The 144,179-nt window shown below is 36.2% G+C and overlaps 4 protein-coding genes and 1 long non-coding RNA gene across 5 annotated transcripts in view; 2 read left to right on the top strand and 3 right to left on the bottom strand.

The window, feature by feature from the left end:
• Positions 1 to 11,687, bottom strand: part of LOC117315738 (coronin-2B-like) — a 60,613-nt gene extending 48,926 nt beyond the window's left edge. The window contains 2 exon segments of the mRNA XM_033870091.1: positions 2,478 to 2,559; positions 11,585 to 11,687. The gene's annotated coding sequence lies outside the window, so the exon portion shown is untranslated.
• A 23,763-nt stretch (positions 11,688 to 35,450) lies between these two features.
• Positions 35,451 to 46,588, top strand: LOC117315854. Its single transcript, XM_033870258.1, has 7 exons — positions 35,451 to 35,508; positions 40,344 to 40,610; positions 42,359 to 42,640; positions 43,754 to 44,065; positions 44,619 to 44,897; positions 45,291 to 45,572; positions 46,566 to 46,588. Exons 1-7 carry the CDS (start codon positions 35,451 to 35,453, stop codon positions 46,586 to 46,588), a joined length of 1,503 nt encoding a protein of 500 aa, XP_033726149.1.
• A 7,148-nt stretch (positions 46,589 to 53,736) lies between these two features.
• Positions 53,737 to 59,607, top strand: LOC117315800. Its single transcript, XR_004529773.1, has 6 exons — positions 53,737 to 53,828; positions 54,151 to 54,183; positions 54,880 to 54,918; positions 55,672 to 55,737; positions 56,397 to 56,482; positions 57,077 to 59,607. It is a non-coding gene; the product is annotated as an uncharacterized LOC117315800 (long non-coding RNA).
• A 14,590-nt stretch (positions 59,608 to 74,197) lies between these two features.
• LOC117315853 lies at positions 74,198 to 91,459 on the bottom strand. Its single transcript, XM_033870257.1, has 9 exons — positions 91,342 to 91,459; positions 85,577 to 85,855; positions 84,515 to 84,790; positions 83,518 to 83,838; positions 80,284 to 80,559; positions 79,619 to 79,900; positions 77,648 to 77,962; positions 75,772 to 75,937; positions 74,198 to 74,249 (listed from the first exon to the last, which is right to left on the bottom strand). The coding sequence occupies exons 1-9, from the start codon at positions 91,457 to 91,459 to the stop codon at positions 74,198 to 74,200; spliced, it is 2,085 nt and encodes a 694-aa protein (XP_033726148.1).
• Positions 91,460 to 91,547: 88 nt separating this feature from the next.
• Positions 91,548 to 92,597, bottom strand: LOC117315852 (glutamic acid-rich protein-like). The gene is given in 5 exon segments (XM_033870256.1): positions 91,548 to 91,738; positions 91,874 to 91,997; positions 92,055 to 92,118; positions 92,201 to 92,244; positions 92,247 to 92,597. Coding segments are annotated over 5 exon segments (774 nt in total).
• Between the last annotated feature and the right edge of the window lie 51,582 nt (positions 92,598 to 144,179).

Here is a 144,179-nt window from a genome sequence, read left to right as displayed (position 1 = left end):
TTCATTCAGTGTAAAAAACTGTCCAACTACCATCCTTGCACCAGGTTGCCCCCTTAACACCCCCCCCCCCCCCCACCACCTTTCCTCTGGCAAGGTTTGGAACATATATGAACTATGATCTGACAAAAGATTAAAGTTCTGAGTCTATTTCCTCCTTTATAAAATCAAGATTATATATAGATATAGAAGCCAACCTGTCAATGTTCTTCCTCCCCATAAATCTGTCCTTCCTTGACCTCCCCCTTCCCCACCCCCTCAAACCCACTTTGACACCAACACCAGGATTGTTTTTAATAAGGTGTGTGTACATGTCAGGTCATGTATATACAATAAATTTTCTTTGTATTTATGATTGAGGCCACCCTTTAAAATATCTTGGTTTGCTGCAGTAACCAACAAGAGGTCTTTATATGGCTAGGTAGCTATAGGTAGGGTTATTTTTTTTACCTTCCTTTGAAAAATACTGCTGCCCCCCAATCTAACAAAAAAACCTGCTCTGCTCCCCCCCCCCCCCCCATTTCAATTATCTGCCCCATTGACAGAAAAAGAAAATACTGTGTCTCCCCCTTCCCATGATCTGCTGTGTCTGCCCCTCTCAATCGGCTGCTGTGTCTCCTCTCCCAATAATTCTCCCCTCCCCTAGAATAGAAAATAATGCTGTGTCTCCTCCCCCCCCCCCCCCCCCCCCCCATCACATATTTTCTCTCATATATATGCCTATGGTACATGTACTCTAGCTCAAACTTCCAAATTTTATCTCTAAGCGAAGAGAGAGCAATGTGGAATTGACACATTCATGCTCAGATTTTGTGTACTTACAATACCTCCCCCCCCCCCCCCCCCATCCCTTAGAAAAAATACTACTACTGTCAGTCTCCTCCCTCCCTGTTCTCTTCTTTCCCACTAAGAACATCTAGCCAACTACAATATTATTACCATTAAATTCTTCAAATACAGACTCCAGATAAAAATATTCATGGTTATATTATCATAAAATGTTCATTGTGTTAGTGTTCCTGACCAGTGGGTGACCTTGGGTGGACAGGTAAAACTGGACATTAAAGTCATTTGGTAGTCCACTCTCTCAGCTCTTCTCTCTACATTAGGTGTATTTCCCTTGTGGCACATGATTAATTGGTACATATGTCTAATTGGATGGGATTAGACTGGTGTCCCACAAAACACATACACCACTACTGTATGACAGGTCTATAATGCGTCAGTGGAGAAAGGCATCAGGCTTAAGATTGTGTACAATGAAATGAAGTTGACAATTTTCTCAGAGAATTTAATTTCACTATACAGCCTGGTAATTATTGGAAATAGCATAAAAATAAATCTATACCCAGCAAATATAAATATATTCTGCTATAATATAATGAATTTATAGAAATATTTACTGTAGATTGTTTAAAATGTGTTACTGCACAAAAACGTATACCAAAAGTCTAGCTGGATGGGTGGGGTATGGGTGGGGGCAGGAGCAGCAGCTCTTGACTGAGCGTTCCAATAGGAGACATGGACTTCTCGATTCTGAAGGGCTTACAGCCATGGTATATGTTTCTGAATTGAGGAGTTTACAGCCATCTTATATGTGACTGTGAAGGAGTTTACAGCCATCTTATATTCAACTGTGAAGGAGTTTACAGCCATCTTATATTCAACTGTGAAGGAGTTTACAGCCATCTTATCTGTGACTGTGAAGGAGTTTACAGCCATCTTATACGTGACAGTGAAGGAGTTTACAGCCATCTTATATTCAACTGTGAAGGAGTTTACAGCCATCTTATACGTGACTGTGAAGGAGTTTACAGCCATCTTATCTGTGACTGTGAAGGAGTTTACAGCCATCTTATACGTGACAGTGAAGGAGTTTAGTCATCTTATATGTGACTGTGAAGGAGTTTAGTCATCTTATATGTGACTGTGAAGGAGTTTACAGCCATCTTATATGTGACAGTGAAGGAGTTTACAGCCATCTTATATTCAACTGTGAAGGAGTTTACAGCCATCTTATACGTGACTGTGAAGGAGTTTACAGCCATCTTATATGTGACTGTGAAGGAGTTTACAGCCATCTTATCTGTGACTGAAGGAGTTTACAGCCATCTTATACGTGACAGTGAAGGAGTTTACAGCCATCTTATCTGTGACTGTGAAGGAGTTTACAGCAGTCTATGATTAATATGGAGATACAGCAGGTGATGTTCCATAAGACCTCTTGATAATCCCCCAACAGGCCAAGAAACAGAGGAAGACACACCCACCCAACTCTGTAGGAGGACCTTCTACACTATCTCCCAGCTCCTATAGGGGCTGCGGTATCAATGACTTACTACACTATCTCCCAGCTCCCATAGGGGCTGCGGTATCAATGACTTACTACACTATCTCCCAGCTCCTATAGGGGCTGCGGTATCAATGACTTACTACACTATCTCCCAGCTCCTATAGGGGCTGCGGTATCAATGACTTACCTTACTGACACATCTACATCACAGATTTTGATCAAGTTTAAAAACAGCTAAGAACAGATCCAGGGACTGTTGATGGAATGACCTGAAAAACAAATGCATATTTTCACTCATAACAAACATATCTGTGCTAATGATAGTATATGATGTAATATTAATCAAAGTAGAGTGGCAAAAAGGGGGGGGGGGGGGGGGGGTCACAAAGCCATACCCAGCAACTCAGTCCCACCACCACCCCCTCCCCCTCCCCACCCAGCCTATACCATTCACTAAAATACATCCTAGTTGTGTAGTCATGTCGAGGCATCTTGTATGTCTATTATAAAAGAGGTCAAAGGTAACAAGTGAGACCTTTGACCTTTTTGACCTTTAACTCTAATTGATGACAACCAATGTACCAATGTATTGCTTTTATATCATATGGGTGTGAAAATACAATCTAAAATAAATCTGTCAAGGGCTTCACCAGATTAAATCTTGTACACAAGCTACAAACTATCAAAGTGGATGTCATTTTATTTTTAATTTAGCCACACCATTCTGTTAAGTGAAGGGAAAAATAACTTATGTCTCTAGATCTAGTACCATTAAGTTTGGTGGAAAGACAGACAATTATTAAGTACATTATAATAGTAAATTTAAAATGCACATAATCCAAAACCCTTCAGACAATCATATTAGCAAAATAAAGTCTGAAATGACTTTGAGCTTTTATACAGAATGACCTGAGAAAGGTATTGTCTTACCTCTTTATAAAGGACTAAAATTTCACACGGTTCAGGATAAAGGGATGTGCAGAGTCACCAAACAATACTATTATAACATGTTTAAACAACAGCAAGCCACTAATTTACATTATAACAGAATGTCTATAAATATATGTAAACTGAATTCCAACTCTGAGACTACATAATTATAAAACTTGAACAATTGAAAAAGTTTCAATTGAGAGTACATTGTAATCATATTTAAACAAAAGGATTTATCAGATATGGTCATCAGAGACAGGTGACTACAGTTGACAGGTGGTCATTATAGACAGGTAAGTAAATCAGGTGGCCACCTTAGACAGGTGGGTATAGAAGTGGTCACTATAAAGGCAGGTGAGATTCAGTGATGGTCACTAGTGACAGGTGACTAAATTTGGTGGTCACTAGCTAAACAAGTGTGTATCGATTGACCACATTAGGACAGATGGTTCCTAAAGAGGTGTCATTGTAGACAAGTTGTCAATATAGACAGGTGTATGTATCAGATGTGGTCATTATAGACAGGTGAATGCATCAGATGTGGTCATTATAGACAGGTGAATGCATCAGATGTGGTCATTATAGACAGGTATATGTATTAGATGTGGTCGTTATAGACAGGTATATATAAGATGTCACTATAGACAGGTGTATGTATCATATGTGGTCATTTTAGACAGGTGCATGTGTCGGATGTGGTCATTTTAGACAGGTATATGTATCAGATGTGGTCACTATAGACAGGTGTATGTATAAGATGTGGTCATTATAGACAGGTGTATGTATCAAATGTGGTCATTATAGACAGGTGTATGTATAAGATGTCATTATAGACAGGTGTATGTATCAGATGTGGTCATTATAGACAGGTATATGTATCAGATGTGGTCATTATAGACAGGTATATGTATAAGATGTGGTCGTTATAGACAGGTGTATGTATCAGATGTCATTATAGACAGGTGTATGCATCAGATGTCATTATAGACAGGTGTATGTATCAGATGTGGTCGTTATAGACAGGTATATGTATCAGATGTGGTCATTATAGACAGGTATATGTATCATATGTGGTCATTATAGACAGGTGTATGTATAAGATGTGGTCATTATAGACAGGTGTATGTATCAAATGTGGTCATTATAGACAGGTGTATGTATAAGATGTCATTATAGACAGGTGTATGTATCAGATGTGGTCATTATAGACAGGTATATGTATAAGATGTGGTCGTTATAGACAGGTGTATGTATCAGATGTCATTATAGACAGGTGTATGCATCAGATGTCATTATAGACAGGTGTATGTATCAGATGTGGTCGTTATAGACAGGTATATGTATCAGATGTGGTCATTATAGACAGGTATATGTATCATATGTGGTCATTATAGACAGGTGTATGTATCAGATGTGGTCATTTTAGACAGGTGTATGCATCAGATGTGGTCATTATAGACAGGTATATGTATTAGATGTGGTCGTTATAGACAGGTATATATATAAGATGTCACTATAGACAGGTGTATGTATCATATGTGGTCATTTTAGACAGGTGCATGTGTCGGATGTGGTCATTTTAGACAGGTATATGTATCAGATGTGGTCACTATAGACAGGTGTATGTATAAGATGTGGTCATTATAGACAGGTGTATGTATCAAATGTGGTCATTATAGACAGGTGTATGTATAAGATGTCATTATAGACAGGTGTATGTATCAGATGTGGTCATTATAGACAGGTATATGTATCAGATGTGGTCATTATAGACAGGTATATGTATAAGATGTGGTCGTTATAGACAGGTGTATGTATCAGATGTCATTATAGACAGGTGTATGCATCAGATGTCATTATAGACAGGTGTATGTATCAGATGTGGTCGTTATAGACAGGTATATGTATCAGATGTGGTCATTATAGACAGGTATATGTATCATATGTGGTCATTATAGACAGGTGTATGTATCAGATGTGGTCATTTTAGACAGGTGTATGTATCAGATGTGGTCATTATAGACAGGTGAATGCATCAGATGTGGTCATTATAGACAGGTGAATGCATCAGATGTGGTCATTATAGACAGGTATATGTATTAGATGTGGTCGTTATAGACAGGTATATGTATAAGATGTCATTATAGACAGGTATATGTATCAGATGTGGTCATTTTAGACAGGTGCATGTGTCGGATGTGGTCATTTTAGACAGGTATATGTATCAGATGTGGTCACTATAGACAGGTGTATGTATAAGATGTGGTCATTACAGACAGGTGTATGTATCAAATGTGGTCATTATAGACAGGTATATGTATTAGATGTGGTCGTTATAGACAGGTGTATGTATCAGATGTCATTATAGACAGGTGTATGCATCAGATGTCATTATAGACAGGTGTATGTATCAGATGTGGTCGTTATAGACAGTTATATGTATAAGATGTAACTATAGACAGGTGTATGTATCAGATGTGGTCATTATAGACAGGTATATGTATCAAATGTGGTCATTATAAACAGGTATATGTATCAGATGTGGTCATTATAGACAGGTGTATATGTATCAGATGTGGTCATTTTAGACAGGTGTATGTATCAGATGTGGTCATTACAGACAGGTGTATGTATCAGATGTGGTCATTATAGACAGGTATATGTATCAAATGTGGTCATTATAGACAGGTATATGTATCATATGTGGTCATTATAGACAGGTGTATATGTATCAGATGTGGTCATTATAGACAGGTATATGTATCATATGTGGTCATTATAGACAGGTGTATATGTATCAGATGTGGTCATTTTAGACAGGTGTATGTATCAGATGTGGTCATTATAGACAGGTGTATGTATCAGATGTGGTCATTACAGACAGGTATATGTATCAGATGTGGTCATTATAGACAGGTGCATGTGTCAGATGTGATCATTATAGAAAGGTGTATGTATATTATGTGGTCACTTAAGTCAGGTGTTAATATATAATATGTGGTCACTCTAGACAGGTGTATGTATATTATGTGGTCACTTAAGACAGGTGTATGTATCAGATGTGGTCATTACAGACAGGTGATTAAATCAAGTTGTCACTATAGACAGGTGTTGATTAAAAAGACACAAGTGACGGCTATAAATAAATAAATTTACAAAGCTATAACTAGTTACAGCCTTCCAAACACACATTTAAACTAAGTCTCCACTCCGGTAATAGCCGATAAGGCATTGTAAGATTTATGAGTTGTGACTGATATGAATCCATTTATCGAGGATATAAACTCATCTCATGGCACACTATATCCTAATCTGACTTTCCAGGCCCCTTATCCAGCTCTACCCTACCAGTAATAGTCCTGAAATTAGTCCCTTAACTCCCTCACCCCATCATGAAGTTTCAGTCTGGAATCCATTACAATATTAAAATAATGTATAAAGGTTCGTACTGTTGACTTCCCTGCACCACTTCAGCCATACACCTATTGACATGCTGGAATGTGAAGTACATAACCCACTACATAAAGTACAAAATGATTGTAAATTTAGATTTAATCCTGAAGTTTTTATAAACTAGCTTTTCTATGTGACATACATGACCATACATAGACTGCAGGTAGATAACATGGATTATCTTTAACGTGGTTTGGGATATGGATAATTTTTTACCTCCTTTTGAGAAGAGAATAGGTGAATTTCAGAAGAAACTAGAACTGTCGCAAGGATGGCTGACTAATACCCCCGCAATCTGCACAAGTCAATGGTGAATTGGAACTGTTAATTAGAGGCTAACTAAGATAACCCAGTAATATAGTGACCAGTTGCCAAAGCAACCATAATTTTGAAAAGAAAGTGGCGGCACATCTACACATGGTCCTTTATATTTGTGTTTTATTGAAATTGGCCCTTCGGTTTAGGAGGAGTTGTCCGAACAAACTTAAAGTTATGGTTCTGATCAGAAAACCTGTTTATATTGACCAGTTGCCATAGCAACCATAATTTTGAAAGAAAATAAAGAGGCATACGCATGCACATCTACACATGGTCCTCTATATTTGTGTGAAGTTTCATTGGAATCGGCCCATTGGTTTAGGAGGAGTTGTCCGGACAGAATGTGTCTACAGACAGACGGACGGACGGACGGACGGACAACCTGATTCCAGTATATCCCCCGGACAGACAGACAACCTGAGTCCAGTATATCCCCCAGATGGACAGACAACCTGATTCCAGTATATCCCCCCTAACTTCGTTGCGGGGGTATAAATATTCAAAAGCAAACTTCAGAAATTTGGAATTTGAAATACTATGTAGGGTAAAGTTTGTGAAACAATATTAAGTAAATGCAGTAATTCAGGGGTAGCTCCATCAAAATTTCTCGTTGAAATTTATAGAATGCAACATATCAGGAAAACAGTTTTTGAGGATTTTTGCTTTTTTAGGTAATACTGTATATCATGAACCATATTTTGTTGTGTGTAATTTTTTTCTTTTTTGTGATATGATTGCTATGGAACCACAAATATAAATATATGTATACAACAAATACTGTTGTATGTTAATAGTTATAACATTTTTGTATGGGATAACCACGAAAGTGTATACATATATACCCAGAGCATAATTTGAAAGCTCCACATTATGACACACAAATATATCATAGTCTTATACACTCAACTGTCAAATGTAATTTACTGAACTTCTTAAATGGAGATGATCAGGCTACATACACATTAAAACCTGTGTAATTTGAAAGCTCAACATCATCCACATCACACACAAATATATTATGAACAGTAAAACCTGACTATGCCGACCACTGACTTTAATGACATCCTGTATGATTTGACCATGCAAATCCATCGAAAGGGCGACATATATATGTCAACTGTCACTGACACATTGTCATTTTCTTGTCACGTGCCAGTAAATCATGATTCATTGTACATGTATCGCCAGGCCTGGACTTTTTGTCGGATAATTACGGTATTGCCAGGCCTGGACTTATTGTCGGATAATTACGCTATCGCCAGCTAGGCCTGGACTTATTGTCGGATAATTACGCTATCGCCAGCTAGGCCTGGACTTATTGTCTGATAATTACGCTATCGCCAGCTAGGCCTGGACTTATTGTCGGATAATTACGGTATATTAAGTCTCAGGACTAGTGAATGGGAACTTCACCCAGTATCATAGTGGAAACTTCACGGATGATTCTCACAGGATACGGCAGCCTCCTACACATATATCTTTACACTTTATTATCACCAACAGTAGCATATCTTTACACTATATTATCACCAACAGTAGCGGGGCCAACAATGCTTACTGAGATCCAAAATTTTGACCCCACCAAGATAAAGCTGAAGTCTTGGACTTTTTTTTACAAACTTTAACATCCCAACTTGTCAATGTTATCTATGAATGAAACATTAAACATGTGTAGCTCGTCTGTAATATGTCAGAATGTGTACTGCCAACAAAAGGAACTGTGCAGGGATTTAAATCTGTAAACTGTTCTTTACTTAAAATTTTGTAAATAAAACAATGGAATTTTTGTAACGGACCTACATACATGGTTGTATACAAGCTTCAAAACATTGTGAACCCTGTCCCACATGAATATGCATTGTCATGTAATATACCAGACAGGCAGCTATAGGAGGTAGCTATACTGACTATACTGCATTACAGGAGTTAAGGTAATGGCGGGTGTTTGAGGGAAGGAGTTAAGAGGAGGGATAGGGATGGTGGTAATTGGGGGCAGTGATGGTGATGGGAGAGGAGGGGTAGGGATGGTGGTTGGTGAGGGGAAGGGTAGGGATGGTCGTTGGAGAGGAGGGGTAGGGATGGTGGTGGGAGAAGAGGGCAATAGAGGTGGTGATTGAGAGAAGGGACTGGGATGGTTGTGGGTGAGGGCAGAGACAAGGATGGTGATGGGTGGTGGGTGAGGGCAGGGACAGGGATGGTTGTGGGTGAGGGCAGGGACAGGGATGGTGATGGGTGGTGGGTGAGGGCAGAGACAAGGATGGTGATGGGTGGTGGGTGAGGGCAGGGACAGGGATGGTGATGGGTGAGGGCAGGGACAGGGATGGTGATGGGTGGTGGGTGAGGGCAGGGACAGGGATGGTGATGGGTGGTGGGTGATGGCAGGGACAGGGATGGTGATGGGTGGTGGGTGATGGCAGGGACAGGGATGGTTGTGGGTGGTGGGTGAGGGCAGGGACAGGGACAGGGATGGTGATGGGTGGTGGGTGAGGGCAGGGACAGGGATGGTGATGGGTGGTGGGTGAGGGCAGGGACTGGGATGGTTGTGGGTGGTGGGTGAGGGCAGGGACAGGGATGGTTGTGGGTGGTGGGTGAGGGCAGGGACTGGGATGGTGATGGGTGGTGGGTGAGGGCAGGGACAGGGATGGTAGGCTATTCAAACTTTACCGACTCATTAACTAGCTGGATACCAATTTCACAACCCACAGATCTATAGACTTTAACTTGCAGGAATGGAATCAAACCAGCAAGAGCTCAGAGTCTGCAATGTAAGCTGCTTTCATAAACCAATGTGAGACCTTACCACCATGAAGGCTGCAAGTCAAGTCACTGAACTTTAAATTAAACAAGAGCCGAGCAATTATTGCGTGTCGTATGTATTTACTATGATTACTTACACTATAAAAGTACTATGATTACTTCAATTAGTCTGTGAAGTAGCTTATTGGCACCTTCATTTACTATATAAGACAACCACTATAGACCGTACTCAGTTTTCTACAAATTGCAAAATCCAGTCTCATCCATATTTTATGAAATTTTATACAGCCCTCTCATTATGAGAAAAGTTAAATTTGCCTTACAGAAAATTTAATGTAATTTTCTGAAGACAATATAATGAGCAAAAAAATCAACATGTGTTGCCAGTAGGGGGAGAGTCAAGTTTTTTAAAACCTTTCGCGCCATATTTTGCAAAAATAAGCTGATACTGTACTAATTAATTAACTCATTAATAGCATCAATTAATTCAACGGTTCAAGGTAAAGCTTAGTCTTCAAGAAAACTCACTTGGGACTTTCAAGAACATGTTGTGATTAAAAACACACTATATAATATAAAAAAAAAAAATTGCATTAATTTTCTAATGTTTTTTTTTTATAATATTCGCCATTTGATTTTAGCGGAAATTTTATGACAGAACTGTAAATGTAGATTCTAGGTTTGACACTTTAATGTTACAATGAAGAACATTTACCCTGTAATATATCAAAGCAAGCCCAATTTTTTGCCTTAAATTTTCCACAATTACATTTTAAATACGGTTACTGTACATTAAAAATATAAGTGAATGTACCATAAAAACCAGCAATATACCCAAACGGGATCATTTTTGACCGATAACTACGTATATATACACAGCACTACTCTATTAGTTTTACTATAACATAATCAAAACTACATTTCAAAACAAATCTTCCCATTATTTCTCCTTTTAAAGCTATATGTGGCATCAAAACAAAGAGGCCTGTCATACATTCTGACATTGGATGATAATGTGATTAATTTGAAAATAATCACAGGAAATTGAGAAAAGACTTAAGAGAAATCACATGCACACATATAATATACCAAAGCAGTCACTCTAATTCAAATATAAAGATTTTTCAGCTAATTTTTAAATTGTAAATGGATTTTAAATTGTAAATGAATTTTAAATTGTAAATGAATTTTATTGATTAAGCACCTTTTGGATTGCTGTCATTTTTTGTGTGGACGTGTTTGGACATCATATCACATTTATAACAATATCCTTTCACATTACAATGTGTGTAGTTTATATATACTGTGTATATATATAAATAGATGACGTAAGAGGATTGCTCACTGCAATGTCAACATTACACTGGGAATAAGTGCGAGGCAACATATTGATCTCGGGCAAATCCGGAATAATCTTAAGTCGGGGAAAGATATTTTCAACGTCCAAGAGATGCACACCTTTAGCACTGTAGCTATATCAAGGCCTGTTTTACAGGTAAATTATACACAGTCGTACATAGGGTTGCTGGCCCTGTGACACCAACCGTACGTAAACAAACCGCTAACTTTCCGTATATGGCAATGCTATATTCGCGTCAATAAAAACCTTTCTGTGAATCAGACTGCCCATACACAAAACTCGACTACAAACGTGACACACGCACACCGTTACCAAAAATCGATAAAACTAGGCGCAACAGCGTCCCGACATCGGAATCTGCAGTCCCGACCTGTAGCACACACGAGTAAACTTTTAAAATAAATTTTCATGAATTTTCTTCAACAATTTTCAGTATTTCTACCATATTTAATTGTACAATGTTACAATCTTACCTAGATATCTATCCCCGCAGCAGACAACCCTGTGTTGATGGTGTGCAACTGTCAGCCATGTGTAATCGCTCTCCGATAAATCACGTGACTTTTGTGTTTATTCTTGGATACTCTTGGCGATGTGTATTGCAAGACGGATAAATCTAAAGGGAGCTCGAAAATCCTTTGTAACTCTTCAAACATGAGGTAAAATTAGGACATTACAACCGCGGGAAATCTAAATCTAAACGTCTTTTCCAACATCGAAAGTCACACCACGCGCGTAGATGGACGTGTACATGGCTAAATTGAACTTCGAAAGCGAGAGTTTATTACATGATATTGTAAATTAATCAAAATATATTATTAAGACAGAGACTTGTATATCACTTGTGATATACAAGTCTCTGATTAAGATAAGCAGACTTGTTAATAAATATTTCTTAAAAATGCTTGTGTAAAGTATAATATTTGGAACAGTCTTCCACGCAATATGATATCATTGATTCACCTAATTTATCTGATGTGCCTAATTCAATAGCATGATTTATCTGATCTTCGGCAGCTGGTTATAAACCAATATGCTTGTAGCCCACCTTTAAACTTCACATTCTTTAATATATTTTCAATACACATGCTCCATACTTGATAACTTCAGGCACAACACATACATTTAGGTCATTACAACAAATGCACGCAAGATCTGGTATAATGAAAATCGTGTCCAGAAATAAAACAGCGTTGATTCACATGTCTAATGTCAAATACATATTAAATTCTTACATAATTCTTCCCGGAATTGAACGAATTCGTCAAAACGAACATTAAACGAATTTGGTTTATTCTTGTTTTTGTTTTTGTTTTCAAGTTTTATCACTTTCATGGAATATAAATGTCCCTCGAAATTTTTTTATTTGTTTCTTCATTTTTTATTTGTTTGCATGTCGCACCATTTGTTACTATTTGTACACAATCAATGCTTTGTTTGTTTTTTCTTTCGTATTTTTCACAAATCGATGACATAAGTTCATGTATGCCTCGTTTATGAATGATGTTACTACCGTAATAGAAAAAAGGTGATTTTGATTAGGTAAGATAAAAACAAATTTTTGGTCATTGTCTTACAGGTATATCATGAACTATTAGCTATGAGTTATCATTACGACAAACACAAAAGGTTAAGTAACAATATACAAAAATACTAAAAGTAAGGGGGGGAATAAATTAAGCATATTCACAAAGAATTCATAAACCTTAGAGCATGGCATAAGTCTCACGCAGAAATGTTTGCCATGGCAATATGTAATGAGTATGTTGATGTAGCCAACACTATCCAAAATCTATACATACATTAGAGTTGCTTCCCTTGGATTTAACGATTTTTTTTTCTCCAAATTAACACGAATATGGAAGCTGTATTAAACCGCCAAGAAGAAAAGCTATATAAGTTAGTTTTGACATGTGTATACATACCTAGGCTCGTTACCGTACTTATTGTTGAGGTCTTGATCTGAAGTTTAAAAATAAAAGGTTATTCTCCGAAAAAAAAAATAACAAAAAAACAAACTCTACATAATGTACTTCAAATTAGTTGCAATAGACATTTCGTTCCTTTGTCATTTGGATATTTTCTGTATAACTATCACTTAAGTAGTAACACAACAATTACGGTGATGAATTTTAATACGTTTTGTTGTTATTGTTGTTGTTGGTGTTGTTGTTTCTAATGTTCAGTACATCTGGCAATATTCTAATATCTAACGTTAAGTCGTAATTAGTATAACAATGCGAAGAAAACATAACAAAGGCATTATGGTAATGACATCAGCAATATACATGTACATGTATGTCTTTGTAAATCTTCAGTGCATATTGGCAAATTTTCATAACATTAATGTTAAATTGTTCGTCTGATTCTTCTACCTTAAATTATAACAGCAACATGTTTAAACTTTCAAATTAGATTAAAGATTGAATGTCATTACGGTGATGACTCACAGGATCCAATCAAATAAACTTATATCTAAAAAAAAAAAAAAAATGAATTAAAAAAAAAAAATCTTGTGTCGACTCGCTGCTGGGAAGAAAATGAAAGGTAGAAGAATGAGAATGAAGGAAAGATAAACCAGGGTCCGGTTGTTCAAAGGGTGATTAGGCTAATCATAGTTCAACAACAGTATTAAAATCTTGATAAAATAATTTCTGGTAAGACTTATTTGACAACATTTTCTGAAACTATAACACCTACCAGTCTCTTCATACCTGATTTTGAAGAATATACACACATATGATTTGAAGTAAAGGAGAAATGAGATTTTCACTAATCAAGTGATTAAGCTTATCACCTTTTGAACAACTGGGCCCAGATGTTTAGAATATTTCCATCAATGAAAAATCTCTCTCTCTCTCTCTCTCTCTCTCTCTCTCTCTCTCTCTCTCTCTCTCTCATACACACACATACACTACTATGCTTATGGGGAATTAATTAGGCAAATTCCTTTGCATACTTATCACTTCCAAGATTCGGAAAACAAATACATGTACATACGTTTCTATCAGAAATATAATGCGTAGTAATTGAAGCCAACTTCTAAGGCAATATGAGACAATGGAATTTGCCAGTTGTTCTAAAAAAAAAATAAAAAAAAAAATAGCACATTTTCAACTTTTTGCGGCAACTTACACATTTTTGCATCCTGATCACAAAGTGCTTGGATTGATGGGGAATCAATGATTATAATGATTGATATGCAGGTAAAGCAGGAAAAGAACCGGACAAAGTACGCTGACCTGGGGAACGACACTTATGACGAACATCCACGTTGACGTTTCTTTGTTCACAATCACATGTGGTCAGCAAGTAGAGTGGACACTCTAAACAGAGCTCCGATAAATATGTGAAGTTTTCTCTCATTTCTGCACCATGGAGTGTCACTCAAACGGTGGGGGAACCAGGCGTCGCTGAGGTAGCAGTGAGGAGGAGGAAAGTTGGTAAAATGTCTGTATTTTGATGCTACAATATCTTATAACATTTCTTATACTGGTTTTGTGTCACAGTTCACTGACTTTCTGCTATGTCCACGTTACCTGTTACCATTACGTCTTGGTGTCTATTTATAGATCGATAAACAACTCACCTGCGGCCCTGATTCCCTGAGTGTGTGTACATTGAATTATACTGCATGCGTATTGCCGTATGATTATTGTTAATGTAACATGAGCATTATAATAAACACTGGTAAAAGAGAACGTCCACACCAATCTACATCGTCGTCTAAATCGAGATCACCAAAAAAGATTAAAAACGATAGCTCATTAATTAATAACGGTGCCATTTTAAATGGTAGTTATTTGACTACGAATAATCAAAGTCCGGTCATGGCTATGAACTATATCCCGCCTCAGCAACTCAATTTTCAGGGATCGCCCATGATGCCCTCCTCTCAAGGTGTTTCCCAGATCCAAAACCTCGCACCACAACTAATGTCAACCCCCGGCCCTCAGCCTCCCGCATTCAGCCTGTCCGACATTGACATACAACGCATTGCTCTCAGTGTACGAAATTTGATATTACCCGATATACAGGCTATGGTCAACAACGAAATCGTGCCCCTTAGAGCCGAAATCAATGTACTGAAATCTGAAAATGATGATCTTAAATATAAATTAGATGACCTTGAGCAATACAGCCGTAAGGAATGTGTCAGATTTTCTGGGTTCGAGGAGTCCAATGGAGTTGAAAACACAACGGAGATGATTCTTGACGCGGTCAGCAAACTTCCTGGTGCTGTTCTCAAACCAGAGGACATAGTTAGGTCTCATCGTGTTGGACCGCGGAGGAATAACAAACCACGACAAATCATTGCTCGGTTGGCTAGTCGCGAGGCAAAACGCGGTCTTATGATGGCGAGGAAACATTTCAAGGAAATCCCGTCTTGTAAGAACATAATGGTAAATGAGGATCTTACTAAGATTAGAAACTCCATCTGTTTCCATGCCAGACACCTAGTGAAGTCCAAAAAGATTCTGCAAACCTGGTCGATTGACGGGAAAATCTTTATAAAAAATCTCTCTGGTGAAAAGGTTTCAATTCAACGTGAGAGCGATCTTGTACCCTACGGCCATGTCCCAGCAATGACCCTTATTAGGAGCGGTGTCTCAAACACAAATGCCAGTGAATGACAGATAAAATGTAACTTGTAATAAGTAGTATTGCTACTGATTGTCTTCACTTACCCTTTATGTTATCCTGGTTCTTAACTTATTCTTGTTTCAGCTCTCAACGGACTTTGAAAGAGAGTTGAAACTAGTAGTCATCCCGCACGCTGAATACTGGCAGCGTTATGTGAGTGTTGCAGTCAGTTGCTGATTGACAATTGAATATGATTTGATATGAAACAAATAGACTAGTGGCTTGCTCTAGCAAAGTATGATTCACATTAATAATACTTACCTTAAACCACTCTGTGGTGCAAAATGTTTCCATATGTTCCCTTTTTTGCTTCTTTCTATACATACAAAATGTACATATTTTTGTTGTTGTTGTTGTTGGAATGCTTTACCTCCGAGTACTGATCATGAATACTTTTTTTGTAAAATTCTCTATTACTCACAAAGTCTATATAAACACTATACCGCAGAAGGCACGATTTTTAAATATACTTACCTCTCCTACGTTTCTGGTATTACCTGATGCCGTCTGATGCGATATGTCATCGAATCAAAATCGGCGCCTTCTACGACAAATCCGTTTCCGTACCTTTACATAAACGACTAGATCCACTGACTGTGCTGGCGGCATACCTAATATTCCGCTATAGATGGAAAGCTTTACCCGTGATTACCTGCATCTTTCTATATATCAATGGAGTAATCATAAAAGATTCAAACAAAGCACATGTCCCTGAATTACGTAAATATCGGCATGTCTTACTTATTACTGTTTTATTATTAGACATCCTCTTACTTCTGTACGATCTCCTTGTACAATGTGGCGATGTCGAAAGTAATCCCGGTCCGACTACAGCTGACGAACATATAAGTCTTGTACATTATAACGTACAGAGCATTTTACCAAAAATTGACGTGCTTTTTACGGAACTTAATATGTATGACGTGCTGGCATTCACTGAAACGTGGTTAAATCCCATTAACGAGACCTTGAACGATTTAATTCACGACGATTTTTATCCACCTTTTTGTAATAGTAGACCAGATCGAGTTGGAGGCGGTGTGGCGGTTTACGTTCGGAAAAAAATAATAGTTAAACGGCGTAAAGATCTCGAGATTAGGAATATTGAAAGTGTGTGGCTGGAATTAAAACTGAAATCACAGAAAATGTTACTTGGTACTTTTTATCGTCCACCAAACTCTAACGACCACTACTGGAACATGATCCACTTTTCTATAGAACTTGCATTTAATACAGGTATTACAAACATCCTGATTACTGGAGATTTGAATGACAATATGTTAATAACGAGTAACTGTCCCCTTAAAAATATCATGCACCAATTTGACTTAAAGCAGTTAATTACTGAGCCAACACATTATACTGAAACCTCGAGTACTTTACTTGATGTCATCCTCGTTAATAATGACAATATTGTAGAATATGCTAACGTAGGTGATCCTTTTCTCTATAGTAATCTTAGATACCATTGTCCTATATATGCTTATTTGAAATTTAAACGTTCACCAAATAATAAATGCACTAAACGACATATATGGTTATATAAAGATTGTGATTTTAGTGATTATCGGGATAAATTGAATAATGTCATATGGAACGATACAGAAGCACTATCAGTTGATAATACTGCAGATTTTCTTTCAACGACGATTTTGAAAATAGCCTCGGACACCATACCAAATAAAGTAATAACATTACGAAAGCGCGATCCCCCTTGGATGCACAATAGTATCCGCAGATTAATCAGAAATAGGAAAAGAATCCATGCTAAAGCTAAACACACACAAAACCCCCTACATTGGGAAACATTCAGAAAAATAAGAAATACTTGTGTTGGTGCTATCCGCAATGCAAAAAACAATTTTTACAAAAAAATGTCTTCTAATCTTCAATTTACGTCTAGTTCGTCTAGAAAATGGTGGAAAATGTTGAACTCTCTTACACAGTTTTCATGCAAATCAACCGACATACCTACACTGATTTACAATGACATAGAATACACAAATGATAAAGAAAAAGCCAATGTACTTAATAACTATTTTGTCCAGCAGACTGTACTTGACGATTCACATCATAACCTACCAATTATCAATGACAACAACACCAGAATGCTAGATAATATAAATATTACAGATCAAGACGTGTCTGACGCCATTGATATTTTAGATGCTTCTAAAGCCTCTGGACCGGATAAGATTAGTGGTAAACTTATAAAAGAAGGGAAAAGACAATTAATAGTGCCTCTTTGTAATATTTTTAACAAATCGTTACATAATCAATATTACCCTGCAATATGGAAAAATGCCAATGTTATCCCAATATTTAAAAAAGACGACCCAAGTGCTGTTTCCAATTATCGTCCTATTTCATTAATAAGTATAATAGGCAAAGTTATGGAAAGGTGCATTTTTAAACATGTTTATAATTTTTTGCGTGATTCTTCTTTTTTTACTGAGCACCAGTCAGGTTTTAGATGTGGCGATTCTGCTATTAATCAGCTATTGATTATCACAAATGACATTGGTAAAGCTTTAGATTGTGGGAAGGAGGTACAGGTTGTGTTTCTTGACATAAGTAAGGCGTTTGATCGCGTCTGGCACAAGGGTCTTCTCTATAAAATACAGAAAGCAGGCTTTGAGGGAAATATTTTAGGGTGGTTCAAAAGTTATCTTTCGGATAGGAAACAACGAGTTGTGGTAAATGGTGAATTTTCAAACTACAGTACTATTAAATCTGGCGTTCCTCAGGGCTCTATATTAGGGCCCCTGTTGTTTTTGATATTTATAAATGATATAATTTCGGATATTGGCAGCATTATCAAATTATTCGCTGATGACACTACTCTTTATCTCGTAATAGATAATGCAATTAATTCAGCAAATATTATAAATAACGATCTTTTTAAAATTCATACATGGGCCACTCAATGGTTAGTTACGTTTAATACAAATAAAACGGAGTCGTTATTAGTCAGTAAGAAAATTTCAAAATGTAATCTTCCACAACTAAGTATGGACAATACGAATATAAAACAAGTTTTATTACATAAACACCTAGGTTTATATTTCAACTCTGAATTAAGTTGGACTAACCATGTAGATTGTATTATTTCTAAAGTATCAAAAAGGCTAGCAGTTCTCCGCAAACTTAAATTCCTTCTTGACCGTAATACCTTGGAACGTATATATTTCTCATATATAATGCCTATACTCGAATACGCCGACGTTGTATGGGATTCTTTACCAGCTTTCCTTATAAATAAACTAGAATTAATTCACAAAGAATCTGCAAGAATAGTTACGGGAGCAACAAAACTGGTAAGTAGTGAACTATTATATAAAGATACATGTTGGGACACATTAGCAGAACGTAGGAAAAAACATAAGATAATTAAGCTTCATAACATGGTTCATAATCATACTCCTCCTTCCCTTTCTAACTTACTTCCAAGAAGAAATTCTGAAATACATAGCCAAAGAACTAGACAATCAAACCAATTATCCATCATCAAAACTAATACCAGTTCCTACAAAAACTCATTCCTTCCAACCACTATTCATCTATGGAACAACTTACCCTCCACCATTAGAGAAAATGCATCCGTGTCAGTCCTAAAAAAATATCTTGATAGAGACAGAAATAAATTGCTAAGTTATCTATCCTGTGGAAACCGTAAAGCCCAAATTTATCACACCAGACTCCGATTAAAATGTAGTAGCTTAAAAGCACATCTTTTTGAAAAAAATCTTAATGATGATCCTTTTTGTTCATGTGGATACATCGAGGACAACTTTCATTTCTTATTTGCATGTGAAAAGTATACAGATATAAGAGAACAATATATATATACATTAAACTATGACTTAGACACGGATTGTTTACTCTGGGGAAGTCCAGACCTTACAGTACAAAAAAACGAAGAAATTATATTGGCAGTACAAGAATTTATAATGAAGAGTGAGCGTTTTGTGTAATCAAGTCATATTGTATGTATGTATGTATGTATGTATGTATGTATGTATGAGTGTATGTATGTATGTATGTATGTATGTATGTATGTATGTATGTATGTATGTATGTATGCATGCATGCATGCATGCAAGCATGTATGTATGTATGTATGTATGTATGTACGTACGTATGTATCGCATCACTCGAACATGTGTATTGTTATGTCTTACAAAATATATATATATATATAGATATGCTTAGTCAAAGCTTACAAAGTTCCTAAGTGATTATATAGTATTTACTTAGATCAGTCGTTTTCTCATATGTAAAATACATTGTACCTATAGTGTAACTTTACTACATTAGTCTCTTATTGTGCGTTGTATATTTATTTGTATGTAATTATGAAAACATGAACAGTGCTCGGACAGTAATATTATTGTTTAACGTCAGCATTCCCATGATCACTCTACTTTATATCTATGTCTATCATTAATAAGGAGATGGTTTTACATAAGCTCTAAGCTTGTTACCAAATCCTCTTGTATACTTTTGATTTATTGTACTGTATTACTTATTCTCAAATAAATATTGTTTAAACTAATCACATGTCGTTTTCTATTTGTCAAAAATCAATACCAATCTCTCTTTCTATTTAAGCATTGAACTGTTACCAAATGGTAGTATACAGTCGATATGAATACAATTTGGGTGTCAGATAAATATTTCATGCCGCCCAAATATTTATCTGTCACCCAAATTGTATTAATATCGACTGTATACTACCTATTTGGTAACAGTTCAATGCTTATATTTACATACATAAATATTTTCTATTTACTGTAGGTTATGACGCGTTTAATTTGCCTGCTTACCCTATCACTGACGTCATCAAGTTCAAATACCGGAACAGCCAAAATTTCCAGAAGGAATAATATAGTCCCTGATGACGTTATCAATAGCAAACACATAAGATGTTTTTTGCACAATTTGGCTTTATTTTTTTATACGTTTGTAGGTATCGTCAAATTGTTCACAATTGCATAATTTCTGATTGTTTAAAATCGAAACTGTTTTTCTGCGGAATAATTTACAGTTCACATTTAGTAGTGAAGCGGCGTTGAACGGCATTGCCCAGGACAGACTCGATTCCTCGGAAACACTTCTGTTTCTATCGACTGGATTTACGTTATTTTAAGAAGAATATCAGCTCTTGAGTTCTAAATGAAAGTCGTCTTCACAGTACAGTAGGGGAAAACGATTCAAGGATATTTCGTTCGAAACAGATTCCAGTCTAACCGGTCACATCAGAGTCGCTCTACGTAGGCCTAGCAGACGATTTTCAACTTCACTGGGGCTCGAATTTGTAAGGTAGGCCTTTGACATCAGTGAATAACCACAATACTAGAATCCATTAGCCCTACACATACACAACCGGAAACCATGTCGAAACTCCTGATATCTATACAAGATTTTTTTTATAAATACTTTACTTATAATGTTGCCGTGCCTTGCATTTCTGAAAATTCAGAACGAGCCCCTGTGAGTGTCATGACATTGACAATTTGATCATATTTCGTATAGATCAAGAATGGCACTTATAGTAATTTCATGTTGACTACATTTTTCTAATTATAAAATGATACTCTCATAACTTGTGACGTTGCTTTATTTTTCGTTGTGGCTTCTGTAAATAAATGCTAGCATTCCAAAGCTCTCAAGGCCGAAAGTAACTGGCGGCCATTGTTTAACCTACAACACCTGGAGCTGTATTCCTACACTGACCGAATCACTGTAAATTGTAGTATACAGTCTCATGAATACAATTTGGTTTACTAACGACATATAGACAAATGCAACACAGAATGTAAATACATTACCATACATTCATTCCCAGCGAGTTCAGTTCTAGTTTAAGTCGATGATGTGCTTTCTGGAAATCGAGATACAATACATCCAAGCTATTGCTCGTTAACTCATCTGTGATGTCATCCAAAACGTCCAAAAGTTGTAGAGTTGTTGAATTTCTCTTTCTTTTCGCAAAGTTCATTATATGTTTCCAGTCACATGATTTCAATAGATTGATTCCATCACTTTCACCACTACACTAATTAAACTCACTGGTCTGTAATATATTTTTCTTCCTGTTTTGAAAATTGGTGCTTTTGTTGTTTTCCAAGCTTCAGGTAATATTCCCTCGTGTGGAGACATGCCTTGCTGTATATTTAAGCATTAAACTGTCTTGATATGGCATCTCAGTTCGATATAAATGACATAGCTTTGCAGACAAACTGCATTATGACATGTTTGTCTACAAAGCTCTGTTATTCATATCGAACAGAGATGCCATATCAAGACAGTTTAATGCTTATATTTACGTTTGATGAATTGTTTTTATTTAAAAAATATATTGGTTTCGACTTATAATTTAAATTCCCCGCCTTATCGTCAATCGCGAAATCATCGTTTCAAAACTGGAACAGCCTTTCTTCTCACATGCAGATTGCCACACAAAATAGTGCATACAAAAACGACAAAAATAATGATATTGGTTTTCATAATGTTTTATGTATTATCATATTTTCTTTATTTGATGTGTTTTTGTCGATATTATACCATTTAGTTTAGTTGTTTCAAATTTCTTGTGTTTGGTCACTCAGGAGCTCAGAGTTCGATTCACATTGGCCGCCATCTTTGTTTACATTGTACATGTATTCTTACGCACTGGAGTCATGGCATGCTTTGGGTGTCAGTTATACTCTCATAGACAACACTTTGTTTTGGTTATTTTATTTAGTGGCATTGCCAGGCAAATGTTAATATTATTGCTTGATGCTCACTTAACACTGATATCACACCAAAAAGTAATTTAGGATGGATCCTGTCAGATCCTGGATATTTGGATATATTACTATTTTTCTTAATTATTTCTTCCACTTTTGACTTTATCAATTTACAAGTCGGCTATCGTACTGTTTTCATACAAATATTTGTACTTTTCCATTTTCCTCAGTTGTGAATACACCGTCGAAGAACTTGTTCAACAAATGTGCATTTTCAACATACTCTGCTACATCTCCCTGATAAGATTCTAGGGTTGGTATCCCGGATTTCGTCTGGCCTTGCTGAGTACATACTTCCTGAAACACTTAGGATTATTTTTAAAATATCATGTCATCTTTCGCTTGTATTCTTTGACTTGATTTCCTTACAGTTATGTTGCTTTATTCCTCGGCTTCATGGATGTTTTTTTTTTTAATTCTGAGGAGTTTGATTGCGAACTTTCGATAGTTCCCCTTTGATTCATTAACAACGTGGTTTTAATGACAAAATGTTTCCTTTTGATTCTACCTAATTGCACTTTGATAACCGCTGTTTCTGGAGTGAAAGCCACTTTCAGCATATGATTGAATGTGTCAGAGTATTTAAGTCTGAGGTGTTTTCTTTATAGTAAAACCATCCAGTGATAAGTTTGAGGTACTCCATACTCCATCCGCTTCAAACTTCCCTAGATAATTTTAACTGAAGGGGAATGCCATGATCTTCATTCTGCTCTGATTCCGCCATTTATTCCAGCTTCTCTCCTTACTATAGGTTTTTCCAACACTTTCCTGCTCCATTCCCTCTGTTGTGAAGTTCCTTGTGATAACTATCTTGTTTTATTATTTCTCATCCGGAATGTTTTGGATATCCCTTGAACTATTAAGTATTTCTTTTCTGCTTATGCTGTTCTCGAATACAAGTCTGGTTGGCCTCGCCATTTATATTCTTGCTTAGTGGGAACGTTTTTCGCATCTAACAATCTCGTCGCTTGTGTCTTTTCTCCGCTAGTTAGCTCTCAATCTTGCCATCTTGAATTTTCAGACATTCCAACGAAGCCAGCTATTACTGCTTTACCGAAGTCACCATTTCTTGTAAGCTGTGTGACAATGGAGTATATGTCATCTCGGTTTACTTGGATTGATTTTAACATCTACATGGAAACTCATTAGAACTGTGGTTAACTACAAGATATTCTCCGTCCTTGCCACTAGCCTCGTTGTCCATTCTGCACACCAAGCTTACTTGACAGAATCGTCAGTTGTTGCTCGTCATAATTTTTCCTTGGATGACCGGAGCCTTGTTCAGATTCAGTAAAGTGAAACACAATTAGGCTTAACTCACGTCCTCATTGCTCTGCAGTCTCCTTTAATTTAACCTCAACTACTGCGTCGATGTCTGCCCTCTGTCAAGATATGACATGTAGGTAGTTACCCTTTTCACAGATATAGATCGAACTACGATTTTACCGTAAATATAAATAGTGTTACTTTACGTGATTTGAATTTACCCGCTTAAAATCCAGACCGTGGTTTAGAATGTATATACCTGTTGCCACGGGGTTCACTTGTATAAAACCGGGTGGGAGGTTTTAGCCAATCAGAATTAAGATAGGCCGATCTCCGGGCAGAGGAGAAAAACACGATCCACCTGGGCGGCACGTTGCTGAAAGCAGCAACAAGTGTATGGGGATATTTCATTGTTTCACTAGGATTTGACCATGGAAATGCTCCGTGGAGGCAGAGTGATGGGGTGAACGTGAGGATGGGGACCTGACCAGGACAGCGGGGCATGACTTAGGCCAGTATCAGCTCTAGGCATCTTCATGGGCGAACGACCTGTATACTGTGGCAGTTTGAGTGTACGTCGTACAGCTGACCACACGGACCATCCCTCTACGGCTCATATACCTATGCGGCACTACAACGTAGACGGCGATACACCTGGGGTTCACGCACCGAGACTCTCTCATCTTGCTGGAATGCGGTAACAAATACAGTGGCTTCCAATATGTGATGTTCTGAACTGAACTGTGTATTTGAACTGTGTACTGGAACTAATTACAACCCATTTATTCTACGGACACGGAATTGAGTTGAATTATGTGACATTCTAGGGTAAATTGAATAGAATTCTAATATTAATTCATGAAAAGTATTCATGGTAAGGTTATACGCAGGCTAGTCAATAGTTTATCATACTGGTAATTTTGGAATATGTGGTAAAGACGTTGTGTACGTTTGCTCTAGTCATATTGTATCATTGAAATACTTAGTGGCCACAGCAGCCAGTATTGTTATTTTTCCTATCTGGCGTGTGGAAGTAAATCATTAGGGATGGAATTCCTGATATTATAGTACTTTACTTATGTTGAATATTTGTATATAAATTGTTACTTGAAAATTTATCTCTGGGTTTGTGTATTCCTTTCACTTGGCACCAGACCTTCGGCTAACTCTACATTTATGATGGCAGCGGTGGGATGCCTATCAGTGTTGGTGCTTGTAGTGAAGGAATTATTTTTTTCTACTTTTTAAGCCCATTGTGAACTTGGAAACTTAAGTGGAGGGAAAAATTTTTTTCTTGGTTGTAAAATGGATTAATCCGTAGTCTTGAGTGAATACTAGAAAGTATTGTGAATAAGATCATCAGAGTCCAGTAATTATTTTTATATATTTTTTTTAATACATATATATAAAAAAAAAAAAAAAATTTTGGGTAGTTAGGGAATTGGTCAGTAGTCAGTGTCCTGGTCAGGTCTCTCATATTTATATGATTAGTTATATACTTATTGTAGCAAAGTTCATAGCACGGCATGGAAATGATGCAAGGTTGGATCGACTTGGGGACCAAGTTGGGTCTGGAGGACGAGGCATTACAGGACTTTGTCAAGGAACAGCAGGACCGCGAACGTGAGGAGAGAGCGGCTGTTAGAGAGGAGCTCCGACTTAAGGAGGAGAGGGAGCTAAAACTAATGGAGTTAACGGTACAGGAGAAGACCGAGGCGGTAAGACTCCAAACTATGGCGAGAGGGAGAGAGGAAGAGAAAGCTAGATTGGGAAGGTACAATCCCAAATTACCTCCCTTTGATGAAACAAAGGATGATTTGGACTCCTACCTAAGGAGATTTGAAACTTTTGTGTTAGCACAGGGCTGGGATGAGGAGAACTGGGCGGTGGCTCTTAGTACATTACTCAAGGAAAGGCCTTGGAAGATTTCTCAAGGTTGTCGCCAGAGACAGCTCTGCACTATCGTTTGCTTAAGGAAGCATTATTGAAGGGGTTTGACTATACAGAGGATGGATTTCGTAAGAAATTTCGTGAGAGTAGAGTAGATGATAGAGAGACTTTTTCACAGTTTGCTGTGCGTCAGGAAAATTATTTTACTCGATGGTTAGATATATGGCCAAGTGTAGCAAGACATATGACGCGTTGAAAGATCTTGTTATTCGCGAACAGCTGCTTATGTTGTGTCAAAAGGAACTAGCTATATTCCTTAAGGAAAGGAAACCAGATTCAATAGAACAGCTTTCACTACTGGCAGACCAGTTCATGGAAGCTAGAAGACAACCAGCCAAAAACTTTATGGTAAGGAATTCTCCCTTCAGTAAACCCGTGACTCAACATACCAGCAATGCTAATGGTGGCTCTAACCGATCCAGTGGAAATCCCTCTACAGGAAATAGGAACACAAACCCTACGTACACGGATACTAGGAAGTGTTTCAACTCTACTAACTATTTCCTACCAGATGTTGGTTATGAATCATTCCGTTCATAACATTGCCCTGATTGTATCCCCATGTTTAACCTGATTATATTCTCATGTTTACCCTGGTTGTATCCCCATGTTTGTCCTGGTTATATCCCCATGTTTGTCCTGATTATATCCCCATGTTTGCCCTGGTTGTATTCTTATGTTTGCCCTGATTGTACCCCCATGTTTACCCTGGTTGTATCCCCACGTTTGTCCTGGTTATATCCCCATGTTTGCCCTGGTTATATCCCCATGTTTACCCTGGTTGTATCATCATGTTTACCCTGGTTGTATCCCCATTTCTGCCCTGGTTATATCCCCATTTGCCTTTGTTGTATCCTCATGTTTACCCCGGTTGTATCCCCATGTTTGCCCTGGTTGTATACCCATGTTTGCCCTGATTGTATCCCCATGTTTGCACTGATTGTATCCACATGTTTGCCCTGGTTGTATCACCATGTTTTACATGGTTGTATTCCCGTGTTTGTCCTGATTGTATCCCAATATTTGCACTGGTTGTAACCCCATGTTTGCCCTGATTGTATCTCAATATTTGCCCTGGTTATATCTCAATGTTTGCCCTGATTGTATCCTCATGTTTGCCCTGATTGTATCCTCATGTTTGCCCTAATTGTATCCCCATGTTTACCCTGGTTGTATCCCCATGTTTGTCCTGATTGTATCCCTATGTTTGCTCTGGTTGTATCCCCATGTTTTCCCTTGTTGTATCCCAATGTTTGCCCTCATTGTATCCTCAGGTTTGCCCTGGTTGTATCCCTATGTAAGCCCTGATTGTATCCCCATGTTTGCACTGATTGTATCCACATGTTTGCCCTGGTTGTATCACCATGTTTTACATGGTTGTATTCCCGTGTTTGTCCTGATTGTATCCCAATATTTGCCCTGGATGTAACCCCATGTTAACCCTGGATGTATCCACCTGTTTGCCCTGGTTGTATCCCCATGTTTACCCTGATTGTATCCTCATGTTTTACCTGATTATATCCTCATGTTAACCCTGGTTGTATCCCCATGTTTACCCTGGTAGTATCCCAAGGTTTGCCCTGGTTGTATACCCATGTTTGCCCTGATTGTATCCCCATGTTTGCACTGATTGTATCCACATGTTTGCCCTGGTTGTATCACCATGTTTTACATGGTTGTATTCCCGTGTTTGTCCTATTTGTATCCCAATATTTGCCCTGGATGTAACCCCATGTTAACCCTGGTTGTATCCCAATGTTTACCCTGGTTGTATCCCCATGTTTGTCTTGGTTGTATCCCAATGTTTGCCCTGATTGTATCCCCATGTTTACACTGGTTGTATCCCCATGTTTACCCTGGTTGTATCCCCATGTTTGTCCTGATTGTATCCCTATGTTTGCTCTGGTTGTATCCCCATGTTTGCCTTCATTGTATCCTCAGGTTTGCCCTGGTTGTATCCCTATGTAAGCCCTGATTGTATCTCAATATCTGCCCTGGTTATATCTCAATGTTTGCTCTGGATGTATCCACCTGTTTGCCCTGGATGTATCCCCATGTTTGCCCTGATTATATCCTCATGTTTGCCCTGGTTGTATCTCAATATTCGCCCTGGTTGTATCCCCATGTTTGCCCTGGATGTGCACGCATGTTTGCCTTGAATGTATCCCCATGTTTGCCCTGGATGTATCCCCATGTATTACATGATTATATCCTCATGTTTACCCTGGTTGTATCCTCATGTTTGCCCTGATTATATCCTCATGTTTGCCCTCATGGTATCCTCATGTTTGCCCTGATTATATCCTCATGTTTGCCCTGGTTGTATCCCCATGTTTGTCCTGATTGTATCCCTATGTTTGTCCTCATTGTATCCTCATGTTTGCCCTGATTATATCCTCATGTTTGCCCTGGTTGTATTCTCATGTTTGCCCTGGTTGTACCCCATGTTTGCCCTCATTGTATCCTTATGTTTGCCCTGATTTTAACCTCATGTTTGCCCTGATTTTAGCCCCATGTTTGTCTTGATTATATCCCTATGTTTGCTCTGGTTGTATCCTCATGTTTGCCCCGGTTGTATCCCCATGTTTACCCTGGTTGTATCCCCATGTTTGCCCTGGTAGTATCCTCATGTTTGCCCTGGTTGTATCCCCATGTTTGCCCTGGATGTATCCGCATGTTTTCTCTAGATGTATCCCCATGTTTGCCCTGGTTGTAACCTTATGTTTTACCTGATTATATCCTCATGTTTGCCCTGGTTGTATCCCCATGTTTGTCTTGATTATATCACTATGGTTGCTCTGATTGTATCCCCATGTTTACCCTGGTTGTATCCCCATGTTTTCCCTGGTTGTATCCTCATGTTTGCCCTGATTATATCCCTATGTTTGCCCTGGTTGTATCCCCATGTTTACCCTGGTTGTATCCCCATGTTTGCCCTGGTTGTATCCCCATGTTTGTCCTGATTGTATCCCTATGTTTGTCCTCATTGTATCCTCATGTTTGCCCTGATTATATCCTCATGTTTGCCCTGATTTTAGCCCCATGTTTGTCTTGATTATATCCCTATGTTTGCTCTGGTTGTATCCTCATGTTTGCCCCGGTTGTATCCCCATGTTTACCCTGGTTGTATCCCCATGTTTGCCCTGGTAGTATCCTCATGTTTGCCCTGGTTGTATCCCCATGTTTGCCCTGGATGTATCCGCATGTTTTCTCTAGATGTATCCCCATGTTTGCCCTGGTTGTAACCTTATGTTTTACCTGATTATATCCTCATGTTTGCCCTGGTTGTATCCCCATGTTTGTCTTGATTATATCACTATGTTTGCTCTGATTGTATCCCCATGTTTACCATGGTTGTATCCCCATGTTTTCCCTGGTTGTATCCTCATGTTTGCCCTGATTATATCCCTATGTTTGCCCTGGTTGTATCCCCATGTTTACCCTGGTTGTATCCCCATGTTTACCCTGGTTGTATCCCCATGTTTGCCCTGGTTGTATCTCCATGTTTGTCCTGATTATATCCCTATGTTTGCCCTGGTTGTATCCCCATGTTTACCCTGGTTGTATCCCCATGTTTACCCTGGTTGTATCCCCATGTTTGCCCTGGTTGTATCTCCATGTTTGTCCTGATTATATCCCTATGTTTGCCCTGGTTTTATCCCCATGTTTGCCCTTGTTGTATCCCCATGTTTGCCTTTGTTGTATCCTCATGTTTGCTCTGATTCTATCCTCATGTTTGTCCTGATTATATCCCCATGTTTGCCCTGATTGTATCCTCATGTTTGCCCTGGTTGTATCGCCATGTTTGCCCTGGTTGTATCCCCATGTTTTACATGATTGTATCCCTATGTTTTACATGATTTTATCCCCATGTGTGCCCTGATTTTAGCCTCATGTTTGCCCTGGTTGTATCGCCATGTTTGCCCTGATTGTATCTCCATGTTTGCCCTGGTTGTATCCCCATGTTTTCCCTGGTTGTACCCCCATGTTTACCCTGGATGTATCCCTATATTTACTCTTGTTGTATCCTCATGATTTACATGATTTTATCCTCATGTTTGCCCTGGTTGTATCGCCATGTTTGCCCTGATTGTATCTCCATGTTTTCCCCGGATGTATCCCCATGTTTGCCCTGGATGTATCCTCATGTTTTACCTGATTTTATCCTCATGTTTGCCCTGGTTGTATCCCCATGTTTGCCCTGGTTATATCTCAATGTTTTCCCTGGTTGTATCCCCATGTTTAGATATGAAAGGCTCTAATTCCATTAAGTTTAGAATTTACTATCATACGCTGCTGCCCCAATCTTCTGATGCTGGAGCAGTCTAAAATCGGCGGTTTCCTTCGCTAACCATAAGTAACAAATAGGCCGGAGGGACTTGCAGGCTTCTTAGACCCCGGTTTGGTTGTCAGAGAAGACATGCCAGGGAAGTGTCCATATCATAGGTATCAAGTCACTATCACGTCACTCTGATGACACGCTACTTTTATAAGAATTACCAAAGGAAGGCTAACAAGGTTTACTAGCTATCGGAATAATTGGACTAGGGTGATTTCTTAGTAAAGAGTGTACTTATTATGAGGTCCTTAATGGTGGCCGAGTGGTTAAGATGTCCCGACACTTTATCACTAGCCCTCCACCTCTGGGTTGCGAGTTCGAAACCTACATGGGGAAGTTGCCAGGTACTGACTGTAGGCCGGTGGTTTTTCTCCGGGTACTCCGGCTTTCCTCCACCTCCAAACCTGGCACGTCCTTAAATGACCCTGGCTGTTAATAGGACGTTAAACAAAAACAAACCAAACCAAGCTTGCACGACTACGCCTTTAGGTTTCCGAATTTTTGTAAAACTACAAAATGCGTCCTTGTTATGTTGAAAATCATCCAAAATTTACCCAGTCATGGACTATTGCGAAACTATCATTTATTTCCTCGTGCCCGACCATGTTTATGAATTTTGCCCTGGTGTGAAAAGTAACTATTTCCTATTTTGACAATCGATGATATCGATTGAAGAGGGTGAACAATAGTACTTGAAATAGCTGTACTTATTAAGCGAAAACATTAGAAATCACCGACCAATATCAACAATAACATCAATATATACACATTATGTGATAATGTATATGGAAACTAACCTACCTATATGACAAGGCTCTTGAGATCTGCTGTGACACATGTAAATACATTTGGGAGATTCTTCATATTCAGTCATAAAATGATATCACACTAATGGGCGGTCCTGTAGCTTCCACCAGGGGGCGCCCATGTAAAATCTGATATTAGTCGCCTGTATAGATTCCATCAGGGGGCGCCCATGCGATATCTAATTGAAGTCGCCTATATAGCTTCCACCAGGAGGCGCCCGTGTAAAATCTGATATTAGTCGCCTATATAGATTCCATCGGGGGCGCCCATGCGATATCTAATTGAAGTCGCCTATATAGCTTCCACCAGGAGGCGCCCGTGTAAAATCTGATATTAGTCGCCTATATAGCTTCCACAAGGAGGCGCCCGTGTAAAATCTTATATTAGTCGCCTATATAGCTTCCACCAGGGGGCGCCCATGCGATATCTAATTGAAGTCGCCTATATAGCTTCCACCAGGGGACGCCCATGTAAAATCTTATATTAGTCGCCTATATATAGCTTCCACCAGGGGGCGCCCGTGTAATATCTGATATTAGTCGTATATATAGCTTCCACCAGGGGACGCCCATTTAATATCTGATATTAGTCGCCTAGATGCATCTTCTGACAGGATTGCAAAGTTGCTTCTTCAAGGGGGCGCTCACGAAGCTTTTACCAAAGGGCGCTAATGTAACGTTTTGTAGGTGTCGCCCATGTAGCTTTTACCAAGGGACGCTTAAGTAAGTTCTACCAGGATGTGGTCATGTAGCTTCTAATAGGGGCCAAGAATGTAACTGATGGCGGTGTCAGTCACCTAGCTTCTAACAAGGACCCAGAAGTAACTTATTATAGGGACCTTCATAAAGCTATGGGAAGATGAAATATTGAGAATGCTGGAATTTATGATCGACAACGATAACGCTACCTCCTATGAAAATTGCGCAACCCCCTTTTAATTTACCTCTGACATCTACTTCCTATATATATAACATTACCTACTATAGATAAAGCATTACTTCTTATCAATATAACGCTTCCACCTTTGAATAAATAGAGGATATCTAATAGTGTCTTCAGTAATACCAAATATATTTCACTCGTGTGGCTAATACTTTGATATTTTTCACGAGTGCGCACTGTTAGATATCCTGTTTATTACATTTTTTATCAACGAAAAACCTACCCCGTATGCTAACTAGGCCTACAGCGAAAGTTTGCATAAAAAAAAAAGTAGTTCCCCCTGTCCAGGTGCTGACACATGACATATTTCTGATTGGTCAATTATTTTGGGATTTTCTTATCATTAAGTTGATTAGCAAATCAGCACTTTTATAGAATGAATAATTTTTGATATTTCACTGGTAAAAATGTAATAAAACACATTATCCTGTAAATGAAGCTTTATCTCCTATAAATATAGCGCTGTCTTCTATAGATGTTTAGCGTTGCCTCCTATGAATCAAGTTATACCTCCTGTAAATAACAAGTAAAGCACTACCTCCTATAAATATAGCGCTGCCTTATATGAATATAGCACTATCTCATACAAATATACCCCTACCTCCTATAAATATAACACTACTTCCTATAAATATAGCACTACTTCCTATAAATATAGCGCTGTCTTCTATAGATGTTTAGCGTTGCCCTCCTATGAATAAAGTAATACCCCCTTTAAATATTGCATTGCCTCTTATAAGATATAACGCTACCTCCTATCTAGCGCTTTCGCTTATAAATATAATTCTACCTCCTATGAATATAGCATTATCGCTTTTAGATATAGCATTACCTCCTATAAACATAGTAATATTTCCTATAGATATAGCACTATCGCTTTTAGAAATAGCACTACCTTCTATAAACAGAAAAACAATTCCTATAAATATAGTACTATCGCTTTTAGATATAGCATTACCTCCTATAAACATACGGGGCCGCGGTGGTCGAGTGGTTAAGTTGTCCCGACACGTTAACACTAGCCCTCCACCTCTGGGTTTCGAGTTCGAAACCTACGTGGGGCAGTTGCCAGGTACTGACCGTTGGCCGGTGGTTTGTCTCCGGGTACTCCGGCTTTCCTCCACCTCCAAAACCTGGCTGTTAATAGGACGTTAAACAAAAACAAACCAAAAATCTATAAACATAGTAATATTTTCTATAAATATAACACTATCGCTCTGAGATATAGGGCTAACTTCTATAAACATAGTAATAAATTCTATAAATATAGCACTATCGCTCTTAGATATAGCGCTGGGTTCTATACATTCTTACAGCGAGATTAGAAATGAACAAACTTTCAAATTGGAGCAATAAATGGCTCTTAAAATTTCATCCCTTAAAGTGCAAATCTATGCACATAGGCCGACCATGTGGAGAAAGATCATACCACATAGAGGGCAAACCTTTACAAGAAGTGGAAAAGGAAAAGGACATAGGACTAATAGTAGACAGATTTCTGGCATTTAAAGATCAAGTTAGTAGCCAAGTAAAGAAAGCAAACTCTGTGTGTGCAGTCATAAGGCGATCTTTTCAATTTCTAAACGAAAATGGTTTTTCACTGCTATACAAAACGCTAGTACGCGTTCAGCAAATACTGTATGGCATCCCTTCAAACTTAAATATATCGATATGATTGAGGCAGTGCAAAGGAGGGCTACGAAACATATACCTGGATTTCGCGAGTTATCATATCCGGATCGACTAAAGAAGCTCAAATTGCAAACTCTTAGTTACAGAAGACAAAGAGGCGACATGATTGAAGTATACAAGGTAACACACAGTATTTACGATGATTGTGCAATGGATTTTGTCAAGATGTGGAAAGACTACTCACAAAGACAGGAAATAAGAGGTCACACGTTGAAATTGTTTCCACTAGAGTAGGTGTTCGCAAGAATTTCTTCGCCTTGTAAACATATGGAACAATCTTCCTGAAAATGTAGTTTTAGCGCGAAATGTAAATTCATTTAAAAATAGACTGGATTAGCACTGGGAGAACCAGGAACTCCTATACAATTATAGATCTGAGATACATTAATAATACAAGTAATTTCATAATTATTTATATTTCAAATATTTAAATTTCACGTTTTTGAGACCGGTAAAGAGGATCTTGTTTGATCCTATATCGGAAAATAAGCTTAACTTAACTTAATAGACCAGTTTAAACAAGGTAGAAACACAATCTCTGTGACTTTGGAATTCGCAATAAATACTCGAGATTTACACTGTATCGTCCACATGATCGAGTTTAAAATCAGTATATGTTATGCCTGATGTTACAACCAGATAGTACACAATGTTTTCCTGTATATCAAAACAGGATGCTGTTGGGAGCAATTACTCGGAATAGATCTCTCCACTTCAATTGTGTTTGTCCTGGTAGAGAGAAAATAAATAGATAGATGTATGGATGGTTGTCATGTATTAATATATCATTTCGCTAATATAGTATATATGCCATATCGTATACTACAACATAAATTCATTATGTAAATGCAGAGATACAGCTAGCGAAATTTCTATTGTTTACTTACCTGCAATTCACAGTCGCTGTCAGGAGCCTCCCTTAGTTAAAACTTGTTTGCCTTCTAAAATAATTTGATGACCTGGCTTCGATGATAATCATCGAGGTTTCTTTATAAATCATTCCTTTGAGATTCGTACGATATTTCAGACGATGTTCGTCATGTTTGAAAAAAGCAGCATAGCTTTTGAATTAAAAACCAATGAGCGAAAACGGCATTTGCCAATATATATTCTGTATGTGTGTTGTTTCTGATCAGGCGAACAAAATAGGCAGTTCTGGTATTTGCTCTTGTAGAATTTAAACCAATGAGCAAAAAAACGGCATTTTCATTAACAAATTATAATAATGAAAAGATTATCAACAGTTCTGTATGCTTGTTGTTTCTGTTCTGGGATTTGATCTTGATGACGTCAGTGTTTTGTTGAGAGCGGAAAATAAAAACGCCTTTTAACGTCCCTTTTGTTTGAGATTGTGAACAATAAATATTTGAACTATGACCTTTTTTACTTATCTGTCACACTTCATGCATTTGACATTTACCTATATAATCGTCATGATTGACGGAATTGGTCACATACAAGAAAAGAACTGTATACTTTCGTTCGGTAAAAGTTCAATGCTTAACTATTTTCTGGATGATAAGGTAGATATGTTACTCGGTATAGCTGACTATTGATGTATGTTAGATAATGCTATATAAGTTTATAATGTGTACTATAATTAGAAAAAAAATATATACGTCAATTCAACATGTAGACTGGTTCAGTTATAGCCATGGTCTACCGAATGAGGATGTCGGCCATGGTTAATCTTCTTCGTACTAGTACACAACCCATGCAGAAGTGGGCGGATGAGAGTGACCTTTGACCTGCACAGAATAGTGACATGAGAGGCTGTTGATGACTTTTGACCTGTACAGGCAAGTGATTTTAGAGGCTGTAGGCGACCTTTGACCTGTTTAGGGCTGTGGTGATCATGATCATACTTCCTTGTACAGCACAAATTGATTTGAAGTTCAGACCGACATGGCGGTCCGATACCTACAGTTTGCTGTAGTGTTGGCGTTTTTGACGTATTGTAAAGGTAAGTGTTTAGATATTTTATTAGGTCACCTGAGACAAAGTCTCAAGTGACCTATTCTAATCCCCTTTTGTCCGTCGTCGTGCGTCGTGCGTCCGTAAACAATTTACATTTTCGACTTCTTCTCCAAAACCCCTAAACCAAATGCATTGAAATTTGACAGGAAGCATCTATGGCTTAAGGTCAAACAAAATTGTAAATTATATTGTCCCACCCCTGGGGCCTGAGGGGCGGGGCTAAAACGGGCCAAATTGACCAAAACTTAAAAAATGTTCTTCTCTACTCTCAGATATGGTTGAATCAAACAATCTTTATGTATGGAAGGGTCTTAAGGTGCTTTACCAAAATTGTAAATTTCATGATCCAGGGGTCGAACGTTTGCTCCTGGGGAGGGGGTAAACTTTACTATAGTTTATATAGGGAAATTACATTTTTGACTTTTATTTGTTTCTTTCAATTGGAATTCATTCTAATTTGGTAAACATCGTCAGCATAGGATGACAGTTTAATGGCATGCACATGTTGGCCCTGACTGACCCCGAGGGGCTGATGGGCGCGGCTAAAAAGGGCCAAATTGACTGAAATTTTAAAAATCTTCTTCTCAAGACCGAAATAAGGTGGAATAAAATACTCTTTATAGTTGGAAGGGTCTAAAGGTGCTTTACTGAAATTGTGAATTTCATAGACCTGGGGTCTCAAGTTTGCCCCTGGGGAGAGGGTAAACGTTACTTTAGTATATAAAGGGAAATCACATTTTGACTATGATTTATTCTATTTCTATTGGAATTCATTACGATTTGGTTAACATTATCAGCTTGGGATGGTAGTTTTATGGTATGCACATGTTGGCCTTGACTGAACACAGGGGCTGATGGGCGGGGCTAAAAAGGGTCAAATTGGTGTAGTTTATATAGGGAAATCACATTTTTGACTGATGTGTTTGAATTTTAGGTCACCTGAGACAAAGTCTCAAGTGACCTATTCTAATCCCCTTTAGTCCGTCGTCGTGCGTCGTCCGTCGTGCGTCCGTAAACAATTTACATTTTCGACTTCTTCTCCAAAACCCACAAACCAAATTCTATGAAATTTAGCAGGAAGCTTCTATGGCTAAAGGTCAACCAAAATTGTAAATTATATGGTCCCCACCCCCCAGGGGCCTGAGGGGCTAAACTTTACTATAGTTTATATAGGGAAATAACAATTTTGACTTTAATTTATTTTATTTCTATTGGAATTCATTCTAATTTTGTAAACATTGTCAGCAAGGGATGACAGTTTGATGGCATGCACATGTTGGCTCTGACTGACCCCCCCGGGGCTGATGGATGGGACTAAAAAGGGTCAAATTGACTGAAATTTCAAAAATCTTCTTCTCAAGACTGAAATAAGATGGAATCAAATACTCTTTATAGTTTGATGGGTCGTATGGTGTTTTATTGAAATTGTGAATTTCATGACCCTGGGGTCACAAGTTTGCCACTGTGGAGGGGGTAATTTTTTACTATAGTTTATATAGGGAAATCACATTTTTGACTGATTTGTTTTGATTTCTATTGGAATTCATTCTGGTTAACATTTTCAGCATGGAATGATAGTTTGATAATATGCATCTCAGGTGACCGTTAAGGCCCATGGGCCTCTTGTTATTGGAATTCGTTCTAACTTGGTTAACATTTACAGCATGGGATGAAAGTTTTACAGCATGGGATGAAAGTTTGATAATATTCATATGTTGGCCCTGGCTAACCCCTAGGGACTCATTGGCGGGGCCCAAAAGTGTCAATTAAATTAACTGAAATATTTCAAATCTCAGGTGACTGTCAAGGCCCATGGGCCTCTTATCAAATGTTGATATCGCATTGTATTTGCATCACATTAAGTCTGCGCTTGCCAGTCAGAAGTCAGACAGCAACCATTTTCTTTTCTTTGCAAACTTTGTACATACTTATTTACTGGAGAGTTCCACAATGGTTTACATGTACACATTTGGATGGTTATAAAAATGTAGTTATACCATATATATATAATAATATATTACCAGCCTACTGTGAAAAAGAGCAATCTTAGCCAAAGCATGGCGACTCCCTAAAAGTATAGAACATAAGGCAAGCGAATTCTTGTACGAGATGTCACTGACGTATGAGGGGATGATTCCAAAACGCCTTCAACAAATAATCTTCTTTTGACACTATATCCACGTCTGTTACGTCATACAATTATGGGTATAACATTCCGAGTTACTTAACCAGCGGACTATTAAATGTCAAAGTAAGGACATTGTATCTACATATATGTATTTTATTCGAGTCATTTAACCGTCTTTGTCCTCGTTGTTGCGGAACTGTACTTGTCTGAATACCACGACCAGATAGTTAAAATGGTTAGACCATCCGTCCGGATTTCAGAGGTCCTGGATTCACGTCATAGTTTGAGCGTTACATCCTTTCTACCCATGGCTGTGGTTTAGGGTCCTTGTGTGTCGTTGGGGTCGAATACTTTGTTAAAGGAGGGAGGGATGTTGCGGAACTGGACGAATGAGATAGAGCGTTCCTTTAGAGATCTGAAGTCTCGGGTTCGAGTCTCGGTTTGGACCTGTACTTAGTCTTACCGGAGGACCAGGGATTTCTTTGAGGGTGACAGAGTTCACCGAACAGATAGAGAGGTTACATTGGGGTATTTCCTATGAGACGGAGGGGGTCTCCAAGAAGAGGTTGGGCGATCTCGAATGAATGTTGGGTGATCTCCAATGTCGGTTTTGGGGATCTCAAAAGAGAGAATGGGGAATCTCCAATGAAATGATGGGGGATCTCCAGTGAGAAGATAGGGAATCTCCAATGACTGGGGTTCGATCCCCTCGGACCGGAACGTGAACGTGTTGCGTATGGGATATCGTCGCGGATTAATCTATGAAAGGTTTCGGCGGAACTATTCCCAACATTATATACCACGAAGTTACGCTGACCACATGTATTTACGTGCATTCCAGATCTCTATTTCTTAAAAGCCATACATTTAGGCTGAATAATCTACAGCTTGAAGAGTTCTGTCACCTTCTTGTCTTTTACAACGCCTGCCATTGCAATCGAATGCAATACAATGACTGCAAAAGGAAATGTTCCCGTTTCTATGGCGACATTAATTGCTGTGAAGGTCCACTGTGTATCCCTACAATGGGTGCGTTTCCCTGATCTGGTATTGCTTTTCGGCGTTCCTGTCCACTCAATATTCTTGTTAATTATTCGATCTTTTTCTCGCTACTGACTTCACCTTCCCATTCTATTGATCGACTGTGATTTGGTGACAACGTCGAATGGTAGAACTCTCAACTACATGAAAATCCAGTGAAATTTTGAGCTACTGAGTTGTAGAGACTTTAACCGACAAGACTCTATCGGAAATGTGAAAGCCTGAATTGTACTTTGTTTCTTCTGGGTTTGGATTTTGTCTTGCGGGTTACTACCATACTACTAATCCAATACGTAGAATAGCAATCCATATTACTTAGCGACTAATTTTACGGTTAGGTCCTGCTAAAGCCATTTACTGGTGCTGCATTGTTCTTACGGACGGAATTACCTCTCAATTACATTTGCTTGGTAACTTACCAAGGCCCTCTATCACTATAAACGTCAAGTAGCAGAATTCAACGGACCTCTTGTCTCTTACTCTGTAGCTATTACTTCAGTGAAGGGCAATATTTGATATGACTAGAGGGAGCAAAACAGAGATCATTACTCCTATGTGTTCAAGAATCAACTTCTGTTCCTTTCATAATTTTTTTCTACGTGTAATATACTGTCCCGTAATGTTCGCCTGGGAAACGTTTCGGTGTCATATAAACAAAAAATGTAGCAATAATTCGCGCCATATTAAATAAACAAAGGAAACATCGAAAGCGATTTATCATTATTTTTTTTGATAAATTGCTCATGTGGTGGCTGATTGAAATGACTAACACAGTCAAACTAAATTTTAACGTGCGATTAAGCAAAATTTGAAAAGTTAAGAATAAAGCCATGGGCAGTAGTTATAGAGATTAAAGTGTCGTTATGAATGTAAAATGATAAGAAAAGTATCGACATTTGTTTCCTCAACTGCTTTAATCCTCAAATTTCCAGGATATTTCTTAACTTAAAATTTCAATAGGGAAGAATTGGTGGATGTGAAGAAACAATCTGAGCCTATAGAAATTTCCTTCAATTCCATAACGCTTTTAAATGCGAAACTATAATTTAAGGAGTTTTCCTTAAGTAAAGGGGAATTGATGGAACTGAGGCTTGGTCATTACGGCGATCGAAAAGTCAAATTTTCCTGTCCCCTATTTTATCCTTTTCCATCACTTACAATTTCCTACAGGAAATCATTATAGGATTTTTTTTAGCTAAGGAAATATTCTTAAATTCTGTTATGCTTTCCTGAATATAAGTTAAACAGGAAAGCTGGAAACACGGACAAAAATCACCTGCCTACGGTCAGTACCTGGCAACTGCCCCCACTTTAGTTTCGAACTCGCAACCCAGAGGTGGAGAGCTAGTGATAAACTGTCTAGATAACTTAACCACTCGGCCACTCGGCCACAGCGGCCCCCGCCGATCAATGCAAAGTCAAAAGACCATTGGTATTTCCAAAAAAAAAACCAACAAAAAAACCAACAAACAAACAGATCTTTAACAAACCCTTGTGTGTTAACGGTGAAGATGCCGTCGATCTTAGCAGTTTTGCTTCTAACTCTGATAAGAGTTAATGCTATGTAATAGAACTATATTTTAACATAATACAGTATTTGAACGAGTGACATTTATATATTAACAGCCTATTTGGTTATCTGTATTCCTCAGCACAATCTCCCCCATCCAACGTTACGGCTGTGTATGTGGCTGATGGTACCATCAAAGTCACGTGGACTCCTTCGACCACATTACGGATCGACAACTACTCCGTCGAAGTACAGGAGGCAGGGCGTTCTAGCATGACCGAGTATTTGTCAGGCGATGTGAATCAGTACCGGTACAAAAATCCCAAACCAAGCTCGACATACATCATTAAGGTATCTACAATCAGATCCGACCGTTCCAGTGTCGCATCATTCACAATTGTTAATGCTGGTAAGTACCATAACCCCTTAACTAGTATCAGTATTTTATTATTTCCGAAGTTGTATCTCCGGCAGGTTTTGTATGGATGGAAGTTGTCTTATGACTGAAAGTGTATGGGCAACCAGGAATTTGTCCTCTGACTGCAAATATATACGGCTTTCAATTTTCAAATTTAAGTGGTGTACCAGCTCGACAAAACTACAATATCATTTAAATCGTAGCTAGTTAAATGTTCGTATAATTTCATTTGTAACCTGTCAACCATGAGTGAAACTTTAATTTCGGTCTGTCAGCCTTGGTTTGAAATTCTAATTTTAATTGCAGCCTGAAAAACCTTTGGCGAAATTCTAATTGTAGCCAGTCACCGATGGTTGAATATTTAATTGCGGCTTGTCAGCCATGAGTGAAATTCTAATTGTAGCCAGTCACCGATGGTTGAATATATTTAATTGCAGCCTGTCAGCCATGAGTGAAATTCCAATTTTAGCCTGTTACAGATGGGTAAATATATAATTGCAGCCTGCCATCATTGAGTGAAATTCTAATTGTTGCCAGTCACCGATAGCTGAATATTTAATTGCGGCCTGTCAGCCATGAGTGAAATTCCAATTTTAGCCTGTTACAGATGGGTAAATATCTAATTGCAGCCTGCCATCATTGAGTGAAATTCTAATTGTAGCCAGTCACCGATGACTGAATATTTAATTGCGGCCTGTCAGCCGTGAGTGAAATTCCAATTTAGCCTGTTACAGATGGGTAAATATTTAATTGCAGCCTGCCATCATTGAGTGAAATTCTAATTGTAGCCAGTCACCGATGGTTAAATATTTAATTGCGGCCTGTCAGCAATGAGTGAAATTCTAATTTTAGCCTGTTACAGATGGGTAAATATTTAATTGCAGCCTGCCATCATTGAGTAAAATTGTAATTGTAGCCAGTCACCGATGGTTAAATATATTTCATTGCAGCCTGTCAGCCTTGAGTGAAATTCTAACTTTAGCCAGTCATCAATGGGTGAACATTTAATTGCAGAATGCTAGCCTTGAGTGAAATTCCAATTTTAGCCTGTTACAAATGGGTGAATATTTAATTGCAGCCTGCCATCATTGGGTGAAATTTTATGTGTAGCCTTCCTTTTGGCGTAGTCGTAATTAAAGCATGGAGTTTTGGCTTATCACAAAAAACAGCCAAAAATACAGGGATTTGTTTCCCCTGAATACCTACATAATAACTATTCCATGTCAATAGAACGAGGACAAGATACATATGTATCAACAAATTTATCACTTTGGATGGAAACACACGAGGAAAAATATAAATAGAATAACGTTAGGTGTTCTGAACGAGTAAGCGTCTTCGACTTCAGTCTAGATTACGTCACAATCTAAAATTAGATTTAGGGTGGTGACAACAGAAACACCTGGGCCGGTCTGTGCTGTCGGGGATGTGTCCTTGGTCAAGCACGACACTTAACCCAAATTGCTCTGGATAACAAGCGACTGATCTCTCGGGCAAAGTAAGGTAGTCACTAACTACTACAAGGAGACCACGCTTCAAAATAAATTTGGCTGATTACGATAAACCTAGCAAACAAACAAGCAATTTCAGATTTATGTAAAATTTAGTTGTATCGAAAAAAAAAAAAAAATTTATAACGTAGTAATCAATAGTTGGATTGTCTCAATTTAGCTTAAAATCAAATCAAACAAACCCTAAGTAATCAAAATTGCCGATGTTTACATGTTTTTGTTTTACAGCCGAAGCCATATATAGAAACAGACGTAATAGGACAAAACTGACACTTCCCAGACCGCCAGATACCGGAACAGTTACCATTAAGTTTAATGGTGCATCACCATTCATTTTTATTGATGGAAGACGTTTCGGCAGAACTGTCAATGCGAACGGTGTAGCGGTCCATCTGACATCTACAAATGCCGACTTGACAATAGAACGCACGAGGATGACACATGCAGGATACTACTACGTCACTACGGGAAGTGACAATGTACTTGGAGGACAGTTATTGGTAGTTACTGGTGAGTCATACTTATTTGATACTTGGCTGACAGTTATTGGTAGTTACCGGTGAGTCATACTTATTTGATACTTGGCGGACAGTTATTGGTAGTTACTGGTGAGTCATACTTATTTGATACTTGGAGGACAGCTATTGGTAGTTACTAGTGAGTCATAATTATTTGATACTTGGAGGATAGTTATTGGTAGTTACTAGTGAGCCATACTTATTTGATACTTGGAGGACAGTAATTGGTAGTTACTGGTGAGTCATATTTATTTGATACTTGGCTGACAGTTATTGGTAGTTACTGGTGAGTCATATTTATTTGATACTTGGCTGACAGTTATTGGTAGTTACTGGTGAATCATACTTATTTGTTTCTTGGCGGACAGTTATTGGTAGTTACTGGTGAGTCATATTTATTTGATACTTGGCTGACAGTTATTGGTAGTTACTGGTGAGTCATATTTATTTGATACTTGGCTGACAGTTATTGGTAGTTACTGATGAATCATACTTATGTGATACTTGGAGGACAGTTATTGGTAGTTACTGGTGAATCATACTTATTTGATACTTGGAGGACAGTTATTGGTAGTTACTGGTGAGTCAAACTAAATTGATACTTGGAGGACAGTTATTGGTAGTTACTGGTGAGTCATACTTATTTGATACTTGGAGGACAGTTATTGGTAGTTACTGGTGAGTCAAACTTAATTGATACTTGGAAGACAGTCTTTTGTAGTTACTGGTGAGTCATACTTATTTGATACTTGGAGGACAGTTATTGGTAGTTACTGGTGAGTCATACTTACTTGATACTTGGAGGACAGTTATTGGTAGTTACTGGTGAGTCATACTTATTTGATACTTGGCTGACAGTTATTGGTAGTTACTAGTGAGCCATACTTATGTGATGCTTGGAGGACAGTTTCTGCTAGTTACTGGTGAGTCATTCTTATTTGATACAGGGAGGACAGTTATTGGTAGTTTAAATTCACAATAGGTAAATATGGTCTTTAACCACTTGAAGGTGATTTAATTTTTACTCCGAATCATTATATACCTGTCCTGCAATATCGCTTCATATTGAAATACAGCTCTCCATCTTGCCATCTTGAACTTTCAGATACTCCATCAAAGCCATCTGTTACTGCCTCACCCAAGTCCCCATTTCTCGACGGCTCTGTGACATTGGGGTGTATGTCCTCTTCAAGAAGTAAACCCGACAATCATGGATTGTTGATGACATCTACTTGGAAACTCAACGGAACTGAAGTTAACTACGACCGATTCTCCGTCCAAGGCACTAACCTCGTCATCCACCCAGTGCAAAAGGGAGACAACTATAACCGGTTTACTTGTACTACTAACGAGGTGGGACAGAGCTACACTGGCTTGCCCTCTGAGAAAAGTGAGGAATTCCTACTAACACCGAATTGTGAGTATAGCATAATGTATTTCTATATTATCATTACGGTAATATTATCTCCATAGTTATACTTTAGCTATTTACCCTTGGTTACGTAAGCGTTATCAGGAAACAATTATGGCCGAATCACATGGGGACGTCACACTGTTCCGTGTTCTTTGGAAATTGTGCTAATTTTGACACATATGCCAATACATGTACATGTAATTGTTATTGTTATAAGTGATTCAACAGAAAACCCCCTTGTTTTATGTGCGTTTCCCGATAAAGACTACCAAAGGACAGCTGACTCGGTCGCTATAGAAAACAAATCAGTGGCCGCCGTTCCAAAATCACCTGTCGTTAGTCACATTAGACAGGTCGTCGCTATACAGAGGGTCGTTATATAGTAAAATTTCACGGGGAATCTTGAAATCGGTCGTTATTATAGACTGACGGTCGTTAGAGCAAATCTGATCGTAGTGTTAGTGCCGTACTCCCTACCTTTTCAATGAATACGAGGTTAAGTGACATTTAGATATGAACACGTTATTTAGGAATCTATTTGTACTTTACTCCACAGCACAATCACGATTTTCTCTGACCAACCTTACGGCTGTGTATGAGGCCAATGGCACTATCAAAGTCACGTGGAATCCTCCGATGACGTCACAGGGTATAGATAGCTACTTCGTCGAAGTTCAGGAGGCAGAGAACCATAACATCAGTAACCAGTCCATGTCAGCCGATATCTCTGTATACCAGTACCACAATCCTAAACCTGACACAACTTACACGTTTAATGTGTCTACAATTAGAGCCGACTCCATTATTGGCTCATCACTGATATCTCTTAATACTTGTGAGTGGAATTACTTTCTACCAATAGCCCTAAAAATAAATTGACAAGTTTGGGTTAATAAATAAAATTTGCTTATAAGAAAAGGTTAGAGTTATTACCTCAGTGAAATGTGTTCATGTGTACACATTCTTTTTATTATGTAATTACTTAATTATAAATACATTACTTTGTATATGTAATTACAACAACTGTGAACATCAACTTCAAAATTTTGTATCGGCCAATGAGAATGTTCGATTATATATAATATACAGACTGAAATCAATGATTGGTCTAAAATAAATGAAGTATTTGAAAAATAAACTTTCCCGCCACCTTTGCTACACACACCCTTCTCGAAATGACAGTTTCTGTTCATATATTACTTTGTTGTGTCATGCTTTTGTTTTACAGCATCAGCAAAATATAAAAAGATAGGTGCGGCGACACAAATGACACTTCCCAAACCACCAGATACCGGTACATCAACCATTCAGTTTAATGGTCAAACTCTTTTCACGTTTACTAATGGCGGCATAAAAGGTAGCATAGTTAGTGAGGATGGTGTAACAGTTAGTGTAGGACCAGCAAATGTTCATTTGACCATTGTTGATGTTAAAATAACCAATGCTGGATACTACTACACAGTGACAGAAAGCGGAAATGTACTTGGAGGGCAGCTATTGGTAGTTACTGGTGAGTCATACATATTTGTTACATTTGTATAGCTATTGATATTTACTGGTGAGTCACACTTATTTGGTTATTCATGGAAGACAGTTTTTTTTTGTAATTACTGATTATGACAGGACGAAGATAAACCAAAATAAAGAGGCATTTGATAATTACACAGGGATTGAAGTCTATGTCATCATCTCAAATTTTAAAGTCAAATTTTGTATTTTTACACCTATAAACATTTTGTAATGTCATTTTGAAGCAAAGTTGGCAAAAATTATATAGGAACTCAACTGTCAAAATCAATGTCAAATGCAAATGGTCAAATTTAGTATATTTACTGATAAACAGTCTTTTATGACACTATGAAAAATATTGATGAAAATTGAAGGAGTCGATTAAATAAAGGTAAGGGCACTATGTCAAAGGTCAATGTCACTTTGTCAAAAGTCGATGTCTTTTGTATTTTTTTTTCAACAATGCATTTCTGTCATGTCACTATCAATCTTAGTAGCTCAGAATTAAACAGGGGGTCCGCTTACTGAAGATCAAGGTCATGTGTCAAAAGTCACGGTTACATTTAGTATCTTATCAGTTATGGTCATTTCCTTATAATGTTATAATTTAAAGTTGGTCAGAATTCAACAAGGAGCAAGCTTTCTAAAAGACGTCGTCATTGTGTCAAATATCAAGGACACATTGATATTTTTTACTGATGAATATTTTGTTAAGACATTTTGAAACAAAATAGATGGGAATTAAACAAGGAATCAGCTGACAAAAGGCCAATCTTTATATTGTTGCAAATTCGGTTATTGCATGAGGAAGGGTCAACTTATCAAAGTCCAAGGTCATGGTGTCTGAGATCATAGTCACTGGGTCAGAGGCCAAGGTCACATTTAGTATGTTACCACTGATAAACATTTTGGTAAGACAATATGAAGCAAAGATAAAGAATTTTTTACCAAAGGTCAAGGACAAAGGTGATATCTGGCTTTGTCCTTGTTCTAGTTCTAGTGGAGGAAGATATTTAGGATTCAAGAAAAACAAATCAAATATAACAAAATACTTTTATACCAGTGTTTTTGCTTCCGGTAGCCCAGCAAAAATGGAGGTGGATATGTTGACAGTTGAAGTTTGGTATCATGATTGATAAGTCACAAAAATAACTTCTTAAATATCTCTTAGATTTCATATACCGGTTCTTCTTTTCGTTAGCTAAACATTTAGGTTCCCGTTTGTCCCTAGTTTTTCCCATTTGATTTTGAGTCTGGTCCAGAATTCAAAATGGCTGACGGTTAAAGTTAAGCTTGGCTAATTCTACTTCTGGTATCTCTCTAAGATTTATATGTGAGGTAAGTTCTTCATGTTATCAGATTATTTAAGTGTAAAAAGACCATATACACTACAAATAAGGATCAAAGAGCCGAATAATTATGGTTTCCCGACACTTTATCACTAGCCCTTCACCTTTAGGTCGCGAGTTCGAAACCCACTAGGGACACTTGCCTGGTAGTGAACGTAGGTCGGTGGTTTTCCTCCGATTTCTCCGGTTTTTTCAACCTTCAATACCTGGCACGTCTTTAAATGGTCCTGGATTTTGACAGGACGTTATACAAAACAAATCAAAGGTGGGTGACAAAATCCCCTTTGGATTTCTTGTTTTCTTTCGAAACAATGTTAACATGACTATACCAGGAATGTATAACCTTCTCATGTTAAGACTTATTAGTATCAATGATTTCTGAACCAAAAGGTCGAATATAATTACAGATGAGGATGCACAGGCTGCTGGGGTGGGGAGGGGTAAAAGGGTTAGAGGATACACAGACTGCTGCAGTATGTTCTTGGCATTTGTTCTGATACATGTCCATGCACCTATTTTCAGCATTATATTTTATCTCACGATAAAAATAATCTACATTGAGAACTCATTAGGAAGTTGATATAAATTAGGTCACGGAGCCCCAGCAATTTTCATTTAGGATCTTACAGAAAACATATATACAATCGTATTCTCAAAATCGCTACGTAGGTTTCATTATTATTTGCAATCAGTTCCTAAATCTATTTCTACCACTTTGTCAATTGTAAATTAAATGGTTGGTGCTTTCGCATTATGATTTTCTCAGTATTTAATGCACTTTTTTATTTCGAAATGTTCTCAAATTGTCCTAGCCAGATGTTTGGTTACCCTTTCTGTATTTAACAACAATGCTCACTAACAGGACTTAATGAACTTCGATTTATTTTTAAATTTGCCTGACCACATAGGATTAGTTCATTTGTCCTGTGGTCCTTGCTGGCTCTTTTGGATGTCATACGCACTAAATCCGCCTTTAAAAGTCTTTTTAAAGTGGTGTGTGGTTAAGTTTTACCTTATCTTCCCGAGTGATAGTCTATCATGAGAGTTTTACTAAAAGTTATCTACTTATAATGTAATTTATCCAGCTGATTGGTCAATATGGCCGCATAATATCGGTGGCACTTATAATGCTGATCTTCCAAAAGTTGGTCAAATGACAGATATCTTCAGTTTTATCAAAAGATATCAATCTCTCTTTTTTTATTCTGCACCTTTCTTTTGCAATATATATTATCTCCAAGTAGCCCATCCTTTCCTCGTATTCTGCTTCCGTTCTATTCCTTTCATATGATGTTTATAATTTCATGGATGCAACATAGAGACAACAGCCTTTCTCACAGGCTTGAATTTAAAAGAACCCATGGCAATTATTGTATTGTCATAAGAATGAAGATATTGACATTGTTCCTTCTGGTTTCTTCCACCGAAAGATTCCTATAGTTTTAAATAAAACGGAATATTCCATCAGTGTGATACTCATTTTATTCAAATATAATAGGTATATGTATTTAAAAAAAACCCACAAACATTTGCGGTATAAAGTCGTATATTTACAACTACGGAGTAGATTGGGAGAAACAGCTATTAGGAACCCATTTCGATCTCAAACTTTTGTATACCGACACCAGTGAGAACCTTTGTATTGATATTTTGTGTTCCTCAATTTTCAGACAAACCACAAAAGCCAATTATTACTGCCTCACCTAATACCACAGAGGTTGGCAGATCTGTAACACTTACGTGTTCATCCATTTCACGAAGTAAGCCTGACAACCATGGACTGGCTTTCACGTCGACCTGGAAAGTCAACACGACCTCGGTTTCAGACAGAAGGTTCTTGTTCAAAGGTCTTAGTCTCGTTATCAATCCAGTAAACACGAAGGACAACTATTACAAATATACATGCATGATTAAAGAGATCGGACATGGAGTCACCGGCTTGAGCTCAGAGGAAAGTGATGAATTTACGTTAAAAGTCGTGTGTGAGTATGACATAATGAATATCGTAAGCATTACCGTAGAATACCTGAAATACAATGAAAAACAGGCATGAAGTAGTTAGAAATAAATTATTAATCTATTAAAGGTATGAGGTAGATGTAAACCCGCGAAGGACGATTTATATGTTGGGGAATACAAGGGATGACGAAGGCATTGGGCTTTGCATATTGATGAATGCATGTACATGCTGGTGTTTTAAGGCAAAACATATTCAGTCATTAGAATAACAAGCATGGGCTTATTTTTGAGACAAAAATATTTCAGAGTTTCAAAGAGTCTGCAACAGGATTGAAAATCACCCCAGATTATATAATACATGAACATTTGTAGTTTAATTTTCCATGATAGACCTTATCAGAGTCCGGAAAAAAACCGCAATGGCGTGTGGTTTGGAAACTGACATTTAATTTTATAGATATGATATAGAAAATATAACATAAATTAAGTGTTTATTTGAAATTGATTTTACTGATCGATTTGATGGAAAGAGCATAATTCAGCTATTTTGCCCTTCTAGGACTTGTCAGTGGTGCAAGGGACATCATACATTTGTTTTATCTTTCTATGACTCGTTAGCGATGCTAGAGATATCATATTTTATATATATTTTATATATAGTTCTTTTGTTCTAGCGATCGTCAAAATTTTTCATAAAACACCTGTTTTGTCCTTTTAGGGCGAGTAATTGATGTTATGATAGGCACCATAAAGCTATATCGTCCAGCTATGACTCGTAAGCGAAGCTAGAAGCTTAAAGTATGGAATTTTTGAGGCGATGGAGGAAAATGGCATTAAAAAAAAACAAAAAAAAAAACAAATACAATTTGGATGTGAAGTATTTTCTGCCCACATCGGCTTTTAAGCCTATCATCACTGTAATTGATCACTATACATTTATATACCAGTATCATTTCATTAAAGCAACAGGTTACATGCAATGAACAATCAACAGAAATATAACAACGGTGTGATTTTAATTTAATTTTCTATTCATACTATTAATTTTATCCGGTTTTACGGTTGCCGAGTGGTTAAGGTGTCCCGACACTTCATCACTAGCCCTCCACTTCTAGGTCGCGAGTTCAAAACCCGTGGGGCAGTGACCTGGTACTGATTGTAGGACAGTGTTTTTTCACCTGGTACTCCGGCTTTCCTCCACCTCCAAAACCTGGCACGTCCTTAAATGACCTTGGCTGTTAATAGGACATTAAGCAAAATAAACCAAACTTAACCAAACCAGGCTCTATATGTTTCATGACATACGGTAATTATTACACATCGTTGAAGTTCGTTATATCTGTCTTACCAAACCAGTGTACTTGTTTCTAAGGAGTAATGTCATTGGTCTTAATCTTGAAACTGTGAGTTTCTTCGCGGCGCGTTTTAACCTAAAGCACCGATTGGCTTAAGGGTCACCTGACCTAGCCACTCTCGAGAACACAACCATCACTGGATACCTCAGAGTTACTGACAGTCTGCGCCATCTATCCATTTCGTTGAGTAAGAAAAGTTTAAAGATTAGGAAACTAAAAGAAGGAAAACTGAAAAGATTAAATCCGATTAACCTGTTCTGGGTCCATTCTGTTCAGCAGATACAAAAACATGTTTTTCAAGTCATAATGAACGGAATCAATTTTGTTGTGTGTCACAATTGTGATTCGACGATTTTTGCAAAGGTTAATGCTCTTGTTTATTCCAGTATTTGATTTTGAGGGCAATATCTTTTTCAACCGATCTCTTCGAAGCTTAGAATGCGTTATGATCACGAAAAGATGCTTCCCCGAAAAAGAATGATGATCTGTTTTTTGCAAAAGTTATTTCCCTTGATTTATTTCATTAATCATTTTTTTTTTTTTTTTGGAGACTCCTACATTTTGTTACTGATTTCATTGAAACTTCGGTGGCTTCGTTATACCAATATAATGTTATGTTTGTTTGAAAAGACTTTTGATTATATTATTTTCCAAAAGTTGTTGCCCTTTGTTTATTTCAGTTATTTAGTTCTCTCTAGGGATATTCATTTGACCGATTTTATTGACACATAGAATGCATTAAAGACATGATACAAAGTTATTTTCCTCCGAAAAAAAAAATTGATTCAACTATTTTTCAAAACGTTATTGCTGTCAAATTCTGATGTTTTTCTCAAACTGTCAGAAAAATCAAATATTGACTTTGTAGTGAAAAGTGAGATTGACAGAAAGCCACTCTTAAGGTGACCTTTCAAACAAGATATTTTATTGATAGGTTATGGGCCTCAATTTGCCGCTAGACACTTTGCATTATTTTTCAACACAATCCTCTTCAGTATCTATAATTTTTACCAGCAGTTTTTAAGGGCCTCAAGCCACTTTTAAAAAACTTCTTTTCTTGGCTGTTCAGAAAGTCATCCACTGCATGTAAGAAGTCATGATTGGACCGAAAGTTGATGCCTGAAATAGCTATTGGAAATAGATGAAAGGCTGATCATTCCAAAGCCACAATCGTGATTGGCAACCATGACGCACCTTTAGGGAGAGCTTTCTCGTTTCAAGATCGTCGGTCAACTCCTCTGGCTATACAGCCTTCTGTGACTCATCTGTTAGTCATAACTTTAAGTTATTAACTTACTTGATCATTTCTGGGGTTGCAATATTGACACGCCTTCCCTGTCGGCCGCGCTTACATTCCGCCACCCACCTTTACACTGTAGCATATGAAGGGGCGTCTTTCCAATGTGTTGCTACTATACCATTATATATATCCTTAGGTGTTAAACCTTTTGTATTTAAATACTGACTCATTGCTCTTTTTCCATTTTGCAAACGCCGCTTGTCTTAATCACTTTAGAGTGCTACCTCGTCGATGTAGACTAACGAAATGAGACCAGTCCTTGGGTACACGGCCCTATATAGTCAGATAATAGTAGGACTTTAAATGAAGATAAGTGAGTACCTCCTTCAATACGAGGCTCAGGACATATCAATCATCCATCATAACAATATATGACATTCGACGGGCGTATTTTGTTCGGACATGCGGTGCATTTTTTCAAACATGATTTTATGATTTATCTCAGTTAATAATATTAATTCATCAACTTTAATATTGTGAGTTTGTAACTATTTTAAGTTCAATGCCTTTCTTGTTTGTTTCAACAGCTAATGAGACTTCGGTAGGTGTTTTGCTGGCTAAAGTGTATAGTGTCGTTTTCGGAGGAGCATTCTTGATAGGCATCATTGCCTTCTTGGTGGAAAAGCTAAATGCAGAAGGTATTGTACTTACAAATGACCTAAGTGAACATGATGCTGATTCAAGAGTGAGATACGTAATCTTCAATGATCTGACATAAATATATTAATTTTATCGCAATAGGGGGTGGGGGTGGGGGATGGGGGTGTGAACTTTCATTTTCAAATCAAATATATTATTGAAAATTTGTGATGAATTCGACATTTATTTATTTTTTAAATGAACAATGGATTTTATGAAACAGGTATCTAACATGTCTGATTATGTGTTTAATAACATGGCAATACAAATTTGCAGATGAAGGCAACGATGGAAAAAACAAGGATGCCGGAGAAGCGAAAGGTTTGTAAAACAGTATTAAAACTTATACGGAAAGTTTCTTTTATGTTAACTGCTTGTGGTCGTCTCCTGCCAAAACAATGTACCTCACCAAGAAAATTGAATTCAATATTTTAGCTAAAACCGCAAATTATTTGTGAGCGTATGATCATTCAAATGTTGTGTCCAAATCGGAAGACTATAGTGGACCTCTTAGATGCATATATTTTGATAATAACTGAAAATATTGGTTAGTATATTCTGCTAAACAAAACGTTTGGGTAAATTCTGTAGACCACAGTAAATTAACACAAGAAAACCAGTCCCCAGTTTCTTGTAATTGTCGAATCTTCATGAGATTATCCGTTATTTTCACCCTGGATGTTCTGTGTTATCCAAGGGAATACGCCAGGAAATGACGTAATTTTATCATTAACTATGGCGTTCTCTCTTCCAAAGGGCTATATAGACAGTTCAGATATTCGTTTAAGTGATCTGGTGGTACATGTGATATATATTTAATAAGAGTTCATGTGGCTTAATCTCTAGTTTAACTTTTCGAACTTGAAATAAAGATTGGGTCCAAACCTAAAAACAATGAACTCTTTAAAATTGTTGACAGTTGAATGGTATAAGTTCACATCATTTACTGTCTGACTTGTATCCGTTCTGGCTAACGCATATCTGTGTTTATTTTGTTTTCGATCGAGAGAGTTTTCCAACACATTTTCTCTACATCTATTAGCATTGTTGAGAGTTCCTATTTTTATAGATAAATTTAATCGATTGCAATAATGATTTTCATAATCTCCCTTCCCGAATGTGTTCATCACTCGAAAAATTACGCTGTAACACCTAATGTGCTAACGACACCAGCCTAAGGTATATTTTTTACTTTTATACTGCATAGTTTGTTTTTCTCATTTCAAAGGAAATCTTTGGGCGTTTAAGAAAGCAAGACATGCAGCAAATTATTGACTAATTACGTTATGACCATCTTTCGTCCATCAATTAGGCATAAGCAAAGGACGACATGGTCAGACTTGCTCTGAGTGAGGGAAATACAGTTAATATCACTTCTTTAATCCATCTCCCGAAACATAAGACAACTAGTTTTCTACACTTTGACCTTCGATTACGTTTAGGCGAAACGAAAACGTAATCAAAGCGATCACTATTTTGAATTTTACGGGCCAGAACCTCTCGATGAATTAATGTGAAATCGAAATTAATTGGTCTATGGTATTCCATAGACTCATTGCAAAGTTATCAAACATTTTCTGTTTCCAAAGCTAACAATCAAAATAATGAAGATGGAGCCATAGGTGACAGGAACAACGGCGGTGGAGTAACAAAAGGTTTGTAGTATAATATCAAACTAAAACGTATTAAGCGCCCTGTTCCTCCGTTGTTGCAAATGAATGTTGTGGTGTTATCAATAGGTGACACATAAACATATAAGGTGTGTGGTCCTTTACACTATTATGGCCCTATTGTCTTGTTTATGGCTATGGGAACCGTGTGGATGTATATTGAATAATATTGTACAAATTAGCCAGATTAAAACTTGTAGAGCTAAGAGTAAACAACCTCCGAGTTGTCTATAACATAACACATTGATATGAGAAAGCATGTTGCCATTGGTATAAACCTTATTGATTTCTTTTCTATCTTTTTCAGCCCAGTTTGCTATTCCAAAGGAACAACCAGCTGGTAAGTATTATCCATCTATATACACTGAAAAGTTTGTTTCGGCAAATTACCAAGTAGGATATAGAAAACTATCACAGAAATCAAATCATGGCAGGACATTACATTTCTGTGCGAACGAAATGTGGCTTTTCATGAGTATACTTAGTAAGTTAAATTTGGAAATCAATTGGGAAAGTAAAGATAAATGTCGAAAATAATGTTAAGTGTATTCTATTGTGTAAATATCTGATGAAGTCAGATGTTTTTGGCAAAAATAGCAGAATATGATAATTAAGGTGATTACTATTATCACATTCCTGTGAACAGAACATTTTCAATGTAGTTTTAGAAATTCAAAAATTGAAAGAAAGAAAGTACGAGAGATAACACTTCAAAAAATATGAGGTCGTTGCAAAAGAATAGATAATTTTACAAAACATACCGAATTTGATTAAATTTGACACAGTCTGAAAAAAAATAAATTTGAGAGAAATCATCATTGGTGGTATGAATATTTTGTACAAAAACAAAATAACGCTGTCCCGTACTTCTATACACATTTGTAAATGCTTGTATTTATCCATTTGATATCATTTTTTTTTTACTTAATGGACTGATAGCATACTTAGCAATGGTGTTTCAAATGAAGCATTTTGATGAAATTAATGTTGTCCCAATGATTATTTTATCTAAACTCTTCGATTATATATTTCCTAGGAGGTGCTAATAACGTGGCCGTGCCAGGACCTTCTAGAGGTAAGACTGTATTATAAATGATAATTAATGTGGTATAAACATAGATTTAGATCTTACAACTGAGAAATTGTAAGGGCTTTAAGCCAAATTTGGCTTGGAAATATCTCCTGCCATAAATCCGTTTCTAACTGATCGTCTACAGACCCCATGTCGTCAGCATGTTAGACTTTGGAGACAATATTTCTAGAAGTAGAGATTACGCAACGAGTGGTTGTTGTATGTTTAGTTATTTTTTCAAACGTTGCAAAAACACAAGCTATAGCTTTAACAACCAGGAGTTTGTGTGACCTGTTTCCACCACAATAGCTTTTATGATAGCTATTCTGAGGATGAATTGACCTGTTTCTGTCAATGTGTTTTCTTAAATATCACGTGGGGTGTACGGGCATTACTTAAAGTGAAAATGTTCAGATATTATGATTCATTGTTAATCATAAGAAATCAGCACCAAGCTTATGTTTCATCAAAAACCTTTAAAACACGTGAATGAATAATATTTCTGGTCAACGGTGACCCTGTCAGTTAATCAAAATGGGTTTTGAGTTTATTCCACGTGAGGTATGAACGGATGGTTAACTGTTGTAATGCTTATTTCGAACTTTAAGAGATGAATAACACCCCCACCTATTGTGGTAGAAATTATATTAATATCTTTGATAGGTACGGTAGCGCATTCTATCATAGTCTGTCTGCTCAGTCCCAGTGATGTTTGATATTAAAAGTATTTAACTATTTAATTGAATATTTCTTTAGGAGGCGCTTGTAACGTGGTCGTTGATGATGACAGTGAGGACCAAGTCGTGTCAGGACCTCCTAAAGGTATGTTTGTGTTACAGTCATAAAACGTTTATATATCCTTATGTATACATTTTCTTAACCCCTGCCAAAATACAGCATAGATTTTAAGACACTGACCAAGTATTCTATTTATCCTGCAACAATAAAAACAAATCATCAAGAATAACCATTTTGAAGTGAAACGGCGTCAAAGAAAACGTTGTTTCACTTGGAAGTAGGTCAGTCAAATGGACGCACCTGCTAACATTCCAAAACACAGTTTTTTCCCGTCACTGCCGTATACAGCAAAAATATATATGATGGGCGTATTCCGACAATGCGGTGACAGTTGCAGGTATAATATCCTTATAAAATAACTTGTCAACGAAATCATGAACATATAAGACGAAAAATGCAAATAATATTTAGCAATGATAACAGGAAAAAAACAACAACAAAATACACCAAAAATAAAGGAAACCACACGTCTGAACTTGAAAACCTGTCATTAATTGATTCCCATTGATGGTTTGGAAAATGCCCACATGACATTGTTGTACTTAAGTTAATATTAACGTGAACAATGAAGTTATCAGGATATACTGTCCCGACATCACCTCCTCCATCCATACAATAGTCCGCCACCCTGTATGGTGACACGAACACAGAGGAAATGTAGTGTTTTGATGCTTTGTTTAAAGGTCAGGGAAAGACTTCAGAAAATTGTGGTCCGACAAAATCTGGCTCAGGAGAGTAGGGTCATTCTGGATGAAAACTTATATCAGAGGTAAGGAATGCAGTTAATACAGTTCTTTAAAGGGTTTCTCAACCATTTAAGGCACAGAGAACAAGGACATTTGAGCAGCACATTCTGTACTTACGATAAAGTTGATAATATTTGTGGGAAATTTAATTTACTTATATTCGCGGTCATGAATTAAGCGCGAAGATAATTAAACCACGAATATTGATATGGACATGTAAATGTATAGAAGTGTTTACTGCAGAATGTTTACATTGCGATCTGGCGCGAAACAATACCACAAAATTATCAAACAATACCCTAAAATTAAGAAACAATACCCTAAAATTAAGAAACAATACCCAAAAATTAAGTCACAATACCCAAACATTTGGACAAAGGCAAAATTTCAGCCCCTCAAAAATTAACAACTATACAGTAATGATGATAAACTTGTATTGCAAACAAACACATGACAAAGGATGTAAATGCATATTATAATTAAACAGTAAGAATTGAAAAAAATACAAAAAGGCAAGCCCTGTTCTCAATTTACACACGGATGCTGATGTTGTCGTTTTCAAATAAGGTTAATGATATGTTTTTGTTTAATAGCTGTTATTCTGTTGTGTTTTACAGGCCGGGGATGAACAACGAGAACACATCACAGAATCGCAAACCAGCAAGGGCGATAACTTCGCCATATATTTATCATAGAGTGTTATATCTTGGTGCGATGATACAGAGTATTAGTAGCGAAGTGACTCTCGCATATTGTAATGCCTTAACGACTAATGCATAACGCTGGCCTCGTTTTAACGTGGAAAGCAAGCTTCAGACTATAAGTGTCAATAAGCGAACTGATAACGGTTTCAATAGTTGGAACCATTCAGATTTGACAACGAGGAATGACATTACTGATATCTGTTTTTAATTTGTGTTCACTGACGCATGCTATTATTAAAGGAAAATATAATGTCTTATGTCTCTACCCAGAATACAATGGGACCCCAAGAGTCTTCCAAAACCAGTTCAGATAACTATTTTGGTAGATTTTCTTTTTGATTAATTGTTTTTTTTTTCATTGTAATAATTTTTATGATTAAATAAGAAATATTTAAACTAAAATAAAAAAGAACGGTATTCTCTTTTTGAACAAAATACAAAGAATGATTTCAATCAAAATACCAAAAGTTTAGTATTTTTCCGGCAAGGACATATTTGGGATTTTTCGTAAAATTATTTTTAGCACAATTATATTTTTTCTTTCAATAACCCTTCATTGCTCAGATAACAAAAAAAGAAAAGAAATTGATTCTTCTAACCCACAGGAAAAGTTTTGATAGTAGGTGTAGACAACCGCCTTTGTTTGATACAAATGATAAACTACATTGAGGGGAGTGGTATGTATGACAAATATTAGTTTTGTAAATTTAAGTATACACATGTTATCTTATACATATCTCCTCTTACGTACTTCTAACATGTTTTAATTCTGTCAAATATTTCATTTATTTCTCATTTGTAAACAATTTAACGTCTTGAATACATGTTTTTGTGTTTTGAATTTATTGGTTCGTTTTATACATCTGATATTATTTATCGATGTGATTGCCATAATATAAATTGGCAATAATAATTTTTTTTGTGATAAAATGAATGGCCATTTCTGAAGGCTTGATATCGGAGACCTCAGATAGGACACAGGCGTATGTGACCGAAGGGTCACTTGTTCAAGTCCCGGCACGGGCGCTGTGTTGTATCCTTGAACAAGATAGTTTACTCTGTTGTGTTCCAATCGATTCAGCAGTAAATGATAACACGGTAGGACAGTGCAATCGTGAGAGAACTGTTATTGGTGATTATCTCCCTTTATTTTAACTAGAGTTTCTTCCCTTATTTAGAGACCTTTACCAGATTTACATCCCCTATCTAAACATCTGTTCTACAGTTTCCTCCTCTATTGATACACCTGTACGCGAGTTATCTCCCCTTTTAAGACACATGTTTTAGAGTTACCTCCCCTTTTCAGACATCAGTATAAGAGTAACTTCCCTTATTTAGACACGAGTACCAGAATCCACCCTCTCTACTTTTCTATGCACTGATATGAATATTATGTTCAATTTACATTGTCCGAACTTAAGAAGTAACATCCGCCTCCTTCTTCAGTCCGTAAACTCTCCAAACAAATTTCAATTTCTCTTACTTGGTTTGAAGTATCTTTGGGTTAATGCTGTACTGTTGACAAGATTTGATCTAAATAACAGCTGAATCAAGGGGAACACATTTTGTATGCTAAGTGTGTTCTCATTGGTCTCAATAGAAGCAATGTAGCAAATTCTTTTAATCACTTCTTCTTTTGTAGGAATCAAAATGTTTTGTTTAAATTCTGTATGGCGTTACCTTGGTTACAGACAAGTAATTTTGGTACATTTCTGTAGAAATTGACATATTTTTGCCTGACAATGGTCTCCACCCCTGGAACGGAAAATCTGAACCCTGGGACAAGAAGGGGACTTATTTGTTAACGGAGATTTCATATTCATTCAAAGAAGGACTGCTCTCTAGTAGTCGGAGGGGTGGGACCCCATAGTCAGGAAAACGGGAACTTGTTTGAAATCTTGCTTCTGTATGGATAGACATTTTTTTCATCAAATTTGGTTTGCAACAACATCCTTTGGCGACATGAACTGAACTGTTGTAATCTGATGTCTCTTCTCTTTAGAGTCATTGAGCCAATTGATAGATTTAAATGATAAGCAATGCTGAGTCGTTTTTTCTATTGAAATTTGAATTTAATCTTATTTGAAACCGGAAAAATATTTTTGTTACATATCACCTTTTTATTGTCAAAACAAATAAAATAATTTTATATCAATTACTCTGTGCTTCCCGACCATCCAAATGATCTAAAAAATTGGTACAATGAGCATGGTATTCAGTGACAAAACAGACCGGAAAAAAAGTATTTTTATTGTACTATTAATAAGACTGATTATTGGTTATCAGTGAAATATCCAGGGGAGCGCCACAGACCCTCTGGACCTCTTGTACATATTGACGAATATTAAATTGGATATATAGAGGTTACACATCGAGTGGTTGTTGGATATGGAATTTATTTCACACGAGTAAGTATTTTTTTTTTTAAAGTTACAAAAGACACGAGCTTTAGCGAGTGTCTATTGCAACTTTTAAAAAGTAACTTTCGAGTGTGAAATAAATTCCATATTAAACAATCACGAGTCGTGTGACCTGTTTCTACCACAATAACATCGGCTTGGATCAAAGTGAAACGTAGCCAAGAATAGTTTCGCGTATGCAAATAAAGTGTAACTTTGACGTCCGGGATCCGGTGATGTGACGTCATTCGATGTATTGATGACGTCAATAACAATTGCAGCTTGGGTCAAAGTTCGAATTCTTGACCAAGTAAAAGATCGGAAGGTCATATACCACTAGTAGTATATCACATATATTTATCCAACAGTAGGCATATTAATGCAATGACTTGGGAGTGAAATAACACGGTTAATTGTGGTAGAAATGTTGTTGTTGTGTTTACTAGTGTATTTTCTTTATATAAAATATCTTCTTATATACATTGTACTATAATTTTTACATATGTAAATGTCAAATAACTGGCCCGTTCTGACATGTCCTTAGTATCATAACGGGACTGACTGACACATCACCTGTAATAACGGTGCCGACTGACACATCACCTGTAGTAACGTAGCTGACTGACACATCACCCGTAGTAACGATGCTGACTGACACATCACCTGAAGTAACAGGGCTGACTGACACATTACCAGTAGTAACAATGCTGACTGACACATCACCTGTAGTAACACTGACTGACACATCACCTGTGGTAACGAGACTGACTGACACATCACCTGTGGTAACGATGCTGACAGCCACACCACCTGTAGTACCAGTGCTGACTGACACATCACCTGAGGTACCAGTGCTGACTGACACATCACCTGTGGTAACGATGCTGACAGACACATCACCTGTAGTAACAGTGCTGACTGACACATCACCTGTAGTAACGTAGCTGACTGACACATCACCTGTAGTAGCGATGCTGACTGACACATCACCTGTAGTAACGGGGCTGACTGACACATCACCTGTAGTAACAGTGCTGACTGACACATCACCTGTAGTAACGTAGCTGACTGACACATCACCTGTAGTAACGTAGCTGACTGACACATCACCTGTAGTAACGTAGCTGACTGACACAACACCTGTAGTAACGGGACTGACTGACACATCAGTTGTACTAACGGTGCTGACTGACACATCACCTGTAGTAACGGGACTGACTGACACATCACCTGTAGTAACGGGACTGACTGACACATCACCTGTAGTAACGGGACTGACTGACACAGCACCTGTAATAACAGTGCTGACTGACGCATCACCTGTAGTAACGATGCTGACTGCCACATCACCTGTAATAACAGTGCTGACTGACACATCACCTGTAGTAACAGTGCTGACTGACACATCACCTGTAGTAACGGGACTGACTGACACATCACCTGTAGTAACGGGACTGACTGACACAGCACATGTAGTAACTGGACTTCCATATCACCTGTAGCAACAGTGCTGACTGACACATCACATGTATTACGATGCTGACTGACACATCAGCTGTAATAACGGGATTGACACATCACCTGTAATAACGGGACTGACACATTACCTGTATTACGGTGCTGACTAACAGATGCCAGAATCATCATCTTGCGAGTAAGCAATACCATCAAATCTGAACACGATTCATGTGTGAATGAGAGCGATGAGTCATAGGGTCGCATCTTTTGTAGCCATTGTTTCAATTATTCAATATCCAAGCAACTAATGTATTGCAGTTTATATAAATTGTAAAAATAAATTTGTTCAGAAAATGTCATGACTGTTGTTTTTGGTAAAGAACAAATGGAGGCTATGAACTCATATGGCATTCAAGGAGGCTTTTCAAAAATCAAAAAATGCTCTTATAAGACACTTTCATGAACTTTGGACCTGTAAAGAAGACTATTTCTAGACATAAATGTTCAAGCGCTGAGTTTGGGATAAAAACAAGCATATTTATTTCTATAAAAAAGGCCAGTTCAACAATTTGTTTCAAAACGTCCTTCTTACCATGATCAGATGTCTTAAAAGTAATATATAGGAGTATTTTCATTAATTGAAACGCATCCCTTTATGACATATTCGTGTAATATCATTTACTGCCGCAATTTGCATCTCAAGTTCAAACCAAAATAAGTTTTTATGTACAAAAACTCAAATCTAGTCAAACAAATGCACCTATGGTGTGTTCTAGAAACGAATGTCCTTCAGTTACTTTTTACAAGAAATTAGCGATTACATTTAATAGAGTAATGGATGACATTCTCACAAAAGTTATGAAAAGCATATGCTGCATTATTTACAAAGTTTGCCCCCAAAACAGTTTTAACTAAGGTAACTACATTGGTGTCTAAGCCTTTCGTACGAAATATTGATCTTAAGGTCATTGACCTCAAAATATAGTTTCGAGGAGTCTACATCTGATTTTAACTATGATATTGTTAAGTCAAATGAAAGTGAAGAACGCACTACATCATTTAATGCATTTTAAGTAGAAGGTATAAAAGAAAAACTGTTAAGAGAGAGAGAGAGTATAAATTGAATAGTGATTGTTTTCATTAATATTAGGCGACAGTGGAAGGTTAAGATAGTAAGTAGTTAATTTCTTTTGCATCTTAATTAGCCATTGCCAATTTCTACGTTTTCTATTTCTAGAAAGAATTATAATATAAATGATATGGACAGCTTAACCCCTTAACTCCCAGGATTTTTTAATGGAACCGAAAAAAAATCCAACATTTTGGTTCATCAATATTTTTGGTTAACAACCCATATATATTTAGAAACTTGAAAAAATAACCTTTTCAAATTAAGTAACAAAATTGAAGTTTTTGCATTATTGACGTTACCATGGTTACCAAAATGTATGGTTTTATAAAAAAAAAACTTATTTCATATGTTTATACATTTTAAGCTGATGAGAGTGTATAATATATAAAATTAATGATATATCGGACCCCTCAGGAATGAGGATAAACACAAATAAATGTAGTATTTTCTTTTTTTTGCAGTTGTTGTCATGGTTACTGACTGAAAATAAAAACAGCTATTTTTGTAAAAGTTGTTATTTCTGTTTTATCTGCCTAGCCTTCATTATAAGAAATTTGGTTTTGTATTACAGGTATAATTGTTAAGTAAGCAGTATATATATATATATTGAAAGTTGGAAAGAGGACCCATCCAGATTTTATGGCAAATTTTTTATTTTTGTTTGATTTAAAACGTTACTATGGCAACCACAAGTGACAATAAGTAAAAGTGCGATATTTTACATAGGAAAACATGCACGTGTGTTCCGATCTGATTAAAAATGTAAAATGTAAAATGAAAAACTGTTTGCAGCTTAGACTGCTGTATTATGATTCTAAATGTTAATCATAAATCATATTTCATAATTAGGTTGATGCTTTCATGGTTTTAACGTTACTTATCATTAAAAAAAATCTATCCTATTTTATAATTTTAGTCAACAGTTCCAAACATGAAATTGAAGCTGATTTTATCGATGCAAATTTTACAATTACGTAGAAAATTAAATTGCAATTGCTCTCTTTAACTGTATGTACATACTGTATCCATTTTTAGTTGCCATGGCTACCAATTTAGTAGCTGACCTTTTTGATGTTTTATATCTACTTCACTTGTTGTATTTGCTCTTGTTTCTCAATACCTATCATAATTAGACAGATAGAACGAAAAAGTCATAATAACTAGCATCTGGTATAACTAGTACATCAAAAACAGATTGTACTGATACAAATTAAAATTATTGAAGGCATACAAATCAAATGGTTATAACCATCTCTGCTCATATCATTCTGTGTGTGAATATCTTCCTGGTAGAGAAGTCCTAGACTTAATTAACAGGCAATATACATGTAGAAATATATAGACAAGTGAAGAAAGTCCAAGTTCCCAAAAGGAACACATGTTATTGATGAAATTTTCAGTTTGAATTATCCAGTTTGGCAGACAAAAAAGTTGAATGATTTAAACACTTGAACTTGGCTGGTTACATGTTTGATATGGATTATGAATTCTGAACTTTGTTTAGCATGACTGCCCAGGCAAGACATGTTTGGTAAAAATGATATATTAATGTACCATGTTTTTGAAAATGATAATTTACTTAAGATCAAAATTGCATGATTCAGCTTGCTAGCAGCAGAAAACAACACCAATATAAATATTAAGTTATGTAATTTTAATCAATGACAAAATAGTGGGAGAGGGTAGCTATATGGAAAATTTGCCTAAATCTGCTGTCTCTGGTGGCAGGGGATGGCATTTATCTTCTAGCATTGGTCACACCACAAATAGTCATATAAATAAAGTCCTAAAGCTGATGTACCTGAAATTTGAAATGGGAGAACATCAATATCATAAGCATCCAGTCTGATCCGGATATATACATGTACAAATATGCACTAATAAAATATTTTATTTGCAAGGCATTACACATTTATTCTAAAGAACATGGTAATATATAATACTCACTTCAAAATTTCAAATGTAACTTAAACAGTCAATATTGAAGTATAGGAATTGAGCTCACATATATGGATCAGAAAGCAGAAACTTATAATCAATTCAAACAAAACAAAAAAATCTATCAAATTTGGCAAACACAACAAGAACTTTTTACTATTTTTGCCAAAAAAAAAAAAAAAAAAAATAAACAAAAAAAAAGAAGTCTAACACAATAAATGAGATTAAAACAGCCTTACATACAGACAGACACTCGTGTATGCATACAATATATATATATACACTGTATATATATTTGTAAAATTTACATATGTAATATATTCCTGGTACATTTTGTATTTTCGTGCTCATAGAACTTCAGTTTATGTACTTACCTTACCTACATACAATGTATGTACAATGTATGCAGGCCTATCTCAACACAATTTATTTTTTGTCTGTTTGTGTCCATTTACACTGTACGTCTGCAACTCTTCATAATGCCCAATGTGACTTCACAGTTTGTTAGTTGAGTTGAAAGTGCTCACTGCATATTGTTTTGGTAACGACTGTATCGGTAATATGTGAGGTCCACGGAATCAATCGGCACCAGGCACATGTCTGTCCCATCGTCTAGAAACCGAAAGTGATCAATTAGGGAATACCCGACTACTATAAATAGCGTTTGCTGTCGTCGGCTTTACTTTTATTCCTTTTTTTTGTAGATATCAAAGTATGTGCTATCACTTTATTTATCTTGCGACAAAAGAAATGTTTTCTAATGAAACCAAGACCATTTATTGCGTTATGAAAATAGCAGAAACTAAAAGTTGCCGATCCTATTCGCGCAGGTGCTCGTATTATCGACTCGCTCTTGCACGACGTCAAGTTACTGCGGTGTTTCGTTCATACAATACGGATTCGTGGAAATTTTGCACCATTTATTTGTTACGTTATGAATGATAGAATTGTGTATGTTGATCAGTTTTTTCTTGGCTTCAATCGTATACACATACTATATTATTCTTTTATGCGAAAATCATTAGAATTTGTCGATTTGTGCTGCGTACGGTATAGAACCATACATCATATGTACATGTACTTTATTGACAAAAAACCTCACATTTCGGAGGATTCCTGTAAAATAGTAAAATATACATAAAATTGAGAGTATTAACTACCGCTACTGTGAATTACATGCATTATTTCTCGCTATATTTTAACAAATGTGAGATACAAAATCGAATTCGTGCTTTGACGATTTCAGCCGGCGTGGCTGAAACACGACGTCAACAAATCAAAATAGTCGAAATAAAAGTTCCAAATAAAATGCATCAAAAAAAATGGTCAAATGCAATTTTACAAAGAACAAATGTTGTTTGATATTTTCTCCTGTTTTACTAGGTATATTCTGTATCTCAATAGGTAAGCAAATGAGAGAGATACGACCATTTCTCTTACACCGACGTGCTATTGGCGTAGTTTGGCGTAGTTGGTAGTTAAGGGGTTAACGTGGCTTCTTCTCTAACTCTTCAGATTCAAATCGTGCAAAGATTTATGGCCTGATAGAATTGATATTGTATTTATTATTAAGAGAGAATCTTTTAAATGTCCATAAAACATTAAATTGCCTCAAAAGAGAGCTATAACCTTCATCGATATGATATCGCCCAACTTTGCATCATAATTAAAAAAAATAGAATCAAATGTTTATTTTGATTAACAAAGTTCAGGGCTTTCCAATCAGTGCCCAGTTGTTCAAAAGGTGATTACACTAATAACATTTCAACAACATTTTTCAAATACTGATAAAATATTTTCAGGTCGAACCAGAAAAATCTTTATGAAATTCCGTAATTCTTAATTATCTTGGCATAGTTTAAAGATGATATACTCATGGGATTTGCAACAAATAAGAAATGAGATTTTCACTAATCAAGTGATTAAGCTAATCACCTTTTGAACAACTGGGCCCCGATATCAACCTTCCTTAATGTTAGTGAATCAGTAATCAATACTGCATCGGTCTCACCATGATTAGAATGAACCGCCCACGTTTGATGCCATGTATCTTATTTATACCTGTCACTTTCAAAGTTCCTTGAATTTCTAGACAAGATGATAATAAAGTATAATATGAAAATACCAGCAATGTCATTAAAAATAATTTAAAACGAAATTGTTCCATAAATTGAGCCTTGCAATAAAGGTCTCATGTCATTGTTTTCTCCAATAAAATCAAAAAGAGATAAGCTACTCATGTATATTCAAACTATTATATATTAATTAAAATGCTGCTTTAATATGTAACGCGTTGGTCTAAAATACCATCAACATACACGTCGAATAAGCCGGTCAGATTGTGTAAACAATCCAGCATTCGCCCGCATGCTGTCCGACGCTCAGAATCATTCATGAATTAAAAAAAAATCACATTGTCGTAGGTTCATAGGAAATTATAAATTACAGACTTTATTTCAGTTATCCAGAATTAAAAAAAAATAACAAAATGTTCATTGGCATCATGATAAAACTCAAAACATAGTTTTTATTTTTCAGACTCAATAATTAAGAGTAAATTTACCTATGTAGACAGTCGACATCAAATTTTAGCAGGTTCATACCAAATTATATATAACGGAATATATTTCTCTTACTTTAAATTCTTCCAACAATGGGATTTATTTTATAATAAATAAATCTGTTTATCAGAGTACAATATATTAGGCATTTTGGTGTCTTGTTACTGGATTAAGAGTTGTCGCCCTTTTGTCAATAGCGTGCCTTTGAATTATTTCCCGGAGCAATTGAAAATTCCAGAATGTCGGAACGCTGTGTTTGAGCAGTTGATTTATCACCAGATTATTGCGTAGGTTTGTACCACGCTGCATATGACAGGTTTGCTAAGGGTGCATTTCTGATAAGGTTTCATTTTACGTTGTTGATTTTAATTTAGTCGCCTAAAGGCAGTATTTTCGGATATGTTGATCTTGTCAGCGTCTTTCGAATTCCCGCTCCGCATGTCTTAGCAGGAGAGGGAAAACCCGTGTTATCAGTTATAGTTACTTTCAGTTGATCCCACACTTTTCATGAATTTACGTAAAAGACATTCGAAAGCCGTTGCAATTTGATCTCCGTGAATATCTTACTTAATCTGTACTTTGTTCAAAAGAAAAGTTGTGAAATTCATTTTAGTATTGGGGGTCATCTCGGTAACGATTTCACTGCTCGTAGTATTGGTCAACGCTACATTTGTGAATGGGCTTAGTTTATCAGGCATTAGAGGTTTTGGTGCACTAGTATAAGAATTTTTTACAAGTTCATTCAGCAGCGTGCACTTAAGGGCTGCCTGGAATGGAACGACAAACATCTCATTTCACGGTGCCAGGGCCCGGCGGTTGTCTCGGGAGCATTTCAATACAATACAGTCGTACAATAGCGATTTATTTTTAAATCTCCTGGGATGTTTTTGTATTTTTATTGAAGTTTATCTATATTTGATAAAAGTAATTTGTGATATAATCTGTACTAATTATAATTGATTCAGCAGATTGGCCCAGTTATTGTTGCTGGTATTACAGTACTGGTTGAATCTCAATATTTATTAATATATTTATCGTGAACAGTTTGGCTTTTATATGTTTCCTTAAGCCTGCCTAGAGGAAAAAGAGTACGGTTAAAGAGGCTTAGTCAGAGAGAAAACGGAAGCGTCTCCCATATGACCCCAGTGACCCTTACAACGCGGACCAAACACAGCATTCAGTTAACACCATTGCCCAGTCTGACCAGATACTGATGTCCAGATTGCTACATTAACAACATCAAGTGAGGCTGCAAATAATGCTCTTACCAACACTGAGGAATTGGACACTTACCTGGTTGCCAGTGTGCACATCACATTGGGGCCAATATTCCACTTAAAATAAGGCAAAACATATTAAATGGGGAATATGTGGATATATTTACACTTGCAAAGTTTTGTCACTATATAACAATACCAGACCGATTTGTTTACCATTCTTGCATGGAAACATTGACCTTTGAACTTGCGTATGAAAATATGACAGGGTACGGGAACTACTTTCGCCAAACACATGGCTTTGTTTACATTTACAATTTAAGTTACGCTTTGTTTACCATTGTTAAATGTATAAAAATAACATGTTTGACAATATTAAATATGATAATCTATCAAAATGTTTTTGTTATTTATGTTAATATCATAATAAAAAACAGAACTATTTTTTAACGCGGAAAAAAAGTCTCAATTTGTTGTGAAGCGTCACCATTGGCTGTTCTAATAATTGACTCCTCCCACTGTGTCCGACTTTTATATGATTTTTTTTATTTACAAAGAAAAAATTTGTTATCACAAAGACTTATAGAAACAGCATCCGTAAGTGTAAATATAGGGATTGGATTTCACTTTTATGTTAACCATGCTATTATGGAGCAATTCCTCTAAGAATATATTCTAAATGGGGCGCTAGCGCGCCCCATAGAATATATTCTTAGAGGAATTGCTCCATAAAAGCATGGTTAACATAAAAGTGAAAGCCATTCCCTATTTAAAAACCATGCTTGTCACCCCAGGGGACATTGATGAACCATCTAAGAAAATTGGTTTGGTGGATGGGGAGATCAAAATTATTAATAGGGAGTTGGGTGAGAAAATTACCAATATTCAGGCATGGACAGATGCATTCTTGATTTTTATGGCAATATACATTTCCGCTCATCAGGATGAAGCCCCTGCCATGGTCAAATATATAAGTACAGTAAGGTTAGGGGTAAGTAGAGGCAGTGGGAATAGTTGGCTGAAATATGATCAGCATTTCCGTTTAAGAAAAGCAAGAGATCCTGCTGTTTGCTAGGGTGTGGTTGATCAGGAACCCGAGCTCATCTACATGCACATGGGTGCTAGTGTTAGTAATTCGCATAAACCTATGGTGTTAGACAGGATCAAAATTTGAAATGTTATGATTACAATTACTAGACGGTATGCAACAGGGCGAACTGTTTTTACATTCATCGTTGTTTGAAATATTCAGGAAGGCATCCAAATGTCATTTATTTTACAAAGGGTACACAGAGTAATTCTGATAATTTCCATTTTAAACGTGGTTTTTGGAGAGGAAACAATTTTGGTGCCCAATCATCTTCTCAGCATCCTGCCCAATCATCGGGATTTAACAACAATCGCTCAGTCACCAATTAATTTAAGTACACTTAAGGAATTACTGAAGTGGTACCCTGACCATACTGTGGCGAGGGAACTGCTTCAAGGGTTTAAATATGGTTTTCATCTTCATTATTCTGGTCTTAGGTTAGCTTTTGACTTTAATAATCTTGTCTCAAATTGTGATCATGAATATGAGGCTGCTACTAAGGTGTTAAAGGAGGTCAACCTTGGTCGAATTATTGGTTCTTTCCATCACAGGCCCCTGGATAGTTTACGGACTTCTCCAATTGTTCTTTTTCTTAAAAAAGATGGATGGGCCCTGCAAAATAATTCAGCACTTATCACACCCTCAGGGGTCTAGTGTCAATGACTCCATTGATGATGATCTATGTTAAGTTGAATCGTTTGACACTGCTTTTGAAATGATCAGTAATCTTGATCAAGGCAACTTTTTTTTTTTTTTTTCTTTAGCACAGTTAGATATAAAATTAGCTTTCAGGCTGCTACCAGTCAACCCACAGGATTTTGAATTACTTGGTTTTAAGTTGATGAGATTTTTTTGTTGATCGTTGTCTTCATATGGGATGTTCAATTTCATGTTCATTGTTTAAGAAATTTGCATTTTTTTAGAACGGGCTGTTATAAAGAATTCTAGTATCCCTAGTATAGTATATTATTTTGATGATTTTTTGTGTGCTTGAAAGTACTTACTGTAGAACCCTTGTGCATGCGTTACAGCAGACTTTTCTAGAACTGGGGGTGCCATTGGCAAATGAAAAAACTGAAGGACCTGTGCAAAGTCTTGTAGTTTTAAGTTTAGAAATCAATACACAGGATATGACAGTTAGAATTCCCCCAGACAAACTATTACAACTCAAAGAAAAGCTGTTGAAGAAAGCAAGAGTAAAAGTGACTCGAGCATTGACCGGCCTTTTAAACTTCTGCTCTAGAGCCATACCCTGTGCAAAAGCTTTAAATAGACTTTTCATGATTCAATTTCTGGCATGGTTAACCCACGTCTTCATTTGCGCTTAACCCGTGATTTGAAGGAGGATATTCAGGTTTGGCTAGTTTTCCTAGAATTGTTCAATGGAGTACCATATGTACCATATTTGGAGTGGACATCTGATACACAACTTGATCTTTTTTACTGATAGTGCTGGAGGTAGTCAGCTTGGTGGCGGGGCTTACTTCCAGAGACATTGGGTGTTCTTTCCCTGACCTCACGCTTGGATTGGTACTGTGGTGCTTCATGACATGACTTTTCTCGAGTTGTAGTTTTGGCTTTTCACATTTTGAGTAGCTTCATGTCTAAGCACAAGCTAACCCTCCACATAGACAACAGTACATCAGTGGCTTGCATCGATAACAAGTCCTCGAAGTCCAAGAGAGTAATGTATTTACTTCGACTTCATGAACAAAAACATTCAATGTAAGGCAACTCATTTGGCTGGAACTAAAAACCTTATTGCTGATGCAATTTCTCGTCTTCAGTTGACAAGACACCTGGCCCCGTCAGCAGACCAGGAACCAGCCAAATTTCCAAGATCATTCCAGGATTTATTCTCAACTCTGAAGCTGTCCGATTGTTGAATGCATCTCTTTCTTCAAATACCAAACAAAGCATATGGACACGCTTTGCTAGCTTTTCAGAATTTAAAAAAGAGTAGATTCAGTTATAATGTTTGGGCACCCAGTTGTCAGCAGGTTATAGAATTCTCCAAGCACAGTACAAACTTATTTAGCTGCTATAACTTTTAAGTGCAATAGCCTAATGGTAGAGAGTCCCCCAGTCAACTTTGTGGTTAAGAAAATGTTGCTGGGCATGTCACGCTTGAATAAGAAATCAGACTCTCGTTTACCAATAACATAAAATATGCTTGTTAAAATTCTGAATTCCCTCCCTGCTGTATGTTTTGCTGTGTGTAACAGGAGAGGAGTAAATGTAGCGGCCAGACTGGGGCTCGAACCCGGGACCTCCGAACACTAGACGGATGCTCTACCAATTGAGCTACCTGGTCACCGATGATCGACCCAGTCCAGTCCCGCTACATATGTATGTGACCAAACTTTTTTCGGTCATTTTTCCTTGTCCTATTTTGGGTTTTTCCGCATAGGGGAATTAGTACAATTTCAAGCCAGGCACTGGGATGCATGTTCTAAAAAGAGATAACGTTAGAATGTTGTACAATGATTCGTTGCTGCAGGTAGTATTACCTCATTCTAAGACTGATCAAGAAGCTAAAAAGGGGGGTTGTGCTGGAGTTTCCATCAGGTGCATCCCCCTGTCTGTCAAGGATTACTTGGCAGTTCGACCTGAGCCTAGGTATATATCTTTTGTCATTTTTGGAGGAAGCCGGTCATTAGATACCAGTTTTATTCACTTTTGCATAGGAGTCTAACATGCTCAGGTTTTAAAACTGGTGCTTTCAAATCTCATAGTTTTTTAATCGGAGCAGCAATAAATGCAAGTAATTTAGGTATGTCAGAAACTGAAATTAAACAATATGGGAGATTTACTGAATATGTCCGTATTTTGATCACACGCGGATGAAGATGTTTGCAACTTGTTTCATTCGCTATCAAACAAATATTTAAGAGAATTACACAATATGTGTAAAGTGGAGAGTGAAAAGTTCATTTCGAGAACTTATTTTTCATTAATGACAGTTCTTCACTAGGCAACCACCATTGAATGGTTGTATGTAAGAATTAGATTTTCTCAATTTCAGTTATAACCTCCCAGTGTTAATTACGAAAAAAAAAAAAAAAATCTTAAAACTTTCAAAATCGAATGCGGCTCAATATTAAAAATGCACACTTAGAAACAAAAAGACTCTTGTCCAGAAATGTCTTTCCATTGCCTCTCAAGACAGAGAGATAACAAACTGCAACTGTGAAAATCAAAGATAATCACCTGTTTGTTGTAATTGTTTTCCGGATCGTACTCAAAATGAAATTGGCACAACCAGAAATCTACTGGTGAGGTTTCAAAAATATCTTTTTACTACTTTTCGTGTAGTGATAATAAAGATTTATGACGGACGACAGACAACATACGACGGATGGTGGGCGTACCGTGTACCACGGACGTAAGGTGACTTGTATTGCACGCAATCTAATGAAAACAAAGGCAATTAAACAAAATAATGCCAATGGATTCGTACCAGTAGTTGTTATGTTAAAAAATACAAAAGACCTGATAATCTGAACACGTTTATTTTTACAACGTATACATGGCTACATTATAAAATCACTCTTTCCTTTCATTTATACATAAAGTATGTTCAGATATATTGATTATACAACTATATAATGGTGATTTTTAGTGTGTTATAGCTTAAGTTGAAAGTCAATTACAGTGTACATAATAAAACAATAAAATAACAATTTCGCCGACCACCCTACAAATACCTCTGTAGTTTTCAACGTAAGCAGCATTACCCAGAGGTATCAACAACCGTGGAACACAAGAGGTCCTTGGTGTCCACATCACTAATCTACTTGGTAGTTTGAAATGATGTTTAACTTTTGATCGCCAAGTAGTGCATGGTCATGACACTCATTCACTATTGTACTTCTTACCAGGTCAGCTTAAAGTCGGTGATCGATTGCAACATCTAGTAATCGTAGGTACATTGAACAGAAACTCTTATTCGGTCCAGTCCCATGGCATTATACAACTATAAATATTATATACTGATAAAGGTTAGTAGAAATCTATGAATCGGTGATCGATTGCAAACGGGAGTAAATTAGTCATGTATCAATGGGATGCGTTTTCTCCAAGTTTAATATTTGCAATATATATTTCTGCACCATTTAACAGTAGGCAAATCTTTGCGAAATTTCATAAACAATGCAACCTGTTATGTCTGACTGAATGTGTTTCTTTGGAAACCCCTTGCTAACAATTAGGTTAAAAGTTGTTGTAAGATAGATAAAAATAAAGAACGTCCTCGACTTATCTTTACACTTGATAAATTCATTAATTCAAATTTCCTACAAGATTTCTATTTTTAAAATTGACAAGTACGACCTTTGACCTTGATAGATTGCCAAAAAATCTAATTAAGAGAAGAACATGATTCCGCATATGTTATGGTGCAAATATCAGTTAAATTTGGTCAGAAGTCCCTGAAAAAGGACCTCGAAGGTTTTCCCAAAGTGGATACTTTATACCCTCCAATCTGAAATAACCTGGGGTATCATTGTTTTTTTTTTATTTCTCGAAAACTTCCCTAAACACTTGAAATAAGTCCCGTGTTTGCAATACACTTATGGCCACATTGAAAAACGTAAATATACATACAACATCTAGTAGTCGTAGGTACATTGAACAGAAACTCTTATTCGGTTCAGCCCCGAGGCCTTTAAGCATTGTGATGAAGTATTTGGACATTTAAGTTCAACCAAATTAAAAAATAAAAGAAGAAAAAAACAAAACAAAACCAAACAAAACAAAAAACAAAAAAAACAGAAAAACAAAAAACAAATTATGAATAAGGTCCAATAAAGTCAAAATCATCCAACTACTACACAATCAATCATTCCTTTGTTTTAGAAAATATTACATCTACTTCAAACAATGATAATCAAAATCAAAACTCATCAAAAACTTTCCTGAATGTAAATAAGAAATACTTCTCCACAAATTACCATGAGGAGCCAGAGTACGAAATATATACAAAATACTTTTTCTTGTCCGCTCTGCAAACTCATGCTTCATCCGTAGTTTTACGGCAGAATCACTGTTAATTTCAGTTTTTTGTTCATATATGATCTTAACCCAAGGATACTTTAAACCACATTCCAAATATTGTTAAACCTATTCATATTTGCACGAATCATTTTTTTTTTCAAATAATTATCATTATAACAAATACACTAATGAAAGTTATGAGTTTGATGTCGTATATCAGCTTTATGTTAACAATAGCAATCATCTACAAGTATTTATAAGTCATGGTCAAAGTAGTTCTTTCGTAGTAAAATAGTCTGCAAATATATCAAACAAGAATTAAACATATAAACAAACAACTTTGATGGAAGGGATATCGAAATAAATCAAGCAGAAACTACAATCTATACAAACTATCAATGATGCCATCCCTTCAAGTTATTCCGTTACGTCAGATAAGGCCAAATCTTTGTAAAATCAACGATGGCGTTTTAGGTTCTGTCATCAGTCCATTGAATGACGCCTTTCCTCCGAAAAGCTGGATTTTTATAATCTTGCCAATGTTGATACGTAGATGGGGCCAGCATTGTGTGCCTTTTTGTGAAACAATTCATACAGCAATACATTCACGTTATAACAAATCATATCACCAAATATGTTCTAAAAACACTTTCCTCCGAATTATCTGGATACCACCATACTAAGATTTATCACTCTAGGTTAATAAAAGACCCGGTTTCGCCTGCCTGCCGCTATTCCTTGTCTGGAATGTAAAATAGATAAAATTTCAACACTATCAGGGTTTTGTGTATATGAAACAGAACACTTCACCAACATAGTCAGCGTCTATAGTATATGCATTTATTTGCAAATGATTACTGAAGTCGTCTTTTTGAGACATTTATTTGTTCAAAATTACCAGTAAAATTAAATCCACATCTATTACTGGTTATTCCATTGTCAGTTTCCTAGAGCAGTGGTCTTAATGATATAGATGCGAAATATCAAGGCATATAAAAGTAACTATTAGCAATTAGAAAACTCCTCCATCGGTCGTCTAATGTATACTACACAATGTATAGATGCCCCATCGTCATCAATAATTAAGTGTAAAAGGCGTTTTCTTGCTGTACTTCACTTTGATACGTAAATACATCCAGTGCGATTAGAAAATCGAAGAATATATTGGCCAAAACGTAATCAGCCTTCATCTTGGACTCGATCACTTACCTTGAACTACAGAGTTTAAACAGATTGAAAAATGCATCTAATGACCAATCAATTGTCAATAACAACAATTTCATTATGTTTCAGGTTTAAATCTATTTTTCATTTTAATTAAGAATGTTTTGACTAAAGATAAGCCACATGGTAATGTTATAGATGTGTACGATAGGGTTATTTACAGCGAAAACCTGATTTGTTAATAAAGTCATGGCAAGGGACAACGCCGTGGTGAATAATCAAGGGAACAGGAAGTTTCCTGTAGTACTTGGATACTAAAGGACATCCGGGCGATTAGGAATCAGGACAAATCTGATGGAGGTACAATCAATTGGTGAATTGTATAGTTGTGTTTATTGCTCGATGTCTATATATCTTGTTTAATCAATAGATTCGTCAGAGTAAAATAACACTTATTTCGAGAAAATTAGCTAAATATCTTTAAACTTAATGTGTCCTGGAAAAATCCATCGATTTCACCGAGCATTACATTCTCATCAGCTCATCCAAATTGTAAGCTATTTTCCTCAACATATTTAAGACAATGTAACCTGGCGAAACCAATTTACCAGAAGCACTCCACACAAAAAAGCAGTCTGATAATGTTGCACTAACCTTTTACGGGCACGTAGCACCACCATTCCCAACAATACAAGAGCAAGAAGAAGAAGCAAAAACCACAAGTAATAAAACCCGTCGAAGTAACCGATGGAATCTTTGAAAGAATTGGAATCATCGGTATCATCGGTATCATCGGTATCATCGGCAGAATCGGAAGTAGCTAATAAAACAAACATATATGGGTTATTGTACATATAATAACTATATACGTATTACTTCAAAAAAGCTAACTCTGTATAGAGGATATGTACCGACAATAGTCAAACATCAGCCTTGTGTGTGAACACTGACGTCTGCGTCTTGTTAGCATTAATAGAAACAAATAACAATACTATATCAACAAGGTGTAACACTTTAAGATCTACTATGCATCTACTGAGGAATGGAGGCAGACCGGATTGGTCGACAGCTCTATACAAAATGTACTAAATATAATTGTCGACTAATCAAGTTTGCTTCCGTTCCACAGTCGATTTATCGTAGACCTTGTTGATATAGTAGGAATAGTGAGTACTATTTTGTCTATTAATACTAACCAGAAGCAGGTGCCTGTGGTGTGAATAAGGGAAACATCATCAGAACGCCTCAATGAGAAATACATCTATTTGTCATTCGAGGATTTTATCAGATATTTCCACGTTTCATAACAATTATCAGTTTAAATATGTGGATGCACATACATCTAGCAAATGAAATAAGACCAACGCGTTTAAATCATTAATGGACTAAGCCGAATGTAGTCATGTACGTCGGGCTATCATGTTTGCTTAGATAAATCAGCTCACCGCGTACATTAACAACGATATCTCGTTAATTACATTAATAACAAAGTGAAATTATATATACCTTCTTAAACTTAAGTAGAAGAGTCTTTACCCGTTTCTCATGATTTAAAACTGTCTCTCTTAGGGACCATCATCACACTCTTAATTTTGAGCCCTAATTTGCCAAAATTTCGCTATACTGCTTGTACCTTGTACTGAATGTTTTTTAGCAAGACAAACAATTATTATATTTTTAGCTATAAGTAATTCTTCTGAGACTTTTATTTTGGTTAAAAAAAGAGAAATTCCCTGATACTTGTTAATGATGAAACCACCTACACTTTTTGACCTTCCATATTTGAATGAAAGATACAAAAATGTAATGCAAAAACCCTTTGTTTCTTTGAAAACCTGATTCGCTGTTATTTACGGATTCATCTTTTTTTCTAACATTTATTGTCCAATCGATTTTGATCGGATGGTTTTATTTTGAACAAAGATCATCACCAAAAAAATCTGACATCTTGTTAACCGAACTACACTTGCCTGAATTGTGGATTAAGTGTAACTTCTCATCTGTAATTTGTGCTGTCAGTAAAAACCTTAATCATGATTCAGAATTCATCTTTAATGATGGGTAACGCGCAGATCTTGTACCACCGATATCAACAAACTTTTCCGATGGCGGGCAACGTGCAGCAAAGTGTTTCAAGAAATCAAAACAGTTCATTTTTTGGTAATAAGATCGGCTTTCAGTATGCACTGTTCATTTTATTCAAAGATAATTCATACGGAAGACAACGTCAATACATAAAGTAATATCTCACTATCTCCTATATATATCTGGTTGAGCTCTACATGGTAAATTCAGTAAGCTTGACAGCGAAAATATGATGTTTTAATTTTGAAACTCTCTATTTATATTGTACAAGACAATGTGTCTTATCTGTATAAAGAAAACACTAGAATATCCTCTAAATGATGCAAAGTCATTAGGGGATAACAGTGAAACTAACTATTTGATACAGTTTTTCACGTGGAGAAAATGTATCATATTACAGTTACTATTACCGTATGATTCATTATTGACATCATAACATACTCACACACATAGCGAACTCTTAGTTTAAAATCTCTACTTCTGCTTGAGTTTGCGGCAATGTGTCCCAGCCCTTTCTCGTAAGTCACACACGTGTACTTGTCAAATTTGTCGTTCCGTTGTACTGGATCGATAGACAGCCTACGCCCCGTAACGTTGAACCTTTCGCCATATACCACAGTGTTATTAATTTCCCAGGTAAAGACTAAAACTAGTCCATGGTTGTAAGGCTGGCTTCGTGAAGTTGATGAACACCGCAATGTCACAGATCTGCCGACATATGTGATCCGAGATGACGTAATGATTGGCTGTGTGGGTGCGTCTGAAATTCATAAGGTATCAAGAACACTTTTATATGCGCCTTTCACCATCATAAAACCACTTTATATAGATATTCACTCTTTGTACGCAGAATAATGGTGTTGATTTATTCTTCTGATTCGTGAACTGGGTTCTTTTCGTACTTCTATAGAAAAATAAAAAAAAAATTAACAAACAAAACAATGTAAAAAAATAAAATTGAATACAAGATTAAAGTAAATAAATGAAAAATAAAGCTCCGCCCACTTGATAGTGGTTTGATTAGTCAATGGCAAGGCGTCACCTAGCGGAACTTCTTTTCCATTAACGGTATTCCTGTTGATTATGGGTGCGCATGGAATTTTAATTGACGGTAGGCTTGATGACGCTGCTATTACTTGACGATGATTAAGAAGACGACGACACGAAATGCAATAATTACAAAATTTCGATTTTGATAAACAGCTGTGTAACTTCAAAATATCATTCGAACTTTGAGGAACAAGTTTGTTCAATGAATGACAGTCTTTCAGTCGAGGGGCATGTTCCTTTTTAGGACCCATTTTCGTTGTCTTTTGGAACTAAAAACTAGAGGTAATACAATAGATAAATTTTCGTTTAGTCATCATATACACTTCATTCTGCAATTTATATTATTAAGATCATCGGTTACCTTTTTTTCTTTTTGCTATCACAACTCGCTTATAAATGGTAGATTTGTTTCAAATTCTTTTTTTTATTCAGTTTGAGATTGGTTGCGAAATTGTATAATGTTACTTGACCCAGGTGTGCTTTTTTCTGTCTTCTCTTATGACAAGAAGTAATCAAAACACATCTTTTCATCTCGATCCAATAGATCAAACAATATATGTATGTGTGCATGATGTAAAACACGAGAGATCTCAGAAGGATCACAGAAGGATATTAATAATCTGATAACAAGAAAATCTTCGTTATAAAGTATTAGAAAAACCTAAAACAAAATAAGAAAAATAAATAAAAACCGAAATAGAGAAAATAAACTTAAAATGTCAAAATCCAAGATGGATTCCTGTTGATCATTTGGCTTCGTTATCAGATTGCAAATTAAATGGACACAACTAGGGACCAAGGCTAACCTACATGTAAAGTGTGAGAAACATTTTTAATTACTTCTCATGAAATAGCGATAGCACAATTACTTACACCAAAGATGAATTCATGTCGGCTATGATGCTCTTCCTATCGGACACGAATTGAATGAACACAACTAAAAATCAGGAGAAACCTACGTGTTAAGTCTGAGTATCACCTCTCCTGTACTTTTTAAGAAATGTGCAAGAAAGCTAATGAGGGCAATTTTGTTTTCATGTTGAAAAGATAATGTGAATGTCCATAGCTAGGCAAATATTAGAAAATAATTCTCCTACAAGTATCTGATAAGCATTATTTATCCATAACAATCAAAAGCTGTCCATCAAGTATCAAGTAAGTATGGATCATCAGTAAGTACTAATAACTGTCCTCCAAGTATTAAATAAGTATGACTCAAAAGTAAATACGAACAACAGTCCTCCAAGTATCAAATAAGTATGACTCACCAGTAGCTACCAATAACTGTCCTCCAAGTATCAAATAAGTATGAATTACAAGTAACTACCAATAACTGTCCTCCAAGTATCAGATAAGTATGACTCACCAGTAGCTACCAATAACTGTCCTCCAAGTACATTGCCACGTTCATTCACCGTGTAGTAGTATCCCGCATCGGTCTTTCTAACTGAAGCCATTGTCAAGTAGGCACTTGCTGATGCGAGGGAGACTGTTACACCATCATTGTTTACTGCGTCACCAGATACGTCGCCATTTGTGAAGGTGAAAAGAGTTCGGCCATTAAACTGAATGGCAGATGTGCTTCTATCTGGCGGCTTTGGAAGCGTCAGTCTTGTCCTGTCACCTATGCTTCTATATTTGGCTGTTTCTGAAGATTAAAAGAAAAAAAATTAACAAATTATCACGTGAACAGTATGGAAGGTTGGTATGTGTATTTGATTAAACCAATTTTATATGTAGCAACCAATAATTCTACCTACACTTTATATACCTCTGATTGGCTTCTATTTTGGTGATAAGAAACGAACGCTCTTATTTAAATTACCAGAAACAAATTGACTATACATTTTCAGTCAAAACACACTGAAATCAGTTGACTGCTGTGTACACGACTGTTAATAATTTTCAATAAGGGAATTACACTTTCAGTCAGGGAAAAGAAAAACCTCTCAATACACAGTTTACAAAGTGGTAAACTGGTAAAAGTGGTAAAACAGCATTTGATACAATTTAAGATGTAAGGATACATACCAGTGTTAAGAAATGTCATTGATGAACCAATCACGGCATAAAATTTTCCGATTGAGGACACATTGATAGCGTAAAGTGAATTTGGTTTGGGATTGTGGTACTGGAACAAACGTTCTGACAAGTACTTGCTACTGATGTTTTGACTTTCTTCTTCCTTGACTTTTACCAAATAACTACGTGTACTCCATGCCGATCTCGGAGGATTCCATGTGACTCTGATAGTACCATTGGCCACATACACAGCCATCAGATTGGTCGGAGAAAATCGTGATTTTGCTGTAGAGAAAAAAAAAGGAACTATGCACCATTCTAGTAGGTACGGATTTTCATTGTTGATAACAAAAATACTTTTAACTTTGGTAAAAAATATAGTTGCCCATAAGGGTACTACTTCCGGTTTCATGACTATACTACTTTCATTGATAAGACATCTCAGAAGGGCTAGGCAGCTCTATCTGGGTGTGTCAAGAAATAACAGAGCTAGATTCCTAAACTAGCTGTTCACATCTAAATGTCACTCGGACCATTGCTGTTATGGGTTAGAATATAATTCAAATATATAGCATCACACAATCACTCAGATGTGTCGTTAAGACAATTTAGGTAGGACTAGATATTTATTTTCTTTAAACCAGGGGACACAAATTTTAGTTTAATAAGTGATTTATCTTATACTTGAAAGTATACATGAATGTTTTTGCTGTGAGGGGTTGAGTTGGATGTAAATAAATCAATGATGAACACAATTTCAAATCAAAATAAATTCATAATTGTAAATAATCTATTCTTATTGACCGTAATTTCATTGCGAAGTTATAATTGCATTAACGGAAGTACAAATACATGTACATTATATTTGTGCAGTCGGGAAATGATTTATCTTAAGGTCAAGGTCACTGTGACATTTAACAAGAGATCCCACAACGAATCTTTCCACTACTGAATGTGCTTTATTAGTCCTATGTCAGACTGATCTTTTCTCTGCCTTTTCCTTCTAGCCTGTTTTTATCCCTTGATAATCTGATAACACGAAAAAACTTTCATATGAATTAAAAGAAAGACCCAAAAAAAATTCATTTTCTGAGACATACAAAAACAAACTTTCCTAATCAGATTAAAAAACAATAACACAAAAAAAACATTAAATAAATAATTTTTTTTTTAAAAGCAACACATCAAAAACTTAGTACAATGGTGAACCTATACATGGTGATCGAAAATATTTTCCTGTGTTTCTCAAACAATAGTGTTTACAAACTTCAATTGCCAAAATCAGTCGTGCCATGAATACATATGAAGATTTAGTGATATAGCAATAATAAACTTCAACTGCCAAAATCCCAGATGGCTACCTATCTGCCAATTTGATTTTCCGATCAAACTTCAAATGCCATTATCTAGGATCATCACCTATCGGACATTGTGATTTCCTATCAGACACGAAAATAAGAGTGTCAAAACACAAGATGGCCGCCTGTCTGCCATATCTTCTCCTGATTAGACTCAAAATCCAGTGGGCGTATTAATACACCAGGGGAAGCCTGCATATTAAAATTGAGAAATATCCCTCAAGTACTTCTTAAGAATTAGCAATAACTAGGATTAATTAAGGACGGACGGACCATGGACGGAAGGCAATTTGAAGATCATCGGATGAAAAATGCATTGTAGAAATAGAACTTATATGACCTTTGACCTCCTTTGTATTTTGAACTTAACCAGGAATTTAGCCGGGATACCTTTGTATTGTGGTCATTTAAACTTATGAGACCAACCAACCAATTGTTTTCCCATAGACTTTAGTGTTAACGTTTTGGATTATTTCATTCAAATTCTTGAATTGAATATGACGATTATGGTTTATAACAAAAGTTTAGGGTCTGATATAACACCTAATCAAAAAAAAAAAGTTGGGTCCTTCAGCTCAAATTTTCTCCAGGGTAGCCATTTTGAAAATAGGTGAATTTCGCAGTAAAAATTCTCAAAAATCGTAAATGTTTACCTATTTACTATTATTACGTGAACTTTTGGGAAAAAAAACAATCGGACTTATCAACATTTCTTATTGATAGCTACCTATCAGGCTACATATCTATTTTCTCACTTCATAACATACTGGCCAATTAGTGGCTGCCAGACATTTTATCCTTGGCTCAACGTTCTATACACAGGGGCTGTTTCAAAAATATATTTTTTCAATTGGTTGGTTGTTCCCTATATGCAATTATGTAAGTGTGTGAAGTTTGATAACGAAATGAATTAAGACGTATAGTGCTGACAAAGAGTTTTCTTAAGATATTAAATTGTGACAATGACTTGAACCCAATAACTTTGGAACTGGGAATTATCGCGATATCATGGTCCAATATAATTGTGCGAAGTTTGATTAAAATCCCTCACTGAATGAAGCCATTAGATATCTGAAAATTAATCTAAAAAGAAATTGTTTTGGTGACCCTGACCTTGCCCCAATAATTCTTTTTCTCGAACTTGTCTTGGATAATATGCAGGTTGACACAAGCGATCGCCAATGTCGTATTTTGAGAAAAGAGATAAGATTGGCTATACAGATATGACTTGGCGACTGAAACTGCCGGTTCTTTCCCGAAAAAAAGATATCAAAATAGGCAAATCCGTACATGCATACGAACAAGATGGACAAAGTGTAACACTTAGACAGGGTAAAACATTAGGCTATGATTTAAGCATACTGTAGCCCTAATATTGTGGCCATAGACATCTTTGAGACTTGAAAGTAATTTTTTCCAGATGAATCATCGTTGTAGCTTTCCCTCCAGGCATACAACAGACACAAAACCATGCATCTTGGAAATTGAGAAGAAGCCTCATACACCAAACAAAAAATACAAACATATTTATAAAGAAATCTGTCCTTACGAAGGTGAATGTATAAAGAATAAAAAAAAAGACTTTGCCGCAACTTTTTGCTTAGTAATTACAGTATTCCATCTGTTCCGACTTTGCTTATTGTGTCACGCTATTCTAAACCGGTTATTGATGACGTCATACCTATCTAAGCAACGAACAATTAAACAAAAGTTCAGTCCGCCTGAAGAAGCCTGAGAGGGCAGAAAGGCCTTATGGAAAAGTCTTTTTTTTTTCGTTGATATGATGTCTTATGCTATTCGAATTGTACCATCCTCTGATATCCAGTTATGTTCAATGTGATATACAGGATATATAATATGTAAACATAAGTAATGCTATACTCACACTGTGATGATATAGGTGTAAGCTGGAATTCCTCACTTTCTTCTGATGCCAATCCAGCGTAATCCTGCCCAATCTCGTAAGTCACACAGGTATATCTATTATATGTATCCCTCGTTTGGACTTGGTGGATAACGATGCTAGTGCCATGGATGGAGAATCTATCGTCGTAAATGTTGGACCCGTTAAGTTTCCAATTAGATGTTAAAACCAATCCATGGTTGAAAGGCTTGCTTCGTGAACGCGATGAACATTCCAAGGTCACAGAGCTGTCGAGGGGAGGAAACGTGGTTGGGGAGATAATAGTTGGCTGCGTGGGGGTGTCTGGAAATAAAAGGATGCAAAAATCATGGTAACAATGTTCAGAGTAAAAAAACTTATTCATAACCATTCCCCTTGTTTCACGACTCACAATGAACTATTCATAGATGTGGGTCAAGTATCAAATAAGTATGACTCCCCAGTAACTACCAGAAACTGTCCTCCAAGTATCAAATAAGTATGACTTACCAGTAACTCCCGACAACTCTCCTCTATGTATCAAATAAGTATGACTAACCAGTAACTACCGACAACTCTCCTCTATGTATCAAATAAGTATGACTCACCAGTAACTACCGACAACTCTCCTCTATGTATCAAATACGTATGACTCACCAGTAACTACAAGAAACTGTCCTTCAAGTATCAAATAAGAATGACTTACCAGTAACTACCAGAAACTGTCCTCCAAGTATCAAATAAGTATGACTCACCAGTAACTACCAGAAATTGTCCTCTATGTATCAAATAAGTATGACTCACCAGTAACTACCGACAACTCTCCTCTATGTATCAAATACGTATGACTCACCAGTAACTACCAGAAACTGTCCTTCAAGTATCAAATAAGTATGACTTACCAGTAACTACCAGAAACTGTCCTCCAAGTATAAAATAAGTATGACTTACCAGTAACTACCAGAAACTGTCCTCCAAGTATCAAATAAGTATGACTCACCAGTTACTACCAGAAACTGTCCTCCAAGTACATTGCCACTATCCGCCACGAGGCAATAGTATCCAGCATCTCTCATCCCCAGACGTTCAATTGTCAATTCTGCATTTGTTGATGTCAGACTGACCGATGCAGAATTACCATTACTGTCATAGGATTTACCATCAATGAAAGCGAAGGAGGAATCACCATTAAACTTAATGGTTGATGTTCCGGTACCTGGCGGTCTGGGAAGGGTCAGTTTTGTCCTAGTACGTCGGTTCCTATATATGGCTTGGGCTGTTAAATAAAAAGATTCAATCATTGGTAAATATAGTTCTTAATGAGCTTCTTGATTTGGATATTGTTCAACATATACTCTACACGTTTCATAACCTTCGGGACCAAAGTATCTGATATCAAATTATCTGTTTATGTATAGACATATAATTTAACTCGCTAGTGACATTAACTTTCAGTATCAATGCAATAGCATTGATATTATACAATTGTAGCCTTTTAATAAGATCGATACCTGGTCCGAACTTGATATTTTCAAGGTTAAAAAAATCATGTATTAACCGAAATAAAAATATGATCATCAGATAACAGATTAGAAGAATAGTGAATGGAAGTTACAGTTGTAAATTTTATTGCAAATATTTAAATACATATGTATGTTTAAACACCATAAATCAATACAGTGATTGAATGTGGTAAGACATATTCCGCAAACTAAATCATAAATAATGGAATAACTTTCAAACATCAAAAAATATTGCCTAGTTATATTTCTTTTAATTACAAAATATCTGGGAAAATACCATGATGAGATCATTCATAATCTAATTTTAGAAACACCCTGTCAGCCAGCCCATTTTACCAGCCATTTTTCCACCGCCGGTCAATATGACTTTTTATTGGATGTCACGTGATATTATTTTATAATGACATGAGATATATTCTTATGAATTCGTGTCTTAACCTATTGTTGACACGTAAAGACAGTATAATATGGGGTTTGTTTTCTCTATCAGACAAATACACATTTCGGAACGGTTCATATTGAGATGTTGTAGTACTTACCAGTATTGACAGTTGTGAGTGAAGAGACAGTGGAACCGTCCGACATAACTATTGAGACTTTGATGACGTATGTTGAGCTAGCTTTGGGATGTGTGTATTGGTACTTATACACATTGTCTAAAAGTGCCTCGTCACTGTCGCTAGGGGTCCTTGCATCCATGAATTCGATAAGGTAATTGTCGATCATCTGTGATGTGTTTGGACGATTCCAAGTGACTGTAATGTTACCATTAGCAACATACACAGCCGTAAGGTTGGTGGGAGAAAAATTTGGTTGTGCTATGGATCAAAATGGATACAAATTAACGAGAACATAGAGGAAACCAAATACATTCAGTTTTCTAACTACAAAATATTACAAAATACAGAATGCTAAATACATACTTGTTAACAAATAACAGATAGATTACAAAATAAATGCTGGTATTTAAATACAAACTGGTTACTAAATACATACTTGTTACAAATACACACTGGTTACTAAATACACTCTGGTTACTAAATACGCACCAGTTACTAAATACACATTGGTTACTAAATACACACTGGTCACTAAATACATACTGGATACATACTGGTTACTAAATACATACTGGTTACTAAATACATACTGGTCACTAAATACATACTGGTTACTAAATACATACTGGTTACTAAATACATACTGGTCACTAGATACATACTGGTTACTAAATACATACTGGTTACTAAATACACATTGGTTACTAAATACATACTGGTTACTAAATACACACTGGTTACAAAATACATACTGGTTACTAAATACACACTGGTTACAAAATACATACTGGTCACTAAATACACACTGGTAACAAAACACATACTGGTCACTAAATACATACTGGTCACTACATACATACTGGTTACTAAATACACACTGGTTACAAAATACATACTGGTCACTAAATACACACTGGTAACAAAACACAAAACACATACTGGTCACTAACTACATACTGGTCACTAAATACATACTGGTCACTAAATACATACTGGTCACTAAATACATACTGGTCACTAAATACATACTGGTCACTAGATACATACTGGTCACTAAATACATACTGGTCACTAAATACATGCTGGTCACTAAATACATACTGGTCACTAAATACACACTGGTAACAAAACACATACTGGTCACTAAATACATACTGGTCACTTAATACATACTGGTCACTAAATACATACTGGTCACTTAATACATACTGGTCACTAACTACATACTGGTCACTAAATACATACTGGTCACTAAATACATACTGGTCACTAGATACATACTGGTCACTAAATACATACTGGTCACTAAATACATGCTGGTCACTAAATACATACTGGTTACAAAATACATGATGGTCAATAAATACATACTGGTTACTTAATACACACAGATTACTAAATACACACAGATTGCTAATACACACGGATTACTAAATACATACTGGTCACTAAATACATACTGGTCACTAAATACATACTGGTTACAAAATACATACTGGTTACTAAATACACACAGATTACTAAATACACACAGATTACTAAATACACACAGATTACTAAATACACACAGATTGCTAATACACACGGATTACTAAATACATACTGGTTACAAAATACATACTGGTCACTAAATACATACTGGTCACTAACTACATACTGGTCACTAAATGCATACTGGTCACTAAATACATACTGGTCACTAAATACACACTGGTCACTAAATGCATACTGGTCACTTAATACACACTGGTCACTAAATGCATACTGGTCACTAAATGCATACTGGTCACTAAATATATACTGGTTCCAAAAAACACACAGATTATTCAACACGAATATATTACCAAGTACATTTCAATTTAAATATCAATATACATGCCGTCACAAATTGATTTACCTTTAAGAGATTTATGGAATAAGAAAATAATACCAGACTTCAAACAACAAATATGATGACTTGTAAGGATATTCTTAAGAGTCTCAAGGAAAGGAATCATACCGAGTATGGCTGTACTTGTCCCCTGTTAGCCCCATCCAGCTATTACACTATAATGACTAAATAAAACGTGACCTTGACCCCTGAAAATCGAACTTGTCCTAGTTGTTACGGCCCTTTGTGATTGCGTAAAATTATAAAAATAATGAATACTAAAAACACCTATGGCTACCATACTTGGCTAGTGGCACGCTATGATGAATGGATATTACATCTATTGATATAAACAACTGTGGTGTATATAATGGTCCATTCTGTTGCTCATATGTGTTTTTTTAATTACCAGTTTACACGCACTAATGCATCACAAGCAGATATTTTATTTCTACATTAGCTGCGACTTAAATCAATTATGTCAATGATTTATACAGATTACGTAAACAACAAAGCAAACGCTTCATTAGATCAACATTTTAAATGTCTCAACAGGGAAAAATAAAAAGGTTAAACATTGCTGTGGTATTCCAACCACTAGTGATGGTAGCTTGGTAACAGTGGCAAAATCGGTTAAAGGGCCGACATACAACCACTAGTGATGGTACATTTGTAACATTGGCAAAATCGGTTAAAGGACCGACATACAACCACTAGTGATGGTACATTTGTTACAGTGGTAATATCGGTTAAAGGACCGACATACAACCACTAGTGATGGTACATTTGTAACAGTGGTAATATCGGTTAAAGGACCGACATACAACCACTAGTGATGGCACATTTGTAACAGTGGCAAAATCGTTTAAAAGGCCGACATACGACGAATTGCTTGATTTCGATTTCGGGTAACGAAAAAATGAACCAACTAACGAAGGAATGGAGGCCCTTTTCAACGAGACAATGGGAACTTAGGCTTGTATATCATATGGCATACCTAACTAGGCCTTATAGTGCCAGAGGAGATGACACTAAAATAGTCCAACTCGATAGATTTATGTCGAAGTTTGTATTATGTTCGATACAGAAAGTTTTAAGTGAATACCGACATAAAGTCAAACCTGCCATAGCGACCACCTGAATTAGGCGGCTCCCTCTCATTAGCGGCCGTATTTCCCTCCCAACGTTATCAACTACACTAATGACCTGAATTAGGAGACCACCTGTAAGACGCGACTAACGACCATCATTTCCGTGTCCCAAATACTAAAAAGTGACTTTTTTCAGCGACTTTCTGAGTTTTAAAACGGAAGCAGAAGTCATAATGAAGAAGAAACCGGACAAACTTGTCCGCTTTTAAGGATTAAAAAATACTTTTGAAATGCATGAAATATCTGCCTCAAAAAATGTCTTCAAATCTCTATCTTTGCCCCGACAACACCCAAAAGCGAACGAAACTGGTTCACTTGAGCAATTTCCAACAAGGATACACTTAAATTTCAGGTCATGAGTACCCGGATGTGCGGGAAGTTCTTACCCGAAATGTTGCAAAATGGTAAAATTAGTTTTGGAATGATTTTATGCAAACAACATTGCATCATTTTAGAGATATGTTCGATTTTGTGGATGGCACACCTCTTTGTGAGTGGCGTTCATTCTAGACAGCGACCTATCTATCTGTGACGTCACAAGTGTGTAGTGTTTATTCCCTGTTTGCACGCAAGATGCTGATGTCTGATTCGCTATTTCTTTAAGTTTCGACCACTTGATAATGATTGGAGTAGTCAATGGTAACGCGCCCCCTAGCGGAAATACACCTTTTATTTATGGGATTCCTATCTAGTATTACCATTGTTCACACACGGAGTGCGGCTCGCAGTCATTTAATCTTTATTGAACCGAAGCCTTATAAAATCAATACATCAAAGGCTGTTACCTTGGTTAGAAATAGTTTTTTTAAGCAGCTAATTGGCACTAAATGTATACAACAATTTAACACATTTTCAAAACGAGGTGGGTTTCCAAAAGTCACCGCCCATGATACCGGAGGACATCCTAATAACGACACACAAAGCACACACACACACACGCACACACACATATATATATATATATATATACAATATTCAACACTCCTCCCCGTTTTCTCGGAACAGGAATATACATCTAGCTCATCTACTTCAGAAGGAGTAATATCCACGCACGTGCCATGCAGCCAGTCACAATAATTGCCACACTTTAGCATGAACATCCGGTATCCTGGCCGTGGCAGAAACAGCCTGTTGTTTCCCCGGGTTCACCATCACACTAAACTTAGCCTCTTGTTGCCAAAGTGGGATTTTCCTAACTGGACAAAGTTCTATCCAGTTATGATTAACCACTGTCATTGTTTTCGCAAACCGGATCCGATACACATACGATGGAAGTTTCCTGACTACTTGAACTGACCAGTGTCCCATAGGCAGAGTTCTGATAGCAGTCATGTAGAGTATCTACACGAAACCCCCATTCAGACTATTCAGGAAATGGTCCTATCAAGTCAAATTGTCGTCGCGCTTCATGGACTTTCACATATATATGTATGTTGACCGTCATCCGACACCAGGAAGGGAAATATTCATTGTACCTCGGATCTGTTCTATTTATACCTTGATGCTCACTGACTGGAATATCATGACATAGCGATAACCCCATGTTTATGCAAAAATGATGTATATAAATTATCCATTCCGCCGGTTCTTGGACCTGGCTCACTGCTCTTCCTATGGTTATGCCTGATACGTCTGTTTAAAATTAGGGGGGGGGGGGGAGGGGGGGGGGAGGGGGGTAGATATGGGCGTAATTATCTTTGAGGGATAAAAGATGCTAAGAAAAGCTTAAAAAAAATCCCCTCTGATTCTCTGATTACTTGGTACTGGAATCGGACAATATTTCACTACACTATCTGTATGCGCTTGTTTCTAGCTTCAAGCCGTTTAGAACTGACTGTTCTCCCAAAGAATTCAAGAATTTGCATTTTGCACGCTTCAGTTTCATCTAATATATCCCTCATAGACGGCCTTAAGGCAGCCAAGGTGTTCTCGGCTGAGGAAGAATAAAACAACGTCCAATATCAGCCATTGCAACACTTGGTGACCCTCGCCTTTGTCAACAGTAAATTGTAGACGGGAAATTATCCGCTTATTAAATATTTACTATATGCATTATTGCTATTGCGACTTTTAGGATGATGACATTTTTTTGGACATAACCACTACAACAGTTATATCCTTTTGAAAACATATGTCAGTCATTCTTCCATTCCCGATATAACAAAATGATCCGACAGTTTAATAGCTCAGAACTCGTTTGTAGTAGGGAATTTTTGTGATACGGCCTCGTTGTCATATCACTGTAAATCAAATGATATAAGGCGAATTCAAACAGGAAAAACGCTAAAGCAGTAGTAATAAAGTAAAAACTGCAAAGTGGCAGATGTGCATAGGTAGTTGTTAAAGCAGATATCAACCTATCAAAGGAAATCAAATGTTTAGACGTCCTTCTTACAGGAAAAGTTTTTAAAATGTTTTATTTTATTACTTTTTACCTTTCCTTCCAATAGTTTTGATGCAAAGTTTATTTTATTTGCTACGATCCGCAAAATGTAACGTTATTTCATAACCTTTTCATGAAGCCGAAATTCTTCAGAGTTCTAATCTGTTGTTTCCACCTGACTCTTTCTGACCCATGTTTAGTGCTGCTTACATCCCTTTGTGATTGATTTTGCCAGGCTTCCTTTTAAAAGTCACCTGCACCCTCATTTTTATTTAAGCATTTTCATTATCGTCCTCCTCCTTATCTTCATCATTGTTCTTATCTCCTCTATCTTCATAACCATCTTTCTCCCTATCTTCATGATTATTCTCCTCTCTATTTTGATTATCATCCTCCTCCCTATCCTTATCCCCTCCCCTTTCAATCTTCAGCATCTGCCTCTTCTCTATCTTCACCATCGTCCTCTTCCAATATCTTCATCATCGTTCTTCTCTCTTTCTTCATCATCATCCTTCTTCCTGTCTTCATGACCATTCTCCTCTCTATCTACCTCCTCCCCCTCTCTATTTTCATCCAGCTCCCCCTCTGTATCTTCACCCTCCTCTCCTTTCTATCTTCATCATCTGCCTTTTCTCTATCTTCACCATCGTCCTCCTCCATATTTGCATCATCGTTCTTCTTTCTTTCATCATCATCGTCCTCCTCCTCACTATCTTCATCATTATCCACCTCCCTATCTTCATAATCTTTCATCCTCCTCCTTTCTATCTCCACCATTTTCCTGTTCTCTTTCTTCCTCATCGTCCTCTTCCATAATTTTCCTCATCGTTCTTTTTCCTTCTTCATTATCCTCCTCTTCCTATCTTCATGACCATTCTTCTTTCTATCCTCCTCCTCCTCCTCCTCCTCCTCCTCCTCCTCCTCCTCCTCCTCCTCCTCCTCCTCTTTATCCTCCTCCTCCTCCTCCTCCTCCTCCTCAGCATCATTATCATCGTCCTCCTTCCTTTTACCTTCATCATCGTCCACCTCTCTATCTTTTTCTTCATCATCAACTCTTTCTTCATCGTCATCCTCGTCCCTATCTTGCTTATTCTCCCCATCTTTTTTGTTCTCTTCCCTATCTTCATAATCTTTCATCCTCCTCCTTTCTATCTCCATCATTTTCCTGTTCTCTATCTTCCTCATCGTCCTCTTCCAACATTTTCCTCATCGTTCTTTTTCCTTCTTCATTATCATCCTCTTCCTATCTTCATGACCATTCTTCTCTCTATCTTTATCCTCCTCCTCCTCCTCCTCCTCTTTATCCTCCTCCTCTTTATCATCATCATCATCATCATCATCATCATCATCATCATCACCATTATCATCATCATCATCAGCCTCCTCCTCCTCCTCCTCAGCATCATTATCATCGTCCTCCTTCCTTTTACCTTCATCATCGTCCACCTCTCTATCTTTATCTTCATCATCAACTCTTTCTTCATCGTCATCCTCGTCCCTATCTTGCTTATTCTCCTCATCTTCATCTTTTTTGTTCTCTTCCCTATCTTCATCATCCTCCTTCCCCCTTTCTTCATCAGCATCCCCCTTCTCCATATCATCATCATCATCATCATCATCATCATCATCAACTTTCCTATCTTCATCATCATCTTCCCTATCTTCATCATCGTCATCCTCTCTATTTTCATTGTCATTCAATGCCCTACGGCCTTCCTGGTATTCTTTGCTTAAATGTTTTTTGTGATATCCTTCCTTTTTACAAGTTGATGTTCTGTCCTGCTTACATTCCGTGTTACGGTTATGTTTTGATTTATTGTACCTCTCGGGTGTCCGTAATACAAACTTGAACTAAAGAACCTTAAACCACATTGAGCGAGAGCGCCTAGTCCGTGGTCCTTTTCTGATCTGTACTATACTGTAGCCGTGTCACATTTGTTCTCCGTACATTTCTATTTTTTCAGACTTTGCTTTTCGGCGTTAACATAATTAACTACCATCTCCTAACGGGATATATTAGGAACTTTATTATGTCCTGGATGTAAGCTGACATATACATATTTAAACCTACATATTACGTTTGGAAACAAATATGGATATTAAGAAAATACATTGGATGAATATTTGATGTCATAATTAAGCTTTTTCAAACAACTGAAAAAACTCGTTAATGAAATAGTGGTATGAGAAAAAATTATGATCCCCTGCCTTTCTGATGTGGCAAAGATATTTCAAACCCTCTGATAGAATAATCCTCGGTAAAGACAAGCGATATGTACCAACCATTTCGTCAAACTATTGCTGGATATTTCTTTTTTCACACTTTTCAGTTCAAGTTATTCAGTTATTGTTTGTTCGATTTAAAGTGAATGATCGGCATCATAATTCCTACAATTAATACATTTAATCTAAATAGCAACAACTGATATATCAAATACAAACTTACCTTGACAAAACGTCAACAACAGAAACACTACCACTATCGGTAGATAGTGGTCCGCCATGTTGCGGGGAGCTTCAAAGCAATTTCACAATTTGTGCGGTACAGGGAAGTATGAACATTATAAACACAGTCCTGCACAGGTCAAAAGTCATCAACAGCCTCTCATATCACGTTTCTGCAAGGTCAAAGGTTACTCATCCGCTTCTGCTTGGCTTGTGTGCCAGTGTAAAGAGGACTGACTGAAACCGAACCAGTTTGCATTTTGAAGTGGCTGATGTTCTTTCAATTAAGGTTTAGACAATATACCTAAATATTAATATCTGACATACATCATAGTTATGTAAAATCACTAGCGGACATCACACACTGAATCCATCTTTCTGATAATGATTAAGGATTGAACTGTTGAAACGTCGATATGAATACAAACTGGCTAACGAATGGTATAAGTTTGATGCTTGTAATCAGATGTTTACTTTTCGTTTCAGCTTAAGGTAGACCGACCCTTCTGTGACGTCACAGACATGAGTCTGACGAGCCGGCGTCCGGCGATCCGGGCCCTTGATTATATTCACGAATAGTTACATCTGGTTTAATTTTAATAGGTGAATATTATCGGGGAAAGATAAAATCTACAAGAATCCTTAAAAATATGGTTCAGCTATAAATTAATACGTATCCTTATGTGGCCCTGGTAGTAAAACGAACGTGGTGACATATGTTTTTAGGTGCTTTTTGTGATAAAAGCATAGTTAACTTTGAAATAAAAATAAAATTAAGGAGATCTATCAGAGGAAACCCGAATTGTCAGTCTACCTTAAACAAAACAACCATTGTTATTTCCCAAGTAACATATCACCGACGTCAACAAGTCTTATTTTGTAACGACGGTTTTTGTTCCTCAAAATATCATAAACAAAGCGCACACACTTTGTTCTTGAAAAAACATTGATTTGGGAAATTGATAAAAGATAGCGAAATTGTTGATAATTGCATATTTTAAACTTGTTTGTTCGTAAAGCTTTGTTTGTTTGCCTTTGTTGAACGTCCTATAAACAGTCAGTGTCATTTAAGGAAGTGCCATGCTTTGGAAGTTGAGGAAAGCAGGAGTACTCTGAAAATCAGCAATTTTATATTTTCTGAGGTTACCATTATTTTGAAAAATTATGTTTGTTAAGAAACCATGAGTATATCTCAAATCCTTTACAACTTGATTCTTTAAAGTGGCTGTGATATGCAGTCATGTTTTTGACAAAGACACATGTAACTGTTAAACTATATGGACAAAATTACAGCTATGTTTAGTAAACAGTCATCCATCCATCCATCCATCCATCCACCCATCCATCCATCCATCCATCCATCCATCCATCCATCCTTCCTTCCATCCATCCATCCATCCATCCATCCATCCATCCATACATCCATCCATCAGTGTTTCTGTATACCAGGAAAAAACTAAACCGTAGTGCTGTAGCCTATTCCGAGTAAACATCCTGTTTTGACATACACACAATAATCATATCATCAGATATAATGTATATATTGATTTATAGTCCATTTTGTAGGGGATGACTTCCTATAGTGAGCATATATTGTGAATTCCAATGACAGACGTATACATCAACGTACTGAGTCTTAATTTTATCCAAACTGGTCTTTTCCCTCTGTAAGGACATGGGTATTTCGCTTTGTATAATGAATATTTAAAGGAGGGGTTGCGCTTCATTTATAAGAGTAGTGCTTTATTCATAGGAGGTAGTGCTATATTTATAGGAGGCAGTGCTATATTTATAGATAATAGTGCTATACTATAGGGAGTAGGGCTATATTGATAGGGAGTAGTGCTAGAGTAGTGCTATATTTATAGGGAGGGGTTGCGCTTCATTTATAGGGAGTAGCGCTATATTAATAGGGAGTAACGCTATATTTATAGGGAGTAGTGCTATATTTATAGGGAGTAGCGCTTTATTTATAGGGAGTAGCGCTTTATTTATAGGGAGTAGTGCTATATTTTTAGGAATAAGTGCTATATTTATAGGGAGTAGCGCTATATTTATAGGGAGTAGCGCTTTATTTATAGGGAGTAGTGCTATATTTATAAGGAGTAGCGCTTTATTTATATAGAGTAATGTTATAATAATAGGAGGTAGTGCTATATTTATAGGGAGTAGTGCTATATTTATAGGGAAAAGTGTTATATTTGTAGGGAGTTACGCTATATTCATAGGTGCAAGTGCTATATTTATATGTGGTAAAGCTATATTTATAGGGTTTGGTTTGGTTTGGTTTATTTTGTTTAACGTCCTATTAACATCTAAGGTCATTTAAGGACGGTCTCCCCTGTGTGCGACATGTATGAGTGTGGTGAATGCGTATGTGTGTTTTAGGAGGCTGCGGTATGTTCGTATTAAGTCTCCTTGTGATAGGCCGGAACTTTTGCCGATTTAAAGTGCTATCTCACTGAAGCATACTGCCGAAGACACCCAGCAGCACACCCCACCCGGTCACATTATACTGACAACGGGCCAACCAGTCGTCCCACTCCAAATATGCCGAGCGCTAAGCGGGAGTAGCAACTACCATTTTTAAAGACTCTGGTATGTCTCGGCTAGGGGACAGAACCCAAAACCTTCCTCACAGCGACGAACGCTCAACTAAAGGCCAAAAGTGAGGCATTGTCAAGGGAGACATTAGGAAGAAGAAAGTTATCAAGAAAAAAGAGAAAAGATAAGATCCCAAGTTTAGTCGCCTCTTACGATCATGCAATGGGGGCAGCAGGTACAATTCTTACGCCCTACCTGCAGGGCAGTATTTATAGGGAGTAGGACTATATTAATATAGATTAGTGTTACAGAGTTATATTTTACAGTCTAGTTATTTCACAGACCTCGGGGGGTCTTTACTTCTATAACATATTTTACCTTATCAGTAGTTTGATACAAAAGTGGTTGCTCTTATCGTATATCACCTTATACGGAGGAGTCTGTGTTGATATTGCATAACGAGATATAACAAAGTTGTAAGGAATGGATGCTATGTTTAGATACACCATTGCTATATACATGTATTTTACGCAACGGTTGTTTCGAAAAACTCAAGAAAAGTTTAAGCAAACCGTTTGTATTTTTTTTTTTTTACTTTCCCAAAATTATCTAACGAAAGTAAGATAAAATCTTTAACAAACACGAGTCTCATTATTTGTTTCAACCAAAATATGAGTAGGGCATTACAGGAGTTTGACCTGATCTCGAAACGTATGTCTCTGTTGACATATCAAAATAAGGATTTTGTCCCAACAATTAACCTTGACATATTCAAGGTCACAGGGGTATAATAGGCTAACATCTTTATTCTTTGCGACTAGAGATCCTTTCCTCGACAAGATTCGGAAAATTGAATACTGATACCGAACTTTTTCAGTTTTGTATTAATCTTATCTGGTAGCGAGACACTCTAAAAATAGTAGCGAATGTAACTAGATCACATCCTCACAGTCTATCGGCCATCTTGTAAAATTATTTTCGTTTCTTTTCTATACTATCTTATTATTGTCCGTCCAGACATCACCAATTCACATGTATTAAGTTGTATTTTGTCTGCAGGCATTCTTCCTTGTGTCTCCAGCTCCATACGTCACAGTAAATAAGACAAGCTTCATTGTATTTCCATACATCATAGCATATGGTCTCTGTTCTTCCGTTCGTCATTATAGTACTTTCAAATATTTCTCACTCTCTCTGCAGGGACAGATAAAATGAGCTGTCTTTGCCTTTATAGCATCTCTGCCTGTCTATACATGGACAGATACGGCAAGACATTGTATATGATTTAGCACTTCATAGCATCTCCCAACCTCGCTAGAAGCAACGACAAAATATGTTAGCAGGTATACTGCTGCCTAGCATATTTCACAATCCCAATAAAGATAGACAAACAAGTGTTGTATTCGTTTAAGTACTTCCTAGCATCTCTTACACACCTATAAGGACGACCAAATGTGCTTATTATGATTGCGCTAATTACGTTTTGTACGTTCTATTTCTATAGAAAGTTCTGTGGATGCGCTAATTCATCATTGCGCTAACTGGTTAAAATCTGCAAATGCGCTTAAATTTGATTGCGCTAAAATAAGCACGTTTAAAGTACATGAACGCTCCGTGTTGGATGCTACAGGGTATATTTGAATGTATCTCGGGGAAAAAAATACACTGGTACCCATATTGGAGACAACCGTGTATATTAGAGCTTCTTGGTACAATTTACATAATAGCCTCATGTCAGAAGCTATATAAGTCTCCCTGGTATAACTTACTTGAAGTCCCCTGTTAAAGTTACATCAGGATTTCTTGGTATAATCAATATTAGCGCCCTCTGTAGGAAATTGCATGCGCGCCCCCTGTTGGACGATTCACTCTTGATTTGGTGTCGTTTGATACACACATTCTCTTGAATATATTTAGTAGTTCGATCACAAAATGAAATTTCAATAGCTTAGATAGTCTCCACACAAAGCCGGTCACTCTCAAAAGTGTCGGTGTTATTGATAATGTCATCCGATGGGATTGTGTCTCTTTCTATTGAGTTTATATAGATAGTTCAAGCACTATTGTCTAGCCATTTAACATGATTTATGAAAAAGGAAATAACCACTCTCCAACTTATCAGACCAGGCCATATTTCAATGACACAATAATTTGAAATATTGGAGAAAATATGGCTGATTACCAAACCGGGAAATAATTCACGGTTTCACAATTGTCTATCCGAGTCGTGAAGTAGGGAAATGAATTATGACTAATAGCTAATTTTCAAACCAGAGAATAATTCATTGTTTTAAAATAATTTAAATTATATTCGGGTCCACTGGTTTATGTTAAATGTTCTTGAGGGTCCTTTGCCACATGACGTTCCCTGCCAGATCTTGGGTCCGGTTCACGGAAGCTGAATTATGTTCCACCTGAACAATTACTGCCTATTTATGGATCAGTGTTAAAATAAATCACCAAAAGACATTTGAATACGATGCAGTTTGTGAAATCTTGCATATTAGTGAAGCTGTTTATACGTAAGGTTTCAACAGCTTATTTTTTTTTTTAAGTAAAAGGTCATTTGGCCTGGATGTTTTGTGTAGTTTCACTTGCTCTTCTTCAAACGAGATTTCTTCAGCTTCAGCGAAATGCCGTCCACATGAAGAATCATTGCACAATTTCATACATTTGAACAATTTCGTCTTACAAAATGTTGCGGACGAACATTGCTCGATGGTAAAAGGACAGGAGATAATGATCCTCCGAGGCAAATGCAGCAGTGCTGATCAGTGCCACAAAAGGGTTATAATGCCGATTTGAAGGATTGAAGTATAATGAAAATATGGCGATCGGGAGACAAAAACTGTCACCAGCATTCTGTGATTTAGAGCTGAAATGTGAGTCATCAACACCTGACTTCTCGTATGGAGGGATCAGACAAGTCCTGGTTATACTAATGTGTTCAAATATATAAACAGGCAGTGGAGTTCTCTACCAGCCAGACTTTAGGCATTTGGACAATATAATAATTATTGTTTTGACAATAATGAACTATCGACATATCTGCTGCACTGACTCCGAAGAAGAATTTCGGACAAAATTAGCGTTATCAGACAGGGCATGGCCAAAATATTCTTGAACTTGGTATTACTTGTCTAACATTGGTAAGGAATTAGAAAAACAATTGAAATTATTTTCCCAAATTAAGTCAATATTTTCTTGGTTAGACCTGCACGTGCAACAATGCCAACAATTTGGACAATAACACATGATCTGGCAGAGCTGTGGACCACTGAAGGACGTTAATAAAACCAACGTCTGTCGTCTAATACATGTACCAGTCTGGTGGACACCTATCATTACTACCCCGGGCATCAACATCAGATACAGTACAATATTTACATTTGCTCCGCATTTCACCCCATTGACACAATGCTAAGAGGCAGTTGCCAATACGCCTATAACACCCAGTACCTCAGGCTATAACACCCAGTGTGTCATGTGACATTCAAAAAGCCGGGATTTTTTGTTTTGGTTTAGTTCCTTTCCCTAACGGGTTACCATGCCATTTGCCCACTATGCATCTTGCTGCCATATCGACAATAACAACATTAAAACCACTGTTAATTGCTTAAATATGATGTCCTGAGCATCAGTAACGGGTCCTTGAAAGAACCAAATAGCTGTATGGTGTCATTTGTATTAACGACAAGTCCTAGACGGTTCAAACAATTGTACGGTGCCCATATAACCAATGACAAGACCTTGAAGTATAATGTAAATAGCATCACTGACATGACGAAATGTTTGTATGACTGACGTCACCGACATCAATGATGAGCCATAGAAGGACGAAACAGTTGTATGATGGATGTCTTTAATATCAATGATGAGCCATAGAAGGACGAAACAGTTGTATGATGGATGTCTTTAATATCAATGACGAGTCCTTGAAGGACGAAACAGTTGTATGATGGATGTCTTTAACATCAATGATGAGCCATAGAAGGACGAAACAGTTGTATGATGGATGTCTTTAACATCAATGATGAGCCATAGAAGGACGAAACAGTTGTATGATGGATGTCTTTAACATCAATGATGAGCCATAGAAGGACGAAACAGTTGTATGATGGATGTCTTTAACATCAATGATGAGCCATAGAAGGACGAAACAGTTGTATGATGGATGTCTTTAATATCAATGACGAGTCCTTGAAGGACGAAACAGTTGTATGATGGATGTCTTTAACATCAATGATGAGCCATAGAAGGACGAAACAGTTGTATGATGGATGTCTTTAACATCAATGATGAGCCATAGAAGGACGAAACAGTTGTATGATGGATGTCTTTAACATCAATGATGAGCCATAGAAGGACGAAACAGTTGTATGATGGATGTCTTTAACATCAATGATGAGCCATAGAAGGACGAAACAGTTGTATGATGGATGTCTTTAACATCAATGATGAGCCATAGAAGGACGAAACAGTTGTATGATGGATGTCTTTAATATCAATGACGAGTCCTTGAAGGACGAAACAGTTGTATGATGGATGTCTTTAACATCAATGATGAGCCATAGAAGGACGAAACAGTTGTATGATGGATGTCTTTAACATCAATGATGAGCCATAGAAGGACGAAACAGTTGTATGATGGATGTCTTTAACATCAATGATGAGCCATAGAAGGACGAAACAGTTGTATGATGGATGTCTTTAACATCAATGATGAGCCATAGAAGGACGAAACAGTTGTATGATGGATGTCTTTAACATCAATGATGAGCCATAGAAGGACGAAACAGTTGTATGATGGATGTCTTTAACATCAATGATGAGCCATAGAAGGACGAAACAGTTGTATGATGGATGTCTTTAATATCAATGACGAGTCCTTGAAGGACGAAACAGTTGTATGATGGATGTCTTTAACATCAATGATGAGCCATAGAAGGACGAAACAGTTGTATGATGGATGTCTTTAACATCAATGATGAGCCATAGAAGGACGAAACAGTTGTATGATGGATGTCTTTAACATCAATGATGAGCCATAGAAGGACGAAACAGTTGTATGATGGATGTCTTTAACATCAATGATGAGCCATAGAAGGACGAAACAGTTGTATGATGGATGTCTTTAACATCAATGATGAGCCATAGAAGGACGAAACAGTTGTATGATGGATGTCTTTAACATCAATGATGAGCCATAGAAGGACGAAACAGTTGTATGATGGATGTCTTTAATATCAATGATGAGCCATAGAAGGACGAAACAGTTGTATGATGGATGTCTTTAATATCAATGACGAGTCCTTGAAGGACGAAACAGCCGTATTATGCAATATCAAGTAAGCCGCTTATGTTTTGTCAATAACTAAGTTCATAACAGAAGACACTATGTTATACACAATCTTCTACATAACAGTTTCAGAACTTTTCCCATACAATAACCGTGTACTACATGTATAAAATGTAAAAAAGTAATAACCCTTTGTTTAGTTTTAAAGTTGAAAAATATTGTAGCTTTGTGTCCATGAATATGAGCAAATGTAATTTTGTTTTTTATTTATTCCTACATCAGTTTATGAGAAATGTAACTTGATTGAGATTTGCTCTTCTAAGATCTCATATTTCAGAGAGTATTGTGTGTGTGTGAGGATGCTAATGCAATTTGCATTAATGAACTTTGAGAGTGTAAGTGGTTTGTAAAGTAGTGCAAGTACTTGATTACCATACCAAAGCCATTACATTGACAAAACCTTTCATATATTATCAAAGTATATTAAGAAAAAATGATGAAAGATAGAGATGCGAATGAGATATAAAGAAAACGGGCCAGTGGGAAAAGGACCTGTTGGAAGAGTTTACATAGCAAGGAAGATTCGCTGTCATCACCTGGTGGTATTGTTGAAGAAATATTATAATATAAAGCATACATAAAAATAATTTGCTATCATAACCCTTTTCATTGCCTAATAAGAGAATCTAATTTTCATCTGATCATCCATTTTTGTGGTAAAGCATGCATGTTGAATCAGTATAAGTGATTTTATTTGGAGAATTTAAGAGAGTCGCCAAGCGTTGCACAGAACGCAAGATGAAACCATTAATGCTTTTGTTTTCATATTATTTGGTCTTCTTTATAACATTATTTTACTAGGTCACATTATATTGCTCCAGCAAATCATAAAAAAACCCAGAAAAGTGTATATTTGAAAATGTTTATTAAAAAATATGGTGCAAAGAACATCACAAAGGTTTTAAAATTGATGATGCAAAACCGTAGTTACAAATCAATATTTTTTGGCAATCATTCATAACTATCAATCACACATGGGATGTGCTCGGATCTATTGATTGTGCAAAGCTATATGACGATTGTTACACAATTACAAGAAAGCATAAAATAACAATACGAGATTTGAAGAGAAGACGTTAAACTTTTGACCGCTTTATACAGACCATTCTAGTTACATTGCATTTGGATATTTTTTAAAATTTACTTTATACACTAATTTTTCTTTGTAGAAATCCGTGCTTCCGGGGTCAACAGAACACCTTTTCATTCTTAACAATTTCACGTTTTCACCCCGATGACAATTAGCCATTTTGCAAGATTTTTACGGTTAGCTGATCCTACCTTTCAGCATAAATGCTCGTACTTAATGTCCGAGTTCAACCTTTAATCCCTATTACTAGATTTTTTTATCAAAAGTTGTTTAATGTGACCTTTGATCTTGATCAATGACACCGGAATCTGATTGGATGTAGAATTCGATACAATGATTTTATGGTAATAATAGGATCTAATATACGTCCGAGATGTCAAATAGACAAATAATGACCTTTAATAAGTAGGGGTACAAATAAAGCCCTTGACTTCAATTGAGTGTTTCCTTAATCACATAGGAGGATTACTTGTAACCACTTTAACACATATAAACGTATACACATTATATACGACTACTATAGTAGGAGTATTTAATAATAATTCTCACTGTTATATTACTTATCTCAATAGTAACATTTATCCAGTTTCATGTTTTAGTCATCAGCTGAAAGCACTCACTGTACATAAACAAATGTGTGAAAACATATCTGTTTGTAATAAAAAACAAGTACCAAAGGGCAGAGGTCACCCGCCTTCTCTTAACATGATTTTAAGATTCCAAACTGGGTACTTCAAAATATTAAAGTGATTAAATGAAATCATTTAGTGAGAAATGATACAACAAAAAGATAGAACAGAGGATTTGAAATAGTTGCATATCATTAATTTATGAATCATTCATGACTTCCATTCAAATATGACCAGATTTATTGGTTTAACAAAGCAATACCATGATGACTCGACAGTGCTTGATAGTTCTAGTTGTGAAGTGTAAATCAACAATTTAAGATTTAAAGAGGTCTTTGGGGGTAACATCCCTGATCAACGGAAAAGCTGCAAAACGTTTGATCACCAGGGAGGTGTTTTCATTACCGAAATTGACAAGTAGCTAATGGTCAAAGCACCATCAACACTCAATTTGGAAGTCTTATCAGACAATCTTTTATTTTTTGATGTGGTATAAATATAAGCCTTCTGATTAATTTTGATTAATTGAACAAAACTATGATTGTAATAAAATACATAATGGTCACCATTGGGTACATGTACCCGTACAGAATTAAAAGGTAACACAATACACAATACCATACATGAGGGTTGCCATGGGTACAAATATAAACATTATGTACCTGAACAAAACTATGAGGTAACACTATACATGATGGTAAGCATGCATACAAATACATCCATTATGTTTATGAATAAACTATGAAGTTAATAAAATATATAATTGTTACCATGGGCACATATACATGAACTATGTACATGTAAAAAGAATATAAAGGTAATACAATACATAATGGTTGCCATAGTTACATAAACATGTATGATGTACCTGTACAAAACTATGAAGGTAATACATGCATGACGGTTACCATCGGCATAATCTATGGAGCCATCCTTTTTTTCATCTTCTAATATCAGAAAAGGCATATTAGGTTTCAAAAATGGACTTGGAGGGGATGTTATTTCACCATTATGGTATTTTCTTACCCCAACTGTTATTTTATCAAGAGGTAACGGTTCAACATTAACCAATTGACCAAATTATCAGGGGTTTGTGAATGTTGATATTATATATGGATTGAATAGATTTTCTTAATTTTCATTGCGGCTATGAATACCAGTAGCTAGCTACATATCCCGTGGCGCGCGGTGGCGCGCGGTGGCGCGCGGTAGCGCGCCTCGGAGGATATGTAGCTAGCTACTGGTATTCATAGCCGCAATGAAAATTTAAAAAATATATTCAATTCATATATTTACATAACCTTCATTTAAAAAAATTATATCGAGAAAACGAGAAATGTTATCAAAAAGAAAAATTTGTCATGGATACGACGAAACGCCAAATTATTAGAACAGCCGGGAGTTCCCGCCTATGCACTATCGTTTACCGTGTCCTTCCGCTCCGCAGTTTGCAGTAGTTTATCTATTTATTTTTTGCTTGTTATTTAAAACAAAGTGAAATAACATCGAATACAATAATTTGTGTTAAATACGATTTAATTTATGTAAATCGATTACAAAGAAAACATAATTTACGGAAATGAAACGAGGACTATTTTTCAAGCGTATTGATATTTTTCTGATGTTTGGTGTGGACAATCAGCAGGAGAGACAAGGTTTTCATACGGTTTTCATAGCCATATGTTTGTTGTTTTCACTTGGTATGTTCATATCAGCAAACCACATTAGGAATGTAAATATAAAATGATATTATTCACACTTTCTTATTTGTTTAAATGGTGTCATGTGGTATCATATTGACTAAAGGCCTCGTAAAAATGCTGATTGATTAGGTGTTTCTAAACATAGATTTATTATAAATTACTTCCCCTTGGTATTACACAGTGGTATCAAAATTATTGCACGTTTTTGTAGCATGGCAAGAAATAGCTCCAAATGTTTAAAGAGTATCCAATCATTAAAAAATAAGTGCAATAAATCTATTTCAATGCATATGTTTATTTTTAATAGTTTTGTATATAAATAATATAACTAAATAAGTACAAATGCTTCATAAAGCAGACGTTATAACCATATGTATTACTTGCAATCACTGATTCTTAAAAAAATAAAAACAAAAATAAACAAAACACATTCATTTTATAGTGAAACAATCGCGGCCTTTTGATTTCGGTTAATACATAGTTTTATTAACCTGAACAAATATCAACCTTAGATTTCGTCTTCTCTGGATATTTTCTAAGGTAAATGAAACCATGCATTGATCTTATAGCAAGGCTAACACTGTATCATATCATGCTCTTTATAGTCTACAGTGCATAAACTGACAGACCTATATTTGATGAATGAAATTAATACACTTAATATTGCTGTATTATTTTCATGACCAGCACGAATATTGAAAAAACCCAAAAAATCCACCGTTTATCCAAATATCCTCCTAAGGAGCAAGGTCATGATACAAACTTTTATAAAGACATGTAAATATCCAAATATATCCCCTAAGGAGCAAGGTCATGATACAAAATTTTATAAAGACATATACATATCCAAATATCTCCTCTAAGGAGCAAGGTCATGATACAAACTTGTATGAAGACAAATACATATCAAAATATCTCCCCTAAGGAGCAAGGTCATGATACAAACTTTTATTAAGACATATAAATATCCAAATATATCCCCTAAGGAGCAAGGTCATGATACAAACTTTTATAAAGACATGTAAAAATCCAAATATATCCCCTAAGGAGCAAGGTCATGATACAAACTTTTATAAAGATATATACATATCCAAATATCTCCCCTAAGCAGCAACATCACGATACAAACTTGTATGAAGACAAATACATATCAAAATATATCCTCTAAGGAGCAAGGTCATGATACAAACTTTTATAAAGACATATACATATCCAAATATATCCCCTAAGGAGCAAGGTCATGATACAAACTTTTATAAAGACATGTAAAAATCCAAATATATCCCCTAAGGAGCAAGGTCATGATACAAACTTTTATAAAGATATATACATATCCAAATATCTCCCCTAAGCAGCAACATCACGATACAAACTTGTATGAAGACAAATACATATCAAAATATATCCTCTAAGGAGCAAGGTCATGATACAAACTTTTATAAAGACATATACATATCCAAATATATCCCCTAAGGAGCAAGGTCATGATACAAACTTTTATAAAGACATGTAAATATCCAAATATATCCCCTAAGGAGCAAGGTCATGATACAAACTTTTATAAAGACATGTAAATATCCAAATATATCCCCTAAGGAGCAAGGTCATGATACAAACTTTTATAAAGACATATACATATCCAAATATCTCCCCTAAGCAGCAACATCACGATACAAACTTTTATAAAGACATATACATGTACATATCCAAATATCCCCCCCCCCCGTTAAGGAATAACGCCACGATAATAACGTTTATAAAGACATACCCAAATATATCCCCTAAGACATATACATAAAATCAAGAACAAACATGCTACGATCACTAAGAGAGAAGTCCATGACGTCATCTTTGTATCCCTTGTTTTTTAACTCGGAGATTGCGCAGTCTTTGGGAAGTTTACGAGGACGTATTAGGTTCTGCCATGAGATTGACGCCAATTCCTTTTTCATACTGTCCTCGGGTCAACAAAGATGAACCAGTCCCTTACGCATTGCGTAAACACCATATGAATACTATAAAATTCGATATCATCAATGTTTTTCTAAAGCAAAACATTTTGTTTTCTTTGGTACAATAGACGGGAAACCGTTTCCCCTTTGATGATCCTGGTTTTGGATATTTGTACCAGTTGTTGCTTGACCACTTTCTTCTACTCATTGCTTCATCTTCAAAACCTAAATTTACAACAGTAATTAGTGTTATTTAACATACACAAAACGTTCGTTTACCAAACTTAGAGTATTATATTATCAATATTATTTAGCTTGAAGGGAAAGGAAGTCGTCTTTTATTTTTGTTTCGTTTGATTGCTAAATGTCATTTAAATGCTTTTTAATATTTTGTGAATGTTTGCAATACAATTTTACTTAACGTTCAGTAATTACCATATCTTGAAAAATAATAATCATGTTTATATTTATATAATTATTTTTTCTTTGTTTTCATGGTAAATACTCAAATGTGATTGGTCGAAAACTTCTTTTCATTCTTATATGAAAGAAAAATAAATAATGGCGCGAAAAACGTGACGTCTCAATACAATTGACGTTGCGTATTGATTTGAGAAATAGAATCCCATTTAAAACCAGTAGAATTGTACATAAAACATGTTTTAAATTAGAGGTGGCACATCCTACTCCGATGCTCCGGAAAAAGAATGTATGCAACAGGTGGTCCAAAATGTCCGGTGAAAATGTTGAAACTTTTCATCGAAAAAACTGACACACAGGCTACTATGTTGTTTAACCAATACGTGGAACATGCAAAACCTAGCGATAAATGGTTCACAGACAAACCTCTCGCGTCTCGCACTTACAGTAACTTCATGTCGGATATTTGTACAGCTGCACAGTTGTCAACAAAATACACCGCTCACTGTTTGAGAGCTACGGCCATTGAAGCATTGAACAATCACGGTTTCTAAGCGCGACATATCATGTTCATGAGTGGACACAAAACTGAAGCTGCCATTAGATCTTATAACAGATCGTGCACATCCCAACAAAGACAGGCACTCTCAAAAACTTTATCATCGGTTGCCTGTACCAGTGGTCCACGAGTGGATAGCTGTCGTTCCGAGCCGCCGGCCCTTTGCTCTCCTGTAACTGTGTGCGATCGCAATCAACCGTCAAAACATGTCGTTCAATTCGGGAGCATTGACACACCTTCAGTTTCTGTTGACCTAACAACGGCAACATCCATATCCACCACTTCCAGCTGTTTAAACTCTGGGTTGATGACAAACGGCGTATTCCACGGGTGCACATTTAACTTCGGTAAACTGTAAACTCCTCAATGATCACACATGTCAGCGGGTAGCGAGTGCTTCTGTCGCGGTCTGTTTTCTGTTTCTTAAAATAAAACAACACGCTTTGTTTATCATTGTTAAATGAATAAAAATAACATGTTTGACAATATTAAATATGATAATCTATCTAAATGTTTTTGTTATTTATGTTAATATCATAATAAAAAACAGAACTATTTTTTACCGCGGAATAAAAAAAATCTCAATTTGTTGTGAAGCGTCACCATTGGCTGTTCTAATAATTAACTCCTCCCACTGTGTCCGACGTTTATATGATTTTTTTTATTTACAAAGAAAAAATATTGTAATCACAAAGACGTATAGAAACAACATCCGTAAGTGTAAATATAGGGATTGGATTTCACTTTTATGTTAACCATGCTTTTATGGAGCAATTCCTCTAAAAATATATTCTAGCGCGCCCCATAGAATATATTCTTAGAGGAATTGCTCCATAAAAGCATGGTTAACATAAAAGTGAAATCCAATCCCTATATGTTTATACGGGGAGCTGTTGATATTCTTGTAGTTATATTTTACAAAGACTGAAAATTGTTTTTCGAAAATGGGGGTAAAGACATTTTAGCAATTTATCTGTACTAGCCAAGTTCGTATGATGGCCAGAATTGTAGACTTGTAGACCACAGGAAAACCAGTATTTGAGTGTGTTGCTATTGAAGTGCTCTGATAAATGCAATTAGTTATGCACTTGTTACCTACCTTGAAGTATTTCTGAAATGGGAGTGTAACCATTGTCATATATGGTGAGGGATTCATAATCTGCAGCACCACCTGACGGTAAAGATAATTGGACATTTAATCAAACATATATTTAATTCATTTATAGGTATGCACACGGTAATCCTGTTTGGAACTCTCCTCTGTCAGAAGGTAGACATCATATATATATATATATATATGCTTTTCCATGAGGAAGGTCACATTTAATTAATCCAAAATTTCGAAGGCACAACAAATTCTCATCTCAACATCGAAATATTTGTAATGTTGTGAGGTATAGGGAAATCGCTGTACGCTATATATCGTCAAGCAAAACCACAGACGTCTTTCCAGTCCCAAGTATTTTATATGAATCCTCCAGAAATGTATCTTACTAACGAAACGAATTACAACAAAGGGGAATAACTCATATACATATGAAGTTAGATTATCTCCCCTAGATTGTACAATTATAAGATATCTCATAGACTAGTAACACCTTACACATTTCACGAACATACTAATGAATTCTAGTGATTATTGTATAAAGTATATATTCCATTGATACTCTTCTTTTTTTGTATTTCTGTTATAAATCTTTCAAATTGGAATCAAGATATTTGTCAGAAAAACACAACATTTTCCCTTTTACTTCATAGAGACACATTTGACGGTTTAATAGCCTTTTTGTTTCTATTAGTCTTTAGGTCAAAAATGACTGACTGTCCAGTACCATAGTAACCGTCAAACATTCACAGATTTCATGCAAAACATGATTTGCCAGGTATGCTTTTAGTGAGGTAAAGAAAATGAATAGGTCACATAGCATAACAAGTACATATCTGAAACAGGGGAATAGTTGAACAAAAAACCTATATCATTGACATCATATTAAATTCTATATTTGGCAAACTGAGAAGAAGTAGGTGTTATCAGCAGGCTGTCTATTCAACGGGAGAAAAACATTTAAAATCGAATACAACAATCCAAGATAATGCAGTAAGGTCGCGACTGGTTTTAGATATCGTTGTCATAAGCGAGTTCAAGGGTTTGGTTTGTATTATTGCCGATGTTGTTCGTTTTTTAACACCAGAATTTGGATTCGCTGGTTATCCAACATGGCGGGTGCGTATTCCACGTGATTTCACGTTGGACGTTAGTGCACCGCATAGCTGCGTTACTATAATCTGTTTCAAAAGCGATATTTTTACTGCGAAATATAAAGATGATTTACGGTGAGCAAGATGTCGAACATAAGTCCTGATTGCATGTTAATTTTAGACATATTTTCGAGGTCTATGCCGGCGCCAATGTCCCTGTTTAGTGAATCTACGTATTTAAGTGTTAACTATTGATGGAAAACGGATAGTTACGAACAGTAGTTATTTGAAAGTACAAAATTATATCGGTTTTAATTCAAATGTTTTTAACGTATAGTTTTCTATAGTAATCACAGTTTATTGTCCTGACAAGGCAGTAATTAAAGTTTCAGACTTGATTATTGGTTATTTTGTAATATTGGATTTTGAAGTTTCAAAAGGCAAGATGTACCCTTGCAGTGACCCTGATTTTTTTTGTCAGAGCCATTCCTTCTGTCCGAGCAGAAGGAATGGCGATCAGATTTTTGTTGACAAGTGTCTGATTAGACGGTTTTATAGCACCATGGCGGGTGTTAAAATGAGTCATCACCTTCTTGGAACTAGTTCCCGTTGTAATGGCTTTATTCATTTGGGGATCAGAGTGAGAAATGAAGAATTATGGAGTTATGAAGATGTGATTATGTGATAAAAAAAAATGGTGTTAAAATTGCATGTTATGCAACATTCAGTTTAAGGCGGTACATATTGAAGGTAAATCTAATGGCATTGCCGATGCTACATATATTTCTCGTCGGCAGTTGGAGAAGTTGCGCATGCTGGGTCCTGATGCAGCATTAGCTCCTTTAGAGACAGGCGTCTACGTGCTTCTATTGCGCCTAACCTCAGACGGGTTTATCATACACGGCTTGCTCGGTTCGATGATTTCCGCAGGTCTTTTCATTTAAATAGTCAATGGCCGCCTACTTTACACAGTGTTGTCGAGTTTATTACATGATTGTCAACACAAGGGGTTTGTCCATCAACAGGCAAGGCTTGTACGGCTGGTATCGGTTTTTAATGTAAGATTAGTGGCTTTGTAGATGTAACTCAGTTTTTTATCATAAAGACCCTCGTCTCCCAATATCACCTGAATTATTTGTCAGAATTATTCAAATCCGACCAGTAGTATGTAGCTTTGTTTATGAAGAAACTTAGTTTTCAACCATTTTTTTTTCTGTGGCCTTTTAGTAGTTTTTGAGAGTGGGCGATTTAGTTGTTGCTAGAAAAGGGGAATGTGGACATGCCTTAAAGGATTTTAAACACAAAAAGTTTAAAGTTGTCTATAGATTGGTTTTCTGAAAAGCAAGTCAAATTACCCCCACACTCCTGGGGCTGTGTATACACACGCTGAGATACAGGGCACAGCATGGGTTCATCTGGACAACTGCCCAATATGCGAAATTTCATTCTGATAACGAGGTTAGTAAGCCTCTTACGTCATAGGTTCACGGCTGCGGAGACAATAGTTAAGGTAGCACACCACAGTAAGACAGCCTGGCCATGGGCAATTTTTTTGTTAAGCAAATAACTCCTGTATTATGATATGTATAAAAAATGAAAAAATAAATGTACACTATAATTGGTATATCCAGTATGAAGTAGTACATACAGGCTTCACATTTATTAAAACAAAAATCAATAAATTGGTTCCGGATTTTAAATATCCGGATTTTCCGAACGTGTGTTTACACAGGAAATTTAGTTTCGCCTACAGCGCAAAATGGAAGCCCACAGAAAAGGTAAGATAGCGGAAAAACTTAATTTACAACATATGTCCAAACAAGATTAATTCTGTCTTTGGGATAGAGATATCTAATTGTAAATAGGTTTCAGAAAAAAAATTGTGTAGAGAATTGTGCCATTTTGGGTCAAATATCATAATATTTTGCAATTTTTGAGAATTTTTTAAGCTGTTACCATGGTATTCACAGCTCTAAAAATCACAGAAAATATCAGTTTACTTATCCTTCAGAGCTCTATTAAAATTGCAAATGTTGTACAGATTTCAAATATATATACTTTATTAGAGGTTATATGTAAGGTTAACTGGCAATGTTTACATATCTAAAGCATGTGCCATATTTTTCAGAATTTGGCATTTTTACTGTACACTGCTACCTTATAAGGGCTGAAAAATGTTATTTTTTGGAAATTGTGCTTAATTATGCTTGATTAAGCTTCATTTTAGTTCATTATTGCTCAAAAATGCATAAAAACAATTTAAAACTTGTTTATTATCAGGCTTGTCATATTAGAGGAATCAAGGGAGGTAACTCGCATATTTACCCATTTTAAGGGTGGATTAATTAAGCATAATGTTAATGAGTCAGTGTAAATTGAAAAGATATTCTATGTTTTATAACAAACCCAAAATAACTTATTGGGTATCTAACAAACCATATAGACTGAATTCTGGTTTGTTTTACCTGATTTATTACCCCGTATCCATGGAAACTATTACAGTAAGTGTTATTTTTTGAAATATTTGGTGAAACCATTATTTTCAATTTATTTATACATTGGTAAGCATGTAATTTCAATTGATGGAGTGTACGGTTGATACAATATTGTCAATTATTGTCACTTCCTTCGGTAAAGCAGAAAAAATAGCATTTTCCGCATAAAATGGGATCAGCGGACACTTTCATATGATCATTGGTACATATCTGAATTACCGGGGTGGAAACAGATGACTGTGATGTCATAGGCATGACATTTTGAAATCTTGGATGTCATGTCATGATTTATCAGTTAGAATATTGCATGTGTTGCTAAGCTGAGGTTTGGAAAGGAATTTGGTTATTTATTATGACACCATTGAGTATTTATGACGTCATAGATACCATCTGGTGACGTCATAGTTACTGATGACGTCATGGTAACTATGACGTCATATTACAAGGCTAAATTTGATAGTTGTATAGTATTTTTTGCTTGATTACATGCACAGAGACTCAAAGTACCACATTCAACTCAAAACACAACTTTATTCAAGAGATATACAGAATTATGGGAGTTTTCATCTTTAAAATTACCTCCCCTTATTACTGGATTGGGAGAAAAAGTTGTCAAAATACACCTCTCAGGGAAATCAGCAATACTCGGTGACTATTAAAGATACACAGTAACCCGATATGTCGTTTTGTTCGTCGGAACATATTCTAGACATTCATGGGGTTTTTAGTAAAATTAGAGTTAACAAAAGTGATGTATAATTATGGTAGCACACCACAGTAAGACAGCCTGGCCATGGGCAATTTTTTTGTTAAGCAAATAACTCCTGTATTATGATATGTATAAAAAATGAAAAAATAAATGTACACTATAATTGGTATATCCAGTATGAAGTAGTACATACAGGCTTCACATTTATTAAAACAAAAATCAATAAATTGGTTCCGGATTTTAAATATCCGGATTTTCCGAACGTGTGTTTACACAGGAAATTTAGTTTCGCCTACAGCGCAAAATGGAAGCCCACAGAAAAGGTAAGATAGCGGAAAAACTTAATTTACAACATATGTCCAAACAAGATTAATTCTGTCTTTGGGATAGAGATATCTAATTGTAAATAGGTTTCAGAAAAAAAATTGTGTAGAGAATTGTGCCATTTTGGGTCAAATATCATAATATTTTGCAATTTTTGAGAATTTTTTAAGCTGTTACCATGGTATTCACAGCTCTAAAAATCACAGAAAATATCAGTTTACTTATCCTTCAGAGCTCTATTAAAATTGCAAATGTTGTACAGATTTCAAATATATATACTTTATTAGAGGTTATATGTAAGGTTAACTGGCAATGTTTACATATCTAAAGCATGTGCCATATTTTTCAGAATTTGGCATTTTTACTGTACACTGCTACCTAAGCTGATAGTAAAACTAACGTTAGAAATACCCAATGCCCTATTAGATCACTATATACACTATCTACCATTGCAACGGTTTCGTAATGTGGGAATACTTAACATTAATATATTGGGTTACAACAGTGAATTGGTTACCTGTACTCCAGTGATGATCCCGTTATTCATTAAACAACTGTATTAAATTCAACTTTATTCCATAAGTTTTACAACTTATTGGATAAAATAGTATATAACATTAATGGACAGAGACATCCACTCTTACATGGTTTATAATTCAATAAGTTAATTTGTCAGATTTGTTACAGGGAAACAGAGAAACAATCATTAAAATGAATATATTCTAATTAAAATGTTATAAAAAAAACTTTCCTTTAGTTTATTTGCTAGTGATAAATATTTTCTACTTTGACTAAATACGTTTAAACATACTAGGGTATTTAAAATGATATATTTTAATCAAATCAATACAAATGTCAGCGTAACATTTTCACCACATCAAATATATTTCTTTCAGTAACTTCATAAAGCATTCTTTAAGGAAATTGTCAAAAAAGGACGTTGTTTGAATACATTACTGTAAAATTGATCAGAACAGTAACTGATTTCTTCAAAGATATACCCAAGACTGACATTTCAAAGTTCCTGATTTAAATAAAGAATCCAAGGATCTTTCTGGTTTCCAACATGTCATCATAACATGCTTTGAGTAAAAAAATATCTGGACGCTTTAATTGCAACCAATATTAAAAAAAATATTGATTTAATATGTACAAAGGAACTCCTCAAAGTTCGATGTACAAAAGAACCCATGTTTCGTCTTAGATAAAAAAAATCCAGCTCTATGATTACGTATTATCTAATTAAATTACATCAGGATGAGACAACAGTATTTTAAACTACTGCATTTTTATCAAATCTTTATCTTGCAAAATTAAGAAATGGATATTTTCATGTTAATATTACGTCAGGAAAGGGTAAAACATATACTTAAAAGTGTATCAATTCCTATCATTTTTTTCAGCGGTATTGAAAAAGTCGCTGAATGCCGTTGGCTTACACACTGATAAATACACAGTCACACTCTTTCAGGATAGGTCCAGCAACATTTGCACCCATGAGAAGGTTTTTTGATGATAAAATCAAAGTACTTGGTCTTTGGAAATCTAGGGCATTTAAAAGGTACATCAGAGTTCCAACTGTTAAACTGCTTTGATAGAGGTGTTTCGTACAAATGGTTTATCTTAAGCTCAAGCTACAGATACCTGCAATGTCATCTGGATTGTTGGATCATCGATTGTCAGACGAGCTTTTTGTCACGCCAGAGATTCCTCAGAAAGATCCAACATGGACATAGGTAGGCCACAAGCTAACATTTGGTGGCTTGCCAGCAGAGGTGGCTTCAGGTGGAACAGCCTTATTAGCCATTTGAGGCTCCTTCTGCCTATTGAGACCCCCCCCCCCCCCTCCAGATATCCTTGCTATCCATTGCGGAGGGAACGATGTGGCCTAATGCAATTCTTGTGTTCTGGTACATCAGATGATAGCATTCTTAGAGCAAATATCAGTAATGTTACTCAACATACGGTTGGTCTGGTCTGCCATTCTCGCATGTGGGTTAAAGGGTTTTAGACACAAAAAGCTTAAAGTTGTCTATAGGTTGGTTTTATGAAAAGCCAGTCAAATTATCCTTACACTCCTGGGTTTGTGTATATACACACTGAGATACAGGGCACAGCATGGGCCCATCTGAACAACTGACCTATATGCAAAATTTCATTCTGATAACGAGGTCGGTCAGCCTCCTACGTCAAAGGTTCACTGCTGCCGAGATGATAATATATAACTAACGTTAATAACACCAAATGTGTGTCGCATTAAATCACTATTTACACACTATCTACCAACGGTTTTGTGATGTGGGAGTACTTTACATTAATATATTGGGTTACAACAGTGAATTGGTTACATGTACTCAAGTAATGATCCCGTTATTCATTACACAACTGTATTAAATTCAACTTTATTCCATAAGTTTTACAACTCATTGAATAAAATAGTATATAACATTAATGGACAAAGGCATCCACTGTTACATGATTTATAATGCAATAAGCTAATTAGTCAGATTTGTTACAGGAAAACAGAGAAATAATCATTAAAAATGAATATATTCTAATTAAAGTCTTATGAAAAATCTTTCCTTTAGTTTATTTGCTAGTGATAAATATTTTCCTAAATTGTTAAGTTCTTTTATATTATACGTTTAAACATACTATAGTATTTAAAATGATACGAATGTCTGCGTAGCATTTTCACCACATCAAATACATTTCCTTCATAACCTTCATAAAACATTCTGTAAAATTGAACAGAACAGTAACTGATTTCTTCAAACATATACCCAAGACTGAGTGTTCAAAGCTACTGATTTAAATAAAGAATCCAAGGATCTTCAGTTTCCAACATGTCATCATAACATGCTTTGAGTAAAAAATTATCTGGACGCTTTAATTTCAACCAATATTTAAAAATTCTTGATCTAATGTGTACAAAGGAAATCTTCAAAGTTCAATGTACAAAAAAAAAAAAAAAAAAAAAAAATCATGTATCGTCTAAGATAAAAATCAAACTACTGCATTCTTATCAAATCTTTATCTTGCAAAAAGAAACAGAAAAAAATAAGGAAATTGATATTTTTATGTTAATATAACGCCATAACAGGGTTCTTAAAAGTGTACAAAATCTTATCAAATTATGCCAAAAATAAAATGGTTAACAAGGCTAGGAAAATTAATCACCGTAAAAAGATTGCACAAGCGAGGTCATTTTGTCACCTCACTGTATAGTAGACCAGAGATGTATATATCACATGTGAAATTAACATCTCTGAGTAGACCTATAGTGTATATGCCATTATTTGAGATTTTAAAATAAAAAAAAAAACATAAAAAGATGACATGTGATATTAGTAAATTACCAAGGTTATGATATTGTCCGCTGGTCTACTATGTTAATTATACAATTACAGACATGAGGTGTGGAAAAAAAAATCTAAACGCGTAAGATGATAAAAGAAGGACATTCACTGTCATCGCTTTCAACGTTTACAAAATAATATGGGGCTCTTTGAAGTTTCTCCAGGAAATGAAACAATAATTTATGAAAATGAAGTTTGCCAAGCAAAAGAAAATCATGTTATCTTTTCAAATAAATGTTTAAAACTTCTTATAAGGTAGCAGTGTAGGCTAGTTTGCCTGGTTTCTGAAAAATCAGTAGCATCTCTAGTCTGTGGCTGGGTCTCATTGTAGTAGTTGGTGACTACCTGACTGAACAACATACAAGAGGTCCATTGCATGCCATCCAGGGCAATAATACAATGGTAAAGTGATCTTGCCCAAAGACACAACCATCTATAAACGCATATACCAAGGCAGATTCTAGCCTAGTGATACTGGTGAGGTGAACCAGATAACGCGTCGGACCACGTGACCACCTAGCACATTAAAATTTTTCAGCCAGCAGCAATATCCCCCTACTAGCCTAAAACAGATAAACAGCTTTGTAAGGCGAGGGGAAACCTGTGTCAGACAACATTTATGGGGTCGGGCTAACAGAAAATGAAAAAATACCCTGTGTGTCCAAAACCCTTTAATGTTGCATCTATAATTAAAAAGAACTAAAATTGTTATGTTTTAAAATAGATGCATTATTTAATAATTTCCCCGTCAGTTCTGTTTGTTTCCTTGGCCGGATTTTAATGTTAGGTGTCCAACGTCCTTATCGGGATGTTTTCGTCGGTCCTCGTGTTGTCGCGTGGTCACGTAACCTGCACGAAGGACTGCATTAGCACTTGGTCGGTAAATATGGCCAGATCACCCAAATGACGTATTTTGCCTACAAACAAGCGTGATACACTTCTTCATCGTACTAAGAAACCGAGGAAAAGTGCAGTACATTCTTCTATTTATTCACGTACAGTTACATAACGGCGTATTAAACTGATATTAATTGACGAATTGCCGATTTATTTTGAATACTTTTTTAATAATTTTGAGATGTTTGTCATTTTCTTAAGAATGTACAGTACTTTTCGTTGTTCTCGTACAATTACCTTCACGCTCTTGTCTGTTTCATAAGAAATAATTTTGGGTAGTAGGGTGCTCTAGGACGATTTATAGAGCAATTTTTAATGCTCACGCTTCAATATTGGAACTCTTCAATGTTTTAAGTATCGAAATCCGCATATAGAAAAGAACAAACGTTGATAGACGAATGCAGTGGGTCGTAATTAATTCAATTTAGTATTTACAGATGACTTCTAAAGACATAAGGTATAGTTAGACGATTTCTGTTGTACAAACAAGTTTGTAGATTTGACACTGTGGTAAAACCACCGTCCTCGTCGTTGCCATGACAGCCGATCTAAGCCGCGATCATGAATGCACTGACAAAGTGAAAGTTGAAGTCTTTTGCGCAACATGCCGTTTTTGCTTAAAACTACATTCACAACTCATATTGATTGATGTTGTTTCACCATACCTGATCAATTGAAATAAAAGAAAACTAACAAAAACAGTATAAATACACAGAATGAAGCTTCCGTGTCAGGCAGTGCAGGCACAACGCGGGGTGTGTAAACAATGTGACGTCATCGGAATGTACAAGTTGCAACAATGTACAACAATGTATATTTTACATGAATACACTAATGATCAACGAAATGGAACGCAACATTAACCCACATGCGCTACCCCACCTAAAGTGTAGGGGTGGTTCATGTCACCTGAAAGATACCAGTTCGTAGAAATAGCTAGGTCAGTACCTATGTTGTAAGTAGGGGTGGGGGCTATATCAGGAAACCTTAGATAACTGACAAAGGAGAAGTAAGTCTAATCGATTTGGTGCATGTGGTCCATGGTTACATTTTTAGGCTACCTTATGAAGATATCTGATCGTATCTTGAGCATAATTTTATTTTAAGTCAGTGTCCTTCAGTTTTGTATGCTGAAGAAAGGGGGGGGGGGGGGTCCACAACAATCTGAATTTTTGCTGAGATTTCAGCTTTTGTTTTGTTGCTGTTGGGACATTTAGGTGGCAGCTGCTTTTTTAGAGGTCGCCATATTTTGCCGATGATTTGTTGGGTCGGTGTCCTCTTCTTGCTATTTTTTGACGTATTGGTTCGTAACTTTCAGCTATATTGAACTTTTGACATCTGTCCCTTCAGTTTTTTGTTATTTGCAATAGTTTTATATTGCAGTGTATATTTCAATTGACCATTTCATTCAATCTTTTATCTGCAATTGTATATTGCAATTTAAGGATTTGACAGTGGTTTTGGCCATGTAATTTTATTGATTGCTCCTATTTTGTTTGTGGTTTAATTTTATGCAAAAAAAAAAAGAGAAAAGACTTCAGAGATCTTGACCAGTTTTTTTTATATTTTTTATGTTGTCATTTGGCAGCGTTCTACTTCTTGGCACAACGGAAGCGGTATTTAATTGAATAGAAAATGACCTTTTTATATATATATATACAAAACAGCTACTATTAATTGGAATGTTCTGTTCCCAGTTTCCATTTAATTCTAGCTGTAGAACCCATGACCACCATACGCAAATTCATTATATATAAACACGAAACACATTCCATAAGTAATAAATCCCGTGATTTAATCAAATTTATTGTGTATGTCTTCTAAATACTACAAAATTATTTTCACTTATCGGAAACTAACGTTTAATATAATTATGTGTTTCAAAATTTCGAGGGTCTTTTGAAAGTATATTAGTAGTTGTCTATTACCAAATTTTGCTGGAAACCCAACAATTTGTTCAGTTGCCTGGTTTAACAAAAGTAGAATTTTCTGAAAAAATATCAATATTTCCCCTATTGTGGCTCAAACTAAGTTCTACGTTGTTTTTACCACATGGGGGGTCCAGGTAAAACATCTGCTTAAAATCAGATCTGTATACGATTATCCTATATTGCTTTTTGTTTATCTTATGAACAACTTTTAAAAAGGTACTGAAACGATGGAATAAAATTACAGGTTCAAATCAATTTTTGAGATCAAAAGTATAAAATATGATGAAATTCGTGTAGTTATTTTAGCACGTCTTTTTCCAAAATAGGGGTTCGGCATATTTTTGCAATCAAGCTGTAATAACCCATAGCGTAGAATAAATACTATTTTGTTGGTCAGAGTGTCCTCATGGAGTTCACAAGTCCGACTAAACTAGCAGACAATAAGAAAACACAGTTTATGTGTTCTAGCTTGTTGGTATTAATGTGCCCTGATAAATGAACTCGCAATAAGTAATGACAGTGTTACGTACCTTTGGTTATTTCTGACAAGGCAGTGTAACCTTTGTCGTCTGTGGTTAGAGATTCATTATCTGCAGCACCACCTGGCAGGCAAGATATTTGGAGATGAATGATAGCTTTTGATTTAATCTATCATATCGAATGATAACTTTTGATTTAATCTAGCATATCTATCAACTATATTGAAACTAATGTATATACAGACCTACAGAAAGTTTTTCATTCAATGCCCACTTACGTTTAACACAGCGACTTCTTTTTTTTTAAAAGATTTTTTTTGAGTGTGAGATGCAATGACGACATATTGAAGGCAAGTAGGTATAGTTTTCCAAATGACCTAATTTTGATGAAAGTCCGATGATTTTTGAGTTGCCAGGTATTTTAGGAGTAGAATTAATTTAAAAACAAAAGATCATTATTTCCCATATATGGGCTCAAACCGAGTTCTGCGTTGATTTTACCACATTGACGGGCCATGTACAACAGACGTATAAAATGTATACAATTTTCAAACTTTGACTTTCCCAGTTTAAAAAAAAAAGAAAAAAAAGAAAGGTAAAAAACAAAACTATATAAAAAAAACTCAAAAGATATAATTAACTGTTAGTCCCACAGCGTTTTGCTCGTCTCTACATGACATGGCCAATTACCTTGTAAGCACTTGTCAATCCTATACACAGCAAAATAACATACAATTTTAACCCAATTTAGATTTAATGCAGGTTGAATGTTTTACCAGGTTTTTAAGCCATATAGAAGCTTCTGTTATACATCTTATCCAGACCCAAAAGCTTTCTGGTATTCTTCATTTGGATACCGGGGAGTATGATGAGTAATTGGAGTATGAAACCAATTCAAAACGGGGTAAAGTCTGGCTTTGTTTGTTGGTTGCAATCTACTTGTGTTGACCGTTTGACAAGTGTCCTGATGTAGCCAATCGCTCGGGTTTAACTTGAAGACTACAAGAAAACAAGACATTGGATTTTGCTGTAATCGATGTCCCCTACTAGATGAAACGGCTACCAACCTTTCGGTATTTCTAACGTAAGCGTGTATCCATCGTCATCTGTGGCTGCAGCTTCATATTTTGCAGCACCACCTGGGGGAAACATAATTTGACAAGGACCTTAGTTTTACTTTAACTTATCTCCTTTGCCAAATAATACTACAGACTAAAATTCATCAACATTCCATCAGGTGTTCAGAACTAGTAGGGATTTAAAAGATTACCTCAATTTCCCCTTTTGGCCCCGCCCCCTGGCCCAAGGAGGGTCAGAGTCACAATATATGCAAAATCTGTTCCCATTCCCCCAAGAATCTTACTGGTCATTTCTGGTTCAAATTCATTAAGTCCATTTATAACTTTAGTAGCGATTTGCTTCCATTTCCACTATTAGGGCGAGCCCCTCTAGCCCCAGGGGTGTCAGAGTCACGATTTATGCAAAATATGTTCCCCTTTACCGCAATGTGTGTTTCCGATCTTTGATTAGAATCAATTCAGTGTTTTATGAATCCTAGTGATTTCAAGGACTTATTTCTATTTCCCCTATTGGGGGGTCAAAATCAGTGTTTTGCAAAATACATTCCCCTTCCGCCTGCGATTTTTCAGATCAAATTTGGTTCCAATCCATTCGTGACGTTTTTAATCGACGTGGTTTGAAGCAAATGTTGACGGACGACGGACGGCAGACGCCGCGCCATGGCTTTAAACTCACCGGTCCTTCGGAGCAGGAGAGCTAAAATCATCATTTCTTCCACTAATTTGTTTCAACCTGGTTATTTCGTTGTTTTTACAAAATTGAGGGTCTATAGACAGAATATGATCCTGATTAATTTTGTTTTCAATTTACTACTTTGACTTTTTCTTGTAAATCCTAACCATAATGGAACGAACGAACCTTGACAGTGTACATCACACATATAACTGCCTCTGGGTGGTTGTGAAACGTCAACATTTCTGTTTCATTAATGTCGTGTTGAAAACATGCAAAGAACAGGAGAGAAATAAACGTATTTCATTGGCAATAACGAATGAGTGCTAATACTGTACTTCCAAAAGTCTTTGCAAATACCACCATGTCTATGAAAACGGCCATTTTCTCATGCAAATTACAAAATACACTGTTTTGATCAAGATTTTTTCGTTATCGTTTTAGCGTTGACAATGCTTTCCATTGAAGTATAAAACAGAGTGATTTAAGGGGACTGTTTGAAGCAATGACTTTTCAATAGCTTCTCGTCCAAACAAGAGTTAATTGTAATCTTAATTGATTGTTTATTACTAACCTTGCCAAATAAATTAATCAGATCATAATTTTCGAATAATTCCCATTGCTGTTGTGATTTGAAGAACATCATTCGTGACGTCACCATTTAATTGCATCGTCTTGTCCTATGTCACGGTGAAAGGTGTATTTTTGACGTCACGAAAATTCGTGCCATCATATTAAAAAAAACTATTGCTCAATGTAACTCGCAAAATTTATGGAGCTGTATTGTACAATGGTAAATATCCTAACGGTTGAATACAATGACTAAAATGTTGAAATTAAAGTTGATATAATTTTAAATTAGTTTAAATTTGTAAACTGAAGCGTGTAGCTGTTTATTTTGATATTCATTTATTAGAAATCAACAGGAAATAAGCCTGTTTTTTAACAAGCCGTCAATATACATATACACTGTATGTGAGATTAGGGAACTTTGTAACGTCTCCGTTATCTGAACTGATAAGCTCTTGATATATAATCAGCCGTAAAAAAACAAAAACACAAACAAAACAAAAACAACAACAACAACAGGCAACAGAGGCGCAGTTTGTTATCATAGGTATACCGATAGTCTTTTGGAAGATTCCGGTCACCAAACTCAACAAAGATGTTGTGGTGAGCATAAATTCAATATTTTTCAAGATTACATATTGTCAAGCTAGCCTTATTCTTTTTGTTAATGTAATAGACGAGGATTAAATTCCATTCCCATGTTCCATACCTAATCTGCCGGCACAATCACAAACCTGTCATGTAAATCTTTAATTTTAAATATTACATCGAGGTCAAGGAATAAAGATTTGTATTTTGTGATTTTTTCTTTTTGATTTTCAGCTGCTTATTCATGATTCATGAAATGTTAACCAACATTTCTCACGAAAAAAATGATAATTTACCACGACCAACAGCAGATCTGTATCATGGAGGAGAACCTATGCTTTTTGACTCAACATCAGGCGCAGTTATGTTTTGTGTTCACTAGACTCAAGTTCAGTATCATACCTTTTTGAATCCGTTTCTGCTTAACTAACAGGACGCCGAGGATTCCAATGAGAAACAGAAGAAGGACAACGGATATCCCAAGGATGATATTCAGGAAATTAACTGGTGTCTGGAGCTCTGGAATTAAAAAGGATTTAATATCATAGTAATTACGATTGCTATATAAATGTAACTACTTATCATAAACGTAGTTGGCCTGCGACCACAGGTGCGATATTTATAGGTAATCCTTTTAAGCAAAACATATTATCATTGATAGAATACTGTAGAACTACTACTTCTGAGAAGGTAGGCTTTGTATGTATGTGGCTTAAATTCACATAGTTCAAAATCTATAGCATATGTATACTAACAGAAAAGAGAATCTCATGTTTATTTTCGATAGTTATCTTTTTATATGATTCTTTGGTGATGTGTTCATGGTATGGGCTTTTCGATTATTTCGTCATTACTGAATACATTTTGATATTTTTTCTTGTCCTTTCACAGATGGTGTTTGGACTTAAAGTGTTCAATCAAAAACTGGAACGTGGTTTTAAGCCAAAAAGTAACACCAAACCATAACAACAAGGGGCCGCGCGTTGCCTTGCTGCAACGCTAGGTTACGAGGCTGGATAAAACAAGTTTGTTCTCAAAACCTAATCGCGGTATCTTACTGCTGCAAGATTATTATGGATAACCACCGCGATAGGTGTTTTCACGTTGTGAGATATTCCCGCCCATACCATAACAGACCCTCCCCGATTCTGTCGCTTTCAGTTACGCAAGGGTCATCATATATCTCATCACGATGTCGATAGCCATGTTGGCGTCCATCTGACCTGTGAATCGTCAGTGAACATCACGCGTCTCCATTGGGCCAAAAAAAAACGATTCGGTGCGTGTGCAAGCAGCCAATGCTATCGACGTTAGCGTCGCCTCTGCGCAAGTGGAGGACCAACATAGGGACGTGGCCTTCAATAAATCTCCCGCAACCGATTCCTAAACGTTCATGGAGACACTGACCGACCATGATTGCCGACAACTTGACATGCTGTCTCCGTCGCCGTCTGGAATCGATTACGGATGTAAGAGAGACGCATGACCCTTTCTTGACGTCGCGACGTATTGCCCGGACGTCCGCTCCTGGGACGGTCATCCAATCTCCCTGTGGCTATGAGACCCCCAACTAAATGGGATATTGATGTGTTATGTACACCATATTGCTGGGCTAAATGAATTTGCGAATGCCCCTGCATTACCCTTCCCCTACCAGTCGCGACATTTCGCTGTACAATCGCTTCGAAAAGAAATGTTACTGATCTGTACTATTCTAATGTACGATTTGTAATGTACCAGCACATGTGTTGCAATAGTACCCCGGATGCAAGTTTAAAAAAAAAAAAATACCCCCCCCCCCCCCAAAAAAAAATAACCATGATAGCATGCATGTCGCGGTCGACTGCATTTTAACTAAAGAACATTCTCACATTGCATGTACATTAAATTGTAGGTAGCTTAGTGTGAACTTTTATTGTATTTATATAACGTGTATAAAAGTTATATTATAAAAACCTTTTCTTTTCCCCCGCTAATATATACATATTAGAAATTACTGAATTAAGTGTGCACCAATAGATCAACACTCACCAATCGTTCGTACACTTATATCCGTGGAATTTCCTCGTCCTTCTTTGTTTGAAGCATGTAGTCTGATGATGTAGTCGGTTGAAGGAGTCAGACCCCCGGGTGTGTGGGTCATCACTACTCTCTGACCTTCATCTGAGATATCAAACGTGTCCGTTATCCATTTGTTTCCAACTGTCATTACATTGACATGGAACAGCTGTGGACTTCCGCCGTTAACTCCTGACGTCCAGGTGACTTTGACATAATCTGATCCGACTTCTGACAAACGGAAGTCAACTGGTATACTTCACAACAATATCTATACTTTAAAATGAATATTTTAGATGAACAACAATTTTTGCGCAGCGATTCATATTGGTAAGTAAGATAAATCAGACAGTACGTGGCATACCCCGATATTAATAGCTTACTAAGTGTATGTGCATTATACAATCTGTCATAAGTTTTCGAAAGTGAATATCTTAATACATTCATTTTCATAGCTATCTTCGGTCTTCGTTTTTGTTCCATATCGTTCAACTCAGTACAGTGTTATTTTCTCATCACTTCTGTTAGAAATCTTTACCCAGTCCACCATATTACCAATCTTTAAGGATTATTCAATAATGTGTAGCATGAACATGTAGCATTCTAATTTTCATCATTTGTCACACACAGACACTTTTATTCATTTAGCATACATCAACAAGCTAGCATGCCTTGGTTTTCATAATAAGCTTTTTAGATAAAATATGACTTGGTACACTGTATAAATCATAATTGATCATGTCTCCAAAATAATTATAATATTTAACCTTCTTATTCCAAAAATACACTTTATAAATCATAATAATTATTATATTGTCGTTTGTATTGATTAATATTCAATTTTGTAAAATGGTTACACTAAAACAATCAATATATCATTATAACTGTTTAATCTATTGATATCATTATTTAATAATTAATCTATTTTGAACCAAATTGTTGCAATAAATTTGCATCCACAAACACATGTTGTTTTGTTTCTTGTATTTCTTAACAAAATTTACACCTACATTTTGAATTATGCCTTTGTTTGGGGCCGCGGTGGCCGAGTGGTTAAGGTGTCCGACACTTTAACACTAGCCCTCCACCTCTGGGTTGCGAGTTCGAAACCTACGTGGGGCAGTTGCCAGGTACTGACTGTAGGCCGGTGTTTTTTCTCCGGGTACTCCGGCTTTCCTCCACCCCCAAAACCTGGCACGTCCTTAAATGACAATGGCTGTTGTAAGGACGTTAAACAAAAACAAACAAACACAAATTGTTTCAGGTTAAATTCAGTAGGTGGAATCTTGTTTAGACTTCTCCATTGAAAATTCCCGATTTATTTCCTGTCAATAAAATTATTGTTTATAGAAAGCAACATGGAATGTAGATCTAATGTGAAGTGATAATTCCATTTCGAAATTGATTTAATCTTTTTACTTTTTTGTATGATATATATTTAAATATTTTGTTTAAACGCTTATTCAGGATCAAAATATATTTAACAATTGATGACTAGACAGTCTGAAACTAAAGACAAAAAAAACTGTTTTAATTATCCTATTGTCGTACAAGTTTTTGTACTCAGCAGAACGGCCTCTCAATTTTCCATATCTAATGATATTTATTTTCCAGTAAATGTTTTAATGCAATGGAGTTATTCCACCTCTGTTTTATCTCTGTGGTTCAATTCCTTTTCCAATTCAGCATTAACCTTTTTTAGAATATCGATAACTAACTCTAAAGATTGTCACCAATTGGCAATTTTCTTTTGCAATTCTGACTCAAAATTATATTTGTGCAATTAAAAGGAACAAGGGGAACATATACATAGAAATATCCTTCCAGACCTCCTTAATAAATTGCGACAACACACTTCTATTGACAGAATCCAAGATGGCTCCCTGGCCATTTGTTTTCAAGATCAGACTCAAAATTGAATGTGCACAACTATCACGGTACTCGTCAAGTTTGAGAAACATCTTTCTGATACTTTCCGGGAAATAGCTATAACAAATTTTAATTGTTAAACATATGATGAGTGCTTTCAGCCATTTTATTTGACTACACTCAAAATTAACTGGTATTTCACAAGAAATAGCTATAAAAAAAATTCTACCGTCAAAGTTTAAAGATTGCTGCTTGTCCTGATCAGATTCAAAATGTAACAGGCTCATCAAGGGTCCAACATGAATCTTCATGTGAAGTTTAAGAAGCATCCCTGGAGTAATTCTCAAGACATTTTATCATTCATCAATTTCAACTGTTTAAGCCTAAATCGTCTAACTGTAGGCAATTTAGTTTTTTTTTTCACATATTCAGATTTAAATGGGCACAACTAGGGACGAACAGGAACCTATGTGTGAAGTTTCAGAAATATTCCTCAAGTGCATCTCAATAAATAGAGATCGACATTTTTTTTTCTCAAACAATCAGACTCAAAATTCAACAGGCACAACTACATAAAAATTGTATCCTAAATTTGCGAAATTCTTTGTGAAGTTACCGTAACTTCAACTGTCCAATTTAAAAAATGGCTGCCTCACGGCTTCTTCCTAATTTCTTCTTTTGTAGTTCACATCCCTGTGCGCATTCTGTATGTTTACAATAAAATTCGTATTATAGCACCAATCAGAATTTATGAAAGCTGATGAATTCAAAGATGTTTGAAATACTTTTGCTGTAGTTTGATTAATTCACGAAGCTGATCTTTACTCTAAAAGGCTCTAGATTACACTAATAAAGTGCCGAGAATGGCCTGCTCACATTATGGTCTTTATCTGTATGGTCATATGCCTAATTCTTTGTGAGATTAAGAGGTGGACAGGTTGATTACGTTTTAAAAACAAAAATCCCCAAACACTCCTGAATGTTCTTCGGATTGAAGTTGCATCAAAATATCGATTTTCTCAAATTTGTATTTGTAATTTTAAAATTATTCTTGTCCCCATTAAGGTATTCGCTGAGGAAAGGCGTTATGAACGTTTGAGGAGGAGTCTTTGCCCTTGTTCTCATTTATTTTGAACTCTTCACTTTTTGGACAAGGCATTTTACCCGATTTGCTCGGAAAGGCATGTGACGAACCAGTCACTACTACAAGGAGACCAAACCTCAAAATGACCTTGACTTTTAATAAACCAATCAAGGTAACCGCTTCTGAAGTCTAAAGACTGAAAAAACACGAAAAAAGCACAAAAAGACATATATATGATAGTCCAGGTAATACTGGTAATATACATTGTGTCATACTCACAGAGAGGTGAATTTCTGACTTTCCTCTGAGGGAGGTCCACTGTATTCTTGTCCAGTCTCCTTAGACAGACATGTATATCGGTTAAACTTGTCTTTCAGTCGTAATGGATTAATAACGAGGCTGGTGCCTTGGACTGAGAACCTGTCGTCACTAACCTCAGTTCCATTTAGTGTCCATGTAGATGTTAAAACTAACCCATGGTTGTCAGGCTTACTTCGTGAAGCAGATGGACACCCCAAACTCATAAAACTGTTGAGTACTCTGAGCTTAGATGGGGTGGTAATTGTTGTCTTTGTGGGCGAGTCTGAAAATCAATGATGGCAAAAATCAATCAATTGATTTATATTTCAATATATCGTCGATGTTCTCATTCAGGTGTTAAATTATAGTTGTTAACGAATTTAAGGTTTTGGATGAACAGAAATAATTTAGATAAAAAGGGGACACACAACGAGTGGTTGTTATGGAAGCTTTAGCGAGTGACTTTTGTAATTTTTAAACAATAACTTACTAGTATGAAATAAATTCCTATAATGGTTGGAGTCGTACAAAATATATAATTTGATAATGGTAAAATAGATGACGCACTGAAGCGAGATATTGCATCAATTATCGCGAACAAAAACTGACACCCCACCTCCCACTTGATTCTCGATATGCAGTGGACCCCGATAGCAATGAATGAATTAACAAAACGATGAAAAAAAGTAATACAAAATGGTTAAATCGCTGTCCCTAATCGTAGTCATTTAAAAGAAACGATCGCGGCATCTAACGTAGGCTTAAGCCTAGAACATCCATATATAATTCGGTGTCATTCGGTACAGATATTGTACCATCAAAAACAAAAACAAAACAAAAACCGAATATACACTTTTTTTTATCTTTCCAGTTACCTTTCCTACGAAATGCATATCCCAGACACAAAAGTAAAAAAAAAAAAAAAAAAAAAAAAATTGGAACATTTGTCTCCTATCAGTAAACTGATGAGATTTCATGTTAACCAGCGTGAAATACATATTGCTCAGCACTCCAGCTCGTTTTCCGAAATATTTGTTGAAATGCAAGGTGAATAAATCTCAGAATGAACACTTAACATCACAATTACCAGTGATAGCATACCTAGGAAATCCAGGAAAGGACCGATAATCGAATATGCACTTATATATAATACAAAAATCCTTGTAAATACATTTGTTTATATTTGTTTTCTTTCCTATTTTATAATCAATGTCATGCTAAATGGCAATGATTCCTCTGAACCCCCTCACAAGTGACTTCCTTGATCGGATGATAGTTCACCGGTACAGATTTATTCTTATATAACTACACCGTATATATCAAATCGGTTCAAGTAATACATCATATAAACTAGCCTTTCACTACCTGATAACTCAACCTAAATCAATAACATTTCTTCGAAATTGCAAAATCAAAATTTTCAACTGGAGACTGTGCACATTCAAACTTGTTGACTACAAAAGACTGTACATCTATAACATGCTTAGAAAAATGCAGCTATATATTTCTTTATTTCAATCAGGTCTTTCAAGGAATTATTGAAAATTTCTTATCTTTAACAAAGATAACAATTTAAGCTCTGTACCGAGATCACATAAGATGATTGATATGTTATGAGCCTCGTATTGAAGGAGTTATTCGAGAATGGTCTTTTGAAGTCCTACTGACTAAATAGGACCGTGTACCCAAGGACAGGTCTCATTTGACTAGTTTATATTGACGAGGTAGCACTCTAAAGTAAACAAGAAATTTGAAACCCACTTTCAGTCATGCCAACTTTCTTCATAGCTTTGTCACTATGGGTGAAATATTGCCATGTTGAGGTAAACGTCACAAAATTCACAACTCTTTTAAGTACAAGGGTGTATGAACACGATCACCACAGTCACGTGTACAGGTCAAAAGTCATCACTATCTTTACGCATCACTGTTCTGTACAGTTCAAAGGTCACCATCAGCCTCCCTCTTCTGGTTAAATTGACAAACTCCTTACTCGAGTTTTTGTTTTCAACGGCAGCTGAAGTATAACTAAAAGTTAATTAGTATGCCTGTTTTTACCTTATACTTCCGCCAATTTCTTTAATTTATGAGTTAATTGGTTATTCAACAATCACTATATCTCATTAATCTGTAAATGCCTAAGTCATACATTAGTGTGGAATAGAAGTAAATTGCATTAAACACATTCTATTTAAGTTACTTTATGATTAAGACAACCAAATAAATGCTTCATAGTGTTATATATTCACTGATGATATATATTTAATGTTTTTTCCATCTCATCAATAGCCAGTGTCACTTTCAGGAGGGCTATTAAAACAGAATCATCTCGAATCGTTCAATGGTAGCGTCAAATGTAAATTGTCATACTTCCACAATATTTATGTAGTTGACACTGAGGTCTGAGGAACTGTAATATATGTCCCTATCACCCGAATGTTAGTGTTTCTTCCGATCACACAGATTTCGGCATGAGAATTGTGTTTCTACCGAATGGATATTGGTTTACCAAACCTGGGATCCTTAATTTTATCTTTCTTTTTGTGATTGCTTGACCCAGGTCATACCAAATGTATAACCTGGGTTGTTGGTGCTCCACTAGATCTCCGCCCTCATACCAAATGTATAACATGGACTGTTGGTGTCCGTCTAGATCCCCGCCCTCATACCAAATGTATGACTGAGGTTGGTGATGTCATCAATTTAGACGAAATTTTTTATGATGGCAAGGTGAAAAATAATCAAACATGGACATGGTCCGTTGACAGGGATATATCCACCCGTGTGCATGGACAGGCCCATGTAAGATTTTAATTTCCAAGGCATCACAACCATTGAATAGTTTCCTTGTTTTCCTGGTCATCGCTGTCTTGGTTTCCTTGTTTCTATCGGAAGACAGCTATCCCGATGTATTGTTTCTGTATTAGCTCGGTTCTCTTTGTAAGGGCTGACAAAACAAATTGTGATGTTTCCTACCTCTCTGTTAGGGCTGACAAAACAAATTATGCTGTTTCCCACCTCTCTGCAAGGGCAGACAAAACAAATTGTGTTGTTTCTGACCTCTCTGTAAGGGCTGAAAATACCAATTGTGTTGAATCCCACCTCTCTGTAAGTGCTGACCAAGCAAATTGTGTTGTTTCCCACCTCTCTGAAGGGCTGACAAAACAAATTGTGTTGTTTCTGACCACTCTGTAAGGACAGACAAACAAATTGTGTTGTTTCCCACCTCTCTATAAGTGCAGACCAAGCAAATCGTGTTTTTGTAATCTCTCCGAAATGACTTTATATTTTTTTGATCGTTGTACAGTGACATGGCAACTAGAATGTAAACAAAGCAAAACAGTTCGTATAGCTTGAATCTGGTTACTTTTGGGTCTTCCATGTACAATAATTTCAGGAAGGTATAATAATTGTTTTCTGACTCCAGTATTGCAGCTATAATACAGTGTATACGGTGACAAACAAATCAATAACCAGCAGGTTGTGAGACATTTCTATTTGTCGTCCGAAAAAGGATACACCACAAAAATACGCAATTAATTCGATCTGTTTGATGATTTATTCTCTAGTAAGTATATATGTTAAAAATTAAATTGTTCAATAACATGTGATTAGTCAGGGTCGCCCCCTGTCGTGGCCGAGTGGTTAATATGTCCCAACACTACTTAAAGCATGGCTGACAAAACATGACATGGTTATAACTAGAATATCTTTTATTCTCACACACAAATCCGGAAAGACTACATTAAAAAAAAACCTGGATCCACTTAAAACTGCATCACTGACTTATAAAACAGGACATGACTTTGACCAAAACATGTCTCATTGCCAAACACAAATCCGGAACGTACGGGGAAATTACGACTGTTTTCACAAACAGGATATTATGTTTGCTTTCATAATTATCCGGAATGATGAAAATCAATTATAGATAACTTTATCAATGACACCCAGGTCTTTCATCATAGCCACCGTCACATCTATATCATTCGACTGATGTGCAGTCTCCCTGGGGAGTGGTAGGCTTTCCGTTGGTGTCCGGTATATAATCCAACGAGATGTGACGAGTGAATCTATTAAACCGCTTTGAGTTTGGCAAGCCAAAGTGGAAAAAGTCACTATATATTACTGTAAAAGTGGAAATATTCACGGTGTGGAAATTTCCGCTTATTTCGCTATCAGTAAATCTCCGAAAAAATTTCCACACGCGAATATATTAACACTTAAAAATACTAAATATAAAAGATACAGGTTCGCGCAAAAATATCTTGACGGCGCGAAAATATCCACAGCGCGAACCTTTTGGAAGTTCGCTTAGCGAAAATTTCCACACGCGAAAATATCCACTTTTACCGTATTAAAGATAATCATAAATAATTATCAATCTCAATAACAAATTTAAAATACACAACTGCGTATTTATGAATATCCATAATTCAACTTTAAAAATAATATACAGTTGTGGTTGATATTTGGATAATATAAACTTTGTTGTTGATATTTTACGTAAAACACAGTTTGAGGTTGATGTTTTACATAATACACTGTTGGTGGGTGATGTTTTACGTAAGACACTGTTGGCGGATGGCTAATAGGCTTCGCTTCAAAAATGCAATATTGAGCGCAGCCTAGAGAAGAAAAATGGAACTAAGGCAGTTAATCCAGTCTACACAGCGGAGTGCATCTTTATCACGCAAGCTATGTAATCATGGAGATAGTTACTTCCACTGAAGCAACAGGAGTCAATGATGACACTGACATAAGCAGATTGAACACTATTTGCAAGAAGTCATTTCAAAAAGCTATCTTTTTGTTTGCTTAACGACTAAATGTATATTACTGTTGACGCTGAAATCATACGCTTCGTGTGTATTGGGTTTTCCGCGTCTGAAATTAGCAGTACGTACGTCCTCGGATATAGACATTTGCAAATTAGAAAATAACATCAACTTGCTACCAGTCCTTTGTGAACGGAACGTAGTCCTGGCGGAGAGTAAAGAACTAACGGAGGATATCAATCTACCTCCACTCATAGGGATTTTCGCAGTGCATTCTGGAAGAGACGTCATCTTGTGCACTTGTGTATTTGGAACATTTGATTCAGATCGTTAAACAGTAATGTTAACTGATTCCGATCGTTAAACAGTAATGTTAACTGATTCAGGTTGTTAAACAATAATGTTAACTGATTCAGATCGTTAAACAGTTATGGTATCTGATTCAGATCGTTTAACAGTTATGTTAACTGATTCAGATTGTTAAACAGTTATTGTAGCTAATGCAAGTCGTTAAACAGTTATGGTAACTGATTCAGATCGTTAAACAGTTATGGTAATTGATTCAGATTGTTAAACAGTTATGGTATCTGATTCAGATAAATAAACAGTAATGGTGACTGATTCAGATCATTAAACAGTTATGTTAACTGATTTAGGTCGTTAAACAGTAATGGTAACTGATTCAGGTCGTTAAACAGTAATGGTAACTGATTCAGGTCGTTAAACAGTTATGTTAACTGATTCAGATCATTAAACAGTTATGTTAACTGATTTAGGTCGTTAAACAGTAATGGTAACTGATTCAGGTCGTTAAACAGTTATGGTAACTGATTCAGATCGTTAAACAGTTATGTTAACTGATTCAGATCATTAAACAGTTATGTTAACTGATTTAGGTCGTTAAACAGTTATGTTAACTGATTTAGGTCGTTAAACAGTTATGGTAACTGATTCAGGTCGTTAAACAGTAATGGTAACTGATTCAGATCGTTAAACAGTTATGTTAACTGATTCTGGTCGTTAAACAGTAATGTTAACTGATTCAGGTTGTTAAACAGTAATGGTAACTGATTCAGATCGTTAAACAGTTATGGTAACTGATTCAGACCGTTAAACAGTAATGTTAACTGATTCAGATCGTTAAACAGTTATGGTAACTGATTCAGGTCGTTAAACAGTAATGGTAGCTAATGCAGGTCTTTACACAATAAAGGTATTAATTCAGGTCTTTACACAGCTACGTAACTCATTCGAATATCTTTGATAAGAGAGTTAGCAATTGCAGGTGTTTAACCGTCATACGTGTGTTTAGATAAAGGGTCTACAAGTGTCTTTGGAACGAAACTATTCTAGTACATTTTAAACAAAAAAAAGGAAATATTTTTTTTTTTAAATGGCATTATGTACATTTTTGTATACAGAGAGATTATATGATGTACCTGAATTTGGAACAAAATTATGAATACAATGCATGATGGTTACCATGGATACATATACAGTACATACATTCTCTACCGGACAAAATTACGGAGGTTATACAATACATGATGGTTACCGTGGGTACATATACATATATTATGTACCTGTACAAAATTATGAAGGTATTACAAAACATGATGGTGACCATGGGTACGTTTACATACATTATGTATCTTAACAAAACTACGATGGTTATCACGGGTTTAAACTATAAAACCCATCCTTTTTTGTCATCTTCTGGTATCCCAATATAATTTCATCATTATAACTGACAACTAGTGACCAATTGACCAAAAGAATGGGTTAGTAAATGTCGTAAGTATAAAACTGTATATTTCAAACTCTCTGATTGGTTTAAAAAGTGTCACATGGTATCAGATAAAAAGTCATTTGATCTAGCGACATGATACAGTTTTTTATAAAGACATACCAATACAATCAAAAGCAGACAATATGCAATCAATAAGAAATAAATCAAGGATGTCATCTTTTTTACTCTTGGTTTGTACATTCTTTAGAAAGTTAACGAGGACGTATTGCGTTCTGTCATGAGACTGTCGTCGTTTCCTTTGTCATATTGACTTCGACGTCAATGTAGATGAACTAGACTTGCTTGTTTTACGTATAACATCAACGCCACATGGAAATGATAACACTTTATATCATCAATGTTTTCTAGAGTGAGACATTTTGTTTTCTGTGGTCTGGATTCCATCGCACATGGATAGATCACTCGCTGGTACAATAGACTGTTCCCTTATGCTGGTGCTGGTTTTGGATATGTTCACCAGATGTAGCTTGATCACTGTCTCCATAGCTCATTCTTTGAACTTGAAAACATGACATCACAACATTGATAAGTATTTAATCAAAAACAGGAAATATTCGTTAACCAAATCTAGCTTTATAGCGTAAACATTCTTTAACTTAAAAGAAACGTAGGTTGTCTTTTTGTGACTGTTAATTGCTTAATGTTATCGTTAAGATTATTCATATTTTAGATTCAAATTTTGACTTAATTCAATGCTTCTCGGATGTCAATTCTAAAAATGTTAATTAATCACCATACCTTCACAAATAATAAGCAAGCTCACATTTTGATGACAACACATGTCTTCATGATGCAAAGAAAAGTTCTTACCCGTTTAGGCTTTTGACTTTCCTTCATCGGATTTTGCTTGAGCAACATCATCGTAAAGTGGATTTTTGTCTGAAAACAAAATAGCATAACACTATGTAGTTGGTGATAAAATAGAACAGTCATTGTGGTTTACAGATATATAGATTTATGAAGAGCATAAGTCACTTACGACATCACTACAACTTCGTGAAGGAAGGATGTAATAAGCGTACGGCATTATTATGACTTTGTGAAAGGAGGATGTGCTTAACTAACAGCATTCCCATAATTCTGTGAAGGAAGGATGTAAGTAACTATCCGCATCTCTTTTGTGAAGGACATCATGAATGTAGAATGTAATTAACTTACGGCATCACTATATTTTTGAAGGTAGGAAGTAATGAACATTATGAATACAGAATGTAATGAACTTACAGAAATAAAAGCAAAGTGAGGAAGGCCCTTTCCACTTCACCAATAAAACCATCCTATCCGGGAGTTAATGGCATATAAACTTTTTATATTTTCAAAGTAGTCAAACGCAACCTTTGACCTTTAACCTTGACAGATGATTATGAACTTAATCTCTCATCGCGATCAGGAACTAGCGTGTACACATGCTTTTAAGTTTGCGAATCTTACACTTCACACGTCAGGGGACAAGTATGTCTCCATTAGTGAAATCCGTTTTAACCCCCGGACGGACACACTTTTTTATACTCTTTATAAATATGTTAAAGCATTAATTGCACTTTCCTGGTGTATTATGATGATGCCGTTTGCATTTCGTTTTCAAAAGTTTTGAAATAAAATCGAACGATACAATTTCAATGCTTCACCTCGTATGGAAACACTTCAGCCAACTTGTACAAGAAACCGACTTTAAAAACAAACAAAAAAAAAATTATTATTAAAGCTACATTTGTTGCAAGTGGTCGTGGTACGTCATCAAGATCACAGATCACAAATCACACCACAAATAGAATACAGAAGTGGGAATGTAAAATAGATGTATTTCACGGCTTACAGATTTTAAATATGATTGACAGCAAAACGGTTCAATAATAATCAATTTAAAGCTGACGATGCAAATTCAAAGCTTCCAATTTAGATTAAAACATACGAAGTTTCAGTATTCAGAAAATCGTTATGGAGATATCCCCTATGTTCACAGTATGTTCTGGTCATCGTATCTAAGGGAGTGTCCACATTTTAGCCTGTGCTCTACATTGAGACGCCTTTATAAAGGGCATTGGGTTATTAAACCAGTTTAATCTTTCGCAGAGCACAAACTAAATGTCGGCATTTCCTTAGATACATATGAATATTTCAGATGTTTGATAACTGAAACTTCCATGATAATTTTTGTTCAATCTCTATTCGAAGCATTGTCAGCTTCAATGTATGTTGAAAGTTTGATCTGAACCCATTCGTAGGCTAACTTTATATAACCCCCAGCTCCATTATGATGGAGGTCTTTATTGTCCTGGCTAAGAGAAGAGCTAACATAGGAGTAATTATTAGGGATACATGTTTTCTGTGTCCTTCACTTGGCGCTAAGAAAATGCAAGTTTTAAGTGAAATATTCACACTATATATATATACATATATATATATTAGACACCTGTTAATAATGCATAACAAAACTCAGTAATATGTAGGGTATGTTAAGATGACCTGACGACAATGAAACTATATCCCAGATTAACTGACATTACATCGATGCTTTTTGAGAAGATGAGCTAAATGCAAACCTTTAAGTTTTGATTCCAAATGTTCCTAACTGTCAGAGTCATTGGATCATTCTGGATGATTTCCCGCAAAATACCGTTAAAAATTGAATAATTTGAGGCAAAACGAAGGCACCGGGGAGATGCTGGTTGGAAATGGAACGAGAGTCCATGTCAGATTGATGAGTGTAAGGTATAATAGTGAGATACAAAGGCATATAATTACCAAACAAAAATAAAGATTTAATAGTAAAATAAATGTCCGCCTCAATTAGTGAAATAAAACTACGCCAGAGGGCGAGGAGGACAAGTATGACGTCAGAAGGGGAGGACGGGATGATATGGGGAGCGTTTGCTTAGATAAATGTATTTAAATGTAATTGCTTTATACACTATCCTTTTAATTAACTATGATGATAATTGAATAACTTTCCTCAGAAATTGTATTAGTATTTGTATGATTGTACCAACTATAATTGAACATGCTTTTATCCACGATGAACACATTTTTTAAATTGAGCTGTATTGATCTAGTAGGTAGGATGAGCACTTTTGTGTAGTCAAAGTGTCCTTATTAAGTTTATTATTCAGTGGCAATTTATAGACCACAAGAAAACCAGTTCATGCATTTTCGCACTAAGTTATGGAACTATTACCTACCTTTGGGTGTTTTTGACACGAGAGTGTAACCTTTGTCGTCTTTGGTTAGGGATTCCTGATTTGCGGCACCAACTGGAGGAAAAGAATATTGGAAATAGACGATAACTTTTGATTTGATGTATCATACTAATAATATTTAAATAATTCATCTAAATTTTAAATAATTATTTCACCGATCGACAATTAACGTTTGACCAAAATTTGCTGAAACCCGATCTACGAGTAATTCACAGTTGCTTTGTATTTCAATAGTATTGTTTGCAATATAATATCAGTAGTTCCTTGATTGTACATCAAACTGTTTTACCTTTTTATCACATGGAGGATTTATTTTCAAAATGTTCTTCAAATAAAAATTAGCGCATAGATACATTGTGTTAAAGAAAGTATCATTCCCATTTCTATAAAATTAATCTGGTACCGGAAACGACCGTCAGAGGGCGGGGAGGCCAAGGGTGACGTCACAAGGGGAGGACAGGTTTGCTTAGATAAATTTTTAAAATGATTTTATTGCACATTTCCTAATAAATGAATATGATAGTAATCTTCAAAAAAATGAGATGACATTCGTGTAGTTATATTTTACAATGACTGAACATTCTGTGGCAAAACAAGGTTTTGTAATTGAGTTCCATATAGATCAAATAGGTAGTATGATCAGGTTTGAGTTGCCAAAGTGCCTTCAAGCTCATCAGTCAGTCGAAACTTGTTGATCACAAAAGACCTATGCATGTTGTATCGTTTTCTTTTGTAATCGAAGTGTACTAATTAATGCACTCACAATAAGTTACCAAACTGTTACCTACCTTTAGCAGTTTTTGAAACGAGAGTGTACCCTTTGTCATCTGTAGCCAGGGATTCCTGATTTGAAGCACCACCTGCTGGAAAGGAAAAAGCGCGTAGTTGTCGATGACCACAAATTGATGAAAAGGCATAATTTCCGAGTTGTTTTGCATTTTCAAGAGCGCCCTGATTAATGAACTCGCATTAAGTGATGAAATTGTTACCTACCCTTGGGTGTTGTTGACACGAGCGTGTGCCCTTTGTCATTTGTTGTTTGGGATTCCTGATTTGAAGCACCATCTGGTGAAAAAGAAAATTGGAATCGAAGTCCCCTCATTTAGTTCATTAGTTAGTCTAAACTCGTTGACAACACACAAGGAAACCGGTATTTTAGATTGCAGTTATAAGTGCCCTGATAAATGACTTTTCAATAAATTATGAAACTGTTACCTACCTTTGGGTATTTCTGACATAGGTATGTAAACTTCGTCATCTGTGGTGACAGAATCATTATCTGATGGGATAGAAAATTGGAAATACCCGATAACCTTTGATGTAATCAAATATATATCTACATTAAAATAATTCACTTACATCCTTTAAATCTATTTCACTTATTGACAATGAATGTTTAATGTATTGACGTCATTTAAATAGTCGAGGGTCAGCTGAAATGAACTCCAGGTAAGTAATAAAACTGTTATTTACCTTTGGGTATTTCTGACATGGGTATGTAGTCTTTGTCATCTGTTGTTAGAGATTCATGATTTGTAGCACCACCTGACGGTGAAGAAAATGTGTTGGGCAATATTTTTATTAATTCATTCTAATAGAGTAACTATATTGAAATAATTCACGTAGATCCAATAATTTTAACGTAAAATATAATAGTCCCAAAACGTTTTGTAAGTATCAATATTTCATGATCAATTATCTTTGTAATTGCCAATATAATCCACAGCAAATTAACTTTGATCTGTTTACACAACTTTGATTTAAGGTAGGGTGAATGTTTCAACATAATTTAAACCATATGGAGGCTAATGTTATATTTTATACTCATTACAGCAAGCATTCAATACCTACATATGTATAGATTTATATTACTGATATCGTGATCAATAATTACAGATAGGTACTTTCTAGTATCTTTAATCTGGATACTAGAATGCATGGTGAGTAAGTGGAGGAGTGGTACCAATCTAATAAGGGTACAACAATCGCAATAAACTTTGGGCTAGTTTTGTGTGTTGCTTGTATTCTGTCGGTTTTGACTGATTATTGTTAATCATCGGGAGCTGTGAACCCCTATAGTTAGTACTCTAGGTGAACAAGTCCACTGATGAAGCCCAATGCTTTGGTTAAACTTGACTACCACAAGAAAACAAGTCTTTTGTCTTTTTTTTGTGATCGATATACCTTACTAGATGGCACGGTTACCAACCTTTGGGTATATCTAACATGACCATGTACCCGTTCTCGTCTGTAGCTATAGCTTCACAATTTGCAGCAGCACCTGAGGAAAAACATAAGTAGACATGAAATAATTTCAAAATTAATTTCATCCACGATATAAATGTTGATCATGCAAGACGGCTTTCTTTTGAGGACCCTAAGCGTTTAATATGGTAACACCTATGCTATTTTTGATGGTCATTTGAAATGATAATTGATGGTCAGTGATTGTGAGAGACAACGTTTGTTAAAAACCCGAACATTTTTTTTTTCGATTTTCTTATAATCTTTATTGTAATTTTTTGCAATAATCATCCTGTTCCCCATATTTTCACTAAACCTGATCATTCCGCAGTGTATACAATATGGAGGATATATGCTTGCGATTGAATTTATTAACTACTTTGACATCTTCCAGTGAAAATAACCAAAAACTTAATCTAAGAGAAACTAATCTTGACGCTGTATGTGTAAAGTATACTTACCTCTGGATGGTTGTGTTACGTTCAAATTTCTGGCATCAACATTTCATGTCATAACTGTTTTTCCTGCGGTGCTACCTGAAGGTTAATACAATCAACAAATGAACAGATCTTGAACCATATTTCTATCCATGTACAATTATGTAAATTGTACTGAAATGCTTATTTTAACTATCTAATTACTATTTTTGAAATAAGTTCGTTGGTTGATCATTTCAATTTGTTCAATTTCCGTTTTCTTTTCAGTTCAGTTAACAGTTCCTCTGTTATCTGGGGTTTAAGAGTAGAGTTTTCGAAACGAAATTTTAATCTCCATATTGTTATTTATTGTAAGGAAGACCAAAGGGCAAGTTATGTCAATTTGTTGATAATTTACTTCATTGATCTATTTTGGTAAAACTTCATCAATTCGAGAAAAAAAAACCCGGTTCCCAACCTTGCTTTATTATGTACCGTCTAGAATTTGAACGCCGAATCCCGGTCTGGTTTTCTTTCCTGTTACAAGTAAGTAATACTTACCTTCGCGTGGTTTCAATACATTGGTATTACTCGCATTGGCATTTGATATTACAACTTCTGTTCTTGCACTGCTATCTGGTGATAAACACAATTAAAGATAGCAAAGTTTGGTTTATTTTGTATAACGTCGTATAAACAGCCAGGGAATACCGACATCAAAACGAAAACATTATAGAAACTCAAAACGCATCAAACGCAGGTTAAAATATATAACAAAAAATATGGATTTGCTCAAGAAATTTTTTTTTTTTTTTTTTTTTTTTTTTGGGGGGGGGGGGGGGGGGGGGAGGGGTTGAGTGCTATTAACTAAACAAAATAAACGAGTTCGCCACCAAACAGCAAAATGGGATCGGAGGATCGGGTCTGGGTAAAAAAGATAGCTGCTACGGCAATAGTCATGTTTTCGCTCATCAACGTTGACGTTGATCTAGGTCATCGATGCGGATGCTAAACTGATTGCCAGTTTATTCAATTGAAAGGGCCTTGGGAGAACACAGTTAAAAAAGAAAATCACTATGACCCTAAAAGTAGAAAATGATCGAAATTTACAGAAAATACAAATTTAAAAAAGGTCTATCTCTGGGAAACCACTTGTCCCATGAACCAAATTTATTAATTGAATCCTATTTCCAAAGTGTTTCACACGACTGGTATATGAAATATTACAATCAGCCGGAGACAAATATGCTGCATCAAGACGGATTACACTTGATGAGAATTGGCTCAACATTAGGTACAGTTTTATGTTCACTAGCATACCTTGTTGATTTCGTTTCTGCCTTACGACGACACCGACGATGATAACGATGACAATCAGAAGAATGCCAACGAATATCATCAATAGTATCACTGTTAAATTGACTGGTTCTGGGATTTCTGAAATGAAACAAGCTTTAAGGTCACCGTACGTACCATTGCTATAAATCTTTAAATATTGATAAGAAACGTAGTTCACTTAGGATATATTTTAAGAGATTTCATTGATATAATACTGAAAAACTAATACGTCTGTGAAAGAAATGTTTGGTTTTGTTGCAAATGTTAAAAATATATGCAAATATAAGTAAAACAAAATAAGCATACGTATTTTAAATTAAAAAAATAAGAATGTGCATCAATGAAAAGCGAGCTTACCATTTGTCCATACTGTTATCTCCGTGGAATTCCCCCTTCCTACTTTGTTAGAAACATAGAGTCTGATGATGTAGTCTGTGGAAGGAGACAAGCCCTGGAGTGTGTGTGTCATCAGTACTCCCTGCCCTTCGTCTGAGATAGTCATTGTATTGGTTACCCATTCTTTACCTATCGCCATTACATCGATATGGAATAGCTGTGGAATTCCACCGTTAAATCCTGATGTCCATGTAACTTTTATATAATCGGACCCTACCTTTGACGCATGAAAGTCGACCGGTATATCAGGTACGCCTATAATGAAAGGAGAGCATGGGTGTTTGATTTGATTTTGTTTAACGTCCTATCAACAGGCAGAGTCATATAAAGACATGCCAGATTTTGGAGGTGGAGGAGAGCCAGAGTACTCGGAGAAAAACTACCGGCCTACGGTCAGTACCTGGCAACTGTCCCACGTAGGTTTCGAACTCGCAACCCAGAGGTGGAGGGCTAGTGATAAAGTGTCGGGACACCTGAACGTCTCGGCCACCGCGGCCCCACAAATGAGCATGAACTGACGGTATGGAGAGTGAAATTGTTCTACTCTACTATAAAGCAAATATTTTAGGCAAACATGGTGTTACAATATGTTTTCACTTTGAAACAAGATGCACTAGATTTACTTTGATGTTTATGTTATGAATCATAGCAAGATAGGTCAAATATTCAAACTCATATTCATACAAAAAAATGTATTTAAAAGAATTATCATTCTCCTACAAAAAATACATTCTAAAGAATTATCATTGTCAGACTGTTGAAATACAAAAGAAGACACGTTGATGTGACGAGATTCAATTGTTGCTTGGACGTCATGGTATTGTCGCCATGACGGCATTGTATTATTGTAAGAACGTTTGATATGTCATTCCCACAATATTAACAGATCAATCATTCCCTAGGAGGACAAAGAAAACGTGAAGTTTGAGAGAAAACTGTGAAGGACGGAAGCAAAGGTACTGTGAATATGTCGGCTCTGATGTATATGGTCAGAGGTTTTAGGGGGTCGATCATGTAAATTGTGGGTAAACAGAGTAAATGAATGGATACATGAGAATTGATGATGATGGATTGAGAGGTTGACGGATTAAAACACATCACAACACGTATACGCTCAATTGCCTCTTTTGACAAACTTAGATTAAAACAAAGAAGAAATAATTTGACCATGCGGAACACATATAAATCAAACTCACCTAGAGTCTTGACATTAATATCTGTGTATACCCTTCCGAATTTATTGGAAACATACAATCTGATTATGTAGTCAGTGGAAGGAGACAGGTTTTCCAGTGTGAGTGCCATCATTGATCCCTGGCCTTTATCTGAGATATTAAATGTGTCTGTAACCTCTTCTTTACTCATCGCCATTACATCAACATGGAATATCTGTGGACGTCCACCGTTAAATCCTGCTGTCCACGCGACTTTGATAAAATCCGATCCTACTTCTGACGAATGAAAGTCACCCGGCATATCAGGTGCGTCTGTAATGTTAACAAGAGCAGATTGTTTTTTATGCCTGGAAATCTAGTGCTGCTGGATTTGAGACTTGGTGTCTATCCTGTATCTAAGGAATAGCTATTAGCTGAGAACAACAATTTTTTATAACTCTGAAATATCATTATCATAATTTGAAAAAGGATATACTAAAACCTTATTACTATCCGTTTCCACCAACTGT

Source organism: Pecten maximus, chromosome 17 (assembly GCF_902652985.1).
Source record: "Pecten maximus chromosome 17, xPecMax1.1, whole genome shotgun sequence".
Lineage (NCBI taxonomy): Eukaryota > Metazoa > Mollusca > Bivalvia > Pectinida > Pectinidae > Pecten > Pecten maximus.
The sequence above is the reverse complement of the archived record's forward strand: the minus strand, read 5'-3'. Positions and strand labels throughout refer to the sequence as shown.

What these genes read in the sequence shown, in the direction of transcription:
- LOC117315854 (XM_033870258.1), top strand. Translation starts at nt 35,451, where the DNA reads ATGGCGGTCCGATACCTACAGTTTGCTGTAGTGTTGGCGTTTTTGACG. An exon ending in GTTTTTGACGTATTGTAAAG is followed by an intron (nt 35,509 to 40,343) that starts GTAAGTGTTTAG and finishes TGTATTCCTCAG; the next exon opens with CACAATCTCCCCCATCCAAC. An exon ending in ACAGTTATTGGTAGTTACTG is followed by an intron (nt 42,641 to 43,753) that starts GTGAGTCATACT and finishes TTGAACTTTCAG; the next exon opens with ATACTCCATCAAAGCCATCT.
- LOC117315853 (XM_033870257.1), bottom strand. Translation starts at nt 91,459, where the DNA reads ATGGTGAAGATAGAGAAGAGGCAGATGCTGAAGATTGAAAGGGGAGGG. An exon ending in TACACCTATATCATCACAGT is followed by an intron (nt 80,560 to 83,517) that starts GTGAGTATAGCA and finishes TTTTCTCTACAG; the next exon opens with CAAAATCACGATTTTCTCCG. An exon ending in ACTAAGAGTTCGCTATGTGT is followed by an intron (nt 75,938 to 77,647) that starts GTGAGTATGTTA and finishes TTGTTTTATTAG; the next exon opens with CTACTTCCGATTCTGCCGAT.